General features: G+C 39.7%; 3 protein-coding genes across 3 annotated transcripts in view; 1 reads left to right on the top strand and 2 right to left on the bottom strand.

Annotated features, from left to right (window-relative positions):
• The window catches only part of adgrl3.1 (adhesion G protein-coupled receptor L3.1), an 87,755-nt gene extending 63,409 nt beyond the window's left edge, over nucleotides 1–24,346 (bottom strand). The window contains exons 1-3 of the mRNA XM_062425724.1: nucleotides 24,292–24,346; nucleotides 18,316–18,529; nucleotides 2,633–2,742 (exon numbers count right to left, since the gene is read on the bottom strand). Of these exons, the coding sequence (XP_062281708.1) occupies nucleotides 2,633–2,742; nucleotides 18,316–18,529; nucleotides 24,292–24,346 (379 nt within the window). The remainder of the gene's footprint in view (nucleotides 1–2,632; nucleotides 2,743–18,315; nucleotides 18,530–24,291) is intronic.
• A 39,864-nt stretch (nucleotides 24,347–64,210) lies between these two features.
• Nucleotides 64,211–100,301, top strand: si:dkey-92j12.5 (multiple PDZ domain protein). The gene is made up of 42 exons (XM_062425713.1): nucleotides 64,211–64,223; nucleotides 65,049–65,215; nucleotides 66,402–66,629; nucleotides 66,917–66,985; nucleotides 68,362–68,484; nucleotides 68,717–68,800; nucleotides 69,082–69,189; nucleotides 70,253–70,355; nucleotides 70,508–70,599; nucleotides 71,020–71,233; nucleotides 71,548–71,622; nucleotides 72,210–72,289; nucleotides 72,527–72,673; nucleotides 73,692–73,877; nucleotides 74,050–74,211; nucleotides 74,483–74,692; nucleotides 75,449–75,619; nucleotides 77,005–77,128; nucleotides 79,322–79,520; nucleotides 82,652–82,978; nucleotides 84,678–84,890; nucleotides 85,444–85,621; nucleotides 87,341–87,451; nucleotides 87,827–87,892; nucleotides 88,350–88,421; nucleotides 88,907–89,006; nucleotides 90,041–90,249; nucleotides 90,678–90,769; nucleotides 90,872–91,001; nucleotides 92,280–92,354; nucleotides 92,458–92,811; nucleotides 93,116–93,199; nucleotides 93,673–93,866; nucleotides 96,100–96,247; nucleotides 96,342–96,413; nucleotides 96,621–96,771; nucleotides 96,960–96,973; nucleotides 97,236–97,358; nucleotides 98,047–98,151; nucleotides 98,715–98,818; nucleotides 99,295–99,418; nucleotides 100,155–100,301. The coding sequence occupies exons 1-42, from the start codon at nucleotides 64,211–64,213 to the stop codon at nucleotides 100,299–100,301; spliced, it is 5,748 nt and encodes a 1,915-aa protein (XP_062281697.1).
• Nucleotides 100,302–105,892: 5,591 nt separating this feature from the next.
• On the bottom strand, nucleotides 105,893–111,365 carry tyrp1b (tyrosinase-related protein 1b). The gene is made up of 9 exons (XM_062430795.1): nucleotides 111,304–111,365; nucleotides 110,181–110,539; nucleotides 109,829–109,937; nucleotides 109,007–109,220; nucleotides 108,386–108,590; nucleotides 106,880–107,047; nucleotides 106,429–106,608; nucleotides 106,194–106,340; nucleotides 105,893–106,098 (listed from the first exon to the last, which is right to left on the bottom strand). Exons 1-9 carry the CDS (start codon nucleotides 111,363–111,365, stop codon nucleotides 105,893–105,895), a joined length of 1,650 nt encoding a protein of 549 aa, XP_062286779.1.
• Between the last annotated feature and the right edge of the window lie 32,814 nt (nucleotides 111,366–144,179).

Raw genomic sequence — 144,179 nt, 5'->3', positions numbered from 1 at the left:
TGGAGATATTTCACCACGTAATGTCTTAGGAAATGGATCTTTCAAAACAACACAGCTGACAGCATTGATTTGATATGTCAAGCACACTGGCTTGATCGTAGACAGCTGGATCTCCAGCCTGAATGTCAGCGGACAGGAGTATGTTGTTCACACAGGTTCAGACATTATTACACCTTTCAAAGAAAATTGATTTTATAAATATTTGAAGGATGCGATATGAGGGCTCTGTGAAGGGTTGTGTCACGTAAGGCTTGAGGTACACTCAGACAAAACAATGTGAAGTGTAGAGTCATGGTATTCAAGGATTTGTGTCACATTTATATAACATATTTCTCCCTGCAACGTTGTGCAACATTTCTCATGACTAAACACACCCACAGGAGGCAGGTAGTGTATCACAGCGCCACCTGATCCAGCCTGAACACTTAGTCAGTACACGGAAACTGCTAATGTACTGTCAAAGGTTCTCTCTCTACAACGCACCATCTCTCCCTTCCTCTCTATCTTTTTCTCCAGTGCTCCATCTCTCCTTCCCTGTGTCCCTCGCTCTGTTAGCTGAGCTCTCTAATGACTTTGGTTTCAGATGCTGTCTATTTTTTGCGGGGGGGGGGGACATTACCCTGACGGACCCATTGTTTATCAGATCAACATGCAACTCATCTCCCTTTACACTTCTGTGTGATGTATCTATGAAATAAGCAGTGCCGTATTTTTCCAAGCTGGCTGCAGTTAGTTATAATAAATATAAAAACAACACATGCAGACAAGTTTCAAATGAATGGGTGAGAGAAGAGTGAAAACACACACTGAGACACACTCAGTTTTGATGCCTGAGTGTGTTGTGTGAGTGTGTGCCGGCGCTTCTTGGGGCATTAAGCAGGTATCAGGTTGTGTTTCCATATGCTCCAGAGAGGGCTCTGATAGTCCTATTATTTAATCTGCTGGTCATTCTAGACGCCAGGCAAGAGCCGTTTAGCCAGACATAATTGAATGCTTCAGTGTGGGAGATCACCTTGGCCATCTATATAGAATGCAGTGCCAAGGCTGAATACTCAGAAAATAAAATAAAAATAAACGTCTGCCACTTCTGCATTATTTCAGGAAGGATTCTACACATACACACACACATACACAAAAAATCTAAATCAAAAGACTTTCTCCGATCAATCACTACTGCGATAGAGCTCATATCTGGCGCACACATTTCTTTTGTCAGTACACTGCAAAAAAAAGTTAAATTTCTTCCGTACTCATGAAACTAAGTCTGCATAAGGATTAACCTATTTTTTAAACTTGTTTTTAAAAAGCTGATAATTACTAAAAACTGTCAGTTTACTCAAAACAAGTGAAGCTCAAGTGACTTAATCAACTGCTTTTTTGTGTGAAAGTCAGATTTTGAGACTAAATGGACTTTTTGAGACATAGTTTTTGCAGTGAATAAATCTAAATTGTATTTCAATAATGTATTTTATGATATGTTCCACCCAGAGGTGTTTTAAGTGCAAAGAAAATGTTTCAACAAAATACATACAGCACATGTATAAAGACACATTCTCATTTCAAAACAGTCACATTGTTTCTTTATATTTACATTTGTGTGAGCTTGACAAAGGGGACAATACTCATCAAAGGCATGTAATACAATTTAAGAAATGTAATTTGTGATGTAACAAACAATGCATATTGTCTATCTATAGGTGCAGTGTCCGTGCAGTAGATCTACAACTGGATTGGAAAGAAATCATATCATATCTTCAATAACACGTATATTCAACTCAGATCAGGGTCTATACTCTAACTTCTGGTCTTCTCTCAGTGAATTTGAGGTATACTGTAATTTAGATTTTTTTTTAATTTGTCATAAGAACTATTGCATTTTTAGCTGTTTTGCTGTTATCTGGTTGGGTTTTACACCCATGTGAACAAACATAATCTTAACACCTCTTGTTGTAGAAAGTAACAGCAGTGATGGAATAACTTGAGATTTGTCTATTTTGCAAAAACCGGCACAGGCGTTGTGCTTTAGCTTTGCCTTTGGACAAACCCTCTAAGCCGGAATGTAATGTAAAATAAACATCAAGGACAAACAGATCTCTTTAATCCATGAAGTCTACACTCTGAACCCGTATGCATTTATTATGTAGTGAGCTGTAAACCAGATTTTGGAGAAAACTATGCTGGCAAAAAACAAACCAAAAAAAAGAAACCGATTTTGGCATATATTGCTATTGCATCACTTTAATGTTCTACTCTATTGAATACGACCTCCTAGACTGTTATCACACGGGTAAAGGTCATATAGCCATCTGTCATCATTTGAGGCCATCCTTCTTTCTCTTCCTTCCTCCCTTGGACTTTCCCCAGTGAAAACGGATGCATCATAACTTCCCATATAAACTTACTCTGGCACTCACATTACCGATTAGAAAGGCCACTTGGGTACAAACTGCATGTTTGTCTGTTGAGAAATCAGTATGAAACACTACAGTTTGGACCTTTGCAGTCTGATTTTTAATAAGCTACAACTATGTATCAAGATGATTAAATGAGATTACTTAAATTTCACTGGCATTTAAAATACAGTGTGTGGATTAACATTTTTATGTCTAGTTCTAAAAATAAGTGTACTTACTGTAAGGAACACACTCATACTGGACCTCCAGGTATTTATATGTGCCAGGGCAAGGATCAGGGAAGACATCAGGGCCGGCCACCACAGCACACTGGGTCCGGTTGTTGCATCTGGACAGAGAAGATAAGCGAAAGAAGCAGATATGAGATATGTATCCAGATACATGTGATCAAACACACACAAAAGAAGATGTGTAAGTCTGAAGCACTTATTCATAGAGCTACTGTATGCAGACCCTGACATATAATGCATGTAATGTAATATATAGTGAGATGCATTATAACCACTTAAATAATACAATGCATTCACCCTGACACACACTCAAGAGTCCTCTGTGTTATGACCCTTTAGATTGACAAGAGAGCAGATAATATGCCCTTACCGACACAACTGTTACACTAATGGAATCACTGAGTTAAGTCGCAATGGTCCACAATGGCTGCTGAAGAGCTGCTACACAAGGACACTTCTGATGTGTGTGTGTGTGTATGTCTGTGTGTGTGTGTGTGTGTGTGTGTGTGTGTGTGTGTGTGTGTGTGTGTGTGTGTGTGTGTGTGTGTGTGTGTGTGTGTGTGTGTGTGTGTAGCCAGTACAATAACCTATGGCTTTAAGAGTATTTTGCCCCAGACTCCAGATAATTAATTGTAATTATCAGGGGGGCTCTCTCTTCTGACACACTAAAAGTAAGTATTTCTCACTCTTATTAACACAGGTTATGTAAGGCATCGTGCTCTATATATTCCCCATACACCTGTGAGGGTTTGTGTTTGATTGCCTGCATGTGTGTGGCTATAAAAATGAATACATTACATGTATGTGTAACTGCTTGTAATCATACACGCCAAGGCCAGTTCATACAACAAAAGATGATTTGTAGGGGGACAGTTGGAGCCCATATATAATCATGATAGAAACATATACTACTACTACTACAGTACTGTACAATACTACCCCACAGTGAAGTGCCACTGCATCTCAATGGCAGAATAAAGTATTAAAATAATGTGAATCAAGAATCACATGCAAGAACAGGGACAAAGGACACATGAGGAGAAAATGCCTATTTTAAGGTGGCTGATGAGCCACTTCTCCTCTCATCTGAATATTTTCTTTCAATTAGAAAAACTGTTCTGTGTCTCCGTCTTTTCCTCTCTGCACACCTGTCAAACAGGCGACATTTACATTAAAACATTCAGATTCTCCCATTGAGATGTTTTTAATGAGCATGTCAAACCCCTTAAGTCACTTTTCTTACAGTATCATTCTGCACTTTGCATAATGAAATATGCATGAGGGCTAATTTAATTTTTTGTTCAATATTCACATATAACACACAGAAATTAATGTAGGCTACAGACATCCACTTATGACATATATCAGTGTCTATTGCTGACCAGTGCGTCTGTGGTCAAGTGAAAAGTTATTGCAGTTTAAAAGGTTTAAAACTCCATGTGTTGCAATGTCTGTCATATTCTAATAACAATACCCACTAGTTTTCTCCCCTTTTTTCCATCCCTCCTTTTTTCTCGCCTCTGTGCTTTTTAATTTCTTGCCCCGGTGCCTTCATCATCGGTCACCTGTCATCAGTGCAAATTGTGGACTGGAGGGGACACAAACTGACACGCCACCACAACTTTGCTCAGAACACCCACTGATGGACACGACCGGCTGGCCCACAGTGGTAAATCGGAGTGCACAGCCACATTTAATGACCTCACAAATTTGGTAGTTTAAAAAAAATTGGTCCAATAGTTCTGATGTCATCACAACAAGAGATGAAGACATGAGATTACAGCTACCTGCTCAAAAAGGGAATTAATTATTTCCACACATACACATTTAAAGTTGAAAAAGCCTGACACTGGTAAGACCAGGAAACTCAGGAGATTTATAAAAATGTATCATCCCTAAAGAAAAAGTCAAAAAAAATATTGTAATTGACATGAAAAGATGCTAGTAAACTGGGCAGTGATGCTTAGCATGATGCTAAATGTAACTGTACAAAAAACAGATGCATAAATAACTGAAATACAATTTTTTAAAATACCAATGCCAGGAACAAAAAAAAAAGAGAAGATGCAAATGTGTTTGGAGAGGGCAGAAGGGAGAAAATGCAGGTTTGTTACTAGGTGTAGGTATGTATGCGTTTTTACTTTATGACACTGCAAAAAAGGCTCAGCTCTAGGAACTTTCACAGATGACTCATAAGCACTGGAGGTTATTCACTGGTATTTTAAATAGAGCGTATAGAGCAAAGATTTGACATAATCTCTCTTGCACACTCTATCTCTCTGCTATCAACTCTTCTTTCTCTGTCTATTTTTGTCTGCACAACCTTTTCTTTTTCTTTTCCACACACTCTCTAAGGCAAGATAATAAACCAATTTCTTTCTCAGCTTTTGTCTTTCTCCTTTGCGCCAAGGAATTATTCTCCTCCGTTCCCTCTTCTTTGTCTCTCATTTTGACTGTCTGTTTTTTTTCTCTCTGTTTATCTGTCTTAAACCCACTTAGCTGCAGTTTCCGAAGTCACACCCAGATATATGTGGTAGGCCTCTTATTGCTGGCTTCTCTCTCTCTCTCGGTCTATCCTCTCTCCCTCCCTCCTTAATATCTTTCTCATCCCTATACCTCCCTCAGGGCGTCATCTCCAGCCTCCCTCTGTTTTTCCCTCGATCCCTCCATCCTTAGTAAAGCCTATGCTGACGTCACCATTCTGTCTGAGCCAGTAGTCTGAGTCAGATCCAAAAAAGACTCCCTTATGTCCCCAACACATCATCTCCTTCTCTTCATCTCCTTTCTCTCTCTCTCAGTCGCTCTCACTTCGCCAATGTGTTTATCCAGCAGCCTTACAGAACATAAAAACATCAGCAAAAATTCAAAATTCACATTCTCTCTGCTTACTGCCCTACGATGAATGTAGATGCAGAAACATGCACATACCCCCCACAAACACACCGCTGCAACCTACTGCTTTTTTTCATGAAATGGCTCTATCTTTTTCCTGTGTGTTTCCCTTAGTGTTGGCAGAAAAGCTCCTTTTTTAATTAGCATGACCACATCAAAACAAGGCAGTGGCCTGGATACCGCCTTGCCTGCTGGCTTTCTTCCCTGCAACGTGCAACACACCACACACACACACACACACACACACACACACACACACACACACACACACACACACACACACAAACTATTCACTAACAAAGCCGAGCTGTGGCAGGCAGGGAAAGAGAAAGCTGCGATGCTGCAGTGGGTGCTGCTGTTGTTATTGTCTGATGTTTTTCACTTTGTTTGGCAGACCTCCCTTCACTCTGACGCTGTCTCTGTTCCTCATATAAACATAACTGACTGACTGATGATTTGATGAGGTTGACGCTGGCTGGCTGGCTGGCTGGATGTGTGATGCGTATACATATGTGCAAGCACATGCATGTGACTGTGGGCAGATGTAAAATGGAATGTGTGTGTGTGTGTGCGTGTGTGTGTGTTTGTGTGTGTGTGTGTGTGTGTGTGTGCGTGTGTGTGTGGCTGCCTGCATGTGTGTATGTGCTCGAGTGCAGATGTGTTGAAGAACTATATAATTACAGAGCAAGTGAGAGCTGGGAACTAATCCTCAAGAGTTGAAAGAGGTGTCTGAGAGTGAGTGACGCACAAAGCCTCGGCACAGTCGTCAGGAATCATCATTCGGATAGCCAAACCATTCCACAACACTGTCTGAGTAATCTACAACACTGTGTGAACATGCTTAACACATTCAAACTTTCTGGAATATTGTAAACACACACATTCAGTCCCTTATTCACTGCTCCCTCAATAGTTTGAGGAAATTGCATTGTATTGCATGTGACGTATTGCATTGTGAGATTGTTAATAAAAGTAGTTTACATGCCAAAGACAATGTTTCCTTCCTTTACAAGAATTATTAAGGGAATGATATCCTGTTGTTTTTATCGTGATTCCGTTTTTTGTTTTTTTTGTTTTTTTTGCTGTTTTAACCTGAATTTAAAAGCCTAAACAGGGACAAATAGCTTGAGCCAGACGTTCTTATAAACATTACATCTGTTGCACTGCTTCCCCTTACATAACAGTGTATGCTCCCAGTTAAAAAACAACAACTAACTAATATAATAAAATATATAGTGCATACAAATTTGGCACTAAGAATCTGGACACTCAAATAAAATGCAGTAAAGTGCACCTTGATTAACACCCCAACACATACACACAACATTCTATCAACAATATATACTAACACAAACAGGACGTGACAAACAATTTTTATAGGATAGCCAAATTAAAACTGGTTCAGGTTCTGTTACAGAAGAAAAAAAAAAAAAATCATTCAAAATCCCATTGACATTTGTTACTAGCCTACCAACTAAAAATCCAGTCAGTGTGCCATGTGGCTCTCTTCATATGTGTAGTTAAGGATGGTACTTTAAAACAATGTTGGCCTTTAACAAACACAATTTCCCATAATCCCTAGATGTTCATGGGTGAAAATGTACAGTTTGATGGAAGAAGCGAGTCCAAGGATAAGTCTAGGGGTCACGGCTAGTTGAGGCATGTCTGTGATAACAGCCGGGCAAAGAGGACGTTTTTAGACAATGGAGATTATAACTACTAAATTGAAGGAAGTACTGTAGAAGAAAGAGTTTTATGAATAGACAAAACCGAGTTACGATGTGATGTAGGTACCCACGATGCAATTGCTTGTTTTTTTCTGTGCCCACAAATTAATTGTAATTTAATGTTGTTAGAATGACCAAGGTTTAAGTTTCTTATTGCAGTTGCTGCAGTGGATGACGGGCTGACTAAAATATGAGACCAATGAAAAAAATGTTGAATGAGAGATTGCATTGAGTAGCAGAAGTTAGTGGAGCAGAGGCTGGCCCGGACGTGATGTCATGACTTCAGCTCTCTATTAACATACAGTACATAAACATTCTATGAGCAACATACATGCAACATTCTATAATGCTGCAGTAACATTCCAGAACACCATTATAGACATTATTACTGCCTTTTATCAAACTGCTATTATATGTAAAATGACATAATGTTTCCAATACTGACTCGAATAGCTGGATCAGTAACAGTGACAATGGAACTGATGTCAGTCAATTTTATACCTAGAAAGGAAGACACATTGGTGGGGCCTGTGGTGCTGTCAAGACACTTTTCTCTTGCTAAAGCTAGATTTCTGCTCTTTTTTTCAGCATTGTGAAACACAAGGCTTCATAAACAGTACAAAATGTACGCTAACTTATAACACTATGTGAAGTTGTTTTGGTTACTATCTTTAGTAAACAGCAGTTATATGCAACATATAACTAAACAAAATCCCCCCGACTATTTACTTTATAATGATAGTGGTTATGTCAAAGCAAGCGACTGATAAAAGTCGAGTTTCCATTTAATTATTTAGCAATGGCTGGCAGTTAGCATTAGCTCTGCTCCTTAGGCTCACTTCGGGCGCTTTCTCCTATGGGATTACTTTCCTCTCTCGGTCAAAAGCAATGTTAGGAAAGCAGAGTCAAGTCTGATTTTGCCTGGTCTCAGTCTTTTCAACACAGTGAGGCATACAGCCTATTAATTAAACACTGATATCAGTTCAATACTCAATATTGGCTAATACACAAAGCCAAGTATTGGTATCAGGACTAAGAACGTCTGATAGGTGCATCCCTGTCTAACCCCTCAGTGTTGTACACACTTCAACATGTGAACATATTGTTGATTATATCGAACTGCATACAGTAAATGTATAGTTTGGTAAAATTCAGATTTTTGCGAGATGTAGCTTTTACTTTTATAGTGAAAGTACAATTCACAGTTAACATTCAGTGTTTCAAACAAAGAGGTAGTTGTGTGCACATCCCTTCCTACTGTATATTCAGGCCGGGAGTAGGACAACAGATTCAATAAAAGAAATCAGTGTCTACACACTGCACAAATTCAATAGACAAGAGTGTTGCATTTCTCCGCCGTAGAATTAAATTAACAAATTAAATGTTGTTAATTTAAATTTTGTCTAGAAAGAATTTTATTTATCTGCTCTTTTACTGTAAATTCTGCAGTCCTGCCTTGTCTCTCAATAATATATATTTTACAATACATAATTTCTTGGATATATTTTGTGGGAGCTCTGACTTTCTTCTCAAGCTTTCAGGTGCTGATAATGTATTTGGTCTTGAGTCCTACCATGAATTATACATATAATGATGTCAACATGAAGTAATTCATTTGGTGTTTATATATACAGTACCTTGCTTTTCATCATGTTGCCCGAAGTAGATCCGGTCGGGTTAAAACATTGTATTTTTCAGTCAATTAAACATTCTGGGAGCTAAAATCTAGTGTGTGGACACTATTATTCTGTTTTTCCTCAAATTATACTGTATTTAGGGCGGAGGGAACCTTCTAGAAATGACACTGAACATTGAAGATGATCATGAACTTTGCTATTATTATTTTTTTAAATTGTAAAAATACACATAGAAGAATACTGCAGAGCATTCTAGCACGCTGTCTGAAAATTCCTATTACAGATTTATCCATGAACGTACTGTGCCAAAAGATTTTCTCTTTTATCATTCTTTTTTCAAAATGTATTTCTTAATATTGAAGAACATTGTTTTATAACTGTATTATTGAGTATCGTGGCTTCTCTTTTCACAGCAGAAGGAACATTGATGGTTCAGAATATTGAGAAATCTCCTGGTAGAGCTCCCTCGGGGAGTTGTGCAATGGTCAGAACATGCAATATGGACTCATGGCGCGCATAATGTCACTATCTTATTTTTCTCAGCTTGTTCTCCCACACTGTGAGGTAACTTGCAGAAAACAGACTGGAGAAAAACATTTTCTGCTTTTGACAGTTGGACTCATTCATAAAGCCAAAATGAGGCTGTCTATGGAGGCGTTTTTTTGGGATAGCTCCACTGTCTAAAATAATTTGAAACAAAAGTATAAAGAAGGCAACATAAAGGAGTAGATGTCAAATTGCATAGAGATATTCAATTATGTTTCACATAAATGTGTTTGCCTTTTCTTTAATCAAGAATATGTTTTGTTCATCCTCTGTCTTGTCTAAATGTAGTGAACATCAGTGATTAAATTAACTAAATCCCAGATGTTTCCTCCACTGTTTACAGTCATTTATTTCTGCTGCAGGAAAGGAATAATACGTTTCACCAGGATTTGGTTCCACAAACAACTTGACAAGAATTATTGCTAGTTAATAACACTACAAGTTACACTATATGAGTAGCCCAAATTATCCATAAAAATGTAATGTATACTGTTTTGGAAAAATTTTCTTTCGTGAAGCCTAAAAACATTTCCCAAGGTAAAAATTATAGGTTGTAACACATTCTGAAAAAAAGGGGAACAATTAAGCAGATGGAATAGAGCAACTGGAAAAACATAAAATAAAAGACAATTTGTGAAAATACCAGAAGGAAGGGGGAGAGGAGATTTAACAGGGCTCTATGGCTCCTGTGGGAGTTCAGGAAACCCATTTGACAGCAGACAGAGGATAGTTACTGTATCTCGCTACAGGATATAAGCTGTTAGGCTAGCCATACTCTCTCTCTCACTCTATCTCTCATACATACACACCACATATGAGATTCCACTGCTACTGGCCTCGTTCCTGCTTTATAGGTCCCTGATGTGGTTATACACACATATACAATAGTGCTGCATGGAGATGGACAAATGGAGTGATGAGAATGGTTGTCGAACTGGAGGAGAAAAAAAGGGTGGATCGGTAGATGGATGCCTAGGAACTGGCATGTTGTAAGTAATTGACCAGTGATAGGTGTATTGTGATTGACAGGGGTAAGAGAAAGAGAGCAAAAGACAGGTGTGTGTTTGTGTGAATGTGTATACCATGGGGTATAGTGAAGCAGACGCATCACATCATGTGCCAGCACCAACCACACCATACTAAAGAAATGACAGATCTTTCTCTTTCTCACACACACACATACACACACACACACACACACACACACACACACACACACACACACACACACACACACACACACACACACACAAACACACACACACACACACACACACACACACACACACACACACACACACACTGTGTGTGGTCCCTGAATGCGTTTCTGTCAGCTCTCGAACTGCCTGTCAGACAAGCCACAGGTAAAATAATGTTGTTTTCCCTACTGAAAAAGCTTTGAAATGTGTTACATTATTAATGTTTGGCTGGAGGATGTCACTCTCTCCCATTTCTCACCCATTCTTTTGAGTATGTCAAATGTCATTTTTGACATACAACATGCAATATACACTATGTATACCATGAATACTTTATATTTTGTATACCCAGTATGCAATATATCAACAGACTGTGCCTTCCTATATACTGTATTCTCATGCACTTTGGGCATATGAATTGTATCCTGAAAGAAAATGACTGATGGAAAGATGATCTGAAACTTCTCAAATAGAGAATATTTGAACAGTAAATGGAATTTTGATTCTGACTCAACACATTTGAAAGGCAAGTCAATGAAAGCAGCTGCATGCATTGACAAAAAACGATTTTTTTTTTTTCAAACCATGCATTTGCAGACTACCTTTCTGCATATTGGACCAGCTGCAATTGCAAAGAATGCATATATTTCTGCAGCTTGCATAATACAACAAATGATATGAAAAAAATCAGTGAAATGTGTAAGAAAAGTTATCAGGGAAGACCAATCTGATTTCAATATGGCTACTGTAGATGCTTTTTTAATACCAGGTGAAAATGAAATGAATATAAATCCTAATTGGATATGATGCACGTTAACTCAGTCTTTAAAAGGAATCTATTTTGTTGGTGATAGCTAACTCATATTTAAGCATTAATTTTCCTTTGCAGAAATAACCTTTTGGAATAATTAACTGTGGTGTAACAAAAATGATTAATAATATCATATGTCTATTCACAAATGGAGGCACACAAATAATGCACACACAAACACATTATGGTCTCTATCTTATTAAGTAGGCTGACGGCCAAGTACAGTTTTTGAGCTCCGCCATCTCTCCTCTCCTCTCCTCCTCTCTCCTCTTCCACTGGTAACCATGGCAACTTTCACGTCGTCCAATTCCCGGACACACTCAGGGAGTCTTCCTTCTCATTCCACCTAGCAACATTCCTGTGCTGACATCCCTGCGTTTCTCTCAGCCTTATATCTGTGCATGCCTGTGTGCATTTTTCTGTGTGACACCTTTTTCTCCACAGTTTAATCCAAGACCACCTGCTTCCACAAGCTCTAAATCCTCCTAAAAGCTAAAAGACGAGTAGTGTTTCAGACAGCTGGGTTGTCTCTCCAGATGGAAAGCAGAGGAGCGTCTAAGACAAAAATGCCGTCAAGATGACGGAGTCACGCCACACCATGAAAATGTCTCAGGAATTAGTCAACTTGGTGCACCAAAAATGCATGTTGTTGTGTATGTTGTTGTGTGTATGCATGTATGTGCATGTGCAAGGGGAGGAGTGCTGTTCCTTGTGCACTGGTCTGGTTTTGCTCTTACATGTCAATGTCAAAGTAAACTCAGTCACTGTATACATGCCAGCCTGTCTGAGGCACTGACTCACTCTGGATGTGTCAGAGTGTGTGTGTATGTGGAGGAGAGAGAGAGAGAGAGAGAGAGAGAGAGAGAGAGAGAGAGAGAGAGAGAGAGAGAGAGAGAGAGAGAGAGAGAGAGAGAGAGAGAGAGAGAGAGAGAGAGAGAGAGAGAGAGAGAGAGAGAGAGAGAGAGAGAGAGAGAGAGAGAGAGAGAGAGAGAGAGAGAGAGAGAGAGAGAGTGGCGTCTAGACCATTCTCAAACCATTCTCGGGCAGCCATGTAGCTTAGGTGCTTGGTGAAGCATGATAACTAAGGTTAGCAGAGCTGTGGCGACAGGAGGAAAGGGTCAGACTTTGACATGTGGAAATACAGAGGTTTTCGGAAAACAGCACTACTGTCAGCCAGGGTGAATGTATATATGCACATGCATGTTTTATGGGAGTGAGAGGATGGAAGAGGACGTGGCTACAGTGTAGGCAACAGTGATATCATGTGACGATGATATTATAAAGGAACATTTGTATTCATTGCTGTCACATATGTGAAGGAAAGTTTCTGTATATGTTTCAGGGATGACTATATGCCAGAATCTGTCATTCTTTATGTTTATCTTCAGTGTTTTCCTTATTGTGTTCTCTCTACTGTGTGTGCATGTGTGTACATATGTATGTGTGTGGGCCCTAATTACCGCACTGAGCAAGGGTGACAGTTGGGCCCCCAGGGTGCCGCAGGGCATCTCCTGTAACCGTATGAGGGTGGCAGCACACAAACACACACACACACACACACACACACACACACACACACACACACACACACACACACACACACACACACACATTAAGTAGGACATTTCCAGATATGACCTCATTCCGTTGGAAGAAGGATAGTTAATGGAGGGAGGAGAGAATAAGAGTGAACGGATAGAGGCAGTAAAAGTCAAGGATAGATATAATAACAAGATGTAATTGTTAATATCCTACCATCTCTACAAGACATCACACACACACAAAAACACAGTAGTCACAGCCTTAGAGCAAAACTTCAATTTAGCAGATAATATGTTTTTTGTGCTTAGAGTCACTGGACTGGAATGATGATCAAAAATGTAAGATTTATGTAAGGTTTAGAGGATTTATTTATCTTGGTCTCTTTCATTATCTGTTCTGCCCTTCTTCTTCTCCTTCTGTGTTTACAGAAATGGATTATACTCAAGTGGAGAAGACAGATGAAGTGCAGGTATGCCTAGAAAAAAAGTGCCAGACTGTACGACATAGTTCAATGGCTACACAGTCCTGGACTGCAGCACATGGCTTGCGCTAGATTGCAGTCTATGATTCAAGTGGTTTTCTATAATTCAGCAAGTCAAAGGAAAAGAACTTCAGAGGTTTCTTTGCAGTCTCCCGCGTGAATGGTTCAAACATGCGGGTGCACATTTGCTAACACACACACATACACACACATATGCACAGAAGCATACAACTATATGTAGGCATTCAGACATGTGCACACACAGGCATACACACACAAACCCTTTCACACACTAGCACACTAGCCTGGTGCTTTGAAGGCTTAGCCTCAGTTCTGAAGAGACAGGCTGCCAGAAGAAGTTGACCAAGCTGGGGAACTGATGAGCAACTCTATATTTCCCTCTGTGTTTGTGTGTGTGAGCAAGAGAGTGTGTGAGCATGCATGCATGAGCGAGCAATCAAGCATGTTCATGCATATGTATTCACTGGTGTGTGTGCACACAGGGCTGGTGCACTTTTGTGTGTTTACAAAGATAGTACACCTAGGTTCCCCAGGGCCACTTCAATTTGGGGTTTAGTCCAGGGACTGGGCATATCTCTCTCTAGCTTTCAACCCTGGCATGTTTGGTCACGATAGGGCCAAACGAAAATACAGAAAACATACTGCACCCTATAAGTCCCTGCACTTCAGCTTCAAGCTCACCTTTCCCCCTGAGCTGCAGAAAGAAAAAAGTGAATGGAAAAACAGGAAAGGGCGCTATGAAAACTAAAACAGATGGTGAGGGAGAAAAGGAAAAGTGACAGAGAGGGTATGAAGTAATTACCTTGCGAGGCAGCTGGATTTGCAAGATCATGACATTACAAGATCACTCTAGAATCCACCTTGTAAAGCTTGAAGTCATGTGCTTGTGTTCGAACTAGCGGCGATTCGGACCAAACAGCGTCCTATGAGGATTCTCGCGTGATCTTGTGATCTCATCATTTCGTGAATCCAGCTGCCTCACAAGGTAAGAAAGTGATAGATAGTAGTAGACAGATGGTTCATCCAATCACCTGCCAAGTATCTTTTGAAAATGCCTGCCCTTTTCCAAACAGTTTCCAAGGACGACTTCTCAGATGGTTCTGTGTAACAAACCATCTGGCGCGTCAGGTTAGAGAAGTACGCGGGTGAGATGCAATTTGAGGATTGAGAAAAGAGAAGAAAAAACTGGAAATGGAGTGACAAAAATGAAGATATCAAGAGAGTGACAGATAGGAGAATAATAAATGAAGCATGTTGTTATTTAACACTTTCAAAAGCAAGAAAAAGAGGGGGAGCGGTAGAGAAGGGTGAACAACTCCCTACCCTTGTCTTTCTTGTCAAAGTGGTTTTCCTTTGTGTTGAGGGACTTCTTCAAGATGGGAAGGGAGAGGAAATGGGAATAGAAGAAAGAGAAGAGAGGGAAAGAAAGAGAGAAGGGCAAACAAGGTGACAAGGTGGGAGAGGCGGTGTAGAGGTGTCAGGGGAAAGTCTGTTTGAAGTCCAGAAGTAATTTTCTAACATGGTAGCTGAGGTAGAGGCAGCAAAGCAGAGCTTGTGTGCTTGTGTGCCTGCGTGCGCGGTCTACACATTCTTCAGTGTCCACACTCGCTGCCTCAAGTGCCTGAATGCATGTGTGCTAGATTGAGAGAGAGAGAGAGGGAGAGAGAGAGAGTGTTTGCTGAAAGGTGCTCGGTCCATGAAGCACTCAAGTATCAGTAAGGGACAAGTAGTGCATTGTGAAGCATCTCTGTGGAAGCCATCAAGTCATTTTTATATCAATAGATCGCTATAACTAGCGTAGACATTCCACCATTTTGGCTAGAGGCACTCTCCCTGTGCAGAATTGAACACAAACCTTCAAATGCTGCTGTTGCCATGATATAACTCTCCAGTGACACTTAATGTACACCCAACTTAACCACACCCAGCTGTAACCAACATTGCTGCTTTGAAAAGTACAATGGAGTTGATTTTTAGGAACACACATGTGGAGCAGACTTGTGACCCTGGTAAAACATTTGACAAAAAAATTGGAATCATACAGTATGTACATACTCAAAATCAAATGATGAGTTGAGACTTGATTGCAACCGTCCTTAAAACAAAGAATGCTCAGTAGCCATTTCGAAATAGAGAATCTTCAGCTCAAAACCTGATAAAAACGGAATGAGTCATTGAACTGAGGCCAGTATATCACTAAAACAGATTAAGCGTAACTTTCATGGCCATGGCTTTGTTTCCCCTCCAACCCAGTGTATCCCAATGGGGAGATAATCTGGGAAATGCTGCGATATCAGGTCCTCTCTAGGTTGCCTGAGAAGCCTTGTGAGACCCTCTGGAGATATGAGGCTTTGATATCAAGACCAATTATGTGGTATGGGCGCATACACACACACACAAACATACACACACACACACACACACACACACACACACACACACACACACACACACACACACACACACACACCCTCCCTGGCCTTGGAGAATGGTAGAGAGGAAAACAAAGAGGGAATGTGATACTGAGGAAACACTGGGCAGGCGGAACATGCTCTGATTTTATCAGCCAGTTGAGCTGGGCTTGAAAGCCAGAAACGATGCAGACATAGAAGGAATGAGAGAGTGGAAACCAGGCAGGCTGAAACAGACTAAAGAAGAGAGGAGCGGGAGTATGAGAAAGAGCTAAATGCGCAAACACGAACACACATAAACCCACTGTAATGTGTGCAAAAGCCACAAGGCAGACTTTAACATGCATTAACAAGGGCACAAACACATACATACTTCACTCATTGTGTGCATGAGGATATCTGAGATTTGTTCCTAGTCTGTGCGCATACAGTAATGTGTGCATATACACACACAAAGGTTCATCGTAGCCTCATGCAATGCACACACACACTCACTCACACCCACACGCAGAATATATATGTGATAAACTGTTGTTTCCGGTCTGAGTCACCTCCACAGAGAATCCCTCAAGATTAAGTTTGGCCTCTGGCTCTGCTAATTGGAGCTTAAAGTCTGGTGTAGCCCCTGGGCAGTATATACTGTGTGTGGCACATGCTGTGTGTGTGTGCATGTGTATAAATTATGGATGGCTAAGGCTGTAGGAGAGTGGCCACACAAACTGCAGCTGCCAGAACGAGTGGAGAGACCGAGCCAGGCCAAAGCAATCGCAATCAGAGCACTGCCACATGACACAGACAGGTGGTCTGACAGAGAGACAAAGACGAGAGAAATATTGAGACAAAAAAGTAAAAAAGATGAGAAAGAAAATAATGGGACAGCAGGACAGAGTTGTAACACGTGATCTGAAAAATGAAGTTACTCATGGGGACAGTAATGAATTATTTATATCCAGACCTTCTATAACACAGAGCATTGCTCTCCCCTCCAGGATATTTTTGTTCAGCTATTATTTTCCAGTTAGTTCTCACCTGTATACCTGCTTATAGTGACAAAAACTTTAGGTAATAATGGTAAACCATATCTACCAAAAAAAATGAAATAAAAATAACAAACAACCAAGCACTGACAACATGTTAATCAAGAAAAAAATGTCACTCAACCAGTCAGCGCTCTCTCTTCTGTTACTAAATAGACACCATTCTAATCTGTAATTTTGAGGAATATTGACTGCAAGAAATATGAAAATATAGCCAGCAGAAATAAGACAGAATTAACACATCTCATGATCAAAAAATAAGCTTATTATGCTTTAAACATTTTTTGGGAAAAAATAATTTGCTGTTGCTAAATGTTGCTTTCCTACAAGCAAGTATGTTACACAATCAAATAAATTTGCTAACATTCATAAAGTTCAAATATAAATAATAAGTTTCTTTTTTATTTGAGTTACAAATGCTGGTGTCCACATTATGGTTACTTATTCTGCGAAGCTCACACTTCTTTGGTTTAAGTCTCTTTACTGTCACTCTCAGGTGTCGGTTTGAGCCAAGACACATAATACTGTACACACATACAGTGTGATGTTTCATTTTTGAGACCCTTATCTTAATGTTTTTGGTGAACATATCAAGGATTGTTATATTATTAAAGAAAATAAATAAGAGTGCATTGTCACCATTCAATGGATGTTCATGTTAAGTTAGAAACTTAAAATATTCTTGTTGTGCTACAAACATCACTGTCAATAGAGGAAGCAATCACACTGTCCGGCAGTTACCTGGGTCATTGCCATTGTCTGTCAGTTTATTGTATTTATACATTCTGAGAACAGCAGAGCTGGATGGGTCGGTCTCAGATGGTAACACTTATTTCTACACTTTCATCACCCGTCTCGTGTTTCACAGCAAGGGTGACAGGTGTGTTGGTTATGTGTTGTTGTTTTCTGTCAACTTTGTGAAAGTGGGTTAGTGCAGTGAGTAGTGCAGAACTTGACACTGATTCTTTCACAAGGATGAATACTAAATGAGCAGTTGACACTGCACACCTAGTGTAGCTTGGATCTCTGTGACTGAGAGACATATGTCTGCTTCTGTGTTCAAATGAGAAAAGCAATTATAAGTATGTTTTCTGTGTTGGCTAAAGCTCTTTGTGACATGAGTCAGCCTTGCATATTTTACACCAAAGCATTCCGTGGGACCAATGTAATTAACAAAGTAATAATCAGAATCAATTACTTTCACTGTGGTTATCTAATATTGGTTTATAGTCCTCAGCAAATATGAGACTTCAGCTAAAGTTTCTACATGATGAACATTGCTCTACACACACATGGTTCACGCACTCACATGCTGTTGTCCTACTCACATCACACAGTCACTTAAACACATATACACATATACTAACCTTAGCGACATGATCTTGTATGCATCAGGCAAGTAGCATCTAGTGTTCTCCATCTGGGCGGGGTCCGAATCACAGATTTTGTCATCAGTGCGGCCGTAGTTGGCGCTCTCGATCATGATGACATCTGTGCCTGGGCAGCGAAGCTCGATGGGATAGGACTCACAGGACAGCTCCCTACGCACCACTGCCATGGGGATAGGGGCACGGCTGGAGGCTGGACACACACAAACACACACATTGGTATAAATATGACTGTGATATAGTGATGACTGTTTTTACTAGATTTTATAGGGCTGTCTTTAAAATGTGTACACTGGAGGCCCAAATTATACAAACAGAGATAGTGTTCAACTATATTAGTACTCTTGTCATATGGACCAATTATTCACACTTTATGAAAACAATTGTATCGTAGAAGAATTTTCAGGGCATGTCCACTGTCGCAAGTAAACCGTAATTACTGTTTGCAGTTAGCGGTTTTAGACATCAAGTCTAGATAAAGAGTAATTGCCTGGCAATTTCAACAGGCATTTACTGCTGTGGAGATTATTCAAAGATGGTAATGCCTAATTATTCTCTGAGGTTGCAAATCCGATGCATATATCCACTCTTTCTGTACTGAAATAGGAAACATGTCATTAATTCCATTGAGATTGAAGATGATCTGTCCCATTTTTTTTTTATTTTTTTTTTAACTGCCGTTGCTTGAATTCCTTGCTTATTTAATGAATATATCTGCCTCTTGGATGATGAAACATCTGCAGCGAGACCAAACAGCAATCAAGTTACCATTGACTGATTCTGTCTAGATACACAGTACAACAGCTTCTGAACCACAGATGAAAGCTTGATAGAGAAGCATGGAGTTTGATGGGGCATGTGCTCAATATAGTCTCATCAAAGTTAACATACAGACTACAATTTCAAAAATACAATAAGATGAGCTTGAAGAAGATATAAGCTTGCAGCGCTGCTTCTGTGATGTGAGCATTGTGCTGCTAATCACACTTGAAGTTTCAGGATCAAACATGTGTTTCATTGGTTTTTGCTTTATATGTGGTACCTTACATGACATTTACATTATTAGAATATGTGTCCTTAGCATATGATCTTATGTATATTTTTTTATGTAACACAATATTTTTTATATATTATAGGTGTTCGGAAAAATATTATGTTTGCACTGTTATTGTTTTTGAAATATAATTGACTTATTTTATTTTATCTATGTATGTTAGTTTAGCTTATACCCCTGAGCCATGTAACTACACTGACATCCAAAAACTAAAAAATACATTTTACCATCCCTGGCCATGTCAAATATATATAAATATGAAATGTCACACAAATTCCGGCTCTCCTTTCTGTATGTCTTTATTTATATGCTGTCTTGTCACATAGGATACACACTGTATTGTCTTGTGATAAGAGATGGGTGTTGTGATATTGATGGTGTGGGGCTAAATGTTTCAAGGGATTTTGGTTGTTGTGGTGTAACTTGGATGTTGTTATTCTTTGTGTGTGAGTGCAGCGATCCCTGGGAGCATCAGTGATCATCCCATGATAGATAGACTGCTGAGGTGTTCACTTGTGTTGTTCAGCTTTGTCTATATCATCTAGCCTTATTTGTAATTTAGATTTGATTGCTGAATTGTACACAACTTCAAAATGCATGTCACTGGCTACATCAGCACAAGGACCACATTTGAGAATTTTAATATGCAACCTACATATTGAATGTAATATACATTATGTGCATCGTCCCAGCTGAATAAACAAATAAAATATATTAAATCTGTGAAGAACTAATATATGCAGTTATAAGCCCAGTCACCATGACTGCTTGTTGTTCAATGTCACTTTTTGCTTTTATTTTAGAATACATCCTGTCAAGGATTATTTCTTATAAGCACATGCACAGATACACACATGCACATACTGTATACATGTGTATGCATGTATTAACACACACAGTGAACATTTGACTACCCGCGCTGCAAACACAGAACTACAACCTCTCTGAAAAGCTAGGCGCAGCACCACCTTCCTTGCTCTCTCTGTCATGGTAACCACAGCAACCCTGTCCTCCCTCCCTTGGCTCTCTCATTGGCTGGAGGAGCGTCATGGTTACACGAATGCAGCAAAGAATCTGAATGAGCTCAATGACACTCTGCCTGAGCTCTACTTAATACTGCCCTTCACCACATCATACACAGGCACGCATACCACACACACACACACACACACACACACACACAGAAAACACACACACACAGAAAACACACACACACGCAAATGCTTTGAGTTATGGCATGTACAGGAAATTCAGTGTAGCCAATCTCTTTGTGGCACTTGAGGGCACTACATTGATAATGGCAAGCCTTAGCTCGGAGATAAGACTGATATATAAGTGACATTTACTGAAAATGTCCTCTCTAATGAAAACACACACACATATACACACACACACACTCATATCACAGCAGTCTACGATAAGACCTTAAGCATACATTCAGATACCGTGTGGGTCGGCAGTGGCTAAGAATATGTGTGACTTAATGCATTTATTTGCGGACCCGTGTAAGAGGGGAGAGCTGAGGGCAGTGGGTCATTATGGTGTTAATATGAGTGTTAGTTTATTAGTTTTTCAATAGCTGCATCATGTCTGCTTTCGTGAGCATGAATGTAAATTTTGCAGAGAGGGTTGATTGAAGCATGCAGGAATCAATACACAGTATTGTAAGGCAGCTGTCTAGACTGGCTTTGGATCAGATGTCTTACAGTGTTGCCTTACAGGGTCCCTGCTGGGCATAAAGAGAGCATTATGACACAAACACACACACACGCACGCACACACACTCACTCACTCACACACACAATTCAAATAAGGGGTCTATCTGTATTCCTATTAAAAGCCACTTTGCCTTCATAAGCAGCAGTAAATGCTCAGACTTGCACACACTGTCATGTCTCGCCTGTCACCTTTGAATTCATCTACAGCATTTTTATCAGCGGCCTCATCCATAAAACTGCACTGTGTTTAACCTGCCTCCTAAGGACTCACTCCACACATATTCCTGTCTTTTTTATTTTTCAAAATAAGCATGGGCAGTCACACAGCACCTCTTGATACAGACACATACACCCACACACATATAGCACGCGCCAATATTTAGCTCTCCGTCTTTGCACACATGCTATAATGCACGAGCTGGCAAGTGCATGTTAATGTGTCTCTCATTAGTTGTGTAAGTGGTGACAGAAACTTGGCAGCGACGGAGAGTACAGACAATCTTATTCAGACACTCTCATTGCCTCAGGGGCCTGAAACAAAAGGATATCGATTTTTACATTTGGGCCAAGAACAAGAGAGTGGCGAAAGAGGTGGATGGATGGAAAAGAGGAGAAGGAAAGTGTGAGAGAGGAGAGAGATTTAAAAGGTGATCTCTCACTTGAATTGCCAAAGCGTTTGGCCATTGCTAGTATCAGAAATGTGGGTCCTCCAAGTTACAGCATAAGCAGCACATTTTCAAAGTGCAAAATATATGTTAAAAGATAAGGCCGGCAATATTCTGGGTTTTTTGTTGTTGTTGTTTTGGGGTTTTTGTGGTCAATATATCACATGGAAACTGTTGTCCAAAAACTATTTATGCTCAATATACAAAGATCACTGCTCAATAACTGAAAGAAGAAAAAGACTGGAGCTGAGAATCAATGTTTGATAGCGAAACCATCCCCACACTCTGAGTTGTGCAATTTTATTGAGGTGAGATTTAGGTCAGGGACTCTTCTCTTGGGACCACTGAAGACCATCCATGAAGTGTTGCCTCAATAAATGAATATTGTGTACTGGAGTGTACAGATGTTTTTACTCTTACTGTCCAAAAACTATTACAAACCACATGAATGAACTGCACCGTGGTGACGAGTTCCTTCAATACAATGATCATAGACATTGTAGTTTATATTATTGTAAATCAATCCTATGTTCTACCTTCCTAGTGCCGAAAATACTTACAGCACACCAAATTTCATTTACTCATGTTTTTTCTTTTGTTCAAATAAAATTATATATATATATGTTTTCTAATACATTACTGGTTTTGGTCTTCTGGTTTTGGTCTTTTTAAAAAGCATTTATTGACTAGAACAAAAGCATAATAGAACTCACAAGTGATTTATCCTTTAACACTTCATATGCGAAATGTATATGTATTTGCCATTCAAATTTTCAAGCTCCAACATGATCAACAAGTCCACTCCATCGGGTTTAACACTGCTTATACCACAAATATACTGAAAACCATAGAAAAAACTACATTTTCTGGGATTTTTTCTCAAAAATTCATGCTTTCCCATTCTCCTTTATTTGTCAACACATAACCCTGAAATAATGACAAGACACGGCTCAGTGGAGAAGATGGAGTGCTTGCTGCTGTGTGTCCTCAAGCTAAACTGTCTTTGTTTCAACTAATCCTTGCTAAGTATAAACAGCATGATTTGCATATGTCGACTTATTCTTTAGACATTGATGCAAATACCTTTGACTGAAACTCATCTCTTGGTGTTAAAGCAAAGCCCTTGGTGTTTGTGTGTCTAAGCAGCTGTCTGTGAGCACTTCCTGTGTGTGCTTGAGTGTTTTAATGCATGTGTGTGTGTGTTTTAAGGAGGATCTGTGTCCATGTGGGTGTACAGTATTTCAGAATTTAAAGTATATCATCTGAATACACGCATGTCAGTGGGCATGTGAACAAGTGCAGGCTTGAGCGCGTGTGTGCATGTGTCTGCACGTGTGCGGCCGTTTTTCTCACAACAGTGTGATTGACAGCAGCCATTAATAGGATTAAGTCCAAGTGGGCCATAGCTCCCTCTAGAAGTCTTCAAAGCCCATCGTCACAGGGGAGAGGAGGAAACACACAGACAACCTACTGGGGCTGCATCTGTGTGTGTGTGTGCGGGTGTGTAAGACAGAGACAGAGAGAGAGAGAGAAAGAGAGAGAGAGAGAGAGAGAGAGAGAGAGAGAGAGAGAGAGAGAGAGAGAGAGAGAGAGAGAGAGAGAGAGAGAGAGAGAGAGAGAGAAGAAAAGTGAGAAAAAGATATAAATGATGAGGATCTATGTAAACTAATATGAGTAAGTGAGTGTATAATTCCTTGGTGTTTCAGCTGCAGTGTTTCTACAGCTTCATGTATTAGAAAGTGCTTGGGTGTGTGGGGGTGGATAAGGAGTCAAAGCTGTACAGTCATTACTTCAGTTTGTAGTTGTGGGCATATATATATTTCTTACATTTGTATTATATCACTACATGTAAAAAGGTGAACCATGGAAAAATGTTGCAACAAATACCACCTAAATTCTAACTAAATCTATTTCTACCTAAAACTACTGAAATTGTTTATTTTGTTGACTTATATAGTGTGTTTTGAGGCTGTAAAGTGTGCTGGTAGTGTGCCGGGTTTAGATACAATATATTAAGAGGTTCTAACACATTATCAATCAATCTATCATCATATATTTATGTAGCACCTTTCAAACAAATCAAATGCGATTAATGGTGCTTTACAAGAGATTGACAAAATGTAGGGTGTTTTTTAAAGATAAAAATGTTAAAATAAATGAATAAATCATAATAATTAACAATAACATATCGATTAAACAAAATAGAATAAAATAAATATTAAGGATGACGATAAATAAAATATATATAAATAATAAAATCATAAAATGATAAATCATACATACGTAAAAGCCATTTAAAAAAAATCTATATTTTCAGCTTTTCAACTGGAGGATCTACTGGGAAAAGGGTTATAAAGACATAAATAGCATACCATACAACGCAACACCAGCAGTAACTGTAGCCTCAAAAGTATATTTTAATCAACACCACTTAGAAAACAGTCTAGTTCTGCTTTGTTTTGGTCACAAATTGAATATGTATATTTAATTATGTGCTGTGTGTGACGTTATATCTTACCAATGGCAATGGGAGCAAACAAGATTGAGACGAAGAGCAGGCATCTGGTCCACATGACGTCTGAGGTTGACCTGGAAGTAGATAGGGAGGTACTTCCTGCTGAGCCCCAACGGTCTTGTGGTAAACTGTTTCTCTCACGATTCAGTGTTCCTTTCACCATACAGGCCTACAAATTGAAACACAGAGAGGATTTGCTTATTTGGATGCCATATCTTAACAAGGTAAGATGCTTTAAACATGTCTGTATAATGTTTTAACATCATTACATTCACCCATACTTTCTGTATTACACAAAAACTTTATTCATTCCTTAAAAGGTAAATATGATGCATGTCTGGGCTGAGAAACAGTGAGCAGTTCTAGACATCTACTATTTTTATTTTGTTTTACATTGAAGAAATCACAACCACCGATTTATTAACAATTTACCAATCCCTTGGTACAGATGTTTACAGAGCAGCAGCTTTCTCTAAAAATGCATATGTTTCCAATAACAAATATGTTTCCTGATTATTACTGAGTAACTGTTAAAACAAACAGCTTTTACACCTATAAAGTTTATGCAGGAAGAAGAGCTGGGACCATATTACTTTGTTTACTTACAACAGACTCCTGCTTTATTAGAGGTCTGTTGTAAGGTCAATGCAGCTTCCTGTAGACATATGTGGACTAGACAGTGATCAATAATAATCTTAGGTAATGTACAACACAGAGCTCAAAATGACTGAGAAACATTATAGTAACTGAAATGATTATTATTATGGAAGCTCTATTACAACTAAAGAGTAATATAATGACAAAAACGAATATGTAGAATATCAGGAGAGATTTATAAATGCATTGATATATATAGCCATGAAAACAATTTCTAATTATACATGTATACACATGGCTAAATGGGAAAGCATTGGCAATATGAACTTTATGTCATTTTTGCAATAGAAGAACTATTTCTAATTAGTTTGAGACACAACTAAGTGCATCATCCATCATTAATTGTTCTCAAATTGTTTTATTGTCAGACTATCTTACATTGTGTTATAACCATTTCCAAAGGAATCAAAAGCTCTGCTGATTTTGGTGGCATTTACAGTTCCAATACAGCTGGAATAAATTTGATGATACTGAATATGAAACACTAATGACACCAGGAAACTCTGTACAAATGCATACAGCATTACACAAGCCAACAGACTATATGCCAAATAATTCATAAACAACAAATCTGTGAAGGAAATGCAAGACTAAATGCTACGTGTTGACCTTGTAGAAAAACAAAATAAAACGGTGCTTAATGTTTGCATAATGATACTGAAGTCTGTATTAGGATTCACTTCATTTGGTATTCCACATCAGCGTCAAAGTGTGAAATGTATTGATGTTCCAATCTAATTGTTCATTTCATGGTCTATCAGTGATAAACAATTAATAAAAGGATGGTCTCTGAGATTTTATTGTAGCTGTGACAGACTGGTAGGTATAATTTCTTTTTTTTCCCTAAACTGACCAGCAATGTTCAATCACTTACTCACTTACCCACTCACTCAACTAAGGACAAAATGGTTTTCTCTCTGCACTCCCAAATTATTATTTTTAAATATATTAAATATATATTTCCATGGCTGCTAGTTGTGTGTTTCCATTATATATTCTAACTCTGCAGAGAGGTTATTGCATCACTCAGTCATTATGCAATCATTGTTGTTGCTGTCAAATAAACATCATTTTTCATGGGAGTAGTTCAAAGGTAACAGCTGCCCTATTGGCTGCAGAAATCTGCGACAGCCAGGGACAGACGGAGTAAAGCAGACAGCAAGAGCCATGGGAAATATGTCATGTGTAACAGAGACTATTGATCAGTGTGACCATATCATTTGGGCCCAGCAGAAACTAAGACAATAGCCAGCCATCTCCGTCATGCCATTCTGTGAAGGCAAATAGCTGCCGTGGCAAAATCTGTCCTTTAGATGTGATAAGACTACCAGATTTTTTGTTTTTTTATTTATAGAAACTGTCAGAATAACACAGATCCTTCTATAACCACCAGAGACATGCTACATATGCATAACGCATCATCTAAACATCTACAATGACAAAAAGCTCCATGCTGCAGACAGGACAGATACACCCAGAGGCACATGAACACTGCAGAATCTGGATCTGTGGGAACAGACTCATACCAGACACATACAGAAGGATAAGAGCTGTGTAGTCATCTGGGATTTTTATTGACTCTGTTCTTTTGAGGATGTCAAAATAAATCCTTGAAATTTAAAATTCATTTAAAATTATCATATTTAAAAAAGGATCAAATTTGATTTCAGCAAAGTCAGAGGAATGATTGTATACAAAAATTATATTTGCATTCCATCATAAAATAGTCAGGCATTTTGTCTAGCCAGTACATTTTTTCCCCAAGCCTTGATTATATATTTTACTTCTGAAATATGGAAAAGTTATCTATGTGGTTCACCTTCAAAATAGAAACTCTGATTCAGTGACACAAGTCTATCCATTTGATAACCCTGTAAAGACTTGCCATCCACTGAAAGGGATGAACACAAGTTAAAACCACAATATCCTTGCATGATTTAAATATATGATAACAATTAACAACTGAGACCAGACTGGTGTCTTGATATCAAAACCTCTTTTACAATGAAGTGTTGGTCAAAATGGCCGCTTAATTAGCTGTGTTAAACAAACCAATGTAGAACCAACAAAAGGAAAAGGAGTAACAGTGAGAGTAGGTTTTCAGTGCTACTACTCAAGTTTTTAATTACCTCAGGCTTTATGCAGCCCTTTCCATTGACTCATCAAAGACTTTTGATACTCATGCAATCATACAATATTGAAGCAAAGACTTATCAGTGTAGGACTGTTAGAACAAACTGTCTGTTGGTTTGAAAATGATCTACAGTAGGTCTCAATGCGTGCACATAGAAGGTATGACTTTTAGCTCCCTTGGTGTATTCAAAGGCGTGCCCCAGGGATTGGTCCTGGGACCACTCCTATACATCATGTCAACAGTCTTGCTCAAAATGTTTCCAATACAAATTTCCACTTTCCTACCGATAATACTGTGATATGCTTCTCTATACTTGCTTTTAATACTGTACAATGAACCTTGTGTGATTTAAAACTTATTTTGAATGCTGATAAAAACAAAATGCAAAATCAAAGCCACTGAATGGTCCATCTATCACCTCTTTCCAGGGCTTTGAAATTCAGTCTGCACCTCAATACAAATATCAAGGAATTGTAATTGATGATTCTCTCTTGTAGGCCTCACAGTCTGCAATTGATGAAAAGCTGAAGTTGAAGTTATGTTTTTATTTTAGAAAGAAGTCTTGCTTTACATCCAAGGCCAAAGGGAGACTTGTTGCTTCCACCTTTATGTCTGTGCTACACAGTGATTTCATGTTAAATACATGCATATATCTTTACAATGACAATGTATGTGTTTTTAATGTTTGCAGCAATGTTAATTGTGCTGCTGCCTGTCTCTGCCAGGACAATCCTTTAAAACAGATTTTTAATCTCAATGAGACTTCTAAATATATGTTTAATAAAATGTTAAATCCATTTTTCCATTTCCATTGGAGAATGATTTCATATCTGCTAACAATTCTTGACAAAATCCCTAATGGCACCAAAGTGATAGAATCACAATAGACTTCCATGCTTTATTCTCCCCCCACTTAAACAACTCAACAATCTGCCCCATTTCTGATTGATTGGTCCCTAACTCGGTTGAACATGAGCAATCTGACCAGCTGTCCCCAGCTAGACACAGGAGGCATAAACTGACATATGGCCGGACGCCACCAGCCACAGCATTCCACTGTTCCATAATTCAAAAGCTATTCCATCACCCCGTATGCTGCGCCACCATCTCACTCATCAGTTAATTAACCCTCTCATTTCCACCATGCTCACGGTTGTGCCTTTACAGACAATGGTTGCGTGACAGCCTCGAGCAGTCCAGGATTAATCCAAACTCAAATCACCCAAATTACCTTCATAATTCAACAGAGCTGCATACTCCCATATGCTCCAATGATGTAAAATATGTTCTGTCTACAGTGTCTACAATGCATATATAATGGTGATCGCCCCAAGCACTGACCTGTTTTTCTAACCTGTTTCCTTTCATTATCTTAATGTGTTGATTGGTTCATATATTATAAATAAACAGGCAGTAATGGCGCTAATTATCAGAACATATGTGACGTCTTTACACCCTGCATTCATCAGTTTATCACACACATAAAGTTTCGCAAACATATGCCCCATCTGAACCCACTCACAGTTAAAATGATGAAATAATCGAGCCATATATTTTAGATGAACACAATATTTTCTATCCTAGCAAGTTATATCTCACAGGAGACCCTCCCTGGCAGATAAGCAACATAAGAAGCATCTGCATAAAACTGAGCAAAACATCGGCTAATAAGCAGGATCCGATCAAAACAAATAACCGTCCCTGGATCCAAGTCCTTTGATTTACCTGCTGTTTCTATCCATCTCTGCCCCAGTTATATATACCTGGTAGATGTCAATTGAATTATTCCAGAGATATAAACATACATTATGAAAGTATTCCTTCCAGACAAGTTTGACACAAATGTTTGGTATATAAAATGACAAAAACAATGTGTTTTAAATTACAATACCTGAAGCAAACAAGACTACTGTGATCTAATTAAAAAGAGTTCATTATTTCTCAAGAACAAACTTTGATTTGGTGTACCAGTAGGACAATCTGCTCCCCAATATCTTGTATGCATAAGTGACTTGGCCTCAATGTCCTATATTTTCCTGCCCACAATCTTCATTTCTTACAGGGTCAACATTAACAGAGCTGTTGCCAAGACCACTACACTCACAGACTATATCGCATGCATCCATGAACTAATTGACGTTGGGCTGATTTTGTGCCGAGGCAGGCTGACCCTATGTGTATGTGCATGCGTGAGTGAGTGCGTGCGTGCGTGTGGGTGTATAGTCCCCTAACGAGAGTCCTGCCTGTCACAGCACTCCTCATTCGGGGATTCTCTCTTTCACTAATAAGTGCTGACCGGACTGGGCTACCTTGTCAACGCACGTCACACACACACGCCCTCACACAAACACACAAACACACGCTTATCACTAGGAGACCAGATGCCCTACTCCCTCAGCCTTCAGGCAGAGAGTCTCAAATGTGTGCATGCTGTTTGTCGTCTATCCTGTGTGTATGCCTAAAAGAAAACCAAGTGGACGTGAGAGTGTGTGTTCTGTGTCACATTAGGAAAACCTGTTAGCAGAGTAGATAGCAGTGACATTGAAAAATTAAAACAGAAAAAGAAAAAAAATCTAGATTATCTACAAAAGGCAGTGTGCTGTAGCCCATCTTTACCTGTATTTTAGATGTTCTTCCAAATTAGAGTGGGAGCAAACAAGGAGGGATAATTCAGTTGTGACTAGAGGTTTGACGAGATTCTTTTTATAATGTCACGTGTGGATCATTAACCTTGTTACAGCTTCTACCTGCTGAAAAGATCTCAGTCAGAAGTAGGAGATGAGCAGAGAAACAGTGGTAAATTGACCTCAGGTCTCTACACTGAAAGCCTGAGCTAGGAGGAGCGGAGGAATCTAGCGCAGCTTTGGAAGCCTAATGATGCAAAAAGTAAAATGAGTCACACTACCAAATTATAACACAATTTATATGTTGTTCTACTGTATTTATGTGATACAGGATTTGTGCAATTTACTTTTATTTCTGTGTTTATTTGTTAGCAATATATTATATTTTTTTATAATTGGATTCTTTATTTACTTTTTATTTATATATTAGAATTTGTTTCTACTCTTTATAATTTACTTTTTAGTATTTGTGATTGTATCTAACTTTTGTATTCATGGTTGTTATTTCCATAAATACCAAAATTATCCATCTATAAAATGTCTATCTATATGGGGAAACCTTTTACAGTGCTGCATACTGCATATGATAATTATATATTAAGAAAGTAGAACTAAAGTGATTCATTACAAGATGATTAGTTAAAACATTTCAATTCAATTTGTGAATTTCAAATAAAAGAATAGTCATGTATTTCCTCATTGAGGTTTTCTTAAAAATATAGTTAAAATCTCACCTCAATCTCGTGAACCCAATATCGTGTCTCGTGTCACCCCTAGTTGTGACAGTTTTGAGAGGAAAAAAAAGCTAATAATTAATTTGTTGAAATACTTTTTGACGAAGTGGAGAAAGAAAAGTAATTTGATGTGTCTGTTCAAATGATAATAATACACAGATGCATATCTTCCAATGTTCTATTATATACATATATTTATTTATATGTGAAGTAAATAAGACTGCGTGTACTGTACATATACATATATACTTGTTGCTAAGGAGGTAGAGTAGGTCATCAATTAATCTGGTTAGTGCACTCACTGGTATATGGCTTTCTGCTTTAGGGTAAAAAAATGCTATATAAATTCAGTCAATTTACTGTATACAGGGCTTTATATTTAGTCATAATAATTCTTTGTGTAGTGGGTTTTAATTGCACATGAAGGAGCTTGACAGCGCACGCTTTCTTTTTTTCCCTTGCAATTTTTCTTCATTTAGTTTTTCTTCACCTGTTCTTTTCTTCCCCCTCTTTAGTCTTTTCAGTTGTTCATTCGTGCTTTGTTAGAGGGAAGTCTGAGTGGAACAAAGCTCAGGGGGCCATGCACCGTGTTCAGTAAAATGGCATGTGTCCGCCAAGCTACGGTAAATTACCTCCAGTTGGCTTGCTAGGGTAGGTTTAACCACTGTGGACCATTTCTGTGTGTGCGTGTGTGTGTGTGTGTGTGTGTGTGTGTGTGTGTGTGTGTGTGTGTGTGTGTGTGTGTGTTTGTGTGTTCTTGTGTGTGTGATGGAGAGGTGCTGGAATGAGGTTGTGTGGGTGACAGTGTGAGTAGGTATGGATAGTGTTGCAAATTATCATCAGCACAGGTAGACAGGCTGGGAGAATTTTGATTAGACTGACCACACACACACACACACACACACACACACACACACACACACACACACACACACACACACACACTCACTCACAAATTCAGGTAGCTAATTTGGCAGTGTGGAGCTGAAGAGATGACTAATCAGGATAGGAGCTGGTCAGAGTCTGGCCTGTGGCCTATAATGAGAGACATAAGACCACAATCACACACATGCTCCCACAAACAAGCACATACACACACATTCAAGTGTGCATAATGCAAACAAAGACACACACATACACCACACACACCCTCATACCACCATGAGTGATTTTGAATGGAAAGCCCGCCCTCATAATTGCCCTGTGCTGATGAAGCCTAAGATACTGATTAGTGGAGAGTGGCCCCTCAGTGTGACTAGAGGCTCAGGGAAAACTGTCAGCTCCCAACCATATGAAAGGCTTGACATGTCGGCCACAACATGTATCCATACTGTTGCATGTGTTGGGGTGTTTTGGGAATAGGGGAGTTCACATACAGGCCCCCTTGGACCACATTAAAATCACAATTAATAATGAGTCAATGTCACATGTTTGTGCTGGCTAAATCTTAACTCAACAAGACAAACAGTCATGTCAGCTTGTGTCTCTCATTTTGAATCTATACATTTGGCTAGTACCGCCAGATGTGTTATGAATGCTCCCACTGGCTATTTTCTAACATGTATGGTATATACAAGTGAGTGCACACACACACGTGTCTGAGTAGGTGGGTGAGGGGCTGGTTCACATACTATAGGAATGTGCACAATTGTCATTGTGCCCTGAAGACAAGTGGCCTGGCTGGCAATTTATTTCATACAGCTCTGGTTGTAAATCCTTTGTGTGGCTTCACAGCAAAGAACTGCAGAGTGCTCTAGTGTAGCCTTAAAGGTATAGGTCACCCCCACATCAGTGTGACATGTTCTGGTCAATTTAAAGTCCTCAGATGAAAAATGATGGCATCAGTTTAAGACTATCATGTCATGAAGTATAAAGGTTGATTTTTTGTTATCCCCCTCTTCGGTGGGATTAAATTTTCATTCTCATTTGCTCTTTTTAATATATATTTTTTAATTCAATCAAAACCTTTATTCTATTTTAACATGTTATGATCAGTTATTATGGACTGAGACAGAGCAGTGCCAGGCTGAGTTTGCCACTCTTGCATTTATAATGAGGACAACTCTTGAACATTTCTATTTTAAAGAGATCTATCCATTTAAAATAATTTTCACTCTAAAATAGTTCAAAGCTTTGGGCTGAGCACCTCATCCTCTCCCTCCATGTTAGACATTCTATGCCCATCAGAAAATTGCGTCTGGGGATGCTTCGGCTTTGACCAGACCACTGCAGTTTCCGCATGGCTGCCTCTGGCTGCTCTGAGGACGCTCCAAGAAATCCGATGCACCGAAACCACCCTGAAAATCCACCGCCGACGACCTCGTCTGTGAGGCACTGCCGTTTTGATTCCTCACTACCTGACGGCCAGACACCACGCTCTGTTCTGCCCTGCTCTGAAATTTCTAATACTCCAGTCTAATCAACTCTACGCGCCCACCCTCCCTCATGAGACAAGACGGGCGAAGGCAGAGATGTGCAAGGAAGAATGGAGGGAGGTGGAGAACTAGAGAGGCGGGGAGGAGTGGGGAGAGAAGAGGAGATGAAGGATATGAGAGGGGGAGAAAGATGAAGGAGGAGATACTGAGGTCAGGCAGGAAAAGGGCTGAGGAAGATAGAGATGGAAGGATGGGATTAAGGAGGAGTGACAGAGGGATGGAGACAGAGAGGATGGAGAGAGGCAGTGGGAGAAAGAGAGTGCCAAAAGCGATCAGAGTGAGCCAAGCAGATTCTTAAAGCAAGTTAATAACCTTAGGCATTTATCTTTTCATCCTTGTCCATCTGTACCCTCAAATATGTGAACATAGATTTATAAAACAAAACCTTGAGACCCCTTCAGATAGTGGTCTAGAAAGTTCAACTGTCAAATATAACAGGAGAAATATGTATATTAAATTAAATTGGCACAACTTGAAAGCTTAAGAAACTACTGCACTACAAGGTAGTGGCTGACTTAACAATCCATTGTTCATTAATGATTAATAATTTTTTTAATATGTTGGACGTTTTTTCATTATAAAACTGTTCTAACCACTGACGTGACCCACGTTTAACACAAAGTCAGAGTAAGCTACATTAGGAGTTACAAGAACAGACCAAGTTACTTTCATGATAAAATAGATAACACAAAACAATAACTTCATTCAAAATTACAGAGCTCCCATCTGTTGTCAAAACACAACCTCCAGCTCCAATAGAAGATCAGACTACATGTGTTGGACAGATCTAACAATGAACAATTAATGAAAATTGCTGTAGCCTTAAATAGTGAATAATTTGCAACATTATTGAATAAATTTAAAACTATCTCCCCACAACAAACTTCAGTTTGGCTGGTTTAATATAAAATGATATGTAGACCTGATCTACATAATGGAGTGATGTGTGTTCACTGTAGCTAATGTTAGTCCAGCTGCTGGAAACAGCTGCTTAGCAACAACAGACACTGTCGCCCATTTACTGCCATTGCTAAAATGTATTCAATTCAGTGTGTTGATTTTGTTGGAAGCATGTTGCTGTGTACTGTCTGACACTCAGCTCTCAGCCTACGTTAACAAAGCAGCTCTTCTGTTTAAGGTGCTAGTTTAGTGCTAGCATGAGCCTCAAATAGCAAAAGTGGACAGTTGCCAAACAGCAATTCTGTGGAATTATTTTACAACTTTATGCTTTGGTTTTCATCAACAGGGCACAGTGCGCAGATTGAGACACATTATGACATTTTCCTTCCTTCATTGCAGGGAGGTGCGTTTGTTTCCCAATAACATATTGCAAACATGTAGCTTCTGTTTTTATTTACACTATTTAGTTCTTGACTCTTTGTAAAAAACAAACAAAAACAAAAAAACCTTGATATTTCCACTCCCTATTTTACAGCACACACTTCAGTGCTCCAAATTTGTTTTGGCAAAAACAATAATTAAGCTACTATCATTAATTACTAATGCCAAAGTCTCTTTAAACAGGGAAATTCTGAAGCTCTAAGTCATTTGCAGATTTATCTAAGTTATACAGTGTTGTATGGCATGAGCTGAGACTCACACTGCGGCTAACCAATTTGTGGTGGGTAGTTGAGTGGTTCAACTAGCTCTGTTGGTAATACATGGTGCTTTCAGTTGGGAGGAACCAAGTAGTCTAAACAGAGGTGGCATGTGCCCCTGAAGTTGAATGGGCACAATGCCACTGCAGGAGTATATATATATATATATATATATATATATATATATATATATATATGTGTGTATAGCAAATTACTCATCACCCCTATTTGTGGTTGGTCAATATTCATCTTTGTAAGACAGTTTGATTCATGCAAGTATTCAGGGCTAATGACAAAGCAAGGAAAACAAAACAAAAACAAATAAATTAATGCACAAAACAAATGACTGTGTCACACGCAAATACAAATAGTCATACTGTACTTATCCACACACACGCATGTACAGCCTTTCCATTCTACATGGCAGTGCAGCCGTGTAACCCATAAGGGGGAAGTTAATGGTTTACAAAACGGCCTCTGATACAATCAATTATGTCAACGAGAGATGCAGTGATGCTGATTCCACTGCCACTGCTGTTGTTTTCCTCCCTTTGATTAATCTGTCTCCTTCATACCACCATTTCTCTTCCCCATCGCCATCTTTCTCTCTTCCTCTCTGTCACTGTGCTCTAAACCCAGTACTGTCACAATGGATCTGTCAAAGCCATGCCCTAAAGCCAGCGGCAGAGAGAGGCAAAGTTTGTGTGTGTGTGTGATTATGTTTGCGAGGGAAGGAGAGATAGAGGGAGAAAGTTGTCCTGTACAGTATAGAGAACAGCCACCTCAGCAGTGAATGATGCTGCATGAAAGAGGAGTCAGACAAACAGCCAGGATACGACACTCGTGGCCTAGATTTAAACCCTCATGAAAGGGGGAGACTACACTGTAATGTTCACATGTACTCGTTTCTGAGCTTTTTCTCCATTTCTTTCGCCATTATTTTTTTTAGTTCCCCTCTTTTCCTCCATTTCTTTTCATCCCCATTGTTATTCTCCATCCAGCCTTGTTTACTTCTCTGCTTTTAACCATTCTTCCCACTCGCTGCCCTTTTTTTCTCTTCATCCCTCTCATGTTGCCTCCTCCGTCCCTTCTATCATCCGCCCTGTCAATCCAGCTCCCTCTGTTGCTCTGTAAAGAAGATTAGAAATGTTTGCCGTCTTCAGGTCCTCTACACCCATTGTTCTCCATTTCATATAAAAGACAAAAGAAGATTCTCAGGACCTAGATAATGAGATTCCTCCAAGCATTTTCAAATACTGGATAGTATTTGATACTAATACTCAAGTACCAACTTTCTACAATTGGTGCAGAATCAGCAAATTAAAGTTCACTAATCCTGAATGTGGATTCCCCTGATTGAAAAGGAGAATTTTTTTTATTTTTGCATCAGATATTAGAACTGACACCTTTGCATTACAGATCAAATATGAACTGTGTATATCAGAGTGTTGAAATATTTATTCAAAAAGGCCTTTCTGGGGCGCTTACTGGGCCCTGTTCATAATTTAATAATGCATAAGCACCAACACTGGTATATAAATATAAAAGGAGGCACTTTACGCTGGATTGTCTAACTGCTGAGGAAATGGCATTGGATATACAGAGAAATCTACCTAAGAGGAGAGTACATTCATTTGCAGACTGTCACCTTGACTCCGGCATATAACAATGCGCCAGTGGACATAAAAATAAATATTTCCTTCACACATAGAGTGGAGCAACATTAAAACCACAATGTTTTTGTTGAGGTGTTCTGATGCTCTGTGTTGCTCAAAGCAATGATGTGCATAAAATGTCTCCTGACAGATGTCCACAGCGATATGGGAATATTTGTCAGTAAACACTTTAGTTAGCTATTACATTTTCACCTCTCTTTGGAAACAAAATCGAATATCTAAACTACAGAAAAGATTTTCTTCAAAGTTAACTGGGACTGAAGATACACAGTGGTGGTTATTCAGTGCAAGAAATGTACCTGGAACATTAATATATAAAAATCGAGATTTATTACTCGTCCCTGCTGGGCTGCGGCTGAGTTTTGGTTTCAGCTTGCAGAGTAAAAAAGGTTGGCATATTATTCAAGATTTAAATTTAAATCCTCATCAGTCTCACTGAGTAAGCTATAAATATAAATCCTGTGCTATCAAACATATGTTAAAGACCTATTTTAGAATAATATGCCCCCCATGTGCATTGCATCCACTATCTTGATAATAATATTCAATGGTGTTTGAAATGCAAGCCTGTAAGAACCACTGTTCCGTGATTGCGAGGCAATGTGGTTATTTTCTGCACCAGCACAGACTACAACTGTTGCATTTTTGATAAGGTGTATCCATCACTTTCCTGAAAAAGCATAAAACCGATGATACAATGAGCTCCAGCAGGATGTATGGGTGGTGATTTTGAAGCAATCAATGGAGACAGCAAAGGTAAACACAGAGCTAAATGTCAGCTATGGTGATTGCGCTGCCACAATACCACCTCGGGGCGGGAGACCCAAATAACCGAAATCAATAATCTAATCATTTCATATTCAAATCACGCAGGGGAGAGGTCTGGATCTTATTGCAGTTTCATGTCCCTGGTGTACTGATGTATTCCAATCACAACAAACCGGAGCAGGCAGATGCTTTGAAAATACAGTAATTCAAAAGGAGCAGCGGGTAGACCACAACTGTTCCTGTGTTTCTCCTTTCTGTAATAGATTTATCAGTGTTTCCTGTATGTGATGCTGGCATACATACAATATATCATACTTCATACACATTGCATGTTATCGTTGCAACTGCAATAATACCTAAAAGAGCTTTATTTGCCGTAGTATACATATAGTTATATTCATTTTATATTGTCATGGCACAATTCTACAATTCAATTCAAATGTGTTTTGAAATGAAAGCACTTTAAAGTGACAAATACAACGTTTTATATTACATTAAGTAGAAAAAAAACACAGTGGGAGAACACTGTTTATATTCATGAAGTTACAAAGCCAAAAGAAAAGAAAAAGCTTCTGCAACACTATGTACCCCCTTGTTTCATCAATGCTTAATTGTGCCAGTGAGAAACATTTGATCAAAAATTCATCTTACGCTGCTCAGATCTCATATTCAAGCTGTAGCTAGAGGTCTTGAACATTGATTCCCAGTCAAAATGTAGTAAATCTGGATATATTCAAGTTCCTAAAACACAAGTTGAATGTGAGGGTCTGTAGCTTTCCTTATGTCTGAAAATAGACGCAGAGAGACTGTTTATGGGACTTATGTATGTACAGTACATATTAATTTACTGAAACATGAAAATCTGAACCTCAATGCCATCTGTAAAAGTTGGCACAGAAACACATGTACTTTCATGGTATTTACCATAACAGTTAGACTGCAATCTTTGACCAAGTCAGGCATAGTGCGATAGAGTGATTTTAGTTGTGCACTCTGTGATGTTCCTAACTTATTCCACATCCAAGTCCTAGTGAGCACAGCATTAACACAGGGTTGTAACACTTCACTAACTAGTGTTTTTGTTGGAATCTAATCCGAAGCGCCCAAATGGAACAACAAATCTCTATAGTATGCACTAGGGATAACTGAACTGGTAAACAGACACATGGAGGGAAAACATCTGTGAGTGCATCTGCTCATCATCGCACCGAGCCCGTTGAAAATCTACATTGACAATACACTCAACTTTGCACAATTACCAGCGGCTCACAAGCAGAACACCACAAACAGGAGAAGACACAATAGGGAAGAGAGAGTGATAGTCACTGCCATAACTTGTTTTGTTTCACACAGGCTCTTCACACAAATAAGATGGCTTATCCTTCCAGGAATACAGTGGCCCTAAATAGATGCTTTCTTCCAAGTTGTTGACAAAGAGCATCTCTGTAGGCTATTCCCTCTTGTAAAGTGTGTGCGTATGTGTGTATGTTGCAGAGGGTGTGTGTAGAGGGTTGTATCACTGCACTCAGGTGGCAGTGTATTTGTGTTTGTAAGTGATGTACGTGTGAGTCTTTGTTCCTGCCTTTACGTTAGTGTGCGTGTGTGTTTGATTAGGGCCTGTGTAGGTCTGCAGGTTGGTGTGTGTTGTTCCCCTGGTGCCCTGTCTCGATCCTAGGAGGGAGAAAAGAGTGCATAGGGAACGGACTGGTATCTTTAGCACTGTCAACAGGATACTTAGCCATGCAGGCAGCAGACACGCTGAGATATCATACATCAACAATAAACAGCAAACCTAAGATTGATAGAATTTAGCCTGACTGCCACTGATGCAGCACACCAAATTAGGAATGAAATTGTTACCACTCAAAGCCGGAATAATAAGCGAAAATGCCACACATTTGTAAGCCATCAAGTCACAAGCCTCATTTAATCCGGCTCATTGACTAAGAGAGAACACATTCATGTGTGCATGAATGGCTGAGGGGGAGTAGCTGAGAGGAAAGAAGGCCGGACCACATTCACACATTAACACAGTCACACCTGGGAGCTGCACAGCACAACCAAACAGTCTTGCACTATTGGGCACTGAGCTACTCCACTGGAACAGTTAAAGGTTAAGTGCCCAGAGGTCGCAGCCCTGAATGTAGTTATTGAGGGATTTAAACTGCCAGGATTTTCACAGCTACTGTACTACTCAGATTTTAAACAGTGACCTTTCAGTCACAAGCTCCTTTCCTCTGAGCCTATCTGTTACTGCGGGTCAATACATGACTGGTGAGGATAAATGTGGAGATGGTGAACTGAGATACTCAGATGGCATTGTACTTCTTTACACTCAGAGGTTTGTAACCATTTAAGTGTAGAAGGACGGATGGATGGAGGGAAGAACGAACGGATGGATGGATGGATGGATGGATGGATGGATAGATAGATAGATAGATAGATAGATAGATAGATAGATAGATAGATAGATAGATAGATAGATAGATAGATAGATAGATAGATAGATAGATAGATAGATAGATAGATAGATAGATAGATAGATGAACACACTATGTTCACATATTTCCCTATATGACACAAATTAAGGCAGAATGAAGGTAAAATCATGTTCAAAGCACTCTTAATGCAAAACACAGATATAAATGTATTAGTTTTTAATTACAACTTGTTCAGGATAATGAACAACAGAATATGTTCATATCATTATGATAGTATTCTTTTTGAAGTCAGTACATGAAAGTATTGATGCTGGCCGCATTGAAACATCCCATGTCTACAGACAATCCCTCTTTCAAAGATGTGGTGATCAGGTAATTGTAATGGGCTTGACAATATGGTGAAAAGACCTGAAATATTTACTTGGCTGAATGACAAAAAAAAGGAGTTTGATATAATATGTCTGTAAGAGACACATTCTACTGCAGAAGAGGTAGGGAGGTGGATATGAGGATGGAAGGGGCCAGACTTTTTAAATCATCTTGCAATTATGTTAAGAGAGCACATCTGGACTATTATTTACATAAGATAGAAAACAATATGGATGGTCGTATAATTATTCCAGATGTTACAACTAAGAATTTAAGCTTATATTTAGTTAATATATCAATTTCAAGTAGTAATAGCGGAAAGAGTCCATTCTGATCATCATGTTATTATATCAGTTTTAATCTTGCTGAAATTAGCAGGGGAAGAGATTATTGGAAATGTAATTAATCATTACTGGAAGACAAGACCTTTATCTTAATAACATGACAATTTATTGTGGAGTTTTTTCTATCAATAGTGGTATAGTAATAGTCACAAATCCACACATTGTGTGGGATTCTTTTATTTGTCCATTCCAGGGTCATGCTGTAAAGTGTTATCTTGGAAACATGAACAAATGTATAACAGAGAAAATTCATTATTGGATGAAATACAAAATATTAGAACCTGTTTCAAGGGGAAATAGATTTTGATATTGATGATTGTCTGGATGTGAAACAAAAAGAGGCTCTATCAGAATCAGATTAAAAGGGGATTATTATTATTATCATTATTATATTAGAAGTAAAGCGACATGGATGGAATATGGTTTTTAAAAAATGCACTAAACATTTCTTGCAAATTCAAACTAGAAAAAACATTGTGGAGATGAAAACAGTTGCTACATCTATGAAAGAAATCCCTAAAACATTAATGGATTATTACACAAATATATTCAAAGAGGAAGAATTTCAATCAATTTTTTCTTTGTTTGATTTTTATGAGATCTTGCCCTTGTCCTAAGCTTACAGATGAGCAGAAGGTATTATGTGAAGGTCCTATTAATGACAGTTATATGATGCCATATGTTCTTGTCAGAACGGCTAGTCTCCTGGATTAGATGGGATACCTGTGGTGGTTTATAGAACCTTCTTTGTTGAAATTAAGGAGGCTTTATTAGCCTGCTATAATTTCTCTTTTGAAGTTGGGCAGTAATCTAACTCTCATAAAGAGCTGCTGATTTCCCTATTGGTGCATATGACCAGGCAAAATATACTGTGAAATTAAACAAATGGAGACTACTGACACTCTCATGCTGACACCCATATTCTGGCCAAATGCATGCCACTTAGTTTAAAGCAAGTTATTCAACATTTAATACATTTTGATGAAACAGGTTTCTTAAAAGGCTGATTTATAGGCGATAATATCAGGCGTAACCTTGAAATCATTGATTATTATGATAAGGATAATTTTCCTGGATGGATATTTACAGCTGACTTTGAGAAAGCTTCTGAGATTGTTAAGTGGTAGCAATGTTTGCAGCACTGTAACTTTGGTGATTGTTTCACCAAATGGGTTCATGTCTTGTATCAAAATCATTTTAGCAGAATTATAAAAATGGATATATTACTGATAGAATGAAACTCTCTAGAAGGAGCAGAAAAGGCTGTCTTCCTTCAGCTTATTTATTTATTCTTGTTATAGAAACACTTGGTAAAATAAGATATGATGTTGACATTAAATGTTAATGATATTTTTTAATGCAGACGATACTTCCTTCCATGTAAAAGCTGAGATACTCTCTTTAGAAACACTTATTCTAGAGTTGATTTTTTTGCATCTTTATCAGGTTTGAAGCCGAATTATGAAAAATATTGTATTCTTAGAATTGGATAATTGAAAAGTTAAAAATGTCAGGTACTACACCAGGGCCCTATTAAATGGTCCCTGTGAATCCTTTGGGAATACATATACCTGCTGATAAAAACCTTCTAGTGAAAACTAATTTTTAGTTGAAGGAAAAATTCTCCAGGCCTGTAAGGGGAAAATATCTGTCTTTTCATGGTAAAGTTACAATAATTATTCCTTTGATAGTTTCACAATTTACTTATTGTCTTTTGTGTCACAGCCCCATCTGTGACCTCCTGAGTTTCCTTGTCTGTCTTGTCTCCTCCCCTAGTGCTCCTCCCCTGTTTTGTCTTTGTTTCCCATTGGCAGAGGCGGGGCCCAGTGGTGGAGGTTTGGCACACCTGTTTCTCATCTCAATCATCAGCTGCAGCATAAAGACCCGGTCACCCTTCCACCCTCTGCCAGATAGTTCCGCTACTCATGTGGTAACGCTGGGCTGAACCGCTAGTGTTTTGTTGCATTGTGAAGATTACCTCTGGTGTAACCGCTCTCTCCTGTTCCCTACAGTTTCGCCTACTCCACCCACTGCTGCCCTGCCTCTGTTCCCTGGATCCATCTCCCTGTGCACTGCCTTCCCGTTTTGGACCTTGCCGCTCCCACCTTCCCTGGAACCCTTACACCAGACCAAGCCACTGCTCCCTCACTGCCCCACTTACTTTGTCATTAAACCCTCCCTTTGAGTTAACCCCTGTGTGTGTTCGCTCGTCTCTGTGGTCCACTCTGGGGTCCCATTATTTCTGGTTGTGACATTTTGTCTTTGCCTTCTCCTGGTGTCACCTTTTTTAAAGTGTATGAAAATAAAATCTTTAGATTTATTTGGAATGATAAACCAGAAAAATGTAAACATAGTTTTGTGTATAATACATGTGAAAATTGCCATTCAGGATTAATATTTAGTTTCAGTGCTTGATTATAGTTTAAAAGCTTCATGGATACAAATTTTTTATAATAACCCTTATTGAATTTCATCCAGGTTATTTATGTCTCTAAGTGGTTCATTTGTGGAAAATGTTATCCTTTTTTCAATTCTCCCAGCTTCCAATGAAACATGTGTTCACCCTATTTTGCTAATTTCTCCCCATTTTCTTTATAAATTCAATATAAATATAAAGTCATTTTGGTTTCAATTTCAGGCTCTTGCACCAAAAAGTTCAGTAGAGGCCAGACAACAGTTACCATGGCTAAATGAAAATATTTATATAGATAATAAACCTAAAAATGTTTTTATTTAATCTTATCTTTTTTGTGAAAAAAACTGTTTAATTTCAAAATATTGGGGATATACTGAATTAACTATTGTCCACAATCCCTTGATTATGAAGACATACAATTAAAAAGTCTAAGGATATTTTAGGTGCTTGAACTAGAAATGATAAATGTTTGGTGAAATATAAAATCAACTCTGACATGTATCATTTATCTGTGTGCTTAGAGAATATAACTTCTCATTCATATTATTTTCAAACATTGTGGAAAAACGTGTTTTATACGCATCTTCCTTGGTTAAAAATGTTCAGGTGTATTTACCCATCATCTTGCTCTACTTATTTATAGGCTTGCCGAAAATTGTGATGCTACCAACAAGAAAAGTGATATGGAGAATAACTAAGGTCAATATCTGTAGATTTTGTGGTGATGAGGAGGATATTATGCATTTATTTTGGTATTGCCCAATTGTTGCATCCTTTTGGCTGTAGGTGGTATATTGGTTATCTGAAAAAGCAATCCTGTTAGCTTTTCCCCTCTCAGTATTATTTGGGGTTATCAAGGTGATCAAAATACGTTATTGAACATTGCTGTATTGCTTGGCAAAGTTAATATATTTGATACTAAAGCTGGTTTTAAGCTCCTTCATATTATTTATTACAGGAAAATAAGATTATGAAAGGTAGTGCAAAAAGCTCAATTATAAATTAATGTGAGATCCTGACAATATCAGATACTGAGTTGTGATTATACTATATCATAACTTAATATTATCTGTTTTTTTCAATTAGTCCCATTCAATTGAATAGGAAAGTAGTCTCAGACTTTTGGACAATACCGTATGTATGGTATGTCTGATGTAAGTAGTATAGTTATGGTTCTGTTAGTGATGTAAGATATATGTTATTTGTTATGTAATGTGTATGTATTCTATGTTCTAAGTATTGCTGTATCACCAAGCCATATATATTACCAAGAAAGATAGACAGATAAGAGCAGATAGGTAGATAAACGTCTTGACTAATGCTTAGCGGTTGCTCCAGAAACTCTATTCTCATTCCTCAGTTTCCTCCTCCATTACAGTATCCGTCAGGTCTAGTGTTTCAGAGACATCTGCTTCATGCCCAGCCCTGAGTGTGTGTGTGTGTGTGTGTGTGTGTGTGTGTGTGTGTGTGTGTGTGTGTGTGTGTGTGTGTGTGTGTGTGTGTGTGTGTGTGTGTGTGTTTGTGTGTGTGTGTGTGTGTGTGCATACATGTGTGCACACAAGGGAAGAAGGCTGAGTCTAATTGCGCTGGCCCATCTGCTGATTCTGGAAAACAGGCTTGCATCTCACAGACACAAATAACGCACATAAAAATACACAAGTACATACAATTGACTACACACAAGCCACAAGTGCTTGCCTCAAAGCCTTCAACTTGGACCCTGGACAATCTGCACCCATTCTCTGGCAGCTGTGTGGACGGCATTGACTGGCATGGTTTACAATATGGACTCCATTGTCTTAAAACAAAGGCCTTTCCACTCAAGGCAAAGGTCAAATTATAGGACAATACACTTGTATTCATGGGGGGTGGTGACAGGGGGCAAAGGAGGGCTTGTGTGTGAGATCAAGTAAAATTTGTATAGGGGCTGCTAGAACTGGTAATTTAATTACTGTAATATTTTGATACAATTATTTTATTTATTAAAATGACTTGAACAGAATACTATCTCTTTTTTTATCCTGGACTTTATCAAAGGGAGTAAATTAAAGCATTCGTCACCACCAGTTTCTCACCTAGTTTTCAGTTACAGTTACGTCCACATGTGTCCACATCTGCTCGTCTGTCCCTGCATATGTGTACCGTACTGTACTACCGAGTGACTCACATTTCATGTAATCATTGTTTAACCAATGAAACTCATACAGATTGTATTTCAGTCTGCAGCCTCATTGGTAATGTAGCAAATTAAGGTTTTGTGTTTGTGCGTGCGAAGCAGGAAACACCTGTTTCACCGAGAGAGAGGGGGAAAAAACACATCCTCCATGTGAAGACTGATATATCCCCTTTCCTGTTGTTCTTTCTTTTCTTTCATTGTTTCAGTGAAATAAAGACGAAATACAGCCTTGATATCACAGAATTAGATTTCAAAGCAAGCATTCATACTCATATGAGAGTCAAGGAAGGAAAGCATGTGGTGTGACACTCACTGGACAGGAAATGCATTAAAATGGACACACAAACTCACGTACACCACACACACACACACACACACACACACACACACACACACACATATATATCAGACCATGGTCACTTCTGGGGGACATTACATAGACCTACATTCATTTCCTAGAGACTTACCCTACCCCTAACCTTAACCATTGACACAAAAATCAGTTTTTTCCCAATCAGGAACACAGCTGTCTCCCCAGTAGGACAAACCGTCCCTGGTTTCCTGGTCCTAAGTCTGAAATGTGTCCCCAAACGTAGCCTATGACAGCATATGATGTTATATCATTGGGTAAATAAATACAACTAAAGAAAATAAAACTAAGAAAATACAAAATATGGATGAACAAATAGTAAAACCTAAAATTCTAAAACCTAAAAACATAATAAATCACACTGACACAACCTCTATTGCAAAACCAATTTAAAAATTAAAATTCCAAACTAGTCAACCTTTTGATACACACAACTGATATTTTGAAATGATTTGTCCAATGCGTCCTTGTGTATTTCTTTCAACATTTTATTCAAGTGTTAGGAGACTTCAGTAAAATAACCTTGGCTAATAAATAGATAAAACTAAGCTAACTACATAGCAACCCATAGAGAGAGAGAGAGAGAGAGAGAGAGAGAGAGAGAGAGAGAGAGAGAGAGAGAGAGAGAGAGAGAGAGAGAGAGAGAGAGCACCCTTTTTTCACATTACCCTCAGCCAATTCAATCAATAAAGAATAGGATACCACATGAAAACATGGCCTCAGGGTTTTTATACAGCAAAGATGCAACATATTTCTCCTCCTGGTGAAAAACTGATATCAGCTGAGATACTCTGAATAGCTGTCAATACCCAGGAACTGCGCCCTCCTTTATCGTCAATAAATTGAATGTGCAATTCATCAGCCCAACTCTAGGAGACAGTATTTCTAATTAAAAAGGAGCTCGTAAATTCGACATTTTACAGGCCCGGCTCAGCTTGTAAATACACTGTAAATAAGTTACAGTGAGTGGCTTCATGGGCAGATGAAGGTCTGGGTTTGTGCTTTAACTCCTGTTGATACCTTCAAGGAACAGCAGGCTGATTGAAATTAATTCAATATCTGTGTTGTTTGGTGCTCTGTTTTATTCTCCCCAGGGCTGCCAGAACACACCGAGTATGTTTATATGCACGTTAGTATCCTGGCTTTTGAGTCTGGTCCTGGTTTTGATCATATTCGGGGTGTAGTATTTTCATGGAACGTGAGAAATACTGATTATTCAAATCCCCTGTACACATCATCATAACACTGTCCAGGTTTCTGATCATTTGAGTACCGATGTGACTTTGTTCTTTAACACCTCTGCCACTCACTTCTCTACAGACAGAGTTACCCCTAACAGTTGACAATGAACACACTGAATTTGGTATCTGGATGTCGGGGCTCTACGGGATTCAGCCTCTCCATGTAATCACCAGTAATGGAAAACAAGAGCAACAGAACAATTTATGATCTACATTATATTACTGAAGTCAGACATTTCCATTATTTCACCTTGGTGATCATTATACCGTAATATTCCATCATATTTCTACTTTGTTTGACAGACTACTAAGTCACTTAAGTTAATAACGCGTTAACGCAAATTCATTTTAACCGCATTCATTTTTTAAACGCACGATTAACGGGCACATTCTGTTAGACCCTTGTCCTCGTCTGTAGTTTGGAAATAAGAAAGCAATGCAGCAGTAACGTTTTGGATAACAAGCAGAGTCTCAAATACCACTCAAACATACAGCTGATACAGAGAGACGTCCTGCCACTCGCCAAAGGTGTGTGTATTAGCGTGTGTGTGTGTGTGTGTGTTTGTGTGTGAACGGATGAGTGAATGTAACTAGTTCCTAACTGATATCATAACTGACAGCATGCGTTGGAGCATGCAGTATTTCATTATTCTGGATTGTTTCAATAATAATAAACATACATTTGCATAAAGCCCGCATATAATAATAATAATAATAATAATAATAATAATAATAATAATAATAATAATAATAATAATGAATTATATTTAAAGGCACCTTTCAAAGCACTCAAGGACACCTTACAAGGCACATAAAACACATCAAACAATATAAATCAGGTAACATTTAGTGCAAAGATAAAGAATAAATATGAATGTGACTACAAAGTGCATTAGTACAATAAATAAACAAGAATGTGATTGCATAGTCAGTGTGAGACAGAGTATGCCACTCTGAATAAGTGCGTTTTCAGGCGGGATTTAAAGGTGGAGACAGAGTCAGAAGTGCGAATATCTGGTGGGAGAGAGTTCCAAAGGTGGGGGGCAGATCGGCTGAAGGCTCTTGACCCCATGGTAGTTAAGTTGGCAGATGGGGCAGAGAGCTGGTTGGCAGAGGGGAGAGTTCAGGAAGGTGTGTAGATGTGAATAAGTTCAGAGAGATATGATGGTGCCAGGTTGTGAAGGATCTTGAAAGTGAGGAGTAGAATCTTAAAGTCAATGGATTTGATAGGGAGCCAATGAAGTTGCTGCAGGGCAGGAGTGATGTGTTCAATAGAGGGGGCTCTGGTTATGATACGAGCGGCTGCGTTCTGTACCAGTTGGAGTTTGTGAAGAGATTTCCACGGAAGACCAAAGAGGAGAGAGTTACAGTAGTCCACTTAATAGCATATATATCCACTTAATAGTAGTTTTAAAAATTTGTCCGATTAATTGCGATTAATCACAAGTTAACTCATGACAATCATTAACAGCGATTAAGTATTTTAATCAATTGACAGCTCTATCGATAATAAAACGTAAACACATAGCAGAGAATGACTATAAATCTGAATAAGGTGTTTACATGCCAGTTTTTCCTGTTAACAGAGCTTATCCAGGTTTTTGAAACAAGGATAGTGTTTACATGCGCAAAACATGCCCAAGATACTCTTATAACCTGTTTATAGTTAGAATATTTGTGCAGATGTAAACACACTCACTGTCTTTACACTACCTATTCTATTTTATTCTATTTTATTCTATTTTATTCTATTTTATTCTATTCTCACATGTTGCAATCACTGCACATTGCATGATATTTCGTATTCTTTTTGAAGCTCGCTGGGTCATATCTGATTGGATTAGCAGTTTGAGAGGACACATTTGTTGGGCCAATTAGAGCACTTTGTGGCACAGATGGAACCCTGAGATCTCCAGGGAGAAAGATGGGTCATATTTGGGTTCTAAAAAACAATGTGTACTGTACAGTCTGCAAAAAAAAACAAAAAAAAACATGCCAGGTGTGTGTATATATTTGCACGACTATCCCCCAGGCATGTGCTGTAAATAAAACACCAGGGTCAATTGTAAGGTTAGTGTGTGTATTGTTTGCATTCTGAGTCAACATCCCCATTTAAATATTTTAAAATGATCATGGGGTGAAATGCTGTGTGTTTAAACCTACAAGCACACATATACAGGCATATTCTTACCTGTTTATGGTGTACTTTGCTTTGTCAAAGTGAAATGAAGCCCCAGAGAATCACATCTCAATGGCAGCTGGACGTCCTGGTCCTGGAGGGACGTAGAGAAGGAGAGAAAGATAGAGGGGATACAGCGAGAAAGGGAGGCAGAAAGGCAAAGAGAGAGAGAGAGAGAGATACGGAGGAGAAAAAGCAAAAAGAGAGGGGGAGGGTGGGGGGTTATTGAAGCTCACTGAACTGAAGTCTCTGTCATTTTTCACAATAGAGACAGATAGCCATAATATGTAGTGAATGTTGGGTGCAATGTGAATAATGGCCCCCCCTCCAGATTGTGTGAACAGCCGTAACCCACTCAAACACAAGAACCAGACAATGCACGAGCCACTTTTGCTCGTGATTGCTTGTTTAGTGTTTGTGTGTGTGTGCGTGTGTATGTGTGTTCATGCGCACGTGTGTGCTCTGCCACATAACAACCTCTTAAGTGTCAGAGTATCAAAGTCTATAATGGTCTATCTTTGTGCTCTCTGGCAGTTTACAGCTAAAAAGCTCTCTCATGCCATGATAACTGGTTTATATGGGTGGCATTTCACTGCCAAATGCCAGAGACACTTTTCAGAAAGGGAAATTGTTAGCTCTGTTACTAGAATACAGTGGCAGTTATTCACAGTTAGAATGTATCATATCTTTTTTCTATCTGTGCCTTGTCTACATTCCCCATCTCCCTCTGCATCTTCCCCTGTTTTCCATCACTATGTACTTTTTTACAGTATTGCAACCTCTCTCTCTTTCTCTCCTTGGCTATCTTTTCTATTTTCTGTTTCTGAAAGACCATCCCTGTCTCCCTTTTTCTCTTTCTCCTGTTCTCTCTTCACCCCCACCCTCTCCCCCCAACCTATTTCTCTTGAGTGTAAACTTTGCAGTCTCATCTAACCAGGGTCAATCTTAATGTGAGTGCGGGTACTGTGTCTGACATTATCTGTGGGTTTGTGTGTGCTCCTGTTGGCATGAAAACTGCTGGAGTAGGTGCGCATGTGTGTGTGTGTGTGTGTGTGTGTGTGTGTGTGTGTGTGTGTGTGTGTGTGTGTGTGTGTGTTTGTGTGTGTGTGTGTGTGTGTGTGTGTGTGTGTGTGTGTGTGTGTGTGTGTGTGTGTGTGTGTGTGTGTGTGTGTGTGTACGGTAGTTTGCTGTTTACTTGGAGGGCTGATGGGGCAGAGGAAACAGCATATATCTGTTTTGCCTTGAATTATCTCTTCCAGAATCTCTGTCTGCGGTGCCATGCAGGATTTTCACAGGCGCACAAAAACAAGTGCAGCAACGTACTGTAACACACATACTCACACACACACACACACATACGCACACACACGCACACACACACACACGCACACATACACACATATCCATACAGAGTGTCAGGGCCTGGACCTCTGTGGAGCTCTTCGGCAGAGCTGTGCAGTAATTGGGTCTATTAGCCAGTACAGGAGGCCGTGAGCAATATCTCTATGGCTGGATGGGCAGATACTGCAACAAAAGATGGATACACTGTACTGTGTTTGTGTTCATGCGTGTGCTTGCATTTATTCGTGTGCATGCCTGTGATTAAGTGTATACCCCCAATGATATGGCTGTATGCATGCACTAAAATGCATGAATAAATTGCCAGAGGCAACAGATCATTGACAAGAAATAAGTTAGGCACTATAAGCTCTCCCACCTATACAGAACCTTCATTCATGTCTCGCCTGCTTCCCTCAGAACACAGTATACATTATTCTCACCGAGCTGGTCAACAATGGGGGTATCAATGAATGGGGAATGGAGGAAGAGAGCTGGAAAAGAAAAAGGGTTTAGATTGAAAGGTGGTGAAGGAACAGGTTTGTATAAGGAGAGGAACAAGGTGTGGAATGAGATTTTTCATTAAGACTCATTTATGTGAACAAGTGAAAAACAGGAAAGCGGAGATTAAAGACGCAGCCATTACAAATGTTCATGCATATATTGCTTTGTTCCATCCTGGAAGAGGATTTCTTCATTAAATCCTAATTGTGTTCTCTTTTCTACTGTCAGAAGGCACAGGTTAACGTCAGGGAACCGTGCAGGGACAGCTTTTGGATGAAACAATTATTTAGTTTGACAAGGTTCAGTGCCAATGCGAGAAATAGTGTGTCGTATGTAGTAGTATGTGGCAAGACAGAAATACAGAGTGGGGGATGGACTCAAGGCATAACTTGCCACAGACTCAGTTAATGTTAGCCTTTCTTTTAAATGTAACCATAATATTTCCCTACATTTAATGATTTTCAGAACAGAACAGATGTTTTGCAGCTGTATGACTCAGATTGATGTAAACATCACGGATTGTCCAAAGATCGAGATCTGTCAACTGATTAGCACAGTAGTTGCTGTTGTTTATGGTGTATTGGTTATTTTTTTCTTTTTTGAACAGTTCAGTATTGATTTTCTTCCATCTAAACATGTGATTATATTTAGGTCTTTAAAAGTTTGAATTAGAAACTAGCTCTCCTCCGTGGACCAGTTGCTCTGCTTGGAAACCGCTATTTCTACAAGTGAGGAAATGTCACTCCGCATTTAGGCTACGTCAAGGCAGAAAGAAAGAAAGTGAGTCAGTCTCACACAGTGAGACAACTTTACGTTTCACCGTTTACATGATAAAATTTTACCTTTGATCAGTTTGGGAAAAGGAATATTCTACCCCTCTGAAACCGAATGAAATTCCAGTTCAGTTTGGGCCTGTTAATTCCGATTGAGGTGTTTACATGGAGCATTTTCATTCGGTTTGTGCTTCGAAACCAATTCTAATCCGAATATTAGGCTCCATGTAAACCCGATTTATGTCAGAAAATCTAATCTGAATTTTTGCATTATCATCCAATATCATCGTTCTTGTGTGGTGATAGGGTTTGGGCGAGGAGTAGCTAAGCTGTACAGTTTTCCTGTCTTCTGTTTTACTGCAGCCATTCACACTTCGTTAACCATGTCAACTTTAAAATAATGTCTGTATTGATATCAACAGATACAGTGAGTCAGTTGCATCTGCATTAGCCAACTGCATCCTTCCTTACAGTCTGTGTAGCAATAATAAATATGTTCTGAGTTTTTCACACCACAGAAAAATGTGTTATTAAGCACCCAGCCAAATTTGACTGATTAAAAAAAACAAGCAGTATTTAGAGCCCTGCAACACTGGGGGCGTGTCCGCTGAAGGCGCTGAAACCCGCCCCCAGCTGAGCCTTTGAACTTTACAAAACTCATGCCTCTCTTAAAAAATATACACAATTCAAAATAGGCCTTGCTTGTGGGTGTAAACCAAGCAACATAGATTATGTTTCAAAAAAGTAATGTAAAGTAAAGTAATTCTAGGAGACACTGTTTAGGTCGGCACCTATTTTGTAGGCAAAAGTTCCCTTAATACAGAAAAAAAAGTAACTTCAATGAGTAGTTATCAACTACTAGGTGTCAACGTTACTCACTTGTTTATAAAGCGCCGGCAAGTGGCTGGATGTTGAAAATGCAGAAGTATGTCTGTAGTGACTGAGAAGACACTGTGTAGCCTCTGCGACACAGCCCGAGGCAGCAAGGTTGAGACTGAACAGGGAGGCAAAGGGTGCAGCTCCCCGGGTATATCTTCTCAGTGTACTGGAGCTTTAACACAGACTCTAACCATCAACAGATGCTTAAAATAACTTGTTGAGCGCCATAATTGACCGAAAATGGCCCCATTCACCAGTAACAACTAATATTATGACATCAGCGTCCTGGTAGCACCATTGAGCTACCTGCCTACTTGGTAAGACCAGAGGGGCGTGGAGGGACTGTCCATTTATATTGACAAAGCTTGGTGTATGGACAATGCCATGATCTAGAGGCTCTGCTCTGCTAACCTAGAATATGTCATTGTTAAGTGTAGTTTATATCTATTGTTGTGACTGCAGCACACATCAGGACGTTAATACTTAACTTTAAATGAAAGTAGTGTAGGCTGCCTCCAGCAAACAATAGACAACACAACCAGCCAGTCAGTGGCGATTTTAGACCCTTTTTAGGGATGCTCAAGCACCCCTAAATTTGATCTAAGCACCCCTAAAAATAAGTAAATTATTATTGTATTTTTTTTCCTAATAATTATTTTAAACAACTTTAATTATTTTTGTGAGCCTGTCTGTTAGCGATGGGACAAACACTTATTCTACAGGTTCAAATGGTTTTATTTTAACAGGTCTAATGTACTTTAGATAGTTCTGTCATTAATATTGTCTTTCCCTCAGGGTTCATTAACTATCTTAGGGTCCTCTCTGTAGAAATCTGATTTATTCTGAACCATTATTATTATACATTATAGTAGACCACTCTACTATGTATTGATGTAATTTACATTATCCAGTGAAATGAATTATTTAGCAGGGGGTTTGAACACTTGCAAGGCATTGTATGTCAAATTCTCATTAGTAGCTGAGCCCCCCTAAAGGTCTGATCCTAGAATCGCCCCTGCAGCCAGTGCCAAGAGGGTGTGGTGGAGGGGTTATTGCTAGTCACCCCTGTACATCATGGTGCAGCTGTTTCGGCCACCCAAAGAAATCCTTAACACAGAAATGGTGAAAACCAGTTGAATGGTCTAACTCCACAAATAAGTCTTTTCACATGTTTTTAGCAATTGTCCAACCCATGTGAAATATCTGGTTTTCCATTACACTGACGTTACTATTGTACATTTGTTAGCAACCATAGTAGCTGAACACTATTTTGAGAGCAAGCCAAGATTTAAGACTGGCTGACAACTTAAGAAGAGATGAAAGCAAGATTTGGATCAAATGAAGGTGAGAGGGCTCTTCTGAGGGAAACCAGCAGAGGAGCAAAGAAGAGGACAGTAGACAGAAAGATTTAGTTGGACAAATGGTGAACGGTTATAGCTTTCACTAAGAGCTTGGGAGGGGCACTGGCTGGGAGGGTTTTGGACGTGTTGTGCCTTAGCTTGACTGAACAATAGATGGACGTGGTGAGGAGAAGAAAGAGGTGGGGGGATTTCAAGTCTTTGGATGACTGTCTTTCTGAGAAAAGAAAAAAAATGTAGCTGATTTCACATGATAGATGCCGACCCTTTTTCTCACAGTAAAACAATGGTGTTTTCTATTATGAGAGGCAGTGGTTGTATTGATATCCCATGTCACCCCCATTACTCATAAGCTCGCTGTATGTAATTAGGATGACTACACAGTATGCTTTCATGATGGCTTTTCATGTATTACCTTTTGTAATTACAGCTTAGACAACGCATTGTGCCATAAGACACCAGAAATTGTGTTAATGCCTGATGGTGGAGATTTATAGCACTTCCAAACGAAGCAGTGTGTTGCGTCCCTCCTTTATAGGGCGGGGTCTCCTATCTTCATTGTAAAACCACAATTCTCCCCCCTGGGCTTCGACAGATATAAGCATGAGGAATATGGAGCAACAGTGTATGTGGTCTAGCCAGGCGTAAAATTAAAGACTCTTGTCTATGTGGCCCACATAAATCTTTGAAAGAAAGAAAGAGAGACCATGAGGATGAGGAAGGGAGGTGTGCATGATGAAACAAAAAACAGGTTGATTTGTCCGCCGATTGTGAATCGCTGAACTGTAATCAACTGTACTCAACCCCGGACAATGAGATGTTTCAATACACGAGTACAAAAACACACTCAGACACACAAACACAAAGAAAAAGACACACCGTAACATATATCAATCTAACCATAAAAATAGCTTATAGTAATTGCTTGACTTGAGTTTTACACTAAGATTGGTTTTAAAAGGCCAAAGATCATTTATCAAAGGTTCCAGCACACCCTTACTCTACACTAAAGCTCCTGGTCCAATTCCCTCTCACTCTCCTTTTGATACATTGATGCCGTCTCATCTATCATACATATACTGCCGGAGTGAGAGCCAATCAGATGGTTCAAAACGTACGTAAGCACACTGCTGGAGAACATGCATACAATTTCTCCCATGGTTAGAAAAAAGACACACGGTCTGTGTAAGTTATTGCTTCAGGCTCACAAGCCAGAGTGGTACTCATCTGTCTTGGTGTGACACTATCAGACTCCTTTGCAAAATACAGAGGTGGTAAAATGGTTTTATTGCAAAATGTGACAGATACACCAGGGACAAATTTGACATGTGCTGATACACGCCAAAAGGGGCATGGTGCTTTTATCTCAAATGAGTTGTCCTCAGCAGAGACCAAATCACACTGTTTATTTTAGAGTCACACGTTGTGAATGTGCTAAATGTAACCTTGAAGATTTGAACACAGTTCTCACACAGAATTATTCACCAGCCAGTCAAAGGGGATTTAACCTTAGGCAGAGTGATGTGCTATATTTACACTTAAGACAAGGCGAGTCAGCTTGATACATTGCCAGGGAAAAATACAGAATAGCACAAATGATGTAAACGTGATACATTATCAAGCCATTGATCACTACTAGCCCATATCTGTTCATATTTTTGCTCATCCTCACCCTCTTTCAGCCTATCATACTGCACCATCACCTAAGCTCCAAATCAATACTCCCTGGCACATATTCTCACCCTCAAAGACTTGGAATGAAAACGCTATTCAATATCAATCAAGATCACAGCTGTGCCACTGAACACGCACAATAAATGACAAGATTTTTTTTTTTTTAATTTACCATCAAACAACTAGTCCCATCAAAGCAGCTTGAGTTAGATCTTTCAGCCTGGTTTACGCTGAAAGGAACCAGATGAACAGAGAGTGGAAGATGTATGTAATGCAGTTAAAGTAAAAGCCCAGTAAGCAGGAAATTTAAGAGGGGCCTGGGGATGATGGTATTACAGCAGACGCTGATTGTGGACAATTTGCTGAAGAAGGAAAAGATATGGAAAATATCATTGGATGCAGCAGGCCCATGGCGTGCAAACACTTGAAAAGCAGGGAAAAGGGAGGGGGACTGCAACAGTTTAACAGTTTGTTATATTTTAAAGTGGTCATTTAAACAAGTAACAAAATGTAACAGCCGTTCATTGAACTAAACTGTACTCCAGAAACAAAAATGTCATTGCAATCCAGCCAGAATTCCCCATCTATTGTCTCAGTCACTTAAGTCAACCAAAACAGTCTTTATTTGCAACAATGAATCAGCCTCTTAAACAATACTGCATTTTCAAATCCCTCTGTAGTTTCCTCCATTGATAAGAAATGCTGTGCTATACCGCGGCACTGTGAGATTTATGCCCCCAGCCCTGTGATGACCTCATTGTTCATTGCCCCATAATTCAAATCTGCTCCTCTGTGTTGCATCACACTGTGTATGACTCATTTCCAAGCACCCCTTTCTCTAAACAAGCGAGGTCTCCACAGCACGCTACAGTCAACTGCACAAACAACACAGCAAAGAATTTCCCCACCGATACAACGGAGACTGACTTAAGACTTGCACATGCACGGCTTCTCACGCAGACACAGACACATACGTACATGCAGCAACACACTGTTTAAATGGGCTGAACTGGGAAGGGGAGGGGAGGGGGTGACGGCTATTGTAAATGATTTCCTGCGGAGACCAAAATAATCGGCAGACCTTTGAGTGAGCTTCTTACAATCACTCTGGCCTTGTACACTGACTCTCCATTCAGCTCCCTAATGGCACTGTGTGTGTCACTAAATATACAGCTGCAGGCAGTGTGTGTGTGTGTGTGTGTGTGTGTGTGTGTGTGTGTGTGTGTGTGTGTGTGTGTGTGTGTGTGTGTGTGTGTGTGTGAGTGTGTGTGTGTGTGTGTGTGTGTGTGTGTGTGTGTGTGTGTGTGTGTGCGTGGGCGTGTGTGCGAGAGCTTATATTTGTGTGTTAGCACACAAGTGCAAACGTGTGCACGTGAGAGAGAGGTGGTAATTGACGCACACTGCATTGATGTGTGTTTAGATGTCTTCTGTGGGAAGAAATGCATGCGCGTGTGTGTGTTTCTATTGAGTGGTGACAGCTTTGAGTGGGGAACAGGGAGGTGAAGGGCACAGAGGAGAAATGTGGACAGGAGATGTGATGACTGGAAGGACAAGTGTTTATTTTCCTTATGAAAGACAGATAAGAACCACTGAGCGTGCAAGAGATTTTAAAAGAATAATGGGCTGTGGACCCACTAGCTAATATAAAAAAACTGCTGCTCAAACATGTAGTTTGGAGACAAGTGGATTGCTGGTGATATTGTCATTTTTAGAATAGAGCAGAATTACCTTTGAAGTGAACACTAAAGTTAAGACTTTTTATTCTATTCCACGGCTCAGACTTTGAGTTTCAGCATTTAGAGGGTTATTATGCACAGCATGGTTTCGTGCATGGTTTCATCCAAAATAGATGCACAGTTTCAAAAAATCAATAGTGTTACGTACTATACACCTTCCTCTGATTGTTACTGAAAACCTGTGTAAAAATGACATAAACATACGTTTTCAAAGCCTCCATCACCCCACTTCAGAATGGCATTATAATAGCCACTGTCTTCAATTTATTCAGCGCTCTTCAAAACACTATTACAAGGTGTTTTGTTATCAATAAAGCCGCAATAAATAGTATTCAATGATGACAACATAAAAGCAGGACATGAAATAAATTCAGGGCTGCCTGAGAAACAAATAAAAGGCTGACACTGCTTGGCTGGTCAAAGCCAAATTAATAAAAGCCAGTCTTAAAAAAAAAAGAACATTATTGTGAGATGCGACATTGATTTGACTCACCTAAGCCCCTGAGATTGATCACCTCGAGCCAAAGCGCATATGCCAGCCAGAATCATATGTTTATAATTGCTATTTTAAGGACAGTGGAGGATTTATAATATTCAATATTCATTATTTTAAGTATGTTTTAAAATAGCAAGAAATACAGTAAATCTGTAGGAGCCAAAGCTGTTATCACATCAGCACACTTTTAATATCCAATGGCTATGGGGTAATTTCAGAATGGATTTACACTGATTGATTTCTCAATCATTTTTATCCCATGTGATCACAAACTAAGGTCCTTAGGCTTGTTTAATTTAGCTGTTCCAAGACTTTGATTAAAAACAAGATGCAATCAAATCTTTGAGAAAGTTTTACCTTGTTCGACAGCTTTGCTTTAACTATTAATATAGTAGTAGTAGTAATAGTAATAGTAATAGTATGTGCATACTATATAATAATGTAGTATATGAAACATCACGGTTTCCAAAAGCTTAAAGTGACATCTTTAATGGGCTTCAAAACCCAAAAATGTTCACTTTACCATCACATTAGCCGAGCAGCAAATCCTCAGAATTAAGAAGGTGCAACTATGTAATGTATTGTATTGTTGATTGAAAAAGTACTTAAATGATTAATCAATATCAAAATAGCTGCTGACTATCATTTTCAATCAATTAACTAATTGTTTTAGTTCAGATTATTAGAGCTACTGTATGATTCCATTGTACTGATTAACAATATGATAACCACAGAGCGTGATACATGTATCACTTTCAGTGCTACATGCTACATAAAAAGGCCAGGTTAACAGACAGCATGAGCAGTCAGGTCAAAAGTGTACATTTCCTCCAATCGCCCCAAAAATGCAGACAGATAATAGGATGTGGTGGTTCGAGCAGAAAGCCTTCCAACAGTTCCATATTTAGGCAGAGTAAGACATCTGTCTGTGGAGGGCTATTCTAGTCGAGGCCATAGGAGCAATGAGTCAGTGAATGCCCTGAAATCTGACAGCCAGTCGTCTACTACTGGTTTTCCTTTTTCTCAAGCACATATCTAATCAGGTAGCAAAGTAACGCCGAAGTCTTCTCGCATGGAGTGAACCTCTAATAGGGTTGAATGATATCGGAGGCGAGTTTCACACATTAAGAGAGGTGAACTGAGCTGATAGCTCCAGTCGATGGTGAAAAATGCGAGGAGCCGGGGTTAGTCTTTGAGGGAAGGAAAGGGTAGGAGGAAGGATATGTTAACACATGACCGAGTGCTTTAGGTGGATGAGGAAGACGGGCATGGATCTGGCCTCATTATTTCAATATGGGAGAGAGATGTCGTCTAGCGCAGGGGAAAAAAGGGCTTTTGAATTAGGTTAAACTCTGCACACAAAGTGGGGTTGAGACTAGGAATGTGAATCATCATCGCATTAGGAAATAAAGCACTGAAATTCAACGGCTTTGCTTTCATTGAAACTTAATATTATTATTGCAGCATTAAGATGTGTTGTTTTTTTCACAGCTTAAGCCACTAGATTGTCAGTTTATGTATGCAGGAAGGTTGGTTGTCTCTGTGAGCACAATAAACACTACCTTCTGTTTATCTACAAGGCTCTCTGACACAGACCTTTACCTCGCCATGCATAAATTAACTAAATAGAGGATTGGATCCAAGGAAACTGCAAATTCTTTAGGAAAAGCTTGTTAAAATGGTTCTGGGGAAATCAGCCCTTAGGTTCTGTGTGCCCATTAAACAGAATTAATTGCAAAAGTGTTGAAGTTAGACTCTCTAATAACCTTTGACGATGGAAATAGACTCTCCAGTAAGAAGCATAGTTACACTTGTTACAACACTGATTATTCGCCTGCTCATCTTAATATTCAAGCGTGTATATGTCTGTTATTGTCTGTCTGCAATAGATCACGTTGACTGCCAAGGTTTATTTTCATTATCTGGAGGTTTCAATATGAGCGCGAGATGTTTAACACACGATCCCTTATTCAAATCACAGGCTGCTTCCATTACAGGGCTGGATATTGTTATTGGAGCCACCCAAAGCTAAGCCAAATACATTTACTGCTCTAAACAAAGTAAGTCAGCCATCAGTCAATGAAGCAGAACAATCCGAATTAGCACAACCATACTAATTTGCACCCTGTTGTACCCCGGCAAGGAGCTTTGTCTTTCTTGTGCATCATAACAAGTGAAATGAATTAGTGACCTAATTAAAGGAGGACAGACAGACCAACAGTCAGCAGATTGCTTGATTGCTGCTGTTGCACATTATACAGCTTCAGGTGGTCCGACAACATCGGCGCTGTCATCAGGGTGCAGAATGTGACCCAAGATGCTCTTTGACACGCCTAGCATTCATGGTGTGATGTCAGACAAACAGCCCGTGGCTCTCTCTGGAGAGGCTATTCAAGCCTGTCAGAAAAGTAAACCGAAAACATTGACTGTAGCTTGTGTAAGTTTGGACAGGAAAACACAAATACAATTGAGGCTACATGTTTCTCCTCTGTTTCGAAACAAATAACTTGTCAGACAACCAAGAACAGCAGGATTTAGACAGGAACATATTTTTGAGGCTACATCTCTCTAATATTTAAAACAAATAATCAACCAAGAAACTGTAGGATCATTTAGACATAAAATGAGTGTTATTCATCTCATCCACAAACATTAATAATCTCCTTGGAGACAGGATTGTGCTTTAACAGATGCTGGGAAAAAATGGCAACCAAGCAAATCTATGTAACACTGTATCCAGCACAGACTTACGGATGACTGCCTACACTGACCATTTCCCCACCTGCTCGGTGCACACCTTGGAGATACTTTTCTTAGCTGCAGCACTGACAGATGAGTCAACATATTATCAACCACTCCAACCTATAGAGCCTGCATCCACCCTCTGTAACACAGCGAACTGAGAGAGAAATGCACAAAGAGTTTGCACACATGTCTTTGCTGAAAGCCATTTGGATGATGAGTGTAGATTGCCCGAGAGTGGAAAGGGCCGGTCCACAACCACCCAAGAAGACTCACACAACAAATGACTACTGAGGGTCAAATGTAAGAGTGTGCTTTGATTGTCAAAAATTATTTCTGAGGCAAACCACTTATGATTAGCCCATTTAAGGGAGCATACAAGGGTTATGTTTTTATTTGCTTTGTTGCTGATGACAAAGAGTACACTGTGCATTTATAGTTACATAAATCTGAAGCAGAGTAGTCGTCAGTTTAGGTCAAGATCGAGCAGTTGTGCAACCTTCAGTAGTTTTCAGTAGCACATCAAGGTCATTTGCAACCCTGGACGCCTCTTCTGTAAATAAGATCCATATAGCTTCAACTCATGAATCCGCATGATTGACGTATCCTGGGGTGCACTGGCCTGCTGGATACTCCTTTTTTTACAGAGTGGTTGGATTTACTCTGGATTTTAGACTGCGGCTGACAAACCAGCACAGCCTCAAACAGGCTAACTGCATTCCAATATATTCAGATGACAGCCTCATAAAACAGGAGGAAAAAAACCTGAGGAGGTGAACATTAAGTCTATCTGTCATCCATCACGCCAGAGCATGTGATGATTTTTCATTGCACCCTGCAGTGAGGCAGACGGCTACAGAATCATAATTTTGTGTACATCCTGGACGAGAAGCCGTCAAGGTGTAATGTGATTGGATTGATTATTTGCTGGAGAGGTAATAGGTATCATTGCTTATTAGAGACGTCTCGCATCCGACCGACGCCCATGCAGCCGCATGCCGCCGGAGCATTATCTGCACAAATACGGGAACTATATTACATTTCACCCCCCTCATCCATTTGGACCATTTCCCGCTTTTCCCCTTAAAGTACAATAATCGCAGGCCACATTCCCATGGGCATCCGTGAGAACCAAAGTCAGCGCTGCCGTATAGCTTTCAGAGCAGGTCAGTGACAGACACAGGTTGACATATAGCCAAGAGGTTCGACATTCACCAGCGATGTCTGAAAGAAAAATCTAAATCATCTGTGAAGGAATAAAGAGAGGATCCTTACCGTATCACCAGTCGCAGCAATGTAGGCGCATATAGGCTATACACATCCAGCGCAGAGGAGTCGGGAATAACCTTTTCCACGCTCTTTCATGTAGTCCAGAGTACGCAGATCTTGGATAGAAATATATCTTTCCAGTCGATAAATAATGTCACTGCTTGGCGCCTCGTTTCCGTCTCTGTGGTAATTCTTCCTGAACAAAAAACCCCGATGTGGGCAAATCTTAAGAGCAGATGAGAATAAAGCTGAGGATGTAATAAACCAATAGCTGCGTGCTCAGTATCCCGATCAGCGCTCACACAAGAGGATGTATCTCGTCCATCCAAATGCACTAAGTCCAGTGGAGTACTGGTGGAGGATAGAGGCGTATCTCTGTCCCTATCCGTCTGTCTGTATCCTTTCCTCCCTCCCTCCCTTTCGCTCTCTTTATCTTTCCCGGGTGCCTTTATGTTCTTACTGACTTGTGCTGAAGTCCACAGGCGCAGAGCGCAGCGGAGCAGAGGACCGTGGTCAACACAGAGAGAGAGGGGTCAGAAATGACAAACCAATTTGGAGGCGCGGTGGATGCTCGGTTGATCAGAGCGCAGCCCCGGCGAGAGGAGCGTTGCGTTGCAGGCGGGCGGGGAGCCGAGGGTGGGTGGAGGGCTGGAGAGAGAGAGAGAGAGAGAGAGAGAAAGAGAGAGAGAGAGAACGAGAGCGAGAGAGAGAGAGAGAGAGAGAGAGAGAGAGAGAGAGAGAGAGAGAGAGAGCGGCGGGGGGAGGTGGGGGGCGTGATGATTCCTGCCTGGGGGATGCAGAGAGAGAAAGAGGGAGAGATGAAGTGGGGTGTCTGGTGGAAAACATGGAAATGGATCTGGCTTCTAAATCTCTGGACTTAGGGCTCCACCTGCCGTGTGAACACACACAGGGGTCCCAAACTTTTTAATGGAAGGAAGCCTAACACAGAGTACATTGGACCCACCCACCCTCACCCACTCGAATAAGCCCAAAAGATATATGTTTGTTATTGGATTTGTCTTGGCGGATGATTGCATAATTGTACCTTTGGGTGACAACTGTAGTAGGTACACTGTGTGCAAAACATGGTCACACCGTCAGCTAAAACAGAGGGAGAAAAGTGAAATCACAGGCCTGAGTTCGGCTACTTACGACCTCCTGAAGCCCATTAAAATGACTGCTTGTTGTCCCCGGACCCTAGTTTGAGATTTAGAAAGCCAGAAATGTGGAGTGTATAACAATTCAGCCTGAAGCGGTTTGCCCGGTAGGCGTGTAGGCTACTGGCAAATTTAAAGATTGAATTGAAGTGATGACATTCGCGGACTAGCAGAAATATCAATGCATCAAAAAACAGACTGCAATATAAGTTAACCATTCGCATTTCAATTGAAAACACTGAAAACAAAACAGTCCCTGGGTCAATTTACTAACAAATAAACGTACAATAGTGATGTAGCCTATTACATTTCATATATGGAAAGGTGAATTTCAAATTCGTTTTTTTTCTTAAGTAGTTTATTATATAGCAAAATGTGTAAGTCAATGGTGCAACTGTTTGGGCTTTTGTCTAGTGGCAGTGGTGGGAACATTTGCTTTACTATTTTAATTTAGATTTACTATAGCTAATTATACGTCTTTAATAAGCCTATAGAGCTAATTATGTCTACAAGGACTGTGTCTAAGAGTTCATATTTGGTTTTCGCAGTGATATTCGCAGGCATTATTTTCACAGTGTCCCACTGAAATGCATTTATAGGATTACTGTAGGCTACTCCTTTTTCATTAGGCCCACATAGGGATGAGCCTTGTGTGCCTGAAGATCAGAGGGTGACATGCGCACTGCGGGGAGCGCTCACAAGCAGCGGACACAATGCTGGAAAATAAAAACGCTCAGCTTGCTTCTTGATATCTTGCAGTCTCCCAATAAGCTGTAATGACTTGTCCCATCGCGAAAAGTGTCATCCTTGGTATTCTCGACTGTAAAAAAAAAAATCTCCCTCGGACTGGAAGAGTTGGCGGATGTGCTGCGCTTGGAGCTCAGTGGGGACCTGTTGATAGCCCTCCGGCGCTGCAATGAAGGTGAGATGAGGCTTTCTGCAACAAGCGACTCCGGACTGATGACCGTCTGTTCGTCACAGTAATAACTGTAAATGTGCCCCGGTCATTTTTAAAGAAATTAACAGATTGTCTTCTAGAATACGTGTCAAATTAGTAGCTAATGGGCCTATTTAATTGCTGTAAATCATCATCTGTAATTTATTTATTTTTTATTCGGGAGCAGTCAGTGTTGCTTTTAACACCGACAGGAATAAGATATAGATTTCATTAGGCTACTGTGAAGGGCATATAAGTAGGTACCGCGATACCCCTCGTGCCTATCAATGGCCCCTAATTAGATTTTAGATGAGACGTTGTCATTTCCAGCCCATCGTTTTGCAAATCAAATTATGTCATTGGTATTATGGTTTGAAGCTATACAGGCTTCCCCTCAAGTCAGAATGGTCGGGAGGCCATGTGTCGCTGGTAATTACCATCAGTGGCTGATAAAGTCTTTTGGAGGAGATTTAAATCCTGCTAAAGAGCATTAGTTGACAAGCAAGGCGCTTGCAAGCATGGCACAGGCCCTGGAGGAGAGGATGTCGAGGTAAAATGATACATGCTGCAGAGATGTCAAATAAATATTGGTTCATTAATTAGTCATTTGCTCATGAGGAGTGGAAGGCAATCAATTTTTTTTTTTTTCTGCAGAAATATTTAAAAAAAAAATATATATATATATATATATCTTCGAGTAGAAATCTCAACTTGGCACTTTTATTCCATAAATATGCTGTCAACTTCCTCACAAAAAAAGACTATGCACAAGGTCATGTTAAAGCGGAAACCTTTTGTTTTTGTTGCTGTTACAGGTGCCAAACAAAGAAGAATGATGTTCAACTGAGACAGAAAGTCATAAGGACACAATTCATCTGAACGATCTGGCAGGCTGCGATGGAAATCATGGGTAAGTGTATTCAGTTGCTTGCAGATGTAGAGTAGTGCACTGTTTTAAGCCAAACATGTTCCAGTAACCTCAGTAAGGTTGCCCCACAACAGTCATCATCAGAGGTTTACAATGAAGCTGTCAGGCATGACTGCTGCAGCCAGACGGGAGGGAACAGTTACATGCGCAGGTGGCACAGGACTCACAGTCTGGTCGGTAGTCAAAACTTTGTGGTGAGGAGTTTACAGGGTCTTAACCCTCTGCCACATGTAATTACTGCAAGTGAAGCTTGTGCTCATTAGCTGCTGCTCTGCCAAATAAACCAGGGCAGTATGACTTGATGCAGAATTTAAGGTTCCCCCCTCTTTTTTAAGAATAGGTAGCACACTACCTTTTAATAACACGTTTTTAGCCTTCCTGTAAAGAAATATTTTCTTTAGGTTTTGGACACAAGTGATCCCAAACAGCAGCCTTGTTCAATGGATGTATACTCATATATATATATACAGTATATGAGTATAAGCAAAGCAGTATAAGTAGGCTATAACCAAATTCCCAGTGGACTCATACCAGCAAACACTTTTGTTTGAATATTTATCATCCAATCAGTGCTGACAGAAGATGTCAATAAAAACAGACATTGTATTTTAACAAAGCCACTATGCAAGTTTTGAGTAAACTCTTTCATTTTGCCATCGGAACCTGTTAAATATTGACATTACATGGCTTATTATCAAAAGTCTGGGTTTGTATTAATGTCACACTGCAGCTGTGGGGGCTAATACAAAGCCAGCCTAGAGAAATCCTGCTTCTGAATGACACCAATGATACACAATTTCTCTGCAGACACTCAGTGTGCCTTGGAGGCTGTGGAGCGGCTGCAAGCCAAACTGAAGGAGAGAGGGGAGGCCCCCACACAGGAAAAACTCTCCCTATTAAAGACTGTCCTGCAGAGCCCCCTGTTCCATCATATACTCAGCTTACAGCAAGCTCAGCGGAAGCCCCCAGCAAAGGTACAGAGTGGACATGAGTGTGTGGGTGTTTGGTGTATATTGAATGGTAGGGAGGGAACTGGAGTCATTCCCGAAATACTGAATGCAGGAACCAAACTGGATGAGTAATCAGCTTACCTAAGCTTACCACTAAAGCCCTGAGAACGAGAGAGAGAGGAGAGAGCAAGAGAGAGAGAGAGGAAGGAAGAAGTGGCAATATATCATGTTGAGGAGTTTGTTTGTTTATGACACCATCAATTGAACTCATTTGTCAGTGGTAAGTATTGTGGCTTGGGTCAGTAATTACCTGTTGTGGTGTGCTGTAATAGGCTAACCCAATAAGCCCAAGTCTTTACACTAACAAACACACACACACACACACACATGCTCATTATTACATTAGCCTGTTAGCATCTCTGCATTCCAGGAAACATCGCACTGGATCATGTCAAATGTCTCTGGATTTTTATCTGGACTGACATTGACACAGTTTTAATTGGTTCCAGTGTTGTTTCTTACAAAAATTACAGGTTTTTATATCTAGTATAGGGATATATGTGCAAGTCAATGGAGTGTGGAGTTGCTTATTAGTATATTTTCAGTGCTCCAACAGGTCTGACAGTGCAAATCTGAAATAAGCATCTACTGAAATTCCCTTAGAAACTTAGAAACAGGAAATCTATAAGACAAAAGGGAGCAGTTTTGGGTTATGTGACATTGAACAGAAGCCTTTATCTCAGTTCCTTGTGTTCCTACTCATCTATCTTCCCTCTCCTTTCTCAATTTTAACCTTATTTCTGTTAGGGGTTTTTTCCCTTTTGGCTAACACACATTTACCCTCCCCCTCCCACCCTCTTCCCTAATTTTTCTTCATTGTCTCATGCCAACAATACCCTTTTTCTCCCCACTTCTTTATCTTTTCTATTTCCCATCCCTCCATCACTATCTCACCCTCATCCTGTTCCTCTCTGTCTCCATATCTCCTTTCTTCAATTAATGTCTCCACCATCTCCCTATCTTCCTCATCCATTTTCCTCCAAATCTTTCTCTCTTCCTTCCCTTGCATCCTTCAATCCTTCCCACATGTATCTATTCTCTCTCTATCACACCCAATCCATCCTCTCCATTTAATCCTCTACCCTCCTCTTTCCACCCCTCCATTTGTTTCCTATCAATCCCTCCCCTGCGGCTCTCTCAATCCTACCAGGGGAAGGGCATTTCCAAATCTGTGTCCATGAACTGTGGCCCATGCCAGGGCATGGCGCTGGAACTGAAGACGCTGAGTCACAGCGACTCCTACACATGGGCCATGGAGAACCGAAGACCCAGCACGGCCAGATCCTTCCACAAGAGTGGTAGCATCACCTCTTTGGGCTCACAGGAGATGTCCTTTACTGACATCTACCCAGACAACTGTGTTCACACTGAATCTCAGGTACCTAAAATATCCATCATAAACATGAGGTTAGGAGTTCAGTAATAGGAAGCAATTTATTCCATAAGTCCATAAGCCAACCGAATATATAGTATTTGTAAAATGCAACACATCACCATTCAAAATGTCACATTTTACATTTGAGAATATCACATTACATTATAAAACTCAAGCACTGTAAGATATTACACCGTCTGAGGGTTCCATCCAGTCGTAAGAGGCTGCTCAGCTCACCCAATGTCATTTTAGGTTTGCTTTTGTTTTACACATGACATTTATTTTTTTAGTACTGCACTCCCCCTCGAATACCCCGATCCATGTCAATGGGGAGAAACTTGTCTGCTATTGCTCATGAGGTACTGTAAGCTCACGTGACGTGTTACTGTAGAACTGGTAAATGTGTGTCCGTGGATGTAGATAGTTAATGGAATCAAACATGTTTTTTCCTCCCTTTGATGTTGTTTCACTTTTTCTTTGAACAATTTAATTAGAATATCAGAGCGGAAACAAATGATTAGTCAATTAATCAATTAGTTGATGGACAGAGGTTTAATCTGCAACTATTCTACAAATCGAGTAATCGTTTTAGTGATTTTTTTTACGGAGTGTCTATTTGCACCCCTGGTACAAATAGCCTCGGCCACACAGCTGAACTATTTGCACCCTAGACGTATAACAACGTGAAAACATGGCGGACATTCATCTTCCACGCCAACAGAAAAGGGCGAATTTAGAAAGGTTTCATCTCTAATGTTTGTTCTAAAGACATTTCTGGCGGGAAAGTTGTTTTATATTTTCATAATCTTTCCTCAGTGAATGCATACAAGCGTCAGTTTGTCAGTTAGAAATAATTTGTTGCCAATATCTATCTTCCGTATTAGCAAATATATTGGGCTGTCACATCATTAAGTAATGGGCATCGTGTCCGTCATTAGTGCAGGAGACCTGGGTTCGAGTCTTTGCAGTAGCAGTTACTTATTGATAATGTTTTCAGTGGAAAAACTCTGCTACATTTTCATAACTTTGTTAAGTAAATTCATACAACCCGACAATATCTGAATTTAAAACCTTCAGGTTGTTATATGATTGAAATCAAATCTTCACTGATAAGTCTATGGTTGCTATGGATACCAAATACATTTCAGACCTCTGAAGTCTCAGGCATTGGCCGTGACACACGCATTTCAAGCTGCTCTCACGCTAACACGCCACACCTGCCTTTTTTTCAGGCCGGGAAGTGATAGATCTCACCGGACAGAAATTATTATATGATATACAGAAGAGAACAGCAACGTTTATTTATCCCGCTGTCCCGGTGGGATACGGGAGTCTTTCGCATCTGCAGACGCTCCCCTCCGACACTCAGTCCCGCAGCATGCACTCCTGTACTGGGGTGCAAATAGCAAACATTGATATTTGCACCAAGACGGGTGCAATTAGAACACTTGCTATATATACCAGGGTACAAATAGCATCCACTTCTAATTGTACTGGGGTGCAAAATTAGCTCATCCAGCTTCCAAATCGGAAATTTTGTAACTTTCATGTGTCACACATGACTGTAAACTGAATATCTTTTGGATTAACATTTTTCTCATTTATTTAACATTTCTTAGAAAATAGAAAATAATGAGCAGATTAATAAAATGAATGACAATAATTGTTAGTTACAGACCTATAAAACAGATTTTCTCTGTCTTCCTCCTTCTTGCTCTAATGTCTTTCATGTCAGAGGCGTCATGTGGAGATGATAGAGTTGATCAATGATGGGAAGGGTCTTGGCTTTGGCATCATAGGAGGGCGCAGCACAGGAGTCATGGTCAAGACCATCCTTCCAGGAGGAGCTGCTGGTCAGGTAAATCGAGCTGCTAGTAAATCCCATAACCAAACTTTAATCAGCCAGTTAAAGCAGTAGTTCAGCATTTTTGGAAATCTGCTCATGTGCTTTATTGATGCATGTTAGATGAGATCGATACCACTTTCTAGAAGTACCACTAAGCTAGAAGCTATAAAAAAAATCAGCTAGAAATTAACAAGTGCATCTAGTGTGCTTGCATGAATTTTTGTATTGTTGTCTTGTGTCCCAGGATAAACGTCTGCGTAGCGGAGATCAAATCCTGCGCATTGGAGATACAGATCTGGCTGGCATGAACAGTGAGCAGGTGGCACAGGTGATATATCCATTTGTAGATATTTACAAAGCTAGACAATGGGATACTTTTTTTTTCTCTTTAACTCTTAGATAATATTACATATTATTACATAAATTGATGTTAAAAAAACAGCTAAAACCAACATAGCAGCCTCACCTTTGTGTTTGTGCAGTCCAGTATGCAATGCTGTTTTCCAGGACAGCTGTCTAAATTAAATTTAAATAAAATTTATGTTATTTATTTATTCATTGTCACACACAATCTAATTTCATTCTTTCACAAATGACCACCTGGCCCAGGTGCTGCGAAATGCTGGTAGCAAGGTGAAACTGCTCATCGCTAGGGATATTACCAAGGACAACCACCTTTCCTCTCCTCTCCTCAACCAGGGCAGCTTGGATGACAAGGTATGTGTGTGTGTGTGTGTGTGTGTGTGTGTGTGTGTGTGTGTGTGTGTGTGTGTGTGTGTGTGTGTGTGTGTGCGTGCGTGCGTGCGTGCGTGCGTGCGTGCGTGCGTGCATGCATGCATGCATGCATGCGTGCGTGCGTGTGTGAGTGTAAGAATAACAGTCCATATTTCACCATGTTTTATGTGGATGTCTAATCAGTGTTGATGGTAAATGTAGTCAATTGAAGCAATAAATTCCTCAGTGTGTGTTATACTGACTGATAAAGCCGAGTGTTCCTGCAGGTATAGCCATACCAGCAGAGCCTACATGTACCAGGATGCATTGTGCACAAGCTTCTGACGGCCAACCACCAAACTGAAATTCATTGCCGCAGAATGATTTGGTTTATTTTGGAATCGTAGGTCAATTTGAGCAAAGGTGCCAAAAGTCACTGTTTGTTCTCAGCAGCTCAGGTTCTGGACGGTCCGGGCTGGTCGTGTCCTCTTGCACAGCTAGTGCAGCTGAAGTCTCAGTCTCTCTCCTCTGCATTTCTTCTGCCATATACTCTGGCTCAAATAAATATGGGTGACTATCCAAGTCAGCCAAAACAGTGTAAAATGTATCCTCGTCCATATCATACTCTGCTCTCCTATTTTGGGATGCCATTTTTGCTGTTGGAAACATAGCTAGTTTGCAATACAAGCGAAGAAAACAAGGAAGTTTTGTTTTTGAATGGCATCTAGAGCATGCCCGCTGGCTACCCAAAGGCAGAGACTAGAAATCCAAGCTGAAATAGCCTGTAGTTCTTCCTTACCCCCAACTGCACCACTGTACACATCAAATGACAGTGCTGGTGCCAGAAGAACAACAGATTTGGCATCCCCGGAGCCATAGAGAACAATGGCAACAACTGCAGGTGTTGTTTTTCACACTATATCCCTGATTCGGATAGACAATAAGGTTGAAAATCAGTGAAATGGTTTTTCACATTTTTATGTAAATAACTAGCTAGTGAGTGACATGTTTTATTTGAATCCAAAAAAGATGTACATACTTTTTTTCTTTCTGTCCTTTTGTGCAGCTCAATGACATGGACGACGACTTTGAGTTCAGTGTGCAGTTCACTAAAAACAGCCGGGGCCTGGGATTCACTATTTCTAGCTACATAGGTGACCTAAACTCAGGTAATATTATCTACTGTAAGATGGTTAACATATTGGAATATCAGTTAAGGATTACTGCTCCAATATAAGTTGATGGAAACAAAATAAATAATAAATGAACATTATCCCTATTATGCAAGCCTATTATGTTTTTTTCATCCTGTTCTCCTCAGTTTACAGCGCTGGCGTGATAGTAAAGAGCATAGTGAAAGGCAGCACTGTCGATCAAGATGGACGCATCCACCTTGGAGACATCATCCTGTCTGTGAGTTCTAGTAAAAACACAACAGATGGCTTTTTTTATTGTGCTCTCTGAAGACAAATACCTTGTTGTCTCGAATATATTCTCTGCTGAATCTTAACGATTTCAGCATCTTAAAATCTGCCCAGTTTGCAACTTTTAGTAGTTCCATACACACCAATTAGGGTCTTTTTTTAGCTGATGAAGGGGAATTCTGCTAGTTTTACTTTACCCCTATCTAACTCTTCATCATTTCATCATGTTTTTACCTATGCTTTCCATCTTGCTCTTTTCTATCTTTGATTAGTATCGATTTCTTTTTACTTTACAATTTAATTTACCTGTGCTTATTGTCTCTCCACCCCATCCACAAGAATGCTTCTTCTATCTCTGTGTCTACTTTCTGATTCTTCTCCTCATCCATAATCTGTCTGTTTCCCTCAGGTTGATGGGGTGAGCTTGCAGGGCTGTAGTGAGCAACGTGCAATGGAAGTGCTGAGGAGGACAGGTCCCCTGGTCAGACTGAGGTTGTTGAGGAAATCCGTCCGTCTGAGCCACATCTTGCCCCCGGCCCCTCCCCTGCAGCCCCTCCGACACTCCCACAGTTTCCATGAGGGCAATCCCTACAGAGTGGGCCTCAACAAGATTCAGGAGACAGGTGCTTTGTGCTTGAAAGAGAGGAACATATTGGATCAGGGCTATCATGAGGACATCAGTTTTGACATTGAAAACATGCTTATAATCTGGCATGTACTTATCCATAAGGTGCTACCTTAACTGTTGAGTTATATCATAACCACAGTCACTTTTGGTGTTTTTTTTAACCTGATGATGCCCTTTGATAACTCTTGCATGATTTAATTTCTCAAATGCTTGCTGTGAAACTGTGTACATTATTTTTTATTTAACTCAAGTGGGTTTGTGTATATGTGTGTTTGGATCTGCACTCAAACGTGTTTCCCCATCACCAAGGAATCTGCTCACTGCGTGAAATCTCCCGGAGAGCAGCATACGCCAACAGACGACCCCGACATGACTCCAGAAACGGTAAGCTCCCCTTTCCCATACTGCACTGCAGTCTGGAACTGGATCATGGGACTTAGTCTGATATGCTGAGTGGGCTCAGGGAACAGCAATGTGGCAGTGAAGCATGCTCTTTGATGGGATTCTATTTATAGTGTTGTGCAATCATGTGTTTATCCAACTCATTCAGCTTATTCCAGATGATTTGGCTCTGGATATATGGCTTTATTTAGACAAGGATTTTTGGGCTTGATTAGAAAGCACAGCCAAATAAGCCCTGATTGCTGTGAGGCTTTAATAGATGAACAAGAAAACATTTGTTTGCCAAGAAATCAGATGGTGGGTGTGAATACGCACGCCTGTGTGCCTGTACTGTGTGTGTGTGTGTCGGTGTGTCAGTGTGTGTGGTGACATTCTGCTATGTCAAGGGAATTATGCTGTCTTCTCTCTATAAAACGGAAGATGTTTTCACACAGATCCTATTCTCTATTGATTGAATTATGTAGGGCTAGGGCAGTGTTACTGGGGTGCGTGGTGTGTGCATGTTAGTGTCTGTGCTCAGTGCTTGTGTGATATGAGGGTAAGTTTTCTATGTATGTGTGTGCACACAGGAGTGAAACTGACGCCAGCTGAGGAGGAAGACCTGAGGAGGAGGTGGCAGCATGCAGTTGGACCCCGATATGAAGTTATTGTATGTTTCTCTGTAGTAAAGAAATGTATTACATTCATACACTCATCAAACAATAAATGCTTTATTAATTTCCCCTCTAGAAGACTACATGTAATTATCCATGTTATGAAAAACCCAGTTTCCTTTAAAGACTGACACCTACACATCCCCTATACAGCCCTCTTACCCATCAAACTGTGCTTCCCTGCTGCTTTTTTTCCTGTCTTTACCATTACTCATTGTCACAATCACTCTTAGGTTTGTCAGCTGCAGCGTTTCAGTGAGACTAGTGGTCTGGGCATCAGTCTAGAGGCTCGGGCAGGACATCACTACCTGTGCTCTGTCTTACCTGAGGGGCCCATTGGTCAAAGCAACAAGGTCTTCAATGGAGACCAGATACTTGAGGTAACTGACTGATACCATAAATCCTTTAAACCAACTGTTCTGCAACTCATCCTTTAGTCATCTAAGAAACATAGTTATGAGAACATGTAAATTGGAACAAGATGTGGTCTGCATAGGACTGATTATATTGCCACATCTGCTGGATACACAGTTGGATGACTAAGAAAAAGCACCCCTCATCTACATATCTTTAGTTCACAGTAGTGTAGTTTCTGACATGTGTCTGCCTTTCATTCAAGCGCTTAGCAATGGCAGTAATTAGTGGTATAAGAACAGCAACAATAAACCTGGAGTGGGAGCCTTTTTGCACACTAAAGACATTTTGTATGTATATCTGATAAACAGTAATTAAATAACCATTAGTTTCTCTTTAAACCTGCATAAATCTACTTTTTGGCCACTTGGGGGTAGCACAATAAGATGTAAATACAACAGTGACCTATTATCACCTCATAAAGTTGATATGGCAAACATTTTAGCAAGAAATTAACATCATCAAGAAATTCACGCAACCACGCACATCACTTACCACGATGAGTCTATAGTACATTATCTTAGCTAGCAGTACAGAAAATACTGCAGACTGGCTTGTGTCCCTCCTGTCTTTGAGTGTATAACATCTGTGTCTTTCTGCAACGCTTTGATCTCCCCCTGATGACACCACCGTACCAAAGCCATTGTTCATCTACTTTTTAAAAAGGAGCCTCACTCAATTTAGCAGGCCCATATCAATTTCAACCTTAATTGTGCTTGCTGTGAGTTGGTGTTTAGGTGTTGCATTTTTAGGACTGCCTGGTCATGAACACATATACACACACAAACATGTAATAATGTCTAACACTCTAAATATTGTTATTTTAATGTTTTTTAAAAAAAGGATTATATACAGCATCTTTAACCTCCGACAAACAGCACAGGTGTTATTTTTCCCATGCTTAAAGAATGACTCAGCAAATCACTGACCTTAGGAATATCTATTTTAGAAACACTGTATACACAGTATGTATCTTCCTGGCAGGTGAATGGGATCCCTCTCATTGGAGAGACACACAGGGAGGTGGTCAATATCCTGAAGGAGCAGCCGATGTGTGTATGCCTGGTGTGCTCTCGCATTATACCCCCTGCAATTCCCGACAGTGATGAGGAAGAGGACGATGATGCCCGTCTCACCCTGAAAGAGCTGCTGGCTGAGTTCAATGACAAGGTGAACACATGCATCAATGAACAGATGAGCTACAGAGGGAAAGATGAATAGAGGGATTAGTGTTAAGCTTTCCCCTTAAAACAATATAAACATCAGAAATGTTTCTCATCCTTTGCATTTGAAATTATACATCCCTTTTTTCTGTATTCTTACTCCTCTTCGCTTGTCTCAGTTGGACCAGGGCTGTGTCATACCCTGTCCTACAGCTGAGGACATCACCAAACGTGGCATACCTCCCATGTCACCTCCTCTGGCCATGTGGGAGAGAGAGTCTCAGGTGGTGGAGCTGGAGAAAGGCGAGTCAGGACTGGGCTTCAGCATCTTGGACTACCAGGTCAGAGACATGCCCCCAAGCCTTTCTACAAATAGAAAAGACTGGAATAGGCGGCAGCCTAAGAATATCAGTGTTGGACTGGATAGGGTGAAGGCTTTCAAAACATGCAAAGAAATAGTAGTTTTACTCCAGCTGTTCTCCCCTTTATGGGACCATCTAATCCACTTGCTTTTCCTGTGTTAATACTGTGTCTAACGTATATTCAATTTTTACAGTACATTAGAGTATGTCTTCAGTAAACCATCTTTCCCATTCTTATGTTTAACTATAGGATCCAGAAGATGCCACTAAAACTGTTCTGGTAATCCGGTCTTTGGTGCCTGGAGGTGTAGCAGATCGAGATGGTAGCCTGCTTCCTGGAGACAGACTCATGTTCGTCAATGAAACTGACTTGGAAGGCTCCAGCCTCGATTATGCTGTGCATGTACTAAAGTCCACCGGCTACGGCCCTGTATACATTGGTGTTGCCAAACCACTTCCGGTATGTGAAGAAAATACATTTTGATTTAATTTTATTAGTATTGTAGGCCTTTATTTGATATCTGACAGTAGAGGGGAAACAAGGGGGGGGAGATGGGAATTACATAATACAAAGCTCCCTGGCTAGGTGCAAAACAGGATTAATGTCGCTCATAGTTAGCATCTTAACACCTCTTGAATCAAGAAGCATATTTCAATGTTTGAGTAAATTCAGTAAACTTTTGGACACATAAAGATATCCAATAGATACATATTATCATAAATAAATAATAATAATTATGATAAATAAATAAATGGTATGGCAACATTTCTGACAATAGAAAATTCATATTGTTTCACAGTAGCCTATATATCAAGTGAAAATGCATTTATTATATGGGCCTCTACATGTTATATCATATTTTATATTAATAAAATCATTAAATACATGACATTTATGTCACAGATATGCAAGTTAATTAGTTAAACGTATGGTTCTTGAGGATATTTTTTCTGCTTTTTGTTGTGGACTGTGGCTTAGTAACAAGGAACACAGAATCCAGTTACAGGCTGTCTGAATTTTTAATGCAGCTGAGAGATGAACACAATGCTTGACCACACTACAGATGGAGAGGGAAGGGGAGAGGATGGTGTCTAATTTACAGTCACCTTCTTTTAGTCTGTTTGCTTCCATGTGAATTTACTCACTTTTAAGCACGCTGCCATTTTTATTTTATGTACACTCCTAAATTTCAACTTCAAAATCTTGCATTCTCAGCTGGAATTGTGCGGTGGCTTGACGCCCATCTTGGAGAGGAGCACTCGGGCTTCTTGCGATGACACTGACAGCCACACTCAGGTCAGCCTTCTAGCTGAAGCAGCGGAGGCTAACACCAATACTTGCAACTCTGAGGACAACAGCATCATCCAGCCGTGTTACACTACTACGGTATGTCATGTATCATTAATTTAACAGCAATAACAAAAACACTATTTAGTTTTATTGCTGAACAAATCTCTGTACATACTTTTCTGTTTGCTACTTGTGCTCTGTGGTAAAACAAAACCAAAAAAATCATACATTAGTCGACAGGAGAGTAAAGAAGGAAAGAAGGGAGAAAGAGATGCAACAAGCTGCATTCAATCCAGGGACATTGTGGTTCATGGTCAATTTCTTAACCCCTAAACCACAGGGGCACCTCTACACAAAACATTGTCAAAGATTTTGAGTCAATATTGCTCAGAGTTTGTCAATTGTTTGTATATCGCACCACTGTCCCTTGTGTGTAGAACATAGATCTGGAATAAACAGAATTTAAGAGGACTATAATCATGCATCGTAATCTAACAGACATTCTGTAAATGGGCTCTCACCTGATGCATGAGACTAACTAATTAAAATCTTCCCAGCAACAGTTACAGTAACCCTGCAGCAGTCTGAATCTTGTAGTACAACACATAGGAAGCATTTGTCATTGCTTGCCATGCAAACCTGAGATTCTGTAGCCATTTTAGGTGCTCTAAAGGAGATTACCATGAGTGTCTGTTCTCCCTGTTCACATTCTATCGTTGAAGCTTAGAGCCGGCTGTATCAGTATCACTGGGTCAGGTACAGAGAAAGTGCTCAGTGTCAAAGACTTGTTTCTCCATTGTGGCCTTAACTCAATCCTATTGAGGCAGCCTTTTTGTGCTGGCCTCTGCTTAATTACCAACAATTGCCTCTCAGTGGAAGTGCTTACTGCTTGCACGACATTGGCCCCTGGTCTAGGTCAAGAACATACTGTACTGACTGGGACACGTACAGAAATGCACACTGACACTCAGAGCAGCAAGTGTCAGAGTGTTCTCATCAAAGACAGGCTTGTTGCAAAGGTAGCTTCAGAACTTCAGTGATGCTTGTACTTTCTGTGAAGGTTCAAAGAGTATCTCCTTGCTGGCCCTTTTCTTTGTGAAGTGCCCTGGGGGACTATAGAAGTCTACCCTGCTGCATGTTTTACATCTTCGAATTACTCTAAAGGCTTCCACCCTGGACGGTTATAAGTTGTTTGAAATAATTTCCGTTTCACAGCAGGTAGCTGGTGCTTGTGATGATAGCAATGTAGGACTTAAGCACTGGGTAATTTTTGCAATATCCGCTACTTTTGTAGAAGCTACACGATTTGTTCCAGTGGTGTGCACAGTTACATGCAGTATATTGTTAGAGTTCTACAGTTCTCAGCCATTATTTTTGCTCCCATATAGGCCTTTTTATTTGTTCACCAACCACCACTCTTAAATATGTGTGTGTTTGTCACCTCACCTTTTCACTCATACCCTCTGTGTTCTCTCTCACAGGAAAACCAGCTGCGTCAGCGCTTTGGCATCATGGAAGCCGACAATAGGCAGCAAGCACCGCCTCTGCCCCCCCGCACCAGCTTTGAGAGGACAATCACTGTTGTCCGAGGCAACCGTAGCCTTGGTATGTTCTCCGTTATTCTCATGATGATGGTGTCTTGGTGTGTGTACATCGCTGGCATGGCGATAATAGGCGGTGGTGATGAAGACTGCCCTGAAGAAGAGTGGTGATGAAGTGTTGTGGTCCTCATACCTTGGAGGAGCCGATAACTGTGTGTGTGTGTGTGTGTGTGTGTGTGTGTGTGTGTGTGTGTGTGTGTGTGTGTGTGTGTGTGTGTTTGTGTGTGTGTGTGTGTGTGTGTGTGTGTGTGTGTATGTGTATCTGTGTGTGTGTGTGTGTGTGTGTGCGCGTGTGAGATCAGTGAAGAGGTAGAAGTAATATGAGAGGACATGAAGAAGTAATATGAAAACCAATGAGGATATCAATATTAATTTGAATGTTCATCTTAATATATTTGTTTTTATATGCCAGTGTTGAGAGTACATTGTCTTAACTGCTCCAAGAGCAAGTCCAATTATTGGCAATTCAAACATGACAGGGAGAAAACAACAGGGTGTAAAGTGCTTCTGCACTTGCAACTAAGAGCACCTTGCAACCAGGTAAGAAACCCATTTGTATTCTATAAAGATGCTCTAATAAAGCACCACACTACTTTTGTGTGTGTGTGTGTGTGTGTGTGTGTGTGTGTGTGTGTGTGTGTGTGTGTGTGTGTGTGTGTGTGTGTGTGTGTGTGTTTGAAAGTTCAGTGTTGTGTAAATGTTCATAGTTAAAGAAAACCAGGGTTATAACCTACTGTGTCTGTGTGTCACTGAATTATTTGGTTTCATCTGTTTGAAATATTGTTGGTGTTCTCGCTGAGATATTTCATGTTGCATGTTTTTCTGGAAATCCAAACGTGGAGGATTTACAGATTGTGTGTGTTTTTGTTTTTTTAAATATAAATATATTTGAATTTGAAAAAATAGCTTTAGTATGGGAGTTACAGTGTATAACTACCTGTAATGCTTGAATGTGGAGGATTTTTTATGAACAATTGTATAGTAGTACAATATTTATTTGTACTACTTCTCATTCTTCCTATTATTAGGTGCCATGTACAATTCTGTCCATTACGTAACTATGACTTTATGTCTAATTTTGGAGATGCGACATACTAACAAGTTGGCACAGTGTATGGTGGATTTGTACTTCAAGGGCTATATGGCTTTACAAGCAGGTTGTTAAAGGTAAAGGTTTGATGGACTAAAATGAGGTCTTTTTTTCTTGCCTTGCTCCTCTAAAAAAATATTATAAACAGCCTATTTAGAATTCTTAACTTGAATGGTGTAGTTTGTTGAACCCTCAAGATGTTTAGTTCTGGTCAAAACAACTAGATTGTCAAATACAAATCATGTGGGAGTTAATAGTAAGTTATTAACTGCAGTATTTGTAATAGAACAATGTATATTGATGCCATGTTCTAGTATCTCAACTCATCTGGATCATTATTTCTTAAAACATCCACTCATGTCTTTGAAATGTGTCTTCTGGTTGTCCTGTCAGCGTCATTAGCTGTGTCTTCAGTTGATTGTATTCCAGGCACTATGATTGTATTGTAATTTGAATGTAATATCAAAAAATAATAAACTATTTATTTGATCAAAAATAAGCACAAAGTCATTTCTTTGACCAGCTTCAAATTATGTACGACCATAGTGTTGTGGATGTGCTTAGTCTTCCATTAGAATGTTGTAGACTAGACTGTCTAATTTGTCGTAGCCTTTCCTGTCTGCGATGTGTATATGTGCGTGCAAGAGGTGTGCGCACAGGTGGGTGTGCGTCCTGATTTACCTGCTTCTGCCTGTTTGCATTAATGAAGTGTTTGTGTAATCCGCCTAGTGTCCAATGTGATAATGCCAAAGTCAGGTGTTTGTGCAACTGGCATGTGTTAACCCCAGTTACCTGTGCCCTATGCCCTGTGTGTGTGTTTGCTCTTGTGTACCTTATGCGTGCGTGACTATAAGGGATGATGCTGTGTAAATGTCAAGCATGTGTAGCCATGTTTGTGTGCTAATCTGCCTAGTGTCTGTCTTGATTATGCTGATTATGCCACTGTCAGGTGTTTGTTTGGGCGACTGTCTGTCTGTTTGGCATGCATTCAAAGCAGCCTTAGCCAAAGTCAGGTGTTTGTGCAACTGGCATGTGTTAACCCCAGTTACCTGTGCCCTATGCCCTGTGTGTGTGTGTGTACGTGTACGTGTGTGTGCATGTTGGCAGGGATGTCGGTGAGTGCTATCAAGGACGGTTCAGGCATGCTGGTGCGCAGTGTGGTCCAAGGGGGCTCTGTTAGCCAGGATGGCAGGCTAGGGGTGGGGGACGCCATCTTGGCCATCAACGGAGAACCTACCTTCCACCTGTCCAACGCCAAGGCCAGGGCCATGCTCCGCAGACACTCTGTCATAGGGCCAGAGATGAGGTGAGGAGACAGTCACTATCGGACAGCCTTACAATATGCAGACAGTTTTGTTGCAAGCTGAAAAAAAGAACAGGTGACGCTTACTCTTACATCATGGTGTTACTCATACAACTTCATGGGATCCCTAAGGGAGATAAACAAGTTTACATCACTCAACTTCCACTGGACCAACTGTTCTCAGTAATCCTTAGTCAGTATCCAAAAAGACTGGGTGGCTGGATTTGCATCACTGTGCGTCATTCTCTATATAATAAATAGATAGATAGATAATATTAGATCTGAGCCTTCAAATGTCCTTGCTGTAGGAGAGAAAGATTCTATGGTTCTGGCAAAAACCATGACATATCAAGTACAGTCACAGCTGTAAAGGTTTTGGTAATTATGACAGTAGAGAGAGAGATTGTTCAGCAAAAAATGATAGGTCCAAGTTCTACAATCTGAGCATAATAAAATAACTATTATGGGTAGCGATTGCTGTATGCAGTGGTGTAGGAAAAGCACAGGTGTTAACATTAACATTAACAATCACTCCATTCTATTTAAGTGCCCCAGTAAGAGTCGTGAAATGGAATTACACCTGTGCTTTTCCTTTGGCGACATGTCAACATGTCTCCCGTGAAAAAGGTTTATTTTCAGTACATCTTGGCAAGAAGTGCATTTCTTTAGAGGCAATTAGAAAAACAGACTGATCAGCTGTGATTATTCCCAATCACGTGCACGCCAACTGAAAGTGTGCTCTTCCTAATCTGATGCATTCTAACTATGCCACAGGTGTACCACTGCTCTGCAGATCATGCTCCATGCACGGGGTCCCTGGAGGTTTTTAAAACCAATATGTTTAAAAGCAAATGACACATTTGAAATAAACACTCTGCTGTTTATTGGGCACATCTAGCAAAAACTAATGCAGTGCAATGCAATAGCCCTACATTAATATCATACCATTACAGAAGGTATTAATTAAATCTATCAAGTTTATTTTAATTAATTAAACTTTATGGTCATGTAGGAGGCTGTAGTCTGTGGTGCTGTCAAATTATATAGCAGAGGTTTCTTACATTTCATCCATTCCAACACATCAGTCAGTATTCTGTAAATCTGAATATAATTCTACAGCACCACAAAACTATAGCCTCCAAAATTATTGATTTACACTGTGCACCATTAGCTCAGAAGAATCAGCTATTTGCTACAGTTATTTCTGTTACATTCATATACACTTTTACAATTGTGCTTGTGCAAAACACATCTCTGCTTGGTATATAAGTTGCCACTGTTCTTGGTATAGAGAGAATGTAAAAAGGTCCAGTGGGAATGCAGAGAACAATATAAAAAAGTAATTGAATAATGCTCACATTTTCTAGATCTAGCCATGCAGATCTTGACATTCTGTGTGACTCGAATAAGTGAGTATATGTACATTATAAATATAAGTATGTGCCCTCCGCAGTCACAAACATGACTTTCACTGCATCGTCACCTATAAATGATCTTGTCTGCAGTTGGGATCTCCATTACCACCTTGTTTTTGACGCTGCAGTCATAGTTGACTGAGGCGCTGCAGTCATGTTAAATTAGATTAGATGATGAAATTTTAAAGATTGCCTGAGGGGAAATTGGGTAAATTATTGCTTGTACTAACATCAGCAACAGCAGTTATGGCTTCACATTGCTTGTTTGGCTGATTGGAGATGTGCTCCACTTCCACCACCCCAGTGCCCTGCAAAACACCCACTCACTCTCTCAACCTCCCTCTTTCTCTTCCTTTCTCTCTTGCTTGTACACACACACATGCCTGCACGCACACACACACACACACACACACACACACACACACACATACACACGCACACAGCCTTTCAATGGTCTAACCTCCAAAAACACCTTTTTCCTGCTATGGGAAATATCTCTGAATAATTCATCACTCATCTCACCTTGAACAGTGTGCTTCTGAATAAAAGAGCGTTTTAAAGAGCCTCTCATAGATGCACACACAATACACACACAGATGAACACACATGCATCCTGTCATTCTCTACCACATGCACACACTCACACAGTAGCCTCCTCCTGACAGCATTGCAGACAAACTAACAAAGAGTGGAGGCAGATGAGTTGCTTTGGCAGCATCAGAATAAGACAGACATAGAAGGGTGAGGGCTTGTCACTATCAAACCGCCTCTGTTGAGATACGACAGGCTGTCCACATGGCTCAGTCACAACATCTTAGCGCAGAAGACCTCCATATTCAATCTGCCACCATGAGTGGAACAGAGAAATGGGCTCTTTCAGCGGATTCAAACGGCATGTCTTCTGGTGGCGTCACACAAGAATGAAAGTGGGAGGGGGGTCTTTTAATGATGTCCTTGACACGTCAGTAAAATTACATCTTTTACGCCACAGCTTAGATACACCTGGATTTACACAAAATACTTTTTTTAATCATATTTTTTAAATCTAGTCTTCTTCAATCTTTTCATGACATTAAAATCATACAATTTCATTAATTTTTTCAGTTTTATTTTTCATCTTATACCAACAGCAGTAAAAGCATTGTTGATGGAGTGGAGCACATCTATAATTGTAGAGCAATTATCTTGAAATGCATATGACAGGAGAGACAGCAGTCTAAGTAATGATTAAACTTTTGTTTATTGGTTGTTTTTCATGTCTGGACAAGTTAATTAACAGTGCCTAATTAATAGCTAATGATAATTTGAAATATTTATCAATATTAAACACAGTTTTGTGTGTCCAAGTTTCCCTCTCTCTTATTTAGTGGTACATAATTGGTTAAAGGTTGTCTAATTGTCCAGATTGTCACCATCACATCCGTCTATCTAAAGCTAATCTAAACCTGTTTATTCTCTTAGAGGTCTTACCAACACTTTGAGCAATGACAAGACATGATTCTCTTATTCAGAGGGCAGATCTAATGATCCATCCATCCTATGTATAAACCTTTCAATCCTTAAGTGTCATGTGATTGTTCTTGTTCTTGTTCTTGTCATCCTATTAGTCATCGTTTGGTGCTGAATGTGAAATAAATGTGAAGCCATGAAGACACACTCACACTTTCATATTTTAAATGTTTCCCCCACCCTTCTTTTCCCTCATTCCCCTTCCTGCAGTATAACCTACGTCCCAGCCAGTCAAGTCGATGAGCACCGTACCCGCCTTTGTTTGCCCCCTCTGGCATCCATCTCAGCAGACAGATCATCTCCCTCCCCGACACCACCAACCCCTTCTCCAGAACCTGCGTTGGCTCCAGCCAGATCCCCCAGTCCAGTCAGAACTGCAGCTCCAGCTCCAGCTCTATCCACCCTCAAGCCCTTTGCCTCAGTGAAATTTAAAGCCACAGCTCCAGATCGAGCCACAGTCAGAGCCTCTACTTCGTTCAGAGCTCCGTTCAAAGGCCCAGCCACAGTCCCCACCATCACCCCAGCCCCAGACTCAAGGTAACATAAGATCCAGAGGTCTCAGCCTATTATTTATGGTCACCTAATCCCAACTCAAGCCCTGGAGTGCAAGATAAACCTGTCCCAGGGTTTATTAGACTTCAAGGCTCCAGCTTTATTACATGTTGATATGTGTCCTGCAGAGAATTCAGGCTATGAAATAGCTATACATTCTGTGGAATGTGAGTTTCTTAATGTGTTAACCTTAGGCTTTTGATTTTTATGGTAGCCAAGAATTTATTACTGCAACACATCACACATCTCAGTTGCCCGGCAGCTTTAGTCATACTAATGATCTGAGTTATTATCTGACACTTTAATTAACCGTATTCATGAGGAAACAATGTGTTTCAGTTTGCAACCAGCTCAGTGCGAGTCTCTTCCAGTCCATATTTTCTGTTCTCCATTCTTCTCCGTGGTAAAGGCAAAAAGCTTCTCTGAATGTTGAATCTCTGAGTTATATTTAGCTTTTCGCTTATGGATCTCAGTGCTGACTGTCAGCGAAAATGAATTGGTTCACTCCTGTCTGTCCCTGCTTTCGCTCCATCTTCGTGCCTCTGCCTTTCTCCACCCTCCCTCACTCCCATTCCTCTCTGCAGCCTTTTCTTCACTCTTATCTTTCAATACGTTGTCTTTGTCTCTTTCTCTTCTAGACTTCTCTCTTGGTTCTTTGTTTCTGCATCTGTCTCTCATCTCTCTCTCCCCCCCTCTCTCTCTCTGTCTCTCTCTCTCTCTTTCTTTCAGTCATCTTGCTCTGGTCTTTTCCTCTCATTTTTTTCCTCTCCACCCCACCATGGTCCTATCCTATCCCCTCTCCTGACTGCTCTCTTTCAGCCCTGGTGGAACCATTTGTTCTGCCCTCTTCTGTAACTTAACTGGCTATAGGCTCCTGCTGCGTAGATAGCACCACTATCACTCACCTCCATGGGCTTATTACAGCCCTCCGCCGTTAAACATATTCATGAAAAATTCTCTTCTTCTCTACGGCTTTCTTACATGCGCACGCACACACACACACACACACACACACAAACACACATATATATACAGTGTATATATACAGAAATACTGTATAGATGTGTTAACACTCTTACACACACACACACACACGCACACACACACACACATAAAGACACTTTACTGTGACCTCGCTGGCAGAAAATGTGTATTTTCAGGGCTATTTAAACCTAAAGCAGTGTATATTCTCAAGGCCCACCAATATACTGTAGTTTGTTTTTGGCCATGAGTCACACTGTTTAAGGACTTACTGTATATAATAACAAAGTACGCCAGGATGCCTTTTTATGCCCAGAAATTCTGCCAGTGTGAGTTATTCAAATGCTTTCTCTTCAAATATCTTGCTTTGTCCCACCAACAGTCTAAAATCCAAACACATTTAATTAATATGACATAACATGGAGAAAGGCAGCAAATCGTGTTATTTCAAATGCTGGAAAAATACAATTTTTTGCATATTTTCCTGATAATTGAAATTTAACAAATTGGTGCCAATTAATTTTGATTAACTAATCGACAAATTGTTTAATCAGATATTAGTGACTTAAAGCATTCTTCCCTTTATGTTTGGAGAGTTATTATTTCACGTAAATTATCAAACATTGGACCATAGACAATGATTTATACAGAATCATCAGGTTTTAATTCCATGTTATTTATGCTTGAATATTTTTGCCATCAGTTGGCAGATCCCAAAATCTCTGCCTCAAAAGAAGATGGAAGAAGGAAAAACAGATGGCGAGACTGTGGAGGACAAAAAGGTCAAAAAGGTCAAGAGTAGTGCAGATGGTAGAGTACCAAAAAAGCTGGAAGTGGAAATAAAGGTGGACGGTAAAGAAGAGGAAGATGACGAGCTTTATTCTCCCACCCCTGTGTCTTGGGATCAGGCTAGAAGGTCAGTAAAACATTGATGTTAATAATAATCTTTTTTCATTTTTAGTATTTATTCACATTTTACATTCCTTGCATTTTTTTCAAATCTCTGCCTGTGATACCCTCCATCCTCTGTGCTAGAAAAGGATTAGCAAAATCCTTGTGTGTACAGGTTATGTTCACAGCAGGGGTAGAGCAGTACAGTCCATACTCAACATGCTCATATTTCGTAGATTCAGTGAAGGCGACTACTGTCCCAACCTGTATTTATCGTATTTATAACTGCATCCTGCTTGGATAAATCACATAAGCTGCACTGCATGCAAAGACCAGCTTTTGTATGCCTCTCCCTGGCAGGTATATCATTCTATTGTTTGGACTTAATCTCTGAAACTCTATGCAGCGGTCAGAGGGAGGCTGAAGGAAAAAAAAAATCATACCTGCTGGATTAATACTCCTTCTTGTATATTTTTGCAATAATGTTTCAAAACAAGTGGGTTCTTATTGTACTGTAAGTAGGTTTTTCAGCTCTACAACATGTGCAGATTTTCCCTGTATTCTGTTTTGTATTTCAGCGTGCGGCTGACTCGAGCACCAGGCCAGTCCCTGGGTATCAGCATAATGGGAGGCAGAGGCATGGGCCAAAGACTGAGCAGTGGAGAAATGATGAGGGGAGTCTTCATCAAGCATATCAGCCCCGACAGTCCGGCAGCACATAATGGCACCCTCCGGACTGGAGACAGGATACTAGAGGTGTGTGTGTGTGTGTGTGTGTGTGTTTGTTGTTCCTAATTGCGTGTGTGTTTGTAGAGACAGGAAGGGAAACTCTTATTAGAAATTGCTGGAAATAAGAGTGTGTGTGTGTGTGTGTGTGTGTGTGTGTGTGTGTGTGTGTGTGTGTGTGTGTGTGTGTGTGTGTGTGTGTGTGTGTGTGTGTGTCAGTGCCTGTAAGTGTAAGTGTAAGTGTAAGAGAAAGAAGCACTGAAAAATAGATATTGTGTTTGTTGTATTGTAACATAATAATATGTTAGAGTCATCTGTTGTATACTACAGATAACTGGAAAATGTTATTTATTCCAGGCTATCGTCTTGACTCAAGGTTAAGTTTGAACCTTGAAAACAGAACAAGGTTGGAAAAACACAGAAAAATAACCAAAAAATGATTTAATATATCTTGTTGCTTTTCGGCAAGCTACTTACAGACCACAACAAACACTAAGGGCTTGAAGGTTTGCGTGTGTAAAAACGTGTGCAAATTTGACATCACCCGCAAAAAATGTGCAAGCTGATCTACTAACGCGATGCACTGAGGCTTGTGTCTTTCACATGTGCAAGATAATACGCGCTTTCCATTTAGTAGCATAATGAATATGCAATGCTGGGCGTTTCAACCCCAGTGTGGAGAAAGTGCAAATATGTTATTTAGCACACACATTGTGATTTACCAAACCTGAAGGTATTTTTTCTGACGCTAACTGCGTCTATAAAAAATACCTTTGAAGGGCAGGTATTAACCGGCTGCACACTGCGCTCAGATGACTTCTGTCACTGTGGAGAGGAGGAGATGGAGGCACAATGACAGAATACGCGCAGGACGGAGTTTTTCCACCTGTGTTAATATTTTTGGAGTGGAATGTTTTTGGTTTTACTAACAGCATTGACTTTGTCACAAATACTCTCCCATATGTCGGTTTTTCTGGTAATATTTGTTTTTGTTATAACTCAATATATTTGTTAACCTCTTCCACCAGAACCTGATCAAATTTCATTTTGCGCTTGCAGGCTTTCTGCTCATCCAAACTATCACATCCGTTACTGAGTAAAAAAATGTTGATTTTTTTTTTTTTAAGCTCAGAATTCTGACTTTAAACTCAGAATTCTGAGAAAAAAGTCAGAACTCACTTTTTTTCCCCACAGTGGCCCTAATCCTCTTCCGTATTAACCAGCATGATACAATAACTTAACATTCATAAACTACTGCAGCCTATGACAACCTGGCAGCTAGCTCTCATAACGACATATAAACTCCAACAGAACATAACAAACTCACATATTTATGGACGCAAACTAAGGAAATGTCCATTAGACCTTGTGCCGTCATCTGTCTCACTCTGCAGCTGTCTCACTCTGCAGGTACAGGCATTGAGCCTGATGCGTTCACAATTTATGCCACCTTCAATTCAATGGTTGTGTTGTTTGAAAAGGTTTTATGGGATTGTCTTCACTAAAATGACACATATCTCCATAAACGTTTTAAATGTCGTTTGTCGACATATTCCATTTTGTCACTGAAGTTGAATTTGTAAATTGTACCTTTACCTTTAATTAAAACAACTAGTTAGAGATTTACGGGCCATCACTTTGTCCTTTTTGAACTACAGCCCTAGAGACAATTTGAATTTCCAGAATACTTTGATGAGCTGTAATACAGTGTCTGTGTACTGTATAAAAAGTGTTTCTGTCCTGGTTAAGGTGTGCAGTATGGACCTAAGAGATGCCAGCCATGAGCAGGCAGTGGAGGCCATCCGCAGAGCAGGAGACTCTGTAGTCTTCCTGGTCCAGTCCGGACAACACAGATCACAGGTAGTGCATCTCACAAAACAGAAAACGGTAGAATATACTGTGCAGTGTATATTCAGGCACTTATCTACAACACTTTGTGTAACGCTTGAGTCCCTCGAAGCTCCAGGTGGAATCTCAATACTCAACACATGCAAATAAAAGTTGCAGTGTATAACCCATCAGACAACTTCATCAGAACTTTCAGCAGTGTTGTGTGTGGGTGATGTCCTCTGGACACAGAGCATATTGAACAAAAGCATCTTGGACTGAAAACCTATGTAATATCATATACTGTGACATTTCAGAAGAACTATTTGAAGCATTAAGTGTATATTTCACGGTCATATACATTTATACATTCATCTGCCTACTCTGTTTCTCGTGTTTCGCCCACAGTCTCCTATGCTTATCAACCATGACAGACTAACTCCAACCCCACAGTCCAACTCACACAGCAGCAAGGTAACACTCCTCTACTAGATACTTGGGGCTTGTGTTTTCTGTTAAACGAGATATAGCGATGTCAAATGTACTCCTGTCTTGAAATAAAAGCTTTTTAATTGCTTTTTTAGTATGGGGAATAATATGCACTGAAATATGGAGTCCAAGTAGTTACTTTTTTGTGTTTTTAAAGGTTGTGAGTACCACTTTATATTTCATTACAAGCATGACAAGCCGTGAGGTCATTTTCCTTAGTTTCTGTTTCCCCACAGCTACTGATATTTGGCATTATATGGCTGTAGTGTACAAAGAATGTTATGTATACTATATTATACACTGTATAGAGTGATGAATCATTAACTCATCATCCCTAAAAGAATAAAGAAACTTTACAGGGGGTTTTTGAGAGGTAGATTGCTGTTTTGTTGGTGATGTGTGTAGAACTGCACTATATTTGTGTTTCCCCTCATGATCATAGGAAGCAGAGACTCTCAGTGGTCTGTTCCTTAGTCTCTCCCCTACAAACCCCTTCACTCCCACCCCCTTTAAGGTTGGTACATTTGTGTGTGCGCGTGTGTTTGTGTGCATTTGTGTTATCATGGGTATGCAGGATCCTAAAAGCAGCCCTGCATTAGCATTTGCACTAAGCCAACTTCCAAAAAATTAATTAACGTGCATATTTCTAGATAGAACCCTTGTAGTTCAAAGTCCCTTACAGCTACCTTGTTTGTTTAAACCCTTTGTTTTTCTCTTTGATGGAGATGCATAACTCTCTAAATATACAGTGCATTCTTTTGAAGTTATTTCCCATGCACTTGTAAGTTGGTTACAAAATAATGCATGATTCTGGTCATCTTTCATGTTATTTTTAGCTGACATTAAAACTGTGTTCATTAATTCATCCTGGTTGTCAGTTTTTCCCCACTGCTACATCAAGCACACTGAGCAAGCCTCAGGGGTAGTCCAACTCATGCCTGAAGGACCCCTGAGGCATCTCCAACTCAGCCTGTTCAATAATGCAAAACTTCTCCCAAGGCACCTTCGCCGACATTTGATAGAGCGAATTGGAGAAGTCCCATAACTCTCACAACACCAATCACAGCAGCAGCTGAAGATGAGGAAGACACTGGCAGAAGTAAGTCCACATCATAGAGACGTCACACAGACACACAGTGATCCTCCAGAGCCCTCAGGAACAGGAGCTGTGTGGTGACTTGAGCGTAGTGGCCACAGTCGCACAGTGCAGGTCACATGATGCCAAGAAAAAACTAAAACTATCACATACATTCAGAAATGAGACTTTGAATTGTCACAACTTGGAAGTTCTTTAAAGGTCTGTTATCTGAAAACCAAGAACCTTATGTGCAAATTTCTTTTCGTGCTATCCATAATGTGCATGTGTTATGGGCCAAGAATCTGCAAGCCTGAAACACTTTCCTGTACAGTTTGTTCTTAGCAAGTAACTTTTATTTGTATGGATTGGTTTTAGTTTCCACATGAGCCCTGTCTATCAGTCTTAATTGGCTCAAAAAATGTCATACTAAATTATTTAGGGAATCAGTGAGACTGAAGTCATTTACACGAAAAATGTACATGAATGGATTTGCATGAATGGGGTTTAGTTTCCAGATGTGCACTGTCTATCAGTCTTGATTGGCACAAAAAACCTGTATTTTCCAAACTAAATTATTTAGGGTGTCAATGAGACTGAGGTAGTTCACACAACAAATGTAAATGTTTCTTTAATGTGTCAATCATTCAAATATCTGTACTTATGTACATTAATATAGACATGCACAACATCGATAGATCACACTCATGTAGATAAATCATCCTGCACTCACACATATGTGACATTGATTAAGGGAAGGAGAGGAAAAATGAGACATACACTCAGCATGTCAGACATCATCCTTTCCAGACAAATTGCAGCAACATGCACACACACACACACACACACACACACACACACACACACACACACACACACACACACACACACACACACACACACACACACACACACACACACAAGCACCTCTGGAATGTAATGCTTCCTCTCCACATGAAGTGTCAGTCATTACATGTAGTGTGCCACTTTTTTTTTTTGGCATACCCATCATATCCTTCTCCTAATAACCTCCTGTTTGTTAACTCTGTCCCTCCCAGAAAAGATGTTCCAACGTTACGGCAGCCTTTCTGGGCAGCTCCAAATGATTGAGCTAAAGAAGGACCCTGACGCTCACGGCTTGGGAATTAGTCTCACAGGCAACAAGGATGGCTCGAGGGCCCGCATGAGTGTCCACGTGGCTGATATAGACCATCAAGGACCTGCTGGTTTAGACGGGAGGATACGGGTGGGGGATGAACTGCTGGAGGTGAGGAGGAGAGTGAATGTGAATGGTTAAAGGCACTTAGTTAGGTTCAGATCAACAGATGGGTGGGATTTTTAGGGGCCAAGGAGGGTTGGAGTCCTATAGAGAGACAAAATGTCAGATTTAAAAAATGAGAGCAGCAAAAGAGGAGCAGTTTTTTGTGGGTAGGAGGTATATATGAAAAAGCAATGCTGAGTACAGGCACAGTAGATTTATCAGGCAAATTACCATTTGAAGGATGGCTGGTGCAGTGCTGGATTCTTGCAATGAGCAAAATAGATGAGGAGTAAAACTGAGGGAAGGGAGCAACTGATGGGGAGAAAAGGAGAGAGACAGAGAGAAGAAGATGACTGAAAGGCAGATTAATGTGGAAATAGATGGGATAAAAGTAAAGATTTGTGAGGAGAAATTACATGATATTTATTTTACAGATCAACGGTCAGATCTTGTACGGCCGCAGTCACCAGAATGCCTCCACCATCATCAATAACGCTCCCTCTAAAGTCAAGATCATTCTCATCAGGTAACATGCAGAGAGATTTTTCTGTGGCATTTACATTTCCCCCAGATAAAGGTGTTGGTGAGCAGCTCAGGCATAATACTATATTTGGTGTTGTTTTACTAGGACTAAAGCAGCTCTGGGTCAAATGGCTGTCGGATCCACAGCAGAGTGTGAGGACATGGTCGACACCCAGAGAGACTCTGCAGAGCGTGGAGGATTATCCGGAGACACCCAGCACATCATCCTACCTCAGGTACAATTTCTCTAGTAAATCTTTGCATTTTCCAGTGTCAGACTCCACAGCTCCACATTTCAGTTTAACAACTCAAGCAGACACAATAAACAGTATGCCAAATTTTGATTTTGACACGAGGAAAGACAGCAACCTTTCCATCATAAGCTTCACTGCTTCTCCATTATTGTTCACATTTGTTGTGTGCTGTTTTTGTCAAATATCTGTCCAGGATCATGCAGATCTCGGCCTCTGTCTGGCAGAGGAGGAGACCAAGGAAGGAGTGGTGGTCAGGTCCTTGATCCAGGATGGCACTGCCAGTAAGGTGTGACATCATCATGCATCATCACAATCTTCAACATAAAATTATGTTTTTTAATAGTGATTACTATTCCTTCATCTACTGTATGTGCTATAACTTCTGCAATATGCATTAATCATTATTACTTGATTGCAGCTATATTTGTTTTTATTGCAGTAGTGATAAACAGGTATCAAAAGTAAAAGCACTCAATATACCATGTCAGAGTTTTAGTTTTATTAGTTTTTGAAAGTATAGTTATTAAATATATATAGTATATAGTCTTTTCTGTGTATGTAAAAATCTTGAACCTCAAAGTCACTATATAATGTACCGTATGTCAAATAAATATAGTAAAGTACATCGGCACAGACTCCAGATGATTTCAAAACAGGCTTTAAAACCTTTTTATTTATGTTTTATTTTGAGATTCATTAAGAAAAAGAAACAAGAACAGAAATATAAATAACCAAAATAACCTGCCTGTTAAAAATACATTATTCCCTAAACACTATGTGTTGTTTGTCTTTTATCATCTTAATCTTTTAGTTTTTGTGCTCATCAGAATTATTACTTTTCAGTTGTTTCGGCAGGTTGCACATTATTTCATCAGATTTTTGCATCTATCAAGCTACAATGATTTGACTGTATTGTAACTTTGACAATTTATAATCTATCACAGTCAAGAGGCTCATACGAACACCTTACTATACAATATATGCAACTGTAAAAATACACAATATGAATATTCTCTTGGTATTTCTGGTAATATTTCAACGAGATTTACCTCGATGATGATGGTTGCCATGCTTTAAAGCGATGTTGTAGTGTGCAAATAAGCTTTCATGTAGAGCCCTCAGGCAACAGTTATTCAGCTATTTGTCCAGAGGGTGTGTTTGATTTTTAATTTTGCTTCCTCTTTAGTCCTTCTGTTACACATATTCTCATACATTTTGCTTTGCTCATCTGCCATGTTTTATTAATGTGCCTGTGTGCAGGATGGCAGGATAAAGGTTGGAGACAGAATCATAGCAGTGGGTGATGAACCTGTAGCTGGACTGTCCTTAGACAAGGTATAAACACACACACACACACACACACACACACACATAATATGCCCTTTCAAGGTCATGCTGATTTAATAATTTTTGACTTACCTGTCTTCTCTGCATTCAGGTGTCCAATTTGATTCTCAAACACCGGGTCACTGTCAAACTGTCCATCAGCCACTCCAAGAGTCTCTCTTCCTCGTCGTCTTTAACTCTCCCTGCATCCATCCCCAATCCCTGCTCTACCTCTCCTGCTCCCTCCCCAACTCTACCTGTCTCCTCCTTCTCCTCCTCCTCCTCTCCATCCCTCACCACCATGCAGACATGTCCCACGGGGCGGTCTGATTGGCTAGAATACACTTCAGCATCTTCTGACCCCTTGAGCTGCCCGGTTGTGGCAGGCAGGGAAACATCCATAGAGATTTGTAAAGGAAACTTAGGACTGGGCCTCAGCATTGTCGGAGGATGTGACACTCTGCTGGTGAGAATGACCAATTGACCATTGTTATTTAATTTAAAACAACAAAGTTAAGGCACATGTGTTATCTTTATTTAGTAAATATTTCAACAAGGCAATACCAAACATCAAATTAAATTATAGGTGTATGGTTTTTTTCACAATAGTGTACACCAGCATAGCTATCAGAGAAAATAATCATGCCATATTGTGTTAGTTCCTTTAAACATTTAGAGTTTCAAGTGCACGCCATTGTTTGAAATGCTAAGTCATACAAGGATCATTTATACTCTCTCTAATAACACGTGTTTTCTAATTTTGCCACCAGGGGGCAGTAATAATCCATGAAGTGAACAATGGAGGAGCAGCACAGAGAGATGGTAGGCTGCAGGCTGGAGACCAGATATTAGAGGTATAATGGATACACACACAAACATACTGTTTTATGTCATTTTACTCAATCAGTCAACATTTGTTTGTATTCAAACCTGTTGTGTTTGGACTGGTATTAATGTGTCTTGTTTTCATTCATATCATTTGTTTGTTGACCTTGCAGTAGATACTTTTCTTGGGCACATAAGGCAAATTTAAATTGTTTATCAAATTTAAATATTTGTTATTTGATTTTGGTTATCAATTCGCTAAAGCTCGTATTTTCATTTCATGTCATCACTGGTTTGTACCTCTCAGTATTGATACTATATACAATTATTTTAAGTGTTTTATCAAAGCAATTCTTGCAGGTTGAGTTCAGGGCTGCTGCTGCAGTCAGATAAAGTGCTCTTTGTCATTTGTTATTGTGAAATCCATTTTCTTTTTTTCCCATCTCTTCTCATTCCCTGCACACCTCTGTGCGTTCTCTCCTCCTCTCTCACCACCTCCCAGGTAAATGGTATTGACCTGCGGCAGGCCACTCATGATGAAGCCATTGGTGTGCTGCGGCTCACCACCCAGCGTGTTCACCTGTGTGTCTTCAGGCACCAGGAGGCCTACAGAGAGGAGGACCTATGGGATGTCTTCAGCCTGGAGCTGAGGCCTCATGCTAGAGAGGAGCTGGGGTTGACCACTGTGGGGAAGAGGTACAGTTGTTACATTCAAGCAGGAATATGTGCAAAATCTAACTGTAGGATGTTAGATGATGTAAGCCATAACTTCAAATCTGAAGTGTAGTACAGCCTAATTAAATTTGACACATTTGTGAATGAATAAATAACTGGAAGGGATATCAGATTCAGGGCCCTGATTCAAACAGGATCTAGGCTGGACTCCTAAACCCAGCTTAAGTCTTGCTCAGACAGATCTGCTATGAGATATTCATTTGCAAAACATTGATTGAGACTTATTCTAGCAACTGGGAGCCAGATCAATGGAAGTGATGTAGAAGGTGACATCAATCAGAAACATTGTATTTTGATCTACTTTATTACTCACAAGTGTGATCACACCACCTGTTAACTGTCACACCTTGTGAAGACGAGAAATAGGTGAGTAATAAAGTAGACCATGCATTTTCTGAATCACGCTACTAAATAATGAAATAGCTTACTCAGCAAATATATGGCCTATTTCTTATATTTTTGTTGGTGAGAATAGTTGAAATGAGCTGTCTAAACTTGTTTGTCTAGTTTTAAAACTTTGAGCAACTCTTTTAGACAGCAACAACAACAAGTGTATCGATCCACAAAGGTGTAGGAAGGGTTCAAGTTCATGTTGTAATGAAAAAGATCATGTGTCAATCTGCTGAGTCACCCACAGTGTCATAATGGTTTGTATTGGTAATGCGTCTGACCCAAGAATCTGATTAATGAATCCTTCCAGACCCCAGTGAACAAAGTGACATTTGTAGGCTAAAAGGCCTGCTGATATAAAACAGATTCTTATTCTTCTCTGTGTAACAAATACACCCGTTTATTAAGCTGCATTTCAAAAGTCATGATATTAGCTTTTCATTTTTTATGTAATATCAATTGGTATTATTTACTTTTATGTTACATATGTGATCCATGGAGTTAGAAGCCACACATGACAGACGTCAGGAGTTTTAATTTTTTTATGGGTTATGACTATCAACATAAAACGTAAAATAAAACCTGATAAATGCATATTTAACAACCATAAACCCTCAAAAATAACCTGGGAAAGCACAATTACTGGAGATTGCACAACTCAACATTCTGTTGTTTAGTAAAGCGTCTTGATAACAGGCTTGTTATTTGAACCAGCTGTATTAGAGCTGGAAAAGATCAAACCTAGTCATTTGTTAATCTGTGTGTCATTTTTTCTTTTCACACACATCTGGGAATCCAAAGTCAGAAAACTGTTACAAAATAATTTGTTATTTCGTTATTTATCAATGAATCCATCACAAAAAAACTAACAACGGCTTGTTTTTTTTAACTTGCACAAGGGGGAATATAAGAGATGATGAGGTCAGAAAAGATATGATGGTACAAGCCCATGTAATGATTTATAAACTAAGAGAAGTTAAAGTCAAATCCAGCCTGAATTGGGAGCCATATGGAATATGGTCAAAGTTTCTAGTTCTAATTAGTGGTAATTCAACCTCTCTCAAGCAGTAACTTGACCTTCCTCGCACGTGTATCATTGTTTCTTCTCACAGTTTTCACTTGGCTTTTGTCTGGTTTGGCACCACATACAAAGTCAGCAATAGCAAGTGAAACTGCGACAGCCCACTTACAATCTGCTTCACATTTCACTTAGATTTAAACAATGTTACACCCACAGGAAAACAGCAAAGAACACACATTAACATTTTAACGACCTTGAGAACTATACCAAACCTGAGTGGAAAATTACATATGAATAGATTTTCACTCACCTAGACATGTTTATTAGTTTAGCTTTAAGAGCAAAATTCTGGAATTTCAAAGATAATATTGCATGTTGCACTTCATTATATGTCATATCATTATAAAGTCATAATATGATGTTATTATTATATGGCAAATTATATGTATCCCTTTTACAAGTATTAGTAGAGTAGACTCCACTTGAGACCTTTACCCAGTTATAGGTCAGGGATTGAGTAGTATGAGCGATCACATAATGAAATCACACGCAGTTGCAACATCCAATAATCACCATAAAGGTGAGAGAGCCAGGCCATAGGGTCACACTGCAGGGAACACACCAGGCACATTATTTGTGGAGACTTTAAGTTCAGATTTTCATGCTACATGTCGTTGCACAATCAAGTGTGACGTTATGCAAAACAGCAGGCTTGCAGGTTGCCTAATATATTTTATAAGCGTGGAACAGACACAATTTTTGACCTCTGTTTTCTTCCAACAGTAATGACACGGGAATATTTGTGTCAGATATCATCAAAGGAGGCGTAGCAGATTCAGATGGCAGGTTGTTGCTTGGTGACCAGATTCTGTCAATCAATGGGGAGGATGTCAGAGCAGCATCGCAGGAACATGCAGAGAAGCTGCTACAGGTCTGACACCTTTGTACAGACACATACAAAGTCTATCAACTGATTAGAGGTGGTTTATACTTAATAATAATAATCATCATTTTATGTGTCATAGAATTGCAGTGGAGCAGTCCACCTGGAGGTGGCTCGTTTTAAAGCTGGACTGCAGTACTCACAGCGGAGCCAGGTAGACTGTTTCCTTTGACTACATGTGTCTAATCCCAATATAAAGATGTATGATGTTATTAGCAGCTGCATTTACCCTATTTTGATTTAGCTATGATATATTTTATACTGAGAATGCAGACATTATTTCGTCAGCATTTGAATGTTTGTCTGTAGTTCAACTATTACTATCATGCACTTTTTTAACAATGGTATTTTGTGAACCTAGGAGTACTTTAAGTTGTGTTTTATCCAGAGCGAAGACTCTGAGTGTTCCACCCTGACACCCTCAAGTGGATGTGACGCTTCCCTCAGCCACCAGAGGGAGTCAGATGACAAAAAAGAGATCCGCAGTGAGTGGCACTCTGGTGTTCAGAAGTGTTGAGTTGAAAGCAACAGAAATATATGACACTTATTTATCATTAGAATGATACTGATTTAAGTTTTGAGATTTCCAACCATTTGCCCTGCCTGACATTATGCTGTTAATATTGCAAAGCTGATCATGCAAAACATACATCATTTCCCCCTTCCACAGCATTTCAAGGCTTGCATGACACCAAAAAAGTGATCATTCAAAAGGTGAGCCAAATATTATGTAGTAAATTGTTTAATAAGTTCTCCATACTTCTCTGGATGTATATTTTTCACAGTGTTGGATTTTGGTGACCCCCCTAGTTTTTGTAATCTACTGCAAACTCCAAATTAGAGAAATATACCCTCTTAACCATGTTGTATCCCAGGCTTCTATAACATTAGGTTGTCATATGGTCATGTGCAATCTGCCATGTGATTTACCATATTGTCTAACAAGGTCTATAATGTGTGTATGTTACCACCACAGGGTCCGTGTGACTCCCTGGGCATCAGTGTTGCAGGCGGAGTGGGCAGTCCCCATGGCAACGTACCTCTTTTTATTGCTACCATGGATACCAATGGACTAGCTGCCAAAACACAGCAATTACAGGTGGGGAGCACACGTGTTTACACGCCTGTGTGTGCGTGTGGGTGTCTCTGTGTGTGTGTGTGTGTGTGTGTGTGTGTGTGTGTGTGTGTGTGTGTGTGTGTGTGTGTGTGTGTGTGTGTGTGTGTGTGTGTGTGTGTGTATTATGTATTCATTAGAGTGTGGTAACATAAATTTGATATCATCATCACATTGTGGGGACATACCTCCTGACTAGTGACATTTGTTTCTCACAAGATTAACCATTCATTTAAGTTTTATGACCTAATTATGAGGTTATGTTCCGAATAAAAGAATATGGTATGGTAAAGTAAAGGTGAGGATTTGCACTCTGGTGCATATTTATTTGCATGTTTGCAGTTGCATATTTATCAGGATAAAGACCCATGTGTTTTTTGAAAAGAAGCTGTTTTTATCAGGGTTTACAAAGGGCACATCAAAGGTTATAAATAGGAGTTGCAATAGATCAGGTTAGCATGCAGTTAAGTTTTACATAGAAATACTACATTTTGAACAACATCATAGATTTACAAACATGATATTTATATTACAGGCAGTAGCTTATTAGCAACCCCAGAATAAAGAAGAGCTGTTGGAAAAGGTTAAGTTCAGCCTTCAGGGAATTAATGCACTGTAAGTCAATCAAATTTCCTCAAAGATAGTAGTATAAGTTTGTTTGTGTGTCCATCAGAAAGGGGACAGGATCCTCAGTATCAATGATGTGTCCACGGAGGGAATGACTCATGTCCACGCGGGAGCACTGCTGAAGACTGCCATCGGAACCATCAGTCTGCAGGTAATGTCAGTGAGACATCCAGTACAGTAGTTAATCTGTTATGCCTGCGAGGCACTAAGTGACTGTGCGATAGCATCAGCAAGTTTTTGTTCTGTGTTGTCAGATAAATGCACCATATCCTGCTAGGCCATTATTACTTCCACAAAAGCCATCAACACATGTCATTATCAGTGTTTTGCACATGAAGGATATGCTGTAATACCAAGACAATAGTGTCTGACACATTTGCGTTATCTCAATAATTGTCAGGAAATATTTTTGTTGCAACGAAGAAAATTAGGTATTTGTAAGGAGGTGCATGTCAGTTGTTCTTGACAAGTACATTGTTTGTAAAACATCCATCAAAAGGTTTGACGTTTCTCTGATTATTTTAACATAACAATGCTACTACGGCAGTAAGATATTGGATTTTTGTCCATCTACTTCTTGTTAGCTAACCACATTTACTAAGAGCTTTTGATAACACTGGTGATACCAAATGTGAGTGTATCTTTCCATTTTCAGTTTTTGTTTTGTTGGGGGTTTTTTTCATCATAACTCTTTATGTGTGTGTGCGTGACTAGGTAGCAGCAGGTTCTGGGGGATGTAGCACACAGGATCACAGTGATGTACAAGCCCGATCATCCGGCCAATCCAGCAGCTTGCCCTGCTTTCATAACAACCTGCGGTAGGAATCAGTTTGCTCACAGTCTCCAGCTGTTGTACTTTATCGTCTTAGTTTGGTTCCCTAACGGTTTATTTACTGAACATGGACAGAAAGTTACTGATACATTAATCACTTGTGAAAATAATTACACAACCCTGATTAGTCATTTCACACATGAGACATTTGGTACATTATATCAGTTTTCTGCTGCAAATCAGGCTACCTTAAGGCAACCTTTTGAGTATCAATGTACTGTAAACTTCTTACACATTAGACCTTCAATGTTTATTTATACTCACTACTGTATTCTCTGTCCTCGTGAACATCATCAAGATGAGTTTTTTTCTGTGGTTCTATTGTCTGTTCAGCATACAGTATACTCTGTATACTGAATACACTCACATACACATACTCACACAAAACATAGATTATTTCTGTGCAGAGCTAGCACAACACACAGCAACACACCTACATGTTTTTTTATTGAATCCCCACAGTGCACGCACATATAAGACCATCACTCTGGAGAGAGGCTCCTCGGGCCTGGGCTTCAGCATCGTAGGAGGGTTCGGCAGTCCTCACGGAGATCTGCCAATCTACATCAAAACTGTCTTCAACAAGGTAAGAGAACATCCTCCGGGGAGAAATCTGTCATGGGGATCCTGATTCAGACATCTAATCTCAGCGCAGCATATACTGAGCGCCTTGGTTGCCAACAAGAACCTGAACCCTGGTGTGCCCAACTTGTTTCCTGCAGTTACATCACTCATCTCCCGCAGTGCACAGAGCTCAGAGTTGGTTTCCCATCATTTGGGTTAACAAATAGACAGAAACTGGGCTTTAATGGCTCTCATTCATTGTCAATCACAGTCTCATCACAGCACCCTAGTACCTCTCTTTCCCGGCTCCTTGACATTTGGCAACCAATTAACAGAATAAATGATGACCTGTTAGCGTGACAATATGTGTGCATTACCTATGATGCTCTGTATTGTTGTTGTTGTTTTTTTATAGTGACTACTAATGATGATAATACTAATATAAGTTGTATATATCTATAGCTAATTATGCTGAAACTTCTAATTAGAATATTGAAGAGTTGTTTCACTATTCATAGGTTGCATGTGTGAAGACCCCTTATTTTCTTCAGTGATATTAAACATGTCAAATTCAAAATGTACAGTACATAAATTACAAACTATTTTGAAAAGCATTCATTTCATTATGTCCAGTTTTTACATTGTCAGTTTGAGTTTTGTTTTATGTTGTCTGCAACTCTCAGTGTTGTCATACTGATGTGAACAGTCTGTTTTCTAATCTGTACATGGTTATGGACTTCAGTCTTTGTACTCTGCAGGGGGCTGCCATAGTGGACGGTAGGCTGAAGCGAGGAGATCAGATCATTGCTGTGAGTGGACACTGTCTGGAGGGTTCCACTCACGCCGAAGCTGTTGACATCCTCAAGAAGACCAAAGGAACTGTTGTCCTCACTGTTCTCTCCTGAGGACATCGTATCCCATTTTGATTATGTTTTAGTAGAGTAGCCCATAAAGTGTTGTAGCCACTGATTGTAGAACTGCTTCACACTGACCTGAAAAGACAAAGATAGGCACATAAAAACGTGATTTAGTTTTTTGCTTAAAATTAGACAACTGTATATGTATTTGTAGTTAGTTTGGGGAAGCTACCTCTCGAACTGCAAAAACAGCTTCATTGTGTTTACATGTACACAGTATTCCAAATATGAAGTATCATGAAGGTGTCGTTTGAGCTACATGAATAATCATATACCAATGAATATCTCTGTATTCATACTATCTTGTCTTTAAATCACCATGAAAACAATGCTAATACAACCATAAAGGGGAATATTAAATAGGCCTTAGTGATGAGGTTGTAAAAAAATAATCCATTGATTTACATCTTCGACCATGTAAACACACTCTGAATCTGTCAACTGTACAAATGAAAGCAATAGAAACATCATGAAACTATGTGATTATCTATCCATTGACAATTAATAACTGTGATGAACTCCCAAGACCCAAAACATGCCAAGTGCTTCTGCCAATCTTTTGTATGGCATCAAGGTTTTAGGAAATTTGCTTTGAAAGTTTGTTTTACTTTAAAATGTCATTATCATATGCTGATGATTAGAATTGTGTCATGCATTCTTTAATAATCAGTGTATTACATGACATGTTGCTAATTAGCGAAGTATTACACCTATGATAAGCAGGTAGAATAGTAGAAAACTAATTATGTTCAATTGTTAAATGCAGCTGATAATACCATATCTGCTGATATCTGCTCTACACAATGCAGCTGTAACTCTAGTTTAATTGCTGATACTGATCATCTTTAACTTACTGGGTTGTTTTTTGTATTTAAAATAGTGTTGTTATAGTGCAATGTGCAATCATTACTTAGAAAGCTTCTCTTACTTCTCTTACAACAGTTTGTTTTATATTCATTTATTTATACCGTGATATTTATGTCTTCTTCACTGAAATGTATTTGATTTCAATTATGTCAGTAAACTTTGTGTGTTTGGTATTGTATAACAATGCATAACTGAATGTATTGTAAGTGATCTTATTAAATGTTTATTTGTTAGAGTTTTGTATCCAAAACATTTTATGACTCAGAAATAGTGAAACAAGCAGCAACCTCAAATATGATCATATTTTTAAAAATAGACAACAACCCCGAGTTATCTGATGGTTTGTGATGTCTCTCTGGAATAATACAGAGCAGGATAAACCAGTCTGATATCACATTGTTTGACTTTCAAAGTCCACAGATGCAGACCAGAAAGATGTAAAGTAAATCTGAGATTCCTGAACTGTTAAACAAGGATGTCTGGGCCAGCGGTTATATTTTTAAAGATGAATGCATGAATTGTTTTGCATTTTTTGCATATTTTTGCATGTTATTCCAAACCAGTGAACAGCACTTTGCCTTCGAGATGTTTTAGTGTAGTGGTTATGCTCTTTGCCTCTCTCTTTCTCGCTCTCTTTCTCGTTGTCTTTGTCAAACATGAATACATATTCAGGATCATTCAGGTCTAGTCAAGGTGCCACGATCAAGTGTGTGTCATGCAATATATCATGTGATGGCAGGGCAGAACTAAATCACAGAGCAGGGATAAGAGAGAGGAAAGGAGGAGGAGAAGAGAGCTGAAGAAAGAAGTCTAAGCTTAAGACAGAGATGGTTCAACCTGAGTCAGAAAAATGCCAGGGGAAAGTAAACCTGTGCTACTTCTTTAAAATGCACAGAGCTTTCACTTTAATTACTTGTGTAACTGGTGACAACTTGACAAACAATACATTTGCACACAAATGTCTCATTTAGGAAATGGGTGGCATCTGGGGAGCTCCTGTCTGGAAGCTTTGCATTAATCAAAGCCATCTGTTCACATTGCAAGCTTTATTGAAACCCAGCCATTGCAGTCTAGTTTATCCTTCTCCAGATGAGCCATTGCCTTGCCTAAAGGCTGGCGTGAAGAGGGTTTTAAGATGGAGAAATGGCAAAATGCTTTTTGTTCTTTTGAACTGTGATATTTTCTACAATATAATAGCTTTTGTGAAGAGTAAAACATTCATATGTGCAATTTATAGCATTTCAAAGTAAATCTAGATCTTTTAATGCTATATTTCAATCACATGAACTTCAATGGATTTCCATTCAACTCTTGTGGGAGCGGCAGGGGGCGAATGCACCATCTCCCTTTCTTCTCGTTCATTAAGCAAGAAAACTGATCTGCTGGTCACAGCCAAGCTCAAATTCCCCTTTCCTCAAACATTTATGAGGAAAATGCCAGCAGGCCACAGGCAACGGGACCTTTCGACTTGTTGCCTTTTCAACCCCATGGCCATTCTTGCCTTCTTATTCACTGTACATGACACTGCCTTTCTACTACGGCTGTACCACTCTAATGCAGTTTTCTGCATCTGAAAATAAGAAGATTTTCACGAGAGCACGCTTGACATGAAAGGCACTAATGATCCTGTCTTTTGGGAGGGTAGCAGTGGCCAAATGACTGTTCTGTGTGTGACTGTCACATCTATCCATATTAATAAATCCACAGGACTGTACTTTTTTTGCTGTCAGTGTAACCTGCTGGTACAGAGAGAACAGCCAACTGATGGTTGATCCAAAAGAAAATCTCTTCTTCTCCAGCCATTCCTACAAGATTATTTTTTCAAGATACCAACCTGCACTCCAAAAGTGCCAATCCTAAGTAATTCATGCCAGTGCTAAGTCTTAAAATCTTGCTTTCCTTAAAGCCGTATAAAAATATCTCAACGGGGAGATTTACTGCAGCTACTGCACAGTTATATGGCTAAAATGTTAGGCGCTACCAGTTTCCCATCATGCCCCAATACTGAGTCTTAAGGCTGTCACAAGGAAATAAGTTGGACTTATGGGAAACTGACACTGGCACAAAGAACCAACCCTTTGTTGTTTTTGGCAATAAAGAGAAGAGGATTGCTGTCAGTAAACATCTCGAGTCACTCTCTCTAAAAACTAGCGACCAAGTCCGAAACCGTGCTGATAGACTCAGATCTGACCTTCAGCAGTCATATCAAATCAATCACCAAACCAGCCTTCTATCAGCTTAAGAACATATCCAGAGTGAAGGGTTTTATGTCTCAAACAGACCAGGAGAAGTTGATTCATGCTTTCATCTCCAGTAGACTCGACTACTGTAACGGTCTTCTTACTGGACTCCCACAAAAAAGCATTAAACAACTGCAGCTCATTCAGAACGCTGCAGCTCGAGTTTTAACCAGAACAAAGAGATCAGAGCACATTACTCCAGTTCTAAAGTCTTTACACTGGCTCCCAGTCAGCTATAGAATAGATTTTAAAGTTATGCTACTGGTCTACAAATCACTGAATGGTTTAGGTCCAGAATATATGAATGACATGTTAGTAGAATATAAACCCAGTAGAGCTCTGAGATCTACTGACTCAGGTCAGATAGTGGAGCCCAGAGTTCAGACTAAACATGGTGAAGCAGCTTTTAGCTGTTATGCTGCACACAACTGGAACAAACTACCAGCAGAACTGAAATCAGCCCCAACTGTGAATATTTTTAAATCCAGGTTAAAAACACTTCTTTTCTCCTGTGCTTATGATTGAGCTCTTTCAAAGCACTTTAAATTGTAATCTTTCATTTGCACTCTATGTCCTTTTAATGATTTTAAAGCAAATCATTATTTTATGCTGCAATCTTATTTTTAATGCTCTATTATAGTATTTTATTTCTCTCTCTTTCTATGTTTCTGTACTTTGTCTTTATTATTAGAGTGTGTGTGTGTGTGTGTGTGTTTGGGGGGGGGGGGGTATGTATGTGTTGGATGATTGGGTTTTATTTTTATTTCTCAAATTCCATGTTTTTTCAATTTTTTCTGTTAAATGTTTCTTTTATGTAAAGCACATTGAGTTGCCACTGTGTATGAAATGCGCTATATCAATAAAACTGCCTTGCCTTGCCTTGCCTTTGTCATGCCGCCTTATTCAGTGGCACAGCCTGAAGTAAGAAATAATTAGACAGTCATACAGCTGTGGCAGAGAAGCACTGCATGACATGAACTATCATCTAGTTATGATTTTTAACACCGCTCTCTCCCATCAAATAATTGCACTTTTCCAATTCTGATTACTAGGACTTCTCTAATTGGATACATCCTTTCATCCATCCATGCATTGGGCCACAACATTAGAAATACTGAGGTCATAACTCCAAGCAGTCACTCCATCCCTACATAGTGGAGGTTTTTTTTTTTACACATTAAATGCTTTTTTCTTTATTTAATTAAAAACCTCTCTCTTTCTATTCCTCCTGGTTCTGTTCATTCAAGTATTTCTTCATTTTCCTTGGCGTGCACCGAAGGTCTCCACAAAAAAGATAGGGAAGACATGGCCTGCTCTGTGCCCTGTGTCGTCAATGACAGTCTTGGCTGTAAGCCTCCATACAAACCTCAGTGCAACATGGGCTCATTAGCATACAACACATGCTGCTTGCTTATGTGTGTAATTACGCAGGACCAGGTGATCACAATTTGTGAGACACACAGACTCAAAGGCTTATCGTGCACTTTTTCTTGCTGATGAATTTATCCTGTTACGACAACAGGATAAATTCAGAAACAGCGCTGGGAAATTTCTGCACAGTACAATTTACATTGGTTTTGATGGGGAAGATAAAATTGTCAGTCGAGCTAAAGCAGTGTGTGCAGTTAACTCCTATGATGAGTGTGGACATCACAACGTTTCTAAGGTATTTGGCATCTTTATGAAGGAATTATTGTAGTTACAGTTTGCTGTATCGGCAGGTCCACAATCCATTAACCCATCACTAAAGATCTGCTGTTCAACACGTTGTTGAAGCTGTTGTCCCATCTATTAAAATTAGTCACTGAATCAATTTACATTTTGCTCTCCTGCAAAACTCTTCAGGTCTTTTTAAAAACAATTTTCTATATGAAGCAAGACCTAATTAATTTAAAAAAAGAAAAGATGGGCAAAATAAGGTTATAATGATGATATGAAAAGTAATGACTTGTAAACTCAATCCGGTCGCAATAATGTGTTATACCCACATGAGGGCAGTGTGTGTGTTGTTTTGAACACGTAAATTTGGACTTGATCTGATTCTGTTCGAAGCAACATTACATATTAGTAGTGTCATTTGCTAGTTACAGCCTCCGGCCTCAGACAAGCACATTTTGTGCCGGCAGCAAAAGGCCCCTAGTATTAAGTCCTGTCTGTGGTTCATACAATACAGCATATTGTTCACTTACTGTAGTGATAGGACTAGTATAAGTGCAGAATGAAAATAATTTAAACACAAATATCAAACATGTGACACACCTTTGACCTCAGCCTCCTGTGTCCTTGTTTTGTGTATAAATAGCTATCCTTGCCCATTCATTATGGTCTGACCTTATGGCTGCAGTCTTATAATGACACTGACACTCAGACTCTGGGTTTGAAACCAGTTCAACTTTATTAGAAGAAGTAGGGGAATAAAAAAAGCAAAACAAATGCATGAAAATGTTAGGGCCTCTCGATCAAGGCGTTGATTTAGACAACAGACTGTGATTTATCCAACCTGCGGTCATCCTCTGAGTACCGTCGGAAAGTCTCTCCCAGTAGTGGCTCCAGGGCCTCAGCTGAGCGGTAAGACCGGGCTCGCACAGCACAGGCAATGACACCACCCACCACTGCCACAACCAGCACCGCGGCAACAACGGCTATGGTGATGATCTCAGACAGGGTGTAGGCACGGGCTACGGAAGAAGAGAGGGTAATTAGAGGTCATTGGATTGTTTTTTGTTTGTTATGTGTGTGCGCGCGTGCGTGCGTGCGTGTGTTTTCTACTCACCAGGCCACTGGACCTCATAGGAGTATCCCAAGTTTTCTGGGGCAGAGACAAACATCTCTGCATTGGTGACAGGAGGCCAAAAAGGAACCATGTTGAACCTGCGGTTGTGTCCAATAGGAGCGTTCTCCTCAGGGTAAACTACTTCACCTGAATAGGTAAAATAGGTTTATCCATCCAGTCATCATTCAGAGTGAGTTATGTGTGTGTGTTTGCATTTTGTTTGGTCTGTGTGTACCTGGCTGGTGCCTGCTGAGCCACTCGTCAAAGATAGCATCAGTGAAGGTGTGCAGCAGGACAAAGATGGGATCATTGGGGGAGAGGTGGGTCTGTCCACCTGTCCCATTGAGGAAGAGGTGGGCCAGGTTGTGGAGGCTGCGGATTACTGGGTCATACATCCCCTGGGGGGCGCTGTAGCCTAGAAAATATAGAACAACAAAGCCATTAAATTACAGCACTGATTTACCAAAATTAGGAACAACAAAAGCTGTGTGTGGAGCTATAACCATATGTGCATGTGGGTGGAAGCTCGAGTGTTTGTGTGCGAGCGTGTTTCTGGCATTGTGTCTGTATTTGTGCAGTCACACAGTACTTCAGCAGCACTGTGAGCTCAAAAGTGGATATCCCTCTCTGGTTGATAGGGAGGATGTTAACTCTCAAGTGCTGCTTTGATTCTGACCCTTGCACACCTTCAATGGTGTTTCTGAAGCTCTCAGAGGAGGTAGAGTAGTAAGGGGGAGTGTCGAAGGTGTTGAGCTCCAGACAGTCCAACACATCCTTTGGCTCTGGAAGCCTCTGGACCATGGGTCGTGCCACGTTGCCCGCTGGGTTCCTCCTGATGGGACTGGTCTCTGTGTCTAGGTGGTGAGGACAGAACCCAAGGTCAGAGCTATTATTATTTAACCAACACTACACCCTGACAAAAGAAAATCATGTCTGTAACTTAGCTGGAAGCAACAATGACAGCAATAGATTTTTGGTCAGGAGGGCAGTCAGACTGCAGTTCAGACTCAGGCCAGTGATCCCCACAGAAATTGAAAGGAAGATGATTAGAAATGCTGTATTATTTAACTCTCTAATGCTATGCAGGAGACTAGACTAGTTTGATCTGTCCTAAACATGACAGGATGGCAGTTTTCTCCTTATAATTATTCACTCAAAGTCAACAGTAGTGAGTGGGAGCTCTTTGACTGAAAGTTGTTTTTTTTCTCCCTCTTGCATGCATGATCTCTTTCTTTTTTGTGTGCTGTCTCTCCTACACACACAAATGCACAAGCATATAAACAGAGGGCTACATAACCGAGTTGTCTGTCTGTTTGAAGATTATTCCCTCAGATCAAAGGAACCAGTATACTGCTAGATTCCTGTCTTCAACAAGCACATGCACAAATGAGACAACCCCCCTAACCCATTTAAGGAGATGTTGCTTGTTGACGCAGGAAATACCAGGCCTGTCATGACTCTCTAAGGGGATTAATGAGACAGATCACTCACACCTTGGCTACTCAAATGTTCTACCTGTTACTAGATTCTCTCTGGCTTTTTCCCCTTATACATATGCAATTGTTCAAAAGGAACCCATTATTGTGGCTGAAATGGAGCAAATTACCAAAAGGATTGACATTTTTAATTATCCAACAGTAGCTTACAACATGAAAAGAAAATACTGTATGAATTAGGTGTGCCTGAAAACTGAAGGAAAGGTCGTGATTTAGGGTTGTAATCTGGTGCCAGTGTGCAGCGAGATCCAATCCCTGCAAATCTGATCACCCAAAGTCTATCTTATTACAGTGTCATACAGAGTTCCCTTATTGTAGTCTGAACTGCTTAAATTAATACTTGAAAAACTACTGTGCAGTACATTGCAACATTTATTATAGCTGTAGCCATTAATGAGAAAATTACGCCCACTGAATCCAAATTTTGAAAGATGCGATGCGCAGTATTAAAATGCCGACAGCAACTGAGAAGGTGTTTAACAAGTATAGTCATTTCTAGCAAACTGTAGTAATAGCGAGCAATACTGAATGCAGCACAACAGCTGTGAGGTATTATTTATAGCAGCTTATGTTCTACATGCTCTCTTTACAAGCTCTTTGCCCTCTTTTCTGATGCAGCTGAGACTACCCTGTATATCAACGGCGCTCTCACGTACACTGAGCCATACTGACTGTTTCTGTGGTTTCTGTCCTTACTGTTGCAGATAGTGCCCAAACTGTCGTAGTCATCCACGCTCTCACAGATGACCCTCCACTGGGAGAACAAAGAGTTGGTGCTGATAGAGTTCAGGTCGAAGGTGCTCCTGGCTCCCAGCAGGTCATCAGTGCAGACGTCACACTCACTGCCTCCAATGGCAAAGTTCCAGTAGGGCAGGGCGAAAGTGGGGTTACCCAGCATGTCCTGCATAGATGCAATAAATAAAGAAGGCAGGTTCATGACTCAATAGATACATGTGTGTGTGAAGAATAACATTTCTTGTGTTTGTGTTGCATGAACTGGTGCAATTTAATCTTTCCTTCTTGTATTACATTTTCTTTGCACTTTCATAATTCTTTCATATACTTACCATTTTCTGCCACTTGCCACCTTTATATTATATTATATCTCACCTCTGTCTTCTCTTCTTCCTTTCCTCTCCTCCTTTATCCTCCAGATGCAGGATGGACAGATACATTTCTGCTCTCTCTCCATCTCTCTGAATCCCAGTGCTCCTTCCTCCCTCCCCTTATCATCCTTTCTCCTATTATTATTTCCTTTATCCACTCACTCCATCAACCTCCTCTTCCTCTTTTCCTTCCCGCATTCCCTCTACTCACCTGCATGTCTCTTTCCAGTTGCAGCAGGTGGAAACGGTGCCAGGTGACAAAACCTGGGCCCTCATGAGAAAAGTCTACACCTCCAAAGCTGGTCTGGCCCGGCCCCAGGAAGGTCTTACTGACAGAGTAGTAGTGACTCCAAACAAAGTAGTTGTAAATGGTGATGTTCTCAAACTGGGGGGTATTGCCATCAGGCCCAAGTACCTCCTGGTAACTATAGAAGAGAGGAGAAGTGTGTGAAGTGTTATGCCACAACTTTTTAGATACTATATGTGCATTTCATTTCTCACAGTAGCTGCTTAGGGGATTTCAAATGTTAAACCTTTCACTAAGAACCTGGGCGTGGCTATTAATACAGGAAAAAATTTAATTTTTGATGAGGCGGTTAAAAGGGTTGCTCTACCTGCAGCTGACAATTGCTTCAAAGATTAATCTACAGCAATCCTCACATGACTTGGAAGGAGGTTATTCAAAGATTTATGTACTGTTACTTAAAAGATTATAATTCCCTTTACTCTTGCCGAACTAATAATTTGCACTTCTACATGACCTGCACCTGCACAGAGAGCTGCAGGAAATGTTATTATTCCAAAACACAGCACGAGTTAACTCATAGCTATATTACTGAGCTTTCAACTGCCAGACACAGCTAGAGTGAGCCTGCAGGGCTTGGCTGTCTGTTCCACAGATTTGATACAAGAGCAAAGACTCCTTTGAAATTACATCATCAGTCAATTTTAAAAATGTCCTAGCATTGTTATTATTATAATTATGCCCATACAAAATGATTAGAGTAAAGTAATGTCCCATATGTTTCAATACCGTCTTGTACAGATGACCAGGTCAGGATGGACAGTCCTTTTAGATTGGTCCAAAGCGTTCACAAATGCCTGCTTCTCAGCTGAACTCATCTGCATTATATTCCTCCTCACTGGAGCAAAGTTAATGTGGTGGAGGAAGACAGGGGGCGAAGGAAGAGAGAGAATGAGGGGTTGTTGAGGTGTAGGAGGAATTATGGAAGAGGGGAGGAAAGAAAAATGTTATAAAAAATTAACAGACATTTCCTTTAAATGTTGCCTTCATTCCCTTGGATGATGTATTCTCTTTGGGGGTACAGTCGGAGATAGGCATTGTAAGTTGACTTCACAAGTCCAAAGAGCATCCATTCTCTTACCCACAGAGATCCTCTGATCACAGTTCGGTCCAGTCAGCCCATTTCGACATCCCCCACAGTTGTAGCCACTGAAATTCCCATTACACTGGCAAGTGCGGTTGAAGAATCGCAGCGGCCACCTCTCTCTGTCATCGCGCCCAGCATAAGGGTACTGAGGTCCGTGGCGCCGGTTGTCTGCTGCAATGGACACACACTGCCCCCTTCCTGTGCTGGAGCCACACTCGTCCCCCACTGCCCCTGTAGGGGACGGGCAGCACTGGCCGCTCTGCAGCCCTGCAGTGGTTACACACTCACGAGGGAACTGGGCCAGAGTTAGAGTGGCACACAAGACCACCACCAAGAGACTCACTCTCCACATGCTGCCAAAATCCAGAAAGAAGAAACATGTCAGGACATGAGGCAAGTTAGATGGGAAAATAGGGTAAGAATAAAGTAAGACATTTAGAAACACAGTAGACATGTTTTAAAGGGCAGCAATTATTGTTTTACATCCATGAAGCCATCCTTTTTTAAACCATTTATCATGTTCAAATTTGTAAGGTGCTGGAGCCTATCCCAGCACACATTTGGTAAGATGAAGACAAAAAAAATGCAATACCCTTAAGAAGCTCAAGAGCAACTCACTCACTCTGTGTTCACTTGTTAAAGCCAATTGTCTTAACATTACTCGGAAATGTCCCTTCTTACACGCCCCTGCAGGCATCGCGAGTCATTATTCATAATTCACAAAGCCATTAGCTTTCAACTCTTACAAGTTCAGAACTGCTTTCAACCTTTTTGTACTTAGATTTAGTTGTCTTTTTAAGTTTGTTGATTAGGAATGAATGACAAAGTGACTAATTTGGCAGGAGCAATTATTTTACTACCAAACATGGATAACAGCCACCCGAGAAAAATAATGCAGTTTTATAGTTTGAAACTTTGCAGAGATACTACATATTGTGAATGACTGAATGCACCACTCAACCATTATACTTAACACACAAGTGTAATTTTGCCCATTGGTTAAATTATTTTTACATGCACCTTCAGGTTGTAAACCTTCTCATTCACAGTGTTAAATTGTGAGATTTTTTTCATTCTACAGCTCATTATGTTAAAACTGTGTAAAGTACTCCCCTACCTCTCAATGTGCATGTTGCTCCTCTCTGTACGTTGAACTGTAACCCCCAAGAGTCGGCCCATTCCCCTCTCCTGGCTTAAATAGCTATTGAGCGCATGACCAGACCTTACTGGAGCTTGTATTAGCACACACACACACACGCACGCACACAAACAGAGTACACACACAGTACAGATGGATACACTTGAGGGTTCAAGTGCTTTCTAAAACACTCATTCATAAGCCTTGTGATCATAACCCAAATGACGCCAGTCTGTGTGGTTACTCACACGATAAAAGACCTTGAGATAGCATTCATGCTTAAGTCATACTTGCGTAAATTTAGTCATTTTAAGCCAAGTAACTGGATGGAAATGGTTTGTTATCAGGTGTCAGGGGAAAAAAATATTTGATAATTTGTGTGCACATATGAATCATTTCTTCTCTCTAATTACTTAATTTGTGGGCTCAAATGATCAAATATTTTTAAACCGTGCCCTGCAGCAAAGGCTACAGAAAAATCCATATTGAGAGACAAGAAAAAACACATAATCAATATTATAATTTTAATTCAATACTGCTCGAATCACAAATGATGATACAAAGGTCAGGAATTATGTAGAATAAAAATCTAATCAAGTTTTAAAACCTCATCTCGAAAACAACACATTTTTTTTTTTTCTTGAAGGATAGTCTTGTACATTTTAATGAGACTGTGCAGATGCGGTGCTCTGTGTTACTGCCAAAGAATGTTATGAATAAAACAGGGAAATTGCTCTTGTCCGCTGCCCCTTTTACATTGTTTTCAGCAGTTTTGTACAGCATAACTGATGTGGTCAGCATGTAAAAACGTTCCCTAACAATTTACTTCTAACCTAAAGCGCTTACAGAAATCAACTAGATTCACATTTTTTTATGACATGTACTCACTCCCACATGCACTGAGTAATTTAAAACATGCTCCTCCTTCTCACTCATTAACACAAGTGTGCTCACCTGTTGGTGCACACTGCTTCCTCCACACATTCACACATTCAAAATGTGTTACCAGTGTCTCTTTCTTTCAATTTACAGACATTCTCACACAGACAGACATACACTCATACACACTGAATACAAATGTGTAACATATACAGTAGTAATTATAGTCTGAATCCAAGGCAGTCTGTGTTGGGTTAGGGTTTGAGAATTTAGGGTAAATAATCAGGTGTCTGGGTAAATTGGGATTGGGTGCAGGGGTGGAGAGTGGCTTTTTGGGCTTCATTTAGATAGCAACAAACAGTTGGAACCCCTAGAGAATAGAAGTCCTGAGGTCTTGTGAGGAATCTGGTCCTGGTCCACTGTTGGCCGACTCCTCAGTGGAGCTGGGCAGGAGGTCTGACATGGGTATCACATGCTCCTCTTCCTGCTGCTCTTTGTTTTGGGCCAGGGTTGAAGCCACATCAGATGGGTCAAGCGCTATCCTGTTAGAGGGGACAGTGGAGCAGTTCGCAGCAATTTAAAAGTTGTAATGGCGAAATTGCAGAAAAGTAAAAGACATGGCTGTTTGATGTCATCAGGTGGAATCGATTTAATACAAATAAGGGTTACATTCTGCTTTAATTCATCTTAATTTGTCATGGTTATAGTGGTTGTCGAATTGCTGTTGAAAATGCTGCTGAGAGCAACTGCTAATATTCTTGCTGCAAGGTCTGTTTATTTAATGACTTCCACACCAGATGGAGAAGCTCACAAACTGTGGTGGAAGGAGAAATGCTGGGAGGTAATGGCGCAGCAGGATATAAATAGATCACTTGACATAATTGACTAATTGCAGGTGACAGCGTCCTGTGTGAAAGAATTTCTAAAAGTGCTGCATTTGTTTTAGCATTTCAATCCACGTGTACACCAAGAGGCTCAATCTTACCCACAATGCATTGTGATTGCTCACCACTTAACTGTGGTGCACAATAGAATTATGCTACCTGATCTTGATGCCACCTCCTTAGGTAGGATTCAGGATGTTTTGATAATGCTTTAAGCAAATTTGGGTTTGGTTATTATACATTTTTCACTGTAATTCATCCATGCAAGACTCACAGAGCATATAATAAGACCTATAGTGTACAATATAATCAGGTTTTGTGTGATAAACAATTTTTCAGATTTTCAGTATTTATTGAATAAACTTGTGGGCCTCACTAACTTTTAATCATTAGTACTGCTTAATAGCCATTTTTTCCCACTCCCATTTTTTTTGTGCTCATCATAAGACCCTTCCTCCCTGCTCTGCAAGTGACTACATGCATGATGTATGGTGCTACATATTAACGAGTGCCAAGGAGAAATGATGCAAAGCCTGTTAAACAGCTACAGAAATACAAGCTCAGCTGGCTTGCCTCAGGACTGTGCAGCTGTCAAAGATGCAGATACAGTTCTTCTTTTTTATTGAAAACACACCATTTTGTGTATGCAAATATACCACATCTAATATGATTCAGTAGTTTATATTAAAATACCAGGCTATATAAATATTGCTTTTGTATAAATACAATGATTTGTCTGCTGTTTGAAAGACGTCATGATGCAGAAGACCTTTTACATTCCAAATCATACATGATTTCCATAAGAGCTCTCTCATAGCTTCCACATTTACCCACTGTACCCTGATTTTGCTCTATTTGAACCATGGCTTCTGGCATCCTCGCATGTACTGCACAAGGAACATCTCTCATTGTTGAGATAATGATGGTGGTGAAGATGTGACTTTCTCACAGTATTTGGAAAGTGACTTCTGTTCTGTGTCTGCAGCAGTGTTAGTGATTCCCTCCTCCAATGACAACTGGATTGACGCAACTACTCTTAACAAGGACACATTTCAAGATGACTGTGTCGACTATTTAATAATTCAGTGTCGCTTTGTTATTATCTGTGCAAGGCACGCATCAGATTTCTCTATGTCTCTTGCACACTTTAACTTGCACAGTCAAAAGATTTATACTCATATGGTCACATACAGTACATCCAATCTCATCTGTGCACACAAGTTTGTTTCTATACATACTCTTTTTCTTTCAATTTCTGTCTTGATTTCTTTCTGGTGTTTCCTCTGTTGTCACACATGTGCTCACCCGACACTCTCACATGGTCACTCCCAGAGCACACACACACCTTTGGCTTATTATTGATCCAAGGGTGCTGGTCTGATTAGGAATAATAGTGGTATTACCCAGTAATGCTCAGGGTTCACAGGACTCATACTCTCATGTGACGCAGTGAGCAGCCTCTTGAGCGCATAGCTTACAAAACAGCCAGGAGGGAATCAGCTGAGAAGCACACAACTGGTTGTTCCTATGAACCACAAGTTTTCAGGTCAGTGCGCCACATTTAGTAGGCTGACAATGGGCAAGTCTGACATCCGGCTAGTGTTAGGGACAGGGAGACTGAAGTCAGTTTGGCGGTAGCAGGATATCATACTCTAGGAGGGAATCTGAGAGTAACAAAGGAAGGACTGCAGAAGAAACCTGAACACTTTACTAACAGCTCCCACTGAATTGAACACATCAATTTCTTCAAGATCTTCAATCTATAATGAAATCTGGTGAAAGCTAACAATCAGGTTTTTGTCACTGTTCTATTAAATGTATTAAAAGCTATCCAGCACTTTTGGATGTACACACTCTCAGTTGTGCTTATCTGCATTGACATAGTTTAAGAAATGTTTTAAATGTGTAAACATACAGATGAGTGACAATTTAAAGAAAAAACTTAAAAAACACATAAAATGCAGATTCATCCATACATGGCACAATGGACCACTGACTAATGTGAGGATATATCAAAGAAGAAGTAGAAGTAAATACACAAAATCATTTGAGGTCTTATTTTACAACTAATTTTTACTCTACAGACAATCCTCTAATGTTCGTTGTCCCAAACATCTGACAACCAGAGGTCAATTTTCAATTTGATACAGGGGTCCATATGTATAAAACCTCCATTCTTATTGGGTTAAAATTTCTTCTTCCTTAAGGTCCTTCAAAGGCTTTAGTTTTGTTTTTATAATGCTGTTTTTTTTTTTTTTTTGTAACAGCGTGGCTTTGTTTTTTAAAAATGTTTATGTACATATGTATGTTGTTTAGGTAGAGATAATCTATAACCCTGTATGGGTTGTTTCCCCTCTCTGCACATTGATTTCTTTTTCTTTGTTGTTTCTGTGCATTTGTTTGATTTGAACCTGTGTAAATGAATAAACTCAAACTTAACATGATGTGAATTGGCCTTCACAGTCACCAGATCTCAACAAAATCTCCACAAAATCTATGGGAAACTGAGGAACAACACTTTCCACAACCATAACTAAAACACTAAATGAAGCAATATCAATTTGAAGAATGGCATTCATTCTTGGTAATTCCAGGGATTTGGAGAATCTATGACAAGGAATACTGAAACAGTTCTGGAGGCTTGTGGTGGCCCAACACCTAATTAGTAAACTTTGACATCCATTTATATGCTTGCATGTACTGTACGTAGTTGTATATATTACCACTGCAGATGTCAGATGTTTATATGTTAACATACTGTTGAGTGTCCCCATTGCCTGCAGGAAGCGTGTCGTCACTGCAGTCACCTCCTGTAGCTGCCTCTGGTTCAACACACCCTTCCTCACATGCCCGCTGTAGGGCCACAGCACTGCATACACACATACACACAAACACATACACAAAATCTCGTTATCTGATATTACTGTTGTTGCTTACCACTGGCCTTCTACAAATTATCAACATCTTGCATTGGGCCATGTGGAAAAGTAACAATAGAAAAATGTTACAGTTTATTACTGATGAAAGATCATTCTCTATCTGTGAACAAAGGGAGACATATTGAACCAATACTGAGCACAGTCTCCTCATTTCATCTTCTATCAGTGCAAAAATGTTAGCTGCAGCTTGGGCAACATCAGAAGTAATCATGTACTAGCACTGCTGTAAGTCCCATCTGTGATTGTAACGCTGTTGGTACTACAGCTAACAATTAGATGGCTTATTTCAGCTATTAGAGAAGAAGCAGTGGGATGTGGTTGGTACCAGTGTGAATGCAGACTCAGTATTGTTTTGATTTCCATTCATAGAAAAGTAAAGAGAGGAAAGGAGTCTGTTGAGTGAGCTCACAAATTCATGTTCTGGTAAGATTAGGGTTGGGATGAAAAATCTATTTTTATATGACTACAGGATGGAAAGATACTGGAAATAATATTGGCTAGGAGTTAAGCAGTATTAAGTAAAGAACATTTGGACAAAACACCACTCTACATAAATTAGACTGTGAAACAACTCTTTTGGATGTGGAAAGAAATACATTTTGTTGGATGCTGAAAATAATGCTGCCTACCTGTTTTTGTTACGACATTTAAGGAAATAGATGATAATGACAACTGATTCCAAAACCAGCAAGACTGCTGCCGAAATAGCCCCGATCTTCCATGCTTCCAGGCCCAGCTCTTTTGTCTCTAATCAGACACATTAAAAGCAGAGAGAGAGAGCAAGAGAGGGAGGGGTAAAGGGTAGGAAAGCATTAGATTTAGAGGTGAACATAAATTGAAAACAAGTAATCTCATGCACTAACCTTTCTACAACTAAATCAACTGTCTCTCATTTACACATAAAAAATGTTGTATGTCTCTGACATTCCATTTCTCAAAGGAGTGTGCTTGGATATAGATGATCTATTTTAAGTCTTATATTGTGATAGGATGGTCAAGCTTTTGGGTCTTCCCATACCAGCCCACCCTAGAAATGGTCTGACTGTGTAGTTAGGCCTACTAAGGCTGCTCAACTGCTTATTAAAATAGAACGTTAACTTGGCCATCCTCATATTTTGTTTGCAGAATCACAATGATGTTTTTTTCTTCTTTATTCTACCTAAGTTTTAAGCTGCAGAATATCTTCTATAATATGTACCCAAATCCATTTATAGCCTAAAACACAGTTCTTATACTGCACTTGACAAGGTAAAATTATCTTGATTTTGAAAGAACTAATTTAATTCCCTTCACATTTTAGACATTGAGACATTAAGAAACCATTTGATTGTCAGCAGAAGAGTTCTCGAGAACCCCATAAGTCATCTTACTCCTTCTTTTTGTGTTTTGATACCTGCTTATATTCCATTTTACCTGTTGTTCCCGCTGTATCTTCCACCAGCTCATTGGCCTCCCCCAGTACCTCCCCCTCTGCCTGAGGGGGTACAACCAGAACATCCTTAACAGAAATATCCAGTGTAGGTTGGGCCACAACAGGGTCATGTAGCAAAAGGTCATCAGTGGGGGTAGTTATCTCATTTCCATGGTCAGATTTCTCACCACCTAGGGTATTTTCTTCTGTCTCCACCCCACCTAGGGATGGCTTTGGGGTGGGAGCCTGGTACTCAGGGCTCTGCTCTTCAACACTATCCTCAGGCTCTGGGGTAGAGATCACCAGCACATCTAGAAGAGGGGTTTGGTATGTGACACACACGTGAAAATTAAGCCAAGAGGCCAAAGTTTAGGGTTTGTCGAGTGGACCTATGGAATGTAGAATAATGCATAGATGTGCTACAGCTGAGAGTGGTAGCTGGGTCATGATTTGTATGTGTCTGCAAGCTAACTCAGTGTCATTGTGTCTCTACAGTGCAAAATGTGCGTACAGCATATCAGTCTTTGCATGTATCAAAATAATCACTGGCTTTTAAGAGAATTTTAGAAATTCAGACTGATAAATCATTAATGTTCATGACAAGATATTCTGAGTAAACATTTTCTCAAGTGCTTTCTATCAAAAGCTTGTCGGATGTTGAAAACATTTCAAGGCTGCACAGACAACACAACTGGGCCAATTTTTTGAGTTACAATACCTCTGTTTTCCAGGATCTGGGCTGGTAACTAATATTGTTGTAAAATGTATTAAAGGAGCTCATAATCCCCATTCATGAGCTTTGTTCTCTTTAAGTAGGTTAAGATGCAAACAATGCCAGCTTTACTAAAGCTACTGGGGCTGATGCAAGTGGATGTTTAAAGACAAATACCGCTGAAGTTTGGGTTTTTGTGACCCAAATTATGAGCCGGTTTTGCATATTCAACAATTCAGATAGTTATTAGATAAGGACGAATAGGATGAAATTTGGAGCCAATAAAATAAATCAAATCAATAAAATGGGACATAATCTAGCCACAGGGTTTGGATCTTTTAAGGTTTCACACACTGTTTTTTAGTTCATTGCATGAACATTAACTACATTTTTGCAGCTCTACCAATTAGAACTGTATGTATCTCACCATGATCCTCTGTTTCACTGCCATGCGAGGTCTCCAGTGTAATCTGCTCCTCTTCTCCTGCTTCTTGGTCACCCCCCTCATTTACCAATGCCTCTGATTCTTCCTTGATTACACTCTCTCCATCTCTTTCACCTCCTGCTGCTTCCCCCATTTCTGCTCCTACTGCTTCTGCCTCTTCAGTAGCTCCTCCCTCCACCACTAAATGGCCTTGTTCATCTTCCACTTTCTGTGAAAGTCCCTGTCCCTGTCCCTCAGTGTCATTCACTATGTTAATCTCTTCTTCCTCTACTGGCTCCCCTACTACAGTTTGCGTGGTCTCTACTTCATAATTATCAGAGGGCAGTATTACCACCTCACTTTCCATTTCATCTACCTGTGTTTCTTCCTCCAGATCTTCTTCCATTCCCCATGCATCCTCTATCTGCTCCACATCACCCACTCCGAGGGTCATGCTAGGGTCAGATTCTACCACAGTCTCCTGCTCTGGCCATCCACCCATGGCAAACTCTACAGCAGCTGGAGATTCCTCTGCCTCCTGTGTTTCTTCTTCAGCCTCTCTCTTTTCTTCTGACAATACAATCTGCTCATTGTTGGCCTCCACCCGTGCCTTCTCTACTGCTAAATCCCTTCCTGTCTCTACTAAAGCAGCTACAGTTTCCTCTACAACCTCCTGACTGATTTCGGTGTCTAGAGACTCACCGATAACCTCCACCCCCGCTGCCTCTCTGCTTCCAGTTTCTACACCTGCTGTGGTGTCTTCCACAGATCCAACTGCAGTTTCCCCCTCTCCCTCTCCAATTCCATCTCCCTCCTCAGCTGCATCTTCAAATGAATCCATCTCCGTTACCTCCTGCTCCTCCTCAACACCAGCAACCCCTCCCTTGGTGGCCGTATCTTCGCCCTCCACCTCCTCCTCCTCCTCCACTGCCTGCTCCAATACCTCTGCTGCAGTATTAGCTTCAGTCTCTCCTTCTTTGGTCCCCAGGGTATCCTCCTCAACCTCTTCATGTACTGTTGCCTCATCCATTTTTCCTTCGCTTCCTCCTTCCACTTGCCCTAGAGCTGCCTCTACCACCCTCTCCAGCAGCTCCTTTAGCACTTCCTCTGCTCCACGACCCTCCACCTGCTCAGAGGCCTCCTGCATAGCCTGTTGCACCTCTTTCAGGCTAGGAGGGGCCACCACTGGCACCACCTCAGCAGGGGGCAGCTGTGTTTCCTGGTCTAAGGCCTGGACATCTTCTAGGGGGAAAGTAGATGATTGGATGGAGGTAGGCGGACCTAAGGACATAATAATATATTTCTGGTGTGTTGTAGCAGCTAAGACAAGACAAACCTGCAATATATCAGTGATCAGTGGTTTATTGATACTGGTGATGAAGGAATCTAGTGACATGTAGTGTCATTACCATTGATTGGTTGATTGATTGATTGATTGATAATGTAATTAATGCATTCCTTTGTTTCAGTAGATTCAATCACACATTTATTCACTCATTTATTCATTGATTTATATTATAAAGCCAGAAAGAGTGTAGTTATACGTACATCACATGCAGGTGCAAAATTTAAATAATGTTCATCAAGATACAAAGATATCGTCACACATAGGTCACCCTACCTTCAGATGTGCAGTGCTGTATCAACAAAACAGCTAGGAAACCTTTCAAAAAGCAGTACTCCATGTTTTCAGAAAAAACATAAAAAATATATATACTCCAAAACAATTCCAGTCTCTCTTAGGAAAATACTCTTTACTTCCTTTCGTTCCCCAAGTCCTTCTCAAACGTCAAGTGTGTGTGCACACCACCACCAGACTGAATGCGTAGACTCTGGATGGTTGGACAGTAAATTGGGCCTGAGCAGGGAGGGCAATGTTAAAAGGTGACGCCGAGATGAGGGTGGGTGAAAAAACGGACAGCGCCATGTTAAATATTGCCACCCCGGGCTGTCTTCGTACCACCAGGTGTCTCTTTGGGAGTTTGGGGTGGGGGGGAAAGTAGCACCTCATTGTTAAATGATTTTGAGACCCTTACAAGGGCTGTGGTGAAGCTTGGGCGGCATGTCACACACAGAGTGAACTCTGGAGGAGCAATTATAGGTGGGCTGTGAGTTTGGGGCGTGAGTGATGCCACCATTAGGCCTTGAGATAGAGCTAGAGAAAGTAGATTTGAGTGTGACGCAGAAATGCTGTAGGCAAAATATTTGATAATATTATAATGTACCTTACAGAAAGTCTTGAGTCTCTTGAGTTTCACACAGATGTTTCACGCAGGACACATGAAAAGGCTACCCTTGCATGTGTAATAAAGATGTTTTTAATCATTTTCTATGGCTTTTCCTTCTACTACTACATCACTTCTATGGCACCAGTCTCATGTGCAGGGCTAGGATTGGAAAGCCACAGTCAGGCCTCATAGTTGTCAACTGTTAGATTATCTGACAAAGACATCCATGTCTATCATGTTATGTAATACAAAGAATGTTTGTTTCACATGGATGTCCCTGTTCAGTCTCGTGATGGCATGGTTAGTGTAGGAATACACAGAAATTGGAAGTAGGTATTACATTAATTGGGATCTATCTGCAAATGTACAGTGTCAGCCACAGTGTATTGCTAGAGGCATTGAAAAATCTCCAGTTGAGCCTTTGTGCAGCAGTTTATTTATATTAATATCCAGGTTAGCATCACTGAGACTTCCCAAGAGTACACAACAAACACTTGGACAGAAGTGTTTAAATTTGTCTCTCTGGATACAGCCAAGTAGAAATTGAGCATTTGTGTTTTCTAATCACACGTTTGTCTTAATCAGTGGAAATTATTAAATATATATTACATAATATTAAATAAAATATACTTTCAGTGGGTAGTTCAGGACTAAAAGACTGAAGGAACCAAACAACCTTAGTGCTGTTTATCCTCAGTAGGGTTAGGGTTAGGGTTAACAGGGTCTGGGTTGTTTCTGAAAGGGAAGGGGTAGGCCTGGTTTTTGGCCACACTGGTGGCATGGCTAATGTCTGTCTGTGAGTCAGTCCACCACTTTTGTCCAGACTGAAATAAATCAGTCTGAAATAAATCAACTGTTATATGGATTTCCATTTCATTTGACTGAGAGGAGCCCAGAGGATGAATCCCACAGTCTTTCAGGTCCTCTGACTTTTCTTCTGCTGCCATAATGGTGTTGACTTTTGTTTTAAGTGCAATGTCTTTGTTATCTACTGGATGGATTGCTATGAAATGTGGGTAGGCTACATTAGTTCATGTTCCCCTTAGGATGAATTTAGGATTAATAAGATTTTGAATCTTTCGTTCTGCCCTGACTTCTCCTCTAGTGCCATCATTAGGTCACAGTTTCAATTTGTCCAATACTTTGTTTTGTGTCCATTCAGTCCAATAAGACTTTTTCCAGGTTTACTTTACTGCTCAATATTTGCAGTAGTATTTCCCCCACTGTCCCCACCCGCAAATTCCTCTCAGCCCATAGACTTTAGATTTTTGAATCGCCTGTCTCAGCTTGAGGAAAGTTTCACAAATATAAAACCTTCATGGATCAAAAATTCATAAGAGAAAAAGTCATAATTGACCTTGTTTGTAGTCTGAGGTGTCCCGTCAACAGTTTTAGAGACACCTCTTTTACTCTTTTTAAAAAGATCTTTATTGAAATTTATACACAAAAAACAGTAACATACAAAGTACATTAAGTGTGACCAGTGACAAGGTGCAAAACATCCATAAAGTGGACACAGAGTTCAGGTATAACTGTATAAAGTGCTGTCAGTTAATAAGCCCAGTATGTTCCAGGGGAGGTGCTTAGATTTGTCCAGACTTCTCCTCATCCGGAGGTCAGCAAGTGTCTGTTACAGTCTGCTGTATAATCATAGCACATATTCTTTTCCACAGTCTTAAACATACAATATCTATGTGGTCTATGGGGAAATTGCTTTTTGGACCGCAGAGGTATTTTTTACTGCAATACTAGAAGTGGCCACTGGGGAAAATTGGCAGCAAGGCTTAGCAGCAGAAACCTACCCAGCTCTTATAATACATCCGTGGTTGTTTCCCTGTGATCTGCCCAATAATAGTAGCCCTTCTGGCGAGCTTTACTGTATCTCGCCTTTCAACAAAATCAGCTGATCCTGACCAAAGGCTCCATTGATTCTCATGCCAAAAGACCAGCGTGACAAAACTATAAACCTGTGTCATGGAACCAATGAGACTCCTTGACCCACCAGCTTGTTATCTTACTGGCTCCTCAGCATGAACACTGACAGTCAGCTCAAAGCTATGAAACCAACTACGGAAATAATGGAGACTTTTTCTTCACTGTCAGTGTTGCTATAAGAACATGTCAGTTTTGTTCTCTGTGGTCTTTGTGTTGTTTTTGAAGCTGCGGGGGGTGCTGCACAGTGATCTCTGCTTCAGTTTGATTTACTTGACAATTCAATGCCAAATCTGCACTTCTGCATATCAAGAGCCTCTGTTCTCTGTCTCAAAACAAACCATAGATAGAAACAGAGACTTGAGCTCTTCAGAGGAGCAACAAAACATAACTGAATTGTTTTCTTGTCTCTGCTTACTTTGTTGCATTCCTTTGAATTCTATCCAACTTTCAATTTACTGATCTCTCTCTCTATCTCTCTCTCTTGTTCTCTCTCTCTCTCTCTCTCTCTCTCTCTCTCTCTCTCTCTCTCTCTCTCTCTCTCTCTCTCTCTCTCTCTCTCTCTCTCTCTCTCTCTCTCTCTCTCTCTCTCTCTCTTTCTTTCTCTCTCTCTCTCTCTTCCCCCCTCCCTCTCTCTCACTTTCTCTCATTTGTGACTGCAGGAGATTAGGTCTGAAAGGTTAATACAGTCACATGAGCTTCACATTGTGCTTTGTGCTACCATGCAGTAGCACTTCATACTTGGCTTGTGACTGGTCTGGAGAGGGGGATTATTACAATGATGCATACTGTATATTGTCTACATACACATTCAAACACACAGCCACTTCACCATCTTCACCTCTATGTCTCAGCTGCACATATACTGTACACACACACATATGTATACAATCACATACAAACTCAGGAACACTTACTGCTATCAGCACACTCTGTAGTAATGGAAAACTGTATCAAAGTGGAGCCTAACTCATAAATGTGTTTAAGGTCTAGTTTGTAATTGTGTAACTTTGATTTATAAAAGATACACTCTCCACAGCATTAAGACAAAAGAAAGTATTTTTAGGTAATTAAGAACAAACTTAAGACATGAAATCATACATTTCAATCATCAATGACCCTTAAATGCCTCGCTCTCTCTTTTAAGTGGTAGTTTTCCCTCAAGTACCTCTCTGCAGTTAAATCATCCCTGTTACATTTTATTCAGTAAACCAAAATTATCTTTGTGAAAGTGAAACTGCTGCATGGTGTGTAGCTTCTCAAGCTTTCTATGTTTAGGTCTGGGAGGAGCAGCAGCCTGTGCTGTGCTGTGAGGCCATAGGAGTTGCTCTCTGTATTTCACATGTCAGTGTTGGAATTTCAGATGTGCTCTCCATGAAAACAGGGCGGTGGAGGTGCATAACCAACACTAACCTCTACCCTGGCCCACTGGCTGTACACACCAACACCAACTACTCATCAGCACTAAAAATATGGCACAAAGTCACTTTCAACACTTGCATTTTTGGGATGTGACACTCCCCTTGTGATTTGGACAAAAAAAAGTTTCTGTCATCTGTCAACATGAAACTAAATATGAGTAATAAAAAGATAACGCATTATATAATATGAAGGTTGGACAATTTCGCCAATTTTGCAAATCTACAGTACCAGTGAAGAATGTGAACTTTTGACTCAGGTACTGTGTATGGTATTTCTTCTTTTGTCATGTTTCAGTTTGTTGCATGACTAAAGATTTAACCATTCCCAGAGCAGAAATAGAATTTGTCTTTTTGTTTGTGATTCTGTTAGGAACCTGTATTTTTATCTTGGTGTCAACGCTAAATAACCCAGCCAACCCATTCAGTCACACAGCTGCATCCCCCTACGTTTCTGGATCAGCAGGTCCAATCCAATTTATGCCACCAATCAGCAAGCATCAGCAGCAGCACCGAAGAGGTGCAGATGTAGATGCACCAATGTACGCCATCTACAGGCAAGGAAAGTAATCGCTTCTGCAGTTTGATGTAATGATCAACCTGTAGGCAATGAATGTTACAACATTTTTAACCCATAATACAATTATACATTTGTATTATTTTATTTTCATTACAAGGGGTAAAATGTAAATCCTCAAAACAATACCATCAGATACAGTAGTAACTTTATTTTAATTTTATTTATTTATTTTTTTTTATAGTTGTTGCGTTCTCTGCCAACTCAGTCCGGAGTCTCTGGACTCATAGAATTGTCTGGATTTTCTGTACTTTGCTGCCCTGATGACCTGATTCAAGTTTGCACTGACTGATCTAGAGTAAAAGCCAGTTTATCACTGTACATTCTGGGTAAGATTTGCCTTTTGAGTGTGCATTATGGTTCACTTGCCTTCTCAGACAGTGAAGGGTCAACCACACAAAAGGCCACTTGAGTCTTTAGAGTAATGGAACAGCACTTAAAATGGTAGCAGGGATTCCCCCAAGGAGGAAGTCAGCAAGTGCTTATTAAACAACCCACTGAGTATAAGAGGCTGTTGCGTTGAGGTCACTGCCAGAGGCCAGCAGAGGGGGCTATCAACTTTAAATGGGCATTAATGTTGATGACATACCCATAATCCTAGATGTAATTTTCTTGCACATTAAGTGGTCATTGATCATCTGAGTGTTCTTTTACGAGTAGCATCAAGTGGTTCCTTCACCCTGCAGTGGTTGTATCAGGGTTTAATGGTATCAGTGCTAATAATTATGGCATGCTTAGTCTCTAGACGATACTTAACATATTGGCTCCTTAATTATTTATTTTTTTAAAGGTTTCCCTGTAAAAAGAGAGCACTGATATAGCAAAGAAATGTTTAAAATTAACTGTCATTCCCAATACAAGAAGAAGTTCTGTTTCATCTGTCCCCCCTCTCTCTTCCCTCCTGTACTCTCAGTCTCTCTGTCTGTAGTTCAGGAATTTTTCAAAAGGATGTTCCCCAAATATCTAGGGCATCTTTTTGGGTCACCATTAAAATGATCCTCCAAACTTATAAAACATGCAGAGAAGTTACCTTTTTTTGCATATATGGAGATCTGAGCCTTCCTGCCGACACAAACAACAACAACATCAACCAGTACCAACAACAGAAATAATGTATGCTCTCATTATTATTCCTATTTAGAGTTCTAATTTATTCGGCCTTAGTGGGGAGCAGCAGTTTCAAAGGAAAAAGCATGAAGAGTGGCTTGTTCATAAGGCACGAAAGTTAAGTCAAATTATTCAGTCTTCCCCTCTGTTTTTCCCCTCTCATTTTCTCTCATACATGAAAACACAAACACATATACTCTACATGTACACATCACTCAGCATCCCCACTTCAAGCAGTGACAATTTACAATTAATTAGAGAGATTCCATATTTCCTTGCTTGTTTATGCCTTTGCAAAGACTCTATGATCTGCAGCTCAAAGCAGAGCAGTGAAGACAGAAGCCCAAAACCTCCCCCATCAGCTCCATATGCTTGGAGCAGCCTTTATCACTGAACGATTGACAACCTCCTGCAAACTGCCAAATAAAACATCCCATTCACTCCCCCTCATACATGTACATCCAACACCAGAAGATAGCTGCTCAAGTAGTTAAGTCATCACTCATTTTGCTTTAATTTGTTTATTGTGTGTTTGTAGTTTGTTTGTTTGTTTGTTTGTTTGTTTGTTTGTTTGTTTAGATAGTATGATGATAATAGGCTCAGTTTGTCAGAGAATGACAAATGCGTAATGTGCACATCATTGATACACATTTGTTAAAGGTGTGGGTTTTCTATGTGTGAGAACTTGCTGTGAGAGAGACAGACACAGAAGTACAGAGGGAGCACATTTGTTCAACTGCTTTCAACCACTACTCTCATATGCTCACACTATTGTCTGCCAACATATTACAGCAGAATTTCTTAATTTTCTGTGATGTTAAAAAAAAAGAAAGAAACAATACCTCCCTACACATATCTGCCTCTCCTTGTAAATGGAACACTTATATAAGGCACCATTGTGGATTACATAAATGTCTCAAAGTTATCAATATTTCATCCTCTGTGCGTTTGATGTGTTTGGTAATTGGATATTTATGTTGCGGGCTTCCTCTCTCAAAACCCCCATTGCACTTTGGTATTTGTGTGTGTGTGTGTGTGTGTGTGTGTGTGTGTGTGTGTGTGTGTGTGTGTGTGTGTGTGTGTGTGTGTGTGTGTGTGTGTGTGTGTGTGTGTGTGTGTGTGTGTACAGTGTATAAATATAGTTGCAATGTGTATCTGTGTGTTTGTGTGCATTCATGCATTCTATACAGTGCAAGTGTAGGGGCACGTAAACATGCATTTGTCTTAGTGAATGCATGTATGTATGTATGTATGTATGTATGTATGTATGTATGTATGTATGTATGTATGTATGTATGTATGTATGTGTGTGCTTTGATGTTTGAGTGTGTTTCTTCCTCTCTTTGACTTTTTCTTGGAAAGACGATAGCAACCATCATCTTAATAGGTTGATTAATTAAAAAAGAGAAACATTGTCTGTCTTTGTCTGCGTGAGTGCATTTGTGTGGTAATTTGAGCCCTTTGTAACATTACACATGTAAAAGTCAAGGAGGCTCCCCACCCACAGTGTGTGTGTGTGTGTGTGTGTGTGTGTGTGTGTGTGTGTGTGTGTGTGTGTGTGTGTGTGTGTGTGTGTGTGTGTGTGTGTGTGTGTGTGTGTGTGTGTGTGTATGTAGAAGGAACAGTACTGCTATTATTGCATTTATGTGTGCATATTTTTTTCCTCCTCACACTGGGATGGTCAAGTAGAGGAGAGAGCTGGGAGGTTCGTCTGTCTTGTTGTGGTGTCTCCCAGGAGCAGACAGGGCTGGTGGTTCTTCTTTGATGAAGACAGAGAGCAAGGAGAGTAGAGAAGAAAAGGAGGAGAAAGAGTAGGAGGAGGAGCTCTTGTAAGTGACTCCTAAGTGGAAACTTGAGTCTGATAAATGTTTCACGTTTCCGACAGTTACTGTGACAAAAGAACTGTCTGTGTCTAGAAAGTATCTGATAAACCGTTGAAGAGCCGACCTGGGTATTGTAGCGGTGGTGACTGAGATGAAGACCATAGAGAGGGGAGGAGGAGTACACAACATACTGTAGATATTAATTGGATGGACGTACACTACATGATGCAACTCACATCTCGAGATGTAGTTCCCTTTTACAACCGAGCGAGGGAGCTGTTGGGTTTTAATTCAGTGATCCCAGAGGAGTAAAAGGAGTAGCCTGCCAAAGACAAAAAGAAAAAGAGAGAAAAGAGAGAGAGATGGGAATGAAGTGAGGGAGGGAGGGTGAAGCAGTGAGAGAGAGAGAAGAGGAGGGAGCCAAAAGAAAGAGCATGACTAGTACCTTCACAGTCCATTACATCACCGTTCTCTATGAGAATACTCCTCTACAGCTTACGTCAGTGGGAAAGACTCAAATCACACTGTTGGTACAGGAGCAACACCTTCATCGTGCAATAACACACCAACAAATACATTCCCTATGCTCCTAACACTGCAGAAGATGTCCATCACTTACTTTGGCTAATATGAGATGTGGACATCATTTACTGTGCAGTACATTATATACTTTGAAGTTCAAACTACATATCAATGTTAAATACACTGTAGTGTAGATTAAAATGTTGTGGGGCAGCATGCATTTCATGTTGGTAGACATGAGAGCAAATGTAACTCCTCATAGCTATTCTGGTGTTCTGAACAGCTTTACTGCTCATCAGACTAACAGCACCTCTGCCCTGCTGCTGCTGATGTGCATGCCTTCGTGCCTCCTCAGCAGCTCAGCACAAAGTTGTCTGAAAGTACACATGAGAACGAGGGAGGAAAATAGGCAGCAGTAGAGTGTGAGTTGATATGAGCTCATGGGGATCTGCTGGCATGAACTGTTCAGGCATTTGTAAATATTCAGTACCCAGGTCTGTTAGTACATTGGTGCATGTGAATGTGGGGCAAGGGGTGTTACAGCCCAATGTGTGTGTGGGCTAATGATCTCAAGCACTCTTCCTCTGCCATGTGAAAGCAGCTCAGTGCCTGGAGGTCCCAGATAACCTGTTTGTGTGATTTTGCTGTGGCTGCAGATATTCCAGTCTTATCATCAATCATTAGACTTTCTTGCTAGCTGTTTGAATCCGGTTTGCCCTGCTGTGAACACATTTAGTAGAATAGGATCTGTGTGGGTATGTGTATGTGTGGGTTGGTGTGGGGTATGCATGTGTGCATGTCCCGTGGACTCAGATACAGCAACACTCAGCACTGGACATCGCAGCAGGCAGCACCTGAGAGAGATTGAAAAAGGAATGTTTGTGTGTGCATGTGTGTGCGTGTATGTGTGTGCATGGTGGGAAAGTGCTGCTCTATAAAAAAGGTGGAGAGCAGAGGAAGAAGACAGGAGGAGGGAGTGAATGTGCATTCACATCAGTGAGCACTAAACAGAGATGTACAGTAATACCTGAGAGACCCAGGGTGCATCATCTCGCAGGCGCACACAAAAAGTCACAGACACATACACACACATGCACCATCCAGGTGCAGCAGTTGGTATCTTACTTGTGATGAAGCAGCTACTCCCAGGCAGAAATAGGTCAGAGAGCCTCAAGGCCTCTAGAGTCAGGAAGGCTGGCCTCTCTCTGTATCTGTCACACACACACACGCACGCACGCACGCACGCACGCACGCACGCACGCACGCACGCACGCACGCACGCACGCACGCACGCACGCACGCACGCACGCACAAACAACACAAACAACACAAAGCTATGATGTAGTAGTGGCCCCCCTACACATTTTAATTGAATGAAAATTAACATCCAGACCCAAGTCACACCTACTGTAACCTATCATATACACATATATAGGACAAGCTACTGTCTGTAATAAATATGAAGACAATATAGAATATTTTTATTACCTCATCATTTATATCCCAGAGGGAAACCTGATATGTAAAAATAAATGCTTTGACATACAAAACGACCACAGTAAAACACCATATATATCATATCACCATCCTCTAAATGTTTTGTGTCCTACATAATTTACATGCAAGTATAGCATTGGGCAATAAAGGAACCATCATTTCCGTGCACACTTGGAGTTGGACAAACACAGACACCATAATTAGTTCATGGGTGTCCATCAGTGAGGGACCACTATTTATGGCTGACAGCAGTGATCCATCACCATGGCAACAACAGAAACTCCAACAAAAAACAAATAAACAAACACAACAGAGGCTAAGAAACTCAATCAATTGTTTGTTAAACAAAACCTGATACCAAAAAGAATCTTTGCACAATTCTGATCAATACAATGGTTCTGTTAAAGTTTTCTGTTTCAAAAGAATGAAACTCACAATCACTATAAACCCATAAACTATCATCTCTTTAAACCTATAAAATATTAACCATCTTCCATTAATCGTGTATTAACAGCAGAGATGACATTTGTAGGACACTGAGCCACTGTGGTGTTAATGAACAAAGTTTTTTGTAAAATAAATGTGAAAATAATAATAATGTCTAAAGTCCAACTGAAATTAAGTTGCTTGTTTTGTCCTCTACAGCATACATATGCTCTGTGAATCACATTTATTGTTTTTTAATGAGACAGTTTATATTTTGGATATATGGTTACATGATGACGCCCCCTACTTGCACATTAATTAGACAACATTCACTGGCAAAAAGTGCACCAACATTACTTAGTTGGTAGCTAGTTAACTGCTTAGCTGCATTATGCAAGACATCATTTAAACACATCTGCAAATGTCATTTAGACTCTTACTCCTTACTTTTCAATACCACTGCTACAGTAACAACATGCTGTCTGCCCATGGTCTGTAGGCTACGGCATAAGCATGTTTACTTTCTCTCTTGATGCCCTGCCGGTGCTGCTGGAGCTCAGCCTGCCAGCTGCTGTCAATCAAATGCAGACACCACACACCCCTCCAGCTGACTGATACAAAAAAGGAGCATTTATAAAATTTCTCCAAACACCTTTTTTTCTTCATTTTTATTAGAAAATCATTGATATTGTAATAGAATATTGTTGTTATTTTTGACTGCAAAGGGGGCAACCTAATGGGACTTCAGATGGTGCTGATAGGTAAACTGCTGCAGCTGTATTTAATGTATTTAAATTTTGTAGCGCAACAGTATACACTAAGCGGGAGAGAAAACACACAATAGCCTTCATCATATACATTGTTAAGACAAAAGTTTTCCTGGACAATTTTCACACCACTGCAAAGCTTTCTCTAAACAAATTAATTTGAAGAGCGGAGACAAGATGACAAGGAGTGGTGTTTTTGTGTGTGTGTTCTTGTGAGACTGGAGCAGTTGTGAATTGTGAATGAAACCTGAAGCCATGCACTGAAGGTTTGAATGTACTTACAATTAAAGGGTAGAGAGAGAATTTCAATCAGCTAAGTAGAACCAGCTGTGCATCTCTGTGTCTGCATTTCCTAAAAAAGTGCAGTCTCACCAGGAGCAGGTATCAAACCCACAACCTTATAATCTCATAAGGAAGGTGACCATGAGAACAGTGCTTAAACCACTGAGCCAGCAAACTAGCCTTGAGAAGAAGAAGAAAAAGTTAAAATTTTGTTGAGGAGAAATTGATTTGCCCAAAACTAAAGCTTGTAGCTTAGAGATTTGAACATCATTAGTGGCAGCAGGATTAGCTGAGAATAAAGATATATCATATCTGTACATATTTAGGAAACCATCTGCAGTTTGTATAGTCAGCCTGACAGCATGCTCCCTACCAATTAGTGTTTAGATCTCAAAAAGTATTACTTCTATTGGAAATGTATTTATTTATATGTATTTGTTTTTCTGATATAAAAATATCTCTCTGTTGGTCTGATGACATCACACACTGATGAGATCTGATGTAAAAGCCTTCACTTTAGACTTAAATTGCTCCAAAAGTACAAAAGGTATCATAAGTAATCAGAATACAATACAAATGTTTCACTTTTTTTAGGGTTCACTTTAAAAACACTGCTGCAGGACTTGTGTCATGATATGTAGAGATTTCACTCACTAGTAAAGCCAATGAAACGATGAGCTTTCCAGTAGTCTGGAGAAGTTTGGGATAGTTTTAGAGAACGTTTTTGATAGTTTAGAGGAGGTTTGGAACAGTTTTTGAGTTTCACAGCAAGCAGCGTCAATGTCTCCACAGCTGTTTAAAAAGAGACTTTGACCTTTGACCTAAACATTCAAAGACTTTTCTGGTGTTTTTAAAGTAAGTCCATTTTTTTTTTTTTAAATTCATACAAAAGTATTGTTTCTCTTTGTTCACAGGTTCATTCTGATGGATCTGAAGCTCAAAGCCTGAAGGCACCTATGATTATTAATATCATTAATAAGTGAACACCTAGCAGCTGAGACGAGATAAAACATCTGATAATTATTATTAATAATAATAACAGAACACAGACCAAAGGCAGCATTGACCTGTGGGACAGAAATGTGTCTGCCATGATGTTATTGTTGTTGAGGATATACTGATGAAGAAATGCTCTGAAATGGATAACATGGACATCATGGTTGTGATCAGGAAGAGGTGGGTTGCACATTAGTAGGTCTGAAAGTGTGTGAGTGCAGAAAGATCTTTGATCAGGTGAGGTGACGTCAGAACTGAGAATCTAGGAATTTTGACAGTGTGAAGTGGAAGTGATGGAGAAGTAGAGGGGAAATAGCAATGCTCACCAATGATATTAACAAGTATAGTGTGATGATAGTGTGATGATACTAAGCATAGTGTATTAAACTTGAACCAAAGCTTCGTTTCAGTAAGGAGAGTTCTGTTCTTATGAAGACTGAGGATAGGACAAAATCCCACAAAATAAAAGAAAGCATTGTTACCCTCCCCAGGGTGACTCAGTTCTGAGAAGACAAGAAAATTGTGAAAAAACGTATCAGACAATTACACAATAAACACATTTGGGAGGCCAAACATGGATAAGGAATTAATATTATGAAATCATTAATGGGCAACCACTACCAGCTATATGCACGCCTCAGCCCATGAATATTGTACTGTAAGCATGTGGAGTATGCTGAAGATGACCAGCAGCCCATTTGTTGGAGAGAGGAGGATGAAATTTCCTGCATATCTACGGAAATAGCTACGCCTATCCTGAGGAGAGGCCTGAGTACTGCAGAAGGCTTAGACCACATTTAAGAAGCACTTGCATTAACTTATGAATAAACCAGGATTTAGTCATGGGATAACTATCAGGCGTTAAAAAGAAGAGATGATGGGTCAGAATTTTATGAGCTTTTTTCTTTCTTTCTTTATCAGAATCAGCACCAGGGTAAGCATTGGCTGTTCATTCACCATTCATACAGTGTTACATACTCATGAATGCAATTAATTCCAATTCATAATAATTACTGTATGCTACATTTCTTCCTCTCTTTAAAGGTGTTATAAGTTCTTAGTAATGTGTCCATTCATTGTCATTTAACACCTCAACCTCAACTCCAGCTTGAGCTACTTTTTTGGAAAGTCTCAGCTTCACAACAGTCCCAAAATAGTCTCATTTGGAACATTAGTCTGTGCCTTACCACAGCCGTGTGCAACTTCATCCTGATGTCGCTGATTTGAGCTCTCTTCCTGGTGATTTTGGGTGTCGCATAGATAAATATCCTCACTCACATGTCTCAAAAAATAACCTCTCCCCTACTGTTTTCCAGCTTCTTTGCATTCTTATAATCATAGGTCTGGGTCTCAACCTGAGCACTGGACCAATCCTGTGTGCAATCTCTATCGCTGGTTCATGAGCTGCTTTCCTAACACCTCCTTAAAAAAGTTTGTCATAAAGGCAATGGGATGATTGTTCTCAATATCGCCTTTCAATCCAAACACATTTAGAATTAACTTTCTGCTGTGTATGTCCATTCTCTCTATTTTGTCTTTAATCTCTTTGTTTTCCATTATTAAATTTCCATTTGTAGCTTCAATTGTAGCAACATGACAATACATGCTGACCAGCCCTTTCTCCAACTCTCTGAGCTTATGACAACAGGAGTTGAGTTCCTCTTTTAAGCATCAAGCTGCAGCTGAAGTCTGTCGAAAGCAGCCCCAATCCCTTCCCTAATTATTGAGCGTATTAGAGGCAACAATTTAAAGTGGCTCACCTGTGAGGGCCGCTTTCCATGGTGCTCTGTACCGCTGTTTGTCCTCTTTGTGTCTTTTCAACATTCAATAGACTACAGTGGGGATTTAGTAACTTCCCAGACTTTTTCTTTGATTTCTTTGTCAGTGTTTCATTCCCTGCACTTTATTTTCCAATGGTCTTTGACTGAACGGTTAATCATCACATAGTAACCTGAGTTTTCGTTAAAGTTTGATGAGAGAGCAACACGCTTTCAAACTTCACCTTCTACATCTAAGAACAGAAAGGGGAGTCATTGTGAGAAATAATAATGGAACAAGCAGCATTTTGGAATGCTTAAAAAATAAAAAGGGATGAAAGGTTAAGTCAGAAAATGAAACATTGATTTTGGTGCTGAATGAATTAGAAGAGTCTGTACAGTCACTAAACCTTAGAAACCCATAACAGCCTACAAAATTACACCGTTGAGAAGTGCATAGATAGTAATACACTATGATGGGAGAATTGAAAGCATTCTGTAATGAATGGAGAGTGTAATAGGCTGACGACTATAGAGACTGAAGGAGAGACTAGATATGCCTTTTACTCAAACTGTGTGACTTGATATAATTAGGATTGATACTATTTACAACAAATGAATTAACAGCCATTTGAATTGTGTACCGTGTTTAGACAAATAATACAACTTCAAGGTGTTTCTTTCAAAGTTTGTGTCACTTTTGCATCTTCATTTTAAGTGTAAATAAACTTTTGAAAAAAGAAAAAAAGAGAGACTTGCAGAGTAAAGCATGAAGCTTTTTTAGGTACTTCTTCACCCTTTTTGGGTGCCTTTAACATGTTAACAACACAAGATAACCCTAAATGCATGACATGTCACCCAAATGATACTTCTGAATATGCATGAATTACCTAAACTCAACAAAACTCTTAAAGTATTTTCCACAATGTTATAAAAACAATTATTCCAGCAAATAGCAAATTTAAGCAGTAATTTAGTTTGCAGAGAAATAAGTGCAAATGTCAGAATAAAATGTATATTTAACCTTTCTTGTCAATGTAGATTAATTGTGAAACATAGCAACTAAACAGGTTTCTTCACAGGCAGAATGTAACATCGAGACAAATTTAACAAGCTGCCTTGATTGACTAGCATGGTGATATAATTACGCAAAGACAGGTAAAACTTGCACTTACTTTTTTTGATTCATGCATACAGATAATTCAGTGTTTTTTTGAAAGGATTTAAATTCACCCTCTCGGTAGTAATCATATATATATATATATATATATATATATATATCTGTACCAGATGAGCAAAACAGTTTGTGTCAGGGTCATTATTATATTCAATGTTTTGGGGTCCTGAAATGTACTTTTTGATTGTTAAAGCATATTGGAAAAAATAGTATATTAAATGTCCATTTGCTTGATCATATACATCAGTGTGTGCATGTAATAAGCCAGAGACTGATGAAAGGGAGGTTTAGTGCTGTGTCAGATTGCTTGGGTGGAGATGATTTCATTGTAGTTTGATAGGAAGAAAAAACATGATAAAAAGTAGTCACCATATGTGTTGGATCCTGCTGGCAAAGATTTACCCATGCTGTGTGGTTTCTTTCATCTGTTGAGGCTTTTGTGGTTTAACTACCAGTCTGTCGTAGTTGATGACAGCATAATTTCCTTGTTCCCAGGCCTTTTTCATTGCTGGAATGAGGTATGCTCTCTTCTACCTTAGCAATTCCTCCTCAAGTCCTCATTTACATAAGTTCTAGTGCACTTGAGGTGAGCTCTTACCATGGCAAGTGTTTGTGTTTGTACTTAAAGAATTTCACCACAATTGATCATGCTTTTGCAGAGTTCTGTTTCCAATTTGCAGAGTGGTGGGGTATTTCAATTTCAGCAGGCTTTGGATACATTTTGGGGTTTTTTGTTCAAAACCTCTCTGACCCTCTGTTCAGTATCTGAGCAAAACTCATAGACATTATTGTGTATCAGTCCATCGACAATCATATTGTTTCGTTGACTCCCATTTTTATCAATTTTGGGTATGATTTCTTTGTTTTCAGACTTCATACACTGAGAGGACAGAGACAGCAGTTTTTCTCAATCTCTTTCAAGTTATTAATTTGGGTTTGAGAGAACTGAAGGCTGGCTCATTTATGATAATCTATATATGAATCTATATATGATTCCATCCATTGAAGTAGTGGATTTCAGGATCATCTTGGTGAAGGACATGAAGTTTGTCTCTTGTCCGTTAAGCATTCCGATATTGAATAACTTCTGCTGTTCCATCATCTCTCTCATGGTCTCCAGAGACATAGTCCTCATCATTAGTGTTTTTTAAAATCTATTTATTACTGCTACGGGACATGCTTACTTGCTGTTCACGTTGCAATTAATAGACTCCCAACATTCAAGAGATCTCTTAGGACCTTGTCGATCAAGACTGGCCTTGTCACCTTCTTAGGCTGATTCAAGCTCAGCAGATGGGGTAGGCTGAGTTAGAGTGGATTCACCAAATATTAGAAATTGCAAAAACCATCAATAACTTTTGGCTGTATGTCCACTTAGCTTGTCATAAGATGTCAAGTAGCACACTGGATTAAAAAACTTAAAAACCTTAAAAATGCACAATTATAGTTAAAACAAATTGAAATGTTAGGAGCCCAAGCTCATTCAGCTGCCAAACAGGAAGTTGCTAAATAGAAAAACTGTCCACTATCCAGGCAGACATGTCTCAACTCTACTGTTGTAGAGCTGCTGCTGTTGGTGCAACCTGCTGATTCAAAATCATGACGGGCCACCTACAGGTCAAATTGTATCAAATGCTAATACTTTAGCACTTGTAGTTGTTGAGATTTCAACTTTCAAACTGACATGGATCAGTCCTTTTTAGGAATGTTTGTACCACCCAGGACTGACGTGCTTGCAGAAATCACTGAAATTAGCAGCGCCCTGGTGGCCTAATGTTTAAGGCCCATTGCACGTCTTGACTCGCAGCTGGGGGACCTGTGTTACATGTCACACCCCTCTCCCCCCTGCATTTCCTGACTCTATACTGTCTGTCAAATAAAAAGGCACAAGCCTGAAAAAATAATCTTTAAAAATAAATCACTGAAATTAGTCAGCAAGCATTAAATCATGGTTTTAGTGTGGTGTCAACACAAACAAACTGACACAAACACACATAAGCTGCCAACCCCTCTCTCTCTCTTCTCCACTGCTCCTCTATATCTGGAAGTGGGATTAGTGGTTACGGCCGAGGTATGGGAATGAGGCTTACCTGCGAGTGGGAGCGTAGTCCTCAGTCCCTTAGCTGAGGAGAGGGAGATTAGCCGAGTACATAAACACACTGGGATTACTCACTACTAAGGATTAAAGGATGCATGGATACAGTGTTGGGTTATGTTCCTACAGCATGTATATTTACGCATTCATACATACTTTGAAGCATGCATCTTAAAGATTAGTTGTTGTGAGATTACCTCTACAGAAAGTTGGAGCACTTGAGTCTTTAAAAAATGGAAACCGATTGATGGAAGTTTAGTCAGCAAATCTATATCGACACATGACATGTTGAGAAACGCCTCCCTCCACTTCAAATTTGAGTGCGGTTATGTTGTTTACTTACAAGTTGCACCCATGTCAATCACTTGGTGGCTATTTGTTTGTTAGAATCAATATTGGTATTTTTTATTCTGTTTACTTGCAAGTTCTGCCCAGTCAGTGAGTCGGTTGCTATTTGTTTGTCCAGAATCAATATTTTTGTTACATCCTCACCTGCTAAGCAAAGAAGCTGCCATCCACGGGGAAAATACCTTATATAACTCAGCATTGAGTCTGCCGATATGAACAGATGAGTTACTGTAGACAAAGGACATGTTTGTGTGTTTTTGCATGGGCTGCACATACATGCATATAGTGAGTGATGTTTACTTTCTTTTTTTTGCAGAAGCCAAATCAAGGAAGGGCAGTGATTCTGTGTGCCCCATTTGAAGTACAACTTGGAGATGTAATTGGTCTCTTGACACAAGTGCACACAGACACACAGACACAGACACACACACACAGACACACACACACAGACACACACACACACACACACACACACACACACACACACACAGACACACACAAATTCACTCACTCATATGCTTGCTCTCTCACTTGCTCATTCTGTTTTCCATGCCTTTGAACCCATCAGGATGCATTAGCCAGAGAACAAAGACTGTGTACTTTGGATGAAGTTGATGAGTCAATTACACAACAGGGAGTATGATAAGAAAACTCTGGTGGATCTCATGAATACTGTATGTTGCCTCATTATTTCCTCCAACTCTTCCTTTTGAGAGGTTTCCCCCTATAGATCATATGCATTGTACAATCTGTGTTGCGAAATGAAGAAAGCTTATGATACATACTTCATTTATGAAACATTAACATATTACATATTGAAATGTCATGAGCACTGTGGTTGCCTTCAGTGTGGGGTACACATGTTATTTTCCACTATGTAAAAATTAAATTTTTTATCTTAACAAGGTTTCACACAATTACACATCAATGATTTTAGCACTGGAATTTCCTCTGATAATAAAAGAAGAAAGAAGCTGGTTTCCTTCTTACACTGGTGGTTCACTCAAAGCTCTTATGCAATTGTACAATAAAATATAAAATGAGCTCATCTTTCCCGTAAATCTGTTTTAGGTCCCTGGATACATATATCTTGACTATCTGTCAAATATTAGGTCAGGCATTTCAGAGGAGGCTTCTTGTTGTTCGTTATTCTCTAGCTTAATGAGGGAGACATGAAGGAGTGTGTACTCCTTGCTTCAGGTTTCAAAGCTGTGTTACAGCTATGCACTGGAAACAAAGCATATGTTTTCATCTCGACTTTTAAGAGAACCTACTTGCTATTTTTATCCCATCATTGGCAGAAGAGGGATGACAGCTCTCTCTTCTTCGGCTTGCTCTCTCTCTAAAATTCCTCTGATAAAAAAAAAGAAATAAAAATTAAGCAATCAGTCACTTTCTCTCCTCCCTACAGCATTCACACTGTTTTCTGCATCTGTGCGTGTGAATGTGTGTGTTTGACTAGTGTCCCTGATGCCTCACCTACATATAAAAAGTACAAAACCAGTTAGCTGTCATCATTGGATGACAGCTTCAGGAAATCAAAGGCATATCACACTTATTACTTTGTGAAATACACAAATACATATTTGAAATTACATTTTAACTAAAAAAAACATTTAAATAATATCTTTCTAACAAAATGAGTGCTTTCTGAGATGCTAGTTGTGAAGATGAAAGTGGTTATTCTGCTGTTATGCTTGGGAGGGTGGGAAAACACATAGGCGCAAAGGAGCACACAGGGAAGCAAAAAAAAGGAGAGAAATATAACGTCTGACAGGTGGTTCACTTTCTCTGCACTGTTCCTCCCTGAAACTGATAATAAGACACCTTGCAAATGATGTAAGATAGAATGCAACAATTTAACATTGTTGATGCCAGTGATTTCTTCTCAACTTATCAGTTTTCTGTGCTGCAATGTTTCTAACATTACGTTTTAACATGGTCACGCTACTTATTTTCAATATACTTTCATCAGGCAGACAAATCTGTTCAGAGTAACATTAACTGTATATTCATCAATGCCTTAACTTTAACTTTTTATATTATTAAGATACTATTAATATTTGAGAGGCAAAACCCAGTGTGTGATTACAATCCATAAAATGTGCCGACCAGGCAACATCCATCCTTTTCAAAATGGAAATAAAATGTTGTCTTTTCTGATTTTGTTCAGGGTGAACTTTATTGACATTCTGAAAAATGGTATGCTTCAAGGCCAATGACCTTGCAGGAAACTGGACACTGGCAGACAAGAAAAAAAAATTCAAGGTGGTATGAAAGCAGAGCAGAGCATGTAATATGCTAATAATTACAACAATTAATAATGATTTTCCAGTCATTAAGTGTTACACATCCTCATCTAATGGGATTCATTTAATTACACTGTTTTCTGGTTGTTGTCTTGCCTGTGGTATCCCTGGCTGTTGAGTTCTCTTGTTCTATCTCGCCTCCAGGAGCCCTGTAAATTTAAAGATCACAGAACCTGAGGAACATTTTAATGGCTGCTGAAATGAGCATCTCTTCAGGCAACAGCTCAACTTTCTCCCACTCAGAAACTTTCCTGGAACAATACATGCGCCAAGCCATGCCACCAAGCCCTTTTTCACTGTTGCCTACTCTCTTTGCTTCACGCGGGGTCCTCCCACCAGTGCCTACATCATGTGACTGATAGTGGAGCAGATAGGGGAGTTATTCCCTTTCAAATCAATTAGGAGACCATCTCCATCTTAATTGCCTTAAGGGTTTTTTGTGCAATTTCATACCGTTCATGGGGGCTTCATAGCGTAGGCTGTTCCCCACAGTTTTCATCTGCATCAGCCAAACAACATGTTTCTGTGTATAGTGACACCTGGCACTAATTCATCTCTGGTGTACAGTTTTATGTTTTGTTTTTTACAGTCAGGTTAAATATTAGTATCGTGCTATGCTGACTGTGTCACCTGATTCCTACTTTTTAACCTTTGTCCTTTGCAATCATCACAATGAAGAGCCATTTAAATCATCATGTCAGTTACAAGATATTATCTCTACATCATCTTTTGTTAGATTTTTTTATTAGCTAGTTATTTCATTAAGCACCACTGTTACAAGAATTATGCAGTGTTGAAATCCATCTAAACTAATACATAACTTTTCCCATTTTATTTTTGAAAGATAGAGAAAAATATTCCAGAAAATATTTCCAAAAAACATGTTATTTAGCCTAAGCCTCTGAGGGGGTGGGCCATTGTATTTTTGACTGACAGCTGAGCTGGCATGGGTGCAGAGACACAATGTAAACACAACTGCAGCTTACATGCTATGACAGACACTGATATGTGGGGAAAAAATGCCTCAAGATTTTGTATTTAAACTGAAGTAATTCATTTGCAAGTCAATTTTAAAACTGTTCAAACTGCAACAGTAAGCAAAGCAACCAGAATTATTAAAGCAAGTGCATTTAATTTGAGGTACTTTTTTTTGCTTGCTCATTCAACAGCGATCATTTTCATCTCTATTTGTGTTGTTTTAAAGAAGGAGGTGCCTAGGTTAGTCACATATATGTACAGGTAGCTTATACACAGTATACCCGTGTTCCATGATGTGCTCAGGCATTTAAAGTGAGAGTGGGCAAAAATGTCATCTCCAGACTCACATTTAGTATAGTTCATTTTGTGTAGGCACGCACAGATTGAAAGGTTTGGGGGAAACTGTAAGCATACTTATTGGACATAACAGTATGTTATCAGGTATTTGATTTACAACTCAGAAAGCTTCTGCAATCTTTTTCTTTTGTTATGAATAACCAAAAAGGCTTGACTATGGTCACTTGCCATATTATATTAGTCCTTTATAGTTTACACAAGTGGAACATAAGTTTTACATTATCACTACATTGCAGGTATACATAACCAGGAACATAAAGAAAATTAAACATATCAATCTGAGCACAGTGGTTTTTACTATAGAGTAGTCTTAATCATAGCCATAAATCATTGATGGTATCTGAAGAAAAGAAAAGTGTAGGTGTAAACAATCCTGACATGTTAATCATAAAAATAGTGAAACTTGCTGAATGTGACTTGCTGCCCACAACAGAAAAGCTTTCTCAGTCTTCCCACACAACTGTGTGGTGACTTGTCTTCCCGACATACCAGTTATAAGCAAAACATTCTCAGTCTTTCTTAGTTATACATCTATTTACTTAATTCTCAATGTATCATTTATCAAATATTTCATTTTCTTTAAACGAAGTTGAGGTCAGCTGTGTGAAAATATGTTGTAATTAAACTTCATGATGTTTTGAGTCTCGTTCATAAAATCTTCCATGGTGTGCAGGTGGTCGAGTGGTTAGAGCGAATGTTACATACGTAGCCGACCTTGGTACGAATCTTTGCCGGTGGTCCTTTGTTGCATGTCACAGCCCCTTCTCTCTCCCATGTTTCCTGTCTACTGCTGAATAAAGGTGTCTATGCTGAAAAAAAACTTTCATTAAGTTTGGTCACACACATAACTTTATTTTTCTCCAACATTTATTTATTGCAAGACAGCTTGCTATATGCTCACTGATAATGCAAATCCTGGTTAAATATCAGTTTTTTTATAATCATGATAGACAAACAATATTAAGCCTTTTTTTTCAGCATACCCACATCCGACTATTAATAACAGTAGTTTGTGAAGTGTTGTGCCATCCTAAATTTAGAGAACCCAGCCTGGTTATCTAAATGGGCCAGTGGCATATGAGAGAAAAGAAGTATGAATTTTATAATGGCAAATATTTGTATTGTTTATGAAAGCAAATTTCTAGCAAGCATAGTCTTCATTTTATTTTCATCCGGCATTGGAATTCTAATTTTAATGCTACTCAGCTTTTGGCAGTCCAATTCCACTTAAGTAAGCCATTGAGGATTTAATGACAGCTGTACCAAGTGCCCATTTGTGTTAGCATTATTCACTGTATAAAAGGGAAGCAGAAAAATGTGTATGTCATTTCGAGTTTATATTAGGGCGATATTGCTCTACCGGGATGCATCATTGTTAACCAAGAGCACTATTAAAGTTCCAAAGGTTATACACTTATAACAGACAAAATACTGACATGTTAAAAGAAAAATATATGTATTTGTTGTCAGTTAAACAGCATGAGACTATACATCTGTTTGACATGATAGTTTTGATTCTTGGCTTTGAGAAGGTATTTCTAAACACAAATAATGATGAGACATTTCTGGGTCACCGGAATAGCATACTGTGTGATTTGATAACTGAATGTGAATTGTAAAACTTCATACAGATGTGTTCCCTTGGAAAACATGTCATGCTCCATTGTTTTGGTTGCTTTATTTCCTCATCCAACCTTCAGGATTATTGTTACTCTTGTTTCCCAACAGTTGGTGGTTTTGGATTTGGAATACTTTGTCAGTACCTTTGGTATATTCATAATAAAAATAATCAATTACTAATATCCAATGATGCTAAATGTTCACATTTATAAGTATCTGATTATTGTTTCAGTTTACTCATTACAACTTCTTTAATTGTATAAATGATAAAACTTAGTTCCATTTTGCAGTTATCTCAAAATGTGATTGTGACCTAGTTCATAGCTGAGTCATACCCTTGGATGTATAATAAGTCAAAAGCTGAAAAGGCTTATATATTAACTGATAACATTTTGAGTTTAATGTATGGATTTTAAAGTGCTTCATGAACCCATGATGTCAAAGAATCATGTAATCCTTCATTTAACGGCACAGCACAACAGGTTCAACAAACCTGGCGATATCAGATGTGAGGCTTTTCACACATCAGCAGTGATATGTTCATTCATCATTTGACAGTAAACAAATACATGGAATAACAACATGATTAATAAGGCATAAAAGGGACATGGTTTATTCATGTGTCACTCTGCTAATTACAAGTTTCACTAACAGACATTGGCATAGTTCATTTTTATTGCAACAACTGTATCTGTTCAAAGTGCCCTTCTTGCCAAATCTGAAAACCATGTAAATCTGGGTAAATCAAAACTTATCTTTAAGTGGACTATATTTTTGTGATATGTGCTATGATTCTTATTGAAGATATTGTTTTATCTACTATGAAAATCTTAGGCTAGTCTCTTCATCTAGACCTCCAATCAGAGAGTGACACAGATGCAGGTATCTTGTAACTGTTCAAGATTATGTCACTGCACATTATGGGGGTCTAAAGGCATATGAGATTGTCAAAGTAGAAGTAACTACTAACACAATATATTCAATAAATCCATATCATGACTTTTTTGCACAGCAGACAACCAAAACAGAGAGACCAAAATTAAGCAGATTTTCTACTTTTTTCTCCAACATGGCTATGATACCATGACCATTCTAATTGTTTAGTCCCAACTTGGAGATATCTGGGATAATTTCCCATGAGGTTCATATTCCACACAAATGCACTACAAAGGAAAGTTAATGCTTACCTCACAGTAATTACTGAACAGTTGTTAAGTTTTGTAGTAATTCGTATGTGTTGTTGTGCTCATTATTATAAATATTTCCCTGTGAACATTTCTATACATTCACTACTGGCTTTTTATCCCATGAGCCCGACATTTCTGCTCTGCCAGTGAGAACAGAGGAATGATTAAACAAAAATTTCATCAATTCTATTATTTCAATAACC

Source organism: Scomber scombrus, chromosome 2, assembly GCF_963691925.1.
Source record: "Scomber scombrus chromosome 2, fScoSco1.1, whole genome shotgun sequence".
In the NCBI taxonomy this organism is placed as follows: domain Eukaryota; kingdom Metazoa; phylum Chordata; class Actinopteri; order Scombriformes; family Scombridae; genus Scomber; species Scomber scombrus.
This window is presented reverse-complemented; position numbering and strand designations above follow the sequence as displayed.

Coding starts and splice junctions, on each gene's coding strand:
- si:dkey-92j12.5 (XM_062425713.1), top strand. Junction 70,600..71,019: donor TTGGAGACATCATCCTGTCT/GTGAGTTCTAGT, acceptor TGTTTCCCTCAG/GTTGATGGGGTGAGCTTGCA. Junction 96,248..96,341: donor ATGCAGAGAAGCTGCTACAG/GTCTGACACCTT, acceptor TATGTGTCATAG/AATTGCAGTGGAGCAGTCCA.
- tyrp1b (XM_062430795.1), bottom strand. CDS start 111,365: ATGGGCCGACTCTTGGGGGTTACAGTTCAACGTACAGAGAGGAGCAAC. Junction 108,591..109,006: donor AACTGGAAAGAGACATGCAG/GTGAGTAGAGGG, acceptor GCATCTATGCAG/GACATGCTGGGTAACCCCAC. Junction 106,099..106,193: donor CTATGAGGTCCAGTGGCCTG/GTGAGTAGAAAA, acceptor CTTCTTCCGTAG/CCCGTGCCTACACCCTGTCT.